Genomic DNA, 117,627 nt, shown 5'->3' with positions numbered 1-117,627 from the left:
GATTGTCGCTGCTGCCGGGTTGAAGATGTGTGTGAAGCATCCGTGTTTTGCCGAAAAATGCATTGAATACCTTTTTATTGAATTGCGTCAAAGTCTTCACTACTTATTGTATACGAGTCTGGAAAGACATGGATGTAAACTGCAACTAGAATGTTAGGCAGACAACCACAAGGCAGTAATTCTAGTTTGAATAAGTCCTCAGCATGACAATGTTGATTGTCTTTGGGCTAATTTACATTGGGGTGTTAATAAAAAAAAAAAGAGTTCAGTGCTTTTCTTTGCTGTCAACACATATAGGACCAGAGTTTAAGAGAACAAGAAAAGATGTATTGCCCATTTTAATATATGGATAAGTTACACTTTAATGTTCTCATGCTCAAGCGTGATTCATCAGTGAATAAAAGACCTTTTTCACGGCAGACACGTTGACATGTCATAGTATTAATGTTCAATGTTGTTCAATTTATTTATAAAGCACATATTAGTACAACAAAAGTTGACCACAGTGCTGTACAAGAAATAAAATAAAACAATCCTAACCCTAACCCTTAAAATAATTAAAAGCACAGGTGTATTCAAAACCATTAATGATGGCTGCATTCCACTTAGGAGAGGCCCTGGTATTGGGCATGCTGACTCACTGAAATAGCTTCCTGGGACACTTGATGGAACTGAGCCATTGTTAAGTTGACAAGTCCAAATGTCTGCTGTGAAAAAGGTCCATTCACAGTTTGATGCTGTTGAACCTATAGTGAGCTCCGAAAGTATGTTGCACAGAAATACTGGTTTGTGCTTATTTGAGTGTGTAGAATAATTCATGAGTTTAGGTATTAGACCTGACTGAGAGCACAGAGGAAGCCATAAATATTAAAATTTCCAATACGTGCACTCCTGTGTACACTGACTGAGGTTAAAGTGCAGTCTGCTAGACGAGATAACACCATTTGAATTCTGTAGTTGTCAAGGACGGCATCGTTTTAAAAGCCTCATATACTGTCGGGTACAATATTTGCCTCTAAATGTGGTGTAGAAGTATAAATTAAGTAGGAACAAGTACCTCAAAGTTGTAATTAAGCACAATACTTGAGTAAATGTACTATATCTTGGAACTGAGTGAGTGTTTGAATCGATTGTGTGTAATTGTATGTGAACTCTAGCTAGCGGACTAGCTGTAAGACGTTGCGCAACTACTGTATCTTGTGATGTTTTCACAAGTCATCGAAGATTTCCCAACATCTGAAAAAGGTTCCCTGAGGCGTGTGTAGCCCTTTTTTTTTTCTTCTTCATTTTTTTTTTTTATAACAGTGCCTGGCTTGTAATATCACTGTGTTGTTAAATGTGTTTTGAACTGAAATACGTGCATGATGGTATCTGATTAGTTGACAGAACTGAAAATCGGGCTTTCTCTTGATGGCCGGCAGCAGCACTCTGCTTGGTGTTGAGTCAGAGCCTTATCAAAACCACAGAGTGCAAAAGCTTAGCTCTGGTCTCCAGTAACACAGCCTGGCAGGCAACTCTCCATTGATTGAGAGAGCAGAGTGCCTTTGAATGCTATGAAAGAGCTTTTAGTGTGCTCATGGGAGGTGTCCTGCCCTTTGTGTGTGTGTGTGTGTGTGTGTGTGTGTGCTTGTGCGTGCATGCGTGAGTATATAGTAGCTGCCAGCACCAATAACAGATGTTTGTTATTTATTAACTTTACTTTACTCCTCGCTGCTCTCGGTCATGAAATTTGGTACAAACATTCATGTTCCCCACAGGATGAATTTGTATATCTTCAGGTAATCCCCTGTATCTTCATCTGGCGCCACCATGAGGTCAAAATCCTAACTTTGGTTTATGACCAAACTAATGCAACCTGAGCTCACAGAATTCCGTGAAATGAATAAAGTGATGGTTCGAGTATTTACTAGACATGAACTTCAGAACACCCAGAAGCTTTTCACCTGTGTCTAAATTGGGAGAGTTAGCGTAGTAGCAGATGAATGGTTAACCGGACTCCACGTTTGTATCTGGTAAATTCCCCACTAATAATGCCTGAAATGATACCAACGTCTACTAGTAACAAGGTGGTTATGCTCTCATAAAGCGATAAGCGATGGATTGATTGATTGTTTGTAAGTTTACACCAAGAAGTGTATTATAACACTTGCCTGCTGGCTTCTGCTCTCTGCTGTTGTTGCTGCTGCTAAGACGAGTGCTTAGGGCCATCTACAAATTACAAAAACCGAAAAGAGATGCAACAAAAATATTTTAATTTAACTTTTTTTTTTTAAGTAAGTGCTGTAGTATAACTAGCAGGAGACAAGTAATAATTGAGGTAAGTTTGGAGACATTACCTTATTTAATCATTGAATTAATAAATATTTTTGTTGTAACTCTTTTCGGTATAGTAAGTGTAGACGGCCCTAAGCACTCGTCTAACTGCAGGTAGCAGCAGCAGCAACAGAGAGCAGAAGCCAGCAGGCAAGTGTTCATACACTTCTGGTGTACTTACAAACTTTCCAATCCATCGTTTTATGAGAGCATAACCTATTTGTACTACTTGTAGACGTTTGGTATCATTTCGGGCATTATTAGTGGGGTAACTTACGAGATATAAACGTGGGTCCGTTAGCCCCTGCGCTAAGCTATTCAGCTGATAACGCTACTCTAGCTAACTCTCCCAATGTTAGACCCAGGTGAAAAAAGCTTCTGGGGGGGTGTTTGGCTCGAGGTCATGGTGCAAAGGACCCTAGGGTGAATTACTCCGAACCATCACTTTAAGTTAAGGAAAAGGTCGTGGGTTGGGCTTAAGTTTCCATGACACGCGGGACAACAATGGAACGGTTGGGTTCAGGAAAAGAAGAACGGGACGGTTGGGTTTAGGAAACGTGACACGCGGGACACGATCCCCGGTCTCCTGGGTGAAAGTCCTGTGTTGTTTGACCCCCCCCCCCCAAACCAACCTCCCTATGCAGATTTTCGGGCTTTCATACTACACGCTACCGTAGTCGCTCTTAGTGCTACGTCATCTTCTCATTGACTTTACATTGGCGTTGTTTTCCGTGGCCACCACCACGTAATGTGGATGTTAACAGTTCGTGATCATTTCACGGGATTCTGTGAGACCACGCTGAACTAATGACCACTGTACTTTGGGTTTGGAGCTCATTAGCAAATGTTTAGATGCTAACACGCTGAACTGATATGGTGAACCTGGTAAACATGATACCTGCTAAACATCACCACGTTAGCATTGTCATTGTGAGCATGTCAACATGCTGGTGTTAGCATGTGGCTCAAAGTACTGCTGTTCCCTCAGTACAGCTCTCACAGAACTGTTAGCATAGCTGTACACAAAACATTAATACACATATTTACTCTGGAAAAGGCTAGCAAGCGAACCATAAGTTTAAAAAAAGCCTGTAAGTGAACTTTAGTGAGGATCTTGTGACAGTGATGAATTGCTTCATCTGAATCTGAAAAGAGGATTATGGGCTTCTTTTGAAGAATGTCCACAGCTAAGATATGAATATTCATATTTCAATATTTACAATAATATGCATTTCTCCTGTTGTGTATCACTCAGGCACTGCTCAATAAATAAAAAGGTTGTTAAAAACTTGTTTAGAAGTGTCCGTGGATTAAGGACATCACATGCTTGGATTTCTGCCACAGTGTTGCAGTGAAACTAACATGAGCCACTGAATTTTTGTTACTTTGTCATGTTCTAGGCCACCCATACACCACCAATACAAAAAGATCCTCACTGAAGTCCACTAACTAGCTTTTCAACTCAAGATTTGCTTTCTAGCCTTTTCCAGATTAAATGGATTTGCCATAATTCACATTTTTTGTCATCCTTTGTTTTAACAAGAGAAGAGTCTACAGCCACGCTAGCGGTTCTGTGAGAGCTGTACTAAGGGAACAGCAGTACTTTGAGCCACATGGCAACACCAGCATGTTGACATGCTCACCAAAGTTAGGATGTTGACCTCATGGTGGCTCTAGATGAAAATTCGGGGGATTACCTGAAGATATACAAATCCATCCTGTGGGGAACATGAAGATTTGTACCAAATTTCATGGCAATCCATTAAGATGTTTCACTCAAAACCACAAGTGTCAGCCTCATAGAAGAGGAAAAGTCAGTGTTTCATCCTCTGGGGGCCATAAAAGTCTGTACAAATTTTCACGGCAATCGATCCAATAGTTTTTGAGATATTTCTGTCTGGGCCAAAGTGGTGGCCCAATGACCGTCATTGCCATCGACAGAGCCACGCTGCATTTATCCACAGTCAAGATTAAGCCATGAGTCCAATATTATAATCTTGATCCATTTAACTGGCGCAAGTGAGGCTAAGGAAATTAGATCCATTACCTTGGAAATGCTCCATCACCAGTACAGAAAGCCTCCTCCTTGACCTGCCAAAGGCTAACAGTAAGGTATGGACAGAATATATTATACACATTGGAGGAAAGATTTAGGACGCCGCACATATGAAACAAACAAGGCTGCATCATAAACATCACACTAAATCAATACATACACTATTACAGAGTGCCTGATGCATGGCCCTAGGCTTGAGCAGGGAGAAAAGTGGACATACCAAATGGGTAGTCCTTCAACATACATAATACCACATGAGCACGAGCTGCTTCCAAGTAAATTATTGATCCACATATAGGACAAGGCAGCTGAAGCATAACGTAGTTTCAACTCTGAATCTTCAGACCATGACAGGCACTCAGTGTGTGAAGCCAATCCATCTACTGCAGTTTGAGAAAGCGAACAACTCAGTTCTGGCGTCGACTAATGAGAAATATGGGTCATGAAGGGAACAGGACAAATCTTTCACATTATTTGGCGACCATGCTGTGTTTGCACAATGCTAATTACCATGGTGAGAATGAAAACTCTGTTACATAACTGATTTCTTGCAAACACAGACACACACACCACCCACAAGTCAGTATTTATTTCAGATTGTCATGAGAGCGCATATTTATTTTATATTAACCATGGCTGCCCTCTAGTGGATGGGCACCTGCCCTGCTAGAACATGAGTAGGGTATCTTGCATGTACAACAAGGCAGTAACAGACTTACACAGCACAATTTAGCCTCCAAATGTAATGTAAGAACATAGGTTGAGTGTTTTTGCAGGGTTCAATGATGTTCTTTAGCAACTAAGAAACTAAGAAATGTTTTTTGGTCAAGAGGAACCTGAGATCATGAAGTGAAGTGTGACAAATGTCTTGACAACTGGGCAACTCCATTTGCTGAGGAACATTGTGTGATATGATAGAACGATCCAAAACAGCTACTAAATGTTGAGATTGTTTTGCCGTTTCCAGGGTAAAAATAACTTAAAGGACAAATCCAGAGCAGAATGAACCTAGAGGTTAATTACATATGTGTACCATGTTAATCGAATGGGATCAGTTTTTGCCAAAACCGCTAATTAGCTTATAGCGCTAGTCATCGGGGCAGAGGGTAAAGTAAAAAGAAATTGCTATTTCTATACCACTAACAAGGCTCAAAATATCACCACACTTCCATGGTAGCATAATGAGGGTCCCTACATGTAAACCGAAGCATTGAGAACTTTGTAAGTGTACAGACAGTTTATTGTCTCAGACAGTTTATTGTCTCCCCATCAAGCTTGAAGCACTGCGCTGATCAGCTGTCTCCAGTGTTCACAGACATTTTTAACACCTCACTGGAGACATGTCACTTGCCAGCCTGTTTCAAGTCCTCAACCATCATCCCTGTCCCCAAGAAGCCAAGGACCACAGGACTTAATGACTTCAGACCCGTCGCCCTGACCTCTGTGGTTGAGCGCCTTGTGCTTTAACACCTCCAAGCCATCACCGACCCCCTCCTGGACCCCCTGCAGTTTGCCTACAGAGCCAACAGGTCTGTAGACGATGCAGTCAACCTGGCCCTCCACTACATCCTCCGGCACCTGGACTCTGCAGGAACCTACGCCAGGATCCTGTTTTTGGACTTCAGCTCTGCCTTCAACACCATCATCCCGGCTCTGCTCCAGGAGAAGCTCTCCCAGCTTGGTGTGCCTGACTCCACCTGCAGGTGGATCACTGACTTCCTGTCTGACAGGAAGCAGCATGTCAAGCTGGGGAAACACGTCTCCAACCATCAGCACCGGATCCCCTCAGGGCTGTGTTCTTTCGCCTCTGCTCTTCTCCCTGTACACCAACAGCTGCACTTCCAGTCACAAATCCGTCAAGCTTCTGAAGTTCGCGGACGACACCTCCCTCATCGGACTCATCTCTGATGGAGACGAGTCCGCTTACAGGTCGGAGGCTGACCACCTGGTGAAGTGGTGCAACCAAAACAATCTAGATCTCTACGCTCTAAAGACAGTGGAGATGGTTGTGGAATTCAGGAAGAACCCAGCCCCACCTGCCCCCATCACACTCAGTGACATTGTGGAGTCTTTCCGCTTCCTGGGAATTAAAATCTCACAGGACCTCAAGTGGGAGCTGAACATCAGCTCCCTCGTCAAGAAAGCACAACAGAGGATGTACTTCCTGCGGCAGCTGAAGAAATTCAACCTGCCAAAGACAATGATGGTGCACTTCTACACAGCCATCATTGAGTCCATCCTCACATCCTCCATCACCATCTGGTACGCTGCTGCCACTGCCAAGGACAAGGGCAGACTGCAACGTGTCATTCGGTCTGCAGAGAAGGTGATTGGCTGCAATCTGCCGCCGCTCCAGGACCTTCACGCAACCAGGACTCTGAAGCGTGCTGGAAAGATTGTGGCCGATCCCTCCCACCCCGGGCACAAACTCTTTGAGCCACTCCCCTCTGGCAGGAGGCTGAGGTCCATCAGGACCAAAACCTCACGTCACATGAACAGCTTTTTCCCCTCCGCCACTAGCCTTATTAACAAGACCTGGAAACCACCCTGACTCTCCACCTGGCTCTTCATGCCACTGTTCTCTCTCTGCTGTAATGCTCTTTGCTCTTTATTTATTATTATTATTATACTTTTTTTTAATTTTAAATTTTTTTATTTCTATCTTTATTTTTAATTTAATACATACCTTGTACATATACTTATACTTATATTGTTTATACCTATACTTATATTGTTTAATATTCCATTTAGAGAATGTATGATGTGCACCAACAACACCAAAACAAATTCCTTGTATGTGTCAAAAAACGTACTTGGCAATAAAACCCTTTCTGATTCTGATTCTGATTAAAAAAGATAGTTTAGAACGAGAGTATTATTCATACAGGCGAGCTATGTTACTGGTTACTGGTTGCACGGCATTCGTCATTTGACTGGTCGTGACTGTTTTCACAAGATGGCGCCTGCCTGTATACGCGAACGGTATACAGTCTTTCTAAACTATCTTTTTAATAAACTGTCTGTACACTTACAAAGTTCTCAATGCTTCGGTTTACATGTAGGGACTCTCATTATGCTACCATGGAAGTGTGGTGCTATTTTGAGCCTTGTTAGTGGTGTAGAAATAGCGATTTCTTTTCACTTTACCCGTGCCCCGACAACTAGCGTTATAAGCTAATTAGCGGTTTGCGATTAAACTGGTCACATTCGATTAGCATGAAAACAGATCCCAGAGAACGGTCGACTCAGTACACGTGTAATTAACCCCTAGGTTCATTTTTCGCTGGATTTGTCCTTTAATATTTCATCATTACATATGGGTTGTCTTTATCTTTGCCAACATGTTTTACAAATTAGTAGCCTACTAATTTTTTTGTACTTCACTTCTTTGGAAGTCCATCTGATGGAGTCACTAGTAAACAAACAGTAATTCCTTTGTTTATTCCACACAAAGCATGATTGCAGCACTTCCTGTCCTGCATACTAAATGATCCCCCCCCCCCCCCCCCCCCCCCCCCCCAAACCAATGAACCTACCAGACACCAGGGCTGCATTCACACATTCACTGCAGCTTTCTCTCTTTCTGTATTTCTTTTTTTTGTTCAGTGAATCGTGGATGTAGTGTTGGAGTTGCGAATTGAAGCTCTCAGCTGCGCATAGAATTTCCACAACAATAAAACGTGCTGAACTGCATTGAACTGCACATAATAATGTGTAGCACTTCTGAGATTGGGACATGATAATAGCCTGTTGGCAAAACAATACAGCCACTACATTTAATCCTCTGGATTTAAAACATGCTGAGACGGAATATCAAAAATGACAATGATGACAATGAAACATTTTAATTTATTGAATAATTTGGTGAACTAATATAATTTCACCTTTTTATATACTAACTGTTTTACAAGTGTTTTAACCTTTTTATATATGTATACATATCATTATGCTAATAATACATTTTATTACATTCCTGTTTAGTGTTTACATTTGTATATATATATATATATATATATATATATATATATATATATATATATATATATATATATATATATATATATATATATACAGTACAGGCCAAAAGTTTGGACACACCTTCTCATTCAATGTGTTTCTTTATTTTCATGACTATTTACATTGTAGATTCTCACTGAAGGCATCAAAACTATGAATGAACACATATGGAATTATGTACTTAACAAAAAGTGCGAAATAACTGAAAACATGTCGCATATTTTTAGATTCTTCCAAAGTAGCCACCCTTTCTTTTTTTTGATAACTCTGCAAACCCTTGGTGTTCTCCCAATGAGCTTCATGAGGTAGTCACCTGAAATGGTTTTCACTTCACAGGTGTGCCTTGTCAGGGGTTAATTAGTGGATTTTTTTCCCCTTATTAATAAAAAGCAAAGGGTGGCTACTTTGAAGAATCTAAAATATAAGACATGTTTTCAGTTATTTCACACTTTTGTTAAGTACATAATTCCATATGTGTTCATTCATAGTTTTGATGCCTTCAGTGAGAATCTAAAATGTAAATAGTCATGAAAAAAAAAATAAAAAAAAAAGCATTGAATGAGAAGGTGTGTCCAAACTTTTGGCCTGTATATATATATATATATATATATATATATATATATATTGGTAGGAAACAATCTGATCACGATTGTTTTGTGGTTCGTATCCAATCATCTTACTGGCTTGACCTCTGTGAGTTGATTCTGAAAGCAGTGGCGAGCGCTTTGAGAACAAAGTGACACCAAAGCAGGGTTCAGTTCAAAATGTTCTAAAGGTTTAATGAGAAACACACAGATATATACATTTTTCTAACAATCGCTCCATTAACTTTGATAACGTGAGAGTAGGAAGATGGGAGGCTCCATAGGAAGGGAGGATTGGTTTCAAGGTTGGTTCACGCAGATAAGTCTTCAAGAAGGAAAATAGTGTTACAATTATTGATAGAAATTAAAACAGATGAGAGAGGCTTTGTTCAGAGTTTTAAAAGAATAGAATGTAACATAGTCACAACATATATTTATTCTTGTCATTACGCAGATACATTTTTCAACATTACCCTCATCATTTATTTCTGTTTACACTCTATTCATCACTATTGCTGTCTAAATTCTATAACATTTTGTCATATTTTATTCCTTATTTTAACTCACACTTCTTTGTGTATAGATTCTCATCTTGTTGTTGCTTGTGTGATCCTCATTTTCTTTCTTATACATATTTCGTTAGCACTGTTAGAGGGAGCCTAAGACCTATGATTTGATAATGATAAAAAAGACCTTGAACCTTCCTCTTCGGTACGTGTGAGCCAGTGTAAACCACAGAAGAGTGGATAGAAAATATGCAGGAGAATGGGAAGTAGTGGGATTGTTTCACCTCAGCATAAGTTTTCTTTTTAACAAAAACTGATTTTGAGGTATGAAAGTTACTTTTTGGATGTACAGTATTTATCACATGCTGTCTAAAGTCTAGATAACTGCAAATTTAAACTTACATTATTTTTATCTCTAGGTTATTGGTTAAAAATTAACATTAGCAAACTGCTAATATAGGTGTTGCTAACTAGCATACAAGTATTTATCATGGCTGCAAGATCAGGGGCAATACAATTGCCCTTTGTTACAATTGCCTTAAAGCCACATGGCCCAATGTAAGCACCTTTTGTTTTTTTTGTTTTTTTAAATAAAATGATTAGATATTGACAGAAAGTGTGAATAGTATACAGCCTATATGTCTACAAGTTCTTTTCGTGACCTGATCAGCTAATCAATGTTTTTGAGTAAAATATACTTTTAACTCAATTCAAATAATAAAAACCTAGTTAACACTAGAATAGTTGCCTATAGCCTCTGCAAAAATAGAAACAGACTTTTGCTTTAAATGCATATGATGCATGACATCTAAAAGACTTTGAACCATATACATAAAAATCTTAAGTAACATTATTAGATACTACAGCAGTAATCTGAGTACTTTGAGGTGTGGTTTTATTCGAGATACAGTGGGGGCAATTGTAACACTGACTTTTTTGCATTACATTTAATATTATAGTCTTGTCCTTATAAATCACTTGTATTATTAATTAGTGCACATATGTATGTTTGTTATATCAAAAATGACTAGTGTATTTCAAGTAGTCTGTGAATTATGAAGGAAAATGTAACTTTTTAAAAAAAATTTACAAAATGTAATCTATTACTCTCCCCTACATGTTAAATGTTTAAACACAAGAAGCTGTACAATAAATATGCCTGAATAAAATAGTCTTAAATTGGAGACATTTCTATTTAAATTAGGCTTTTTTAAAGTCAGCTTTTGAAGGAATGAGGGAAGTGAGGTTTGTTGTTTACTGTTACTAAAACATGTGACCCTCAGAATGTTTCCAACCGCCATTAAAATCAGGACAAGACCTCAACTGCTAACTGTCGCGCCACCGCCTGGCAGGAGACGTGAGGTAGGTTACCATATTTCCCCCAAAATTATTTTGTATCTCTTGTGGTAGCTATTAACTGTCTATGATCTAGCTAATCACGGAGATAGTTATGAGTTTGACTCCCAAGCCTTTGAAATATCTCTCTTGCTCTGGAAAAATATAACGTTAAAATAGAATGATGTTGGAACTACTTTCACTAAAGAAATAGTTCCTAACAGTTCAGATCTGATGATAATCCAGGTGTTACTGCTGCTCTTTCAAATGTAATTTTACAGTTTTGTATTACTACAAATGGTAGGCCTAATCATTTGTTCAGGGGGTCATTTGTTTGGCTATTCACATACTAGGGCAGTCCTAGTAGGGCTGAACAGAGTCACACACCACACGGTAGGTACCAATTACCTTAATTGGCGGATTAACCCGGTGCAGACCATAGACTGTAGCTAAATATTGTGCAGACTTAGCTAGCTAGCTAACGCCACCATCTCCAAACCGGCAACGTAGTCGCGAATAAAGCCAACTGTAGCGCGCTAATGTTATTTGGTTGTTAATATTTTCTTAATTTTTTGTAACGACAGTGAAAATGGAGCAGGTAAGACGAGTTATTTGTAAGAAGACGTCGGCGTTATCCTAGCTAACGTTAGCCAACCGTTTTGTCGACCTCAACGACTCCTCATTGTAATTTTGGACGCTTATTTCGGACACTCAACCCATGGCTGTTTATCAGAAAGTGTGGCCTGCCTTTCCAATCACGTTACCCTACGAGGTGACCGCTCCTAGCTCGTCATACCTGGCTCGTGACTATGCGGGCGTGGTGGTCCCGTCACACCTGATACCCTGTTATTACAACATGGCGATTGAAAAGCCAAGTCAAAGTAAGTTACATCCCTAAAGTGTGTTATTAAAAGATGTTAATATGTAGCCATGCGATCTAAGAATGGTAACGGTACCCACCATGGCATGCTAGCTTTTTGGTAAGGTGGCTAAATAATACTCCAAAAGTTGGGCTAACGACGTTACATTTTGGAAAAGGGAAAACTAGCATGGTCATTTTCAAAGGGGTCTCTTGGCTTCTTACCTAAAGATATATATAAATAAAAATGGGTTGTATTGGTACACGAGTCTCCTATTACAGGCCTGCCCGCTTTATCCCTATCCCATGCAGTTTGGGCAATCACCATGCAGTTTTTCCTCATCCAGTACACATGTGTAACGTTAATTTTCGCCTATTCTGAAATGCAGTATTTGACTATTTCTGCTTAACGTAACTGGGGTCTTGGAGTAATTGGGTATGGCTGAAAAGCTGAGACTCATTTATTTAGAGCAATTTTATTGGTCCCCACAGTAGCCATTTAAATTTAGTGAGACCATGAAACGTGAGCCTTGTTGTCTTAATGTAGTATTTTGGAGGGAGTTTTGACAAGTTTAGTCAATTCTCAAGTGGTTAAAAATGGTGTACCAAATGGTATCAACCCCAAAACTGCTGCAATGACTTATGAGACAAAAATGAGCAGGAGAATGGCCATCATAAACTAGTACCATAACTTACTAAACCCTTAAACATTTTCAAAACGAATTGTTTATTGCTGATTTCTGACTAGAAAAACATGACCACATTCAAATTAATCCTCACGTTCCTAGCATTCAAATGATGTATACCACTTCAGTGTGGAATCAACAGTTGACCTGCAATCACCCCCTAAACATCCCCTGTCCCCCACCCCTACCGCTCTAGAAAAGGGGGCAGAATGCTAAGGGGTTAACGTTGCAAACAAATGTAAGCAATAAATGCCTAATCAATTGCAAATTTGGGCAAGGATGTCATTCATTCATCTAACTGTGTTTCTTCATCACCAGAAGAGAACAGGAAATTCTTGCTGGACAGGTATGCAGATAATTAACTATATCCTCACTCTCACTTTACGTACTAAAAAGACCCTGATTATCAATGAATAACCAAGAGCTGTGCTGTTCTTTATTTTACAGGTCTGTATTTGATTTGGTGGAAGTTCATAAATACCTTTCCTTAACTGACCAAAGGCTGCTGGGTTGGTATCTCTCGTTGTTGCCAGATGACCGAAAGATCATACAAGGTATGCTTGAGTGATTGGCTCCTTTTCTGAGTCATTATCAGTGTTGGGTGTAACGTGTTACAGTAACGTAACTACTTTTTTGGGGTAAAAAGTAGTGTAAGGCGCTACTACAGAAAATTTGGTAACGAAACGTAGTTCCTTTTTCAATTCGGTGCAACGTTACTTTTCCCGGGGACAGATTTGACCGCGACGCTGCCTTCTCAGCTGCGCGCTCACAAGCCCCACACGGTCCGTGACAGAGGCTGGTAGCACGGCCAAAGCAAACTTGTGAGAGCGTTTTAAGCTTCGTGGCTTTTTGCTGGACGACGTGCTGAGCCAGGCAGACGCAAAGCTGACAACCTCACAGATGGATGCGGTGGAGATGGCCTCATGCATACACGCAGCGGACCGCTGTGGACTTGTGTTGGTTGCACGGACACGCAAGGATTTCCAGAAAAGAGGCTGCATGTGTCTACGACACTGCACGGACCATCGCGGCTACGCGACCGGTACAAGTCGATACAGACGATGCATACTGTACACGCTAACGCCGTTTAACGCTGATGACCTGCTGATGTGCATCCAACCCGCGCTGGTCTCGTTCATAATGAATCAACCGCCACTCTGTGAGGAGAGAATCCAGTCTGCAGTGTAGTTCAGACGTTTCACCGATTAACCAGAGATTGGCTTTATGGTCAAAGATAGTTTTTGTATGATTAACTTCAGTCTCTGCCAGAGACACCTGCTTTTAAAAGTAACAAGTAAAATAAAGTTACTTTCCGTAGGGGGTAACTAAGTTAAGTAACAGATTACTTTTTTTAATGAGCAAACGCTACTTTTTAAAAAGTAACTTCCCCAACACTGGTAATTATATAGCCTAATTGTAAACCAAATGTTGATTGATGTAGAAATGAGGTCAAATGGATCAAACAATGAATCTATTAATCATGAACATGCCTATTAGATTTATACTGGGGGAAACAAAGAGTCCATTGTTAGGCTACTCTCTATCCTGGGATTAGTTTCCTCCTTTTTCTTTTCTCTTCTATACTGATATCTGGCAATGAAAAAATGAATGCCTGCCTATAGCCATTAATAATCTTAATAAATCTAAACTTAATCAATGTCTACCTGCCAGTGTCATGCAAACAGGAAAGGACATTTTGGGTATAGGTGGCAGCCTATTTCACATATTAAAATTGGGAGGTTATGAGTCACATTTAATTGTTTTCTTTTCTCCTAGATGAAGGAGGGTTTCACCAGTTCCTGCATCGACATCCCGCCCTAGAACTGACTCGGCATCATGTTTATGTGAAGCGTGAGTCAAGTCTGTTAAAATAATAACATCTTCCAGGGCTCCAGACTGTGACCACATGGTCTCATTTTGCTGTGTGTGTGTGTGTGTGTGTGTGTGTGTGTGTGTGTGTGTGTGTGTGTGTGTGTGTGTGTGTGTGTGTGTGTGTGTGTGTGTGTGTGTGTGTGTGTGTGTGTGTGTGTGTGTGTGTGTGTGTGTGTGTGTGTGTGCTGTCATGACAGCGATACATACACTGTCATGACAGCGATGGGGCTGTCAGTTTACCTTATATGTTGCATCTTCAAAAGGGACACTGAATTTGAAACAGCACATTGTAATTTCTGCATCTGTTATCAAAGTATTTATTAGTAATACAGTGGAAATTAGTAGAAATGTGAATATTTGGTTAGCATGTTGATTTACGGTGTGTGTGTGCGCTCCTACATTTTCTGGTTGTGCCCCTAACATTTTCGGTTGGGGGCCACTGTGCTCCTAGTGAAAAAAGTTAGTCTGGAGCCCTGATCTTCTAATAGCGGTGTACAGATTAAATGCATTTTGTTATTCCCAATGCAGATAACTTTGGAAGTGACCGAACTGCCCTGCCAACCGTGACATCCAACAGGCCTGTGCATGTCTCACAGTAAATGCAGTGAATTTGGAACACATTACATCAAATGATTCAAGTTTTTATCATTTTACAGTGACTTATTGTTTAAATTTTGTTGTCTTTTTTTGTTTTGTTTTTTTTGTTTGTTTTGTCTTTTAGATCTAGAGCCTCAGCAGCAGCGCAGTACAAATTTGGTAATTTGTGAATTTCATACACTGGCAGTGATGCTCTTGATATATTTTCTTTAGGTGCTAATTATGATTTATGTTTTTTATTTTTTAAAGAGACAAACTTCTGAGATTCTCAAAACGCATTCAGATTATTTACACAAGTCTGTCACTGGTGGTGGTGTTGACAGCTGAACATGTACTGTAGCAGAGGTTATATATATCTACTTCAGAAAACCCCTTTTTTAAATCACAACACATCACACAGAAACTTTCTATGGAAAGCTGCTAGCTTTCTCCCACATATCCAACCCCTTCCTTTTAATCAACCCAGCATCAATTAGTAACGGTGAGTAAAATGCAGAAAAATTGGAATAAACTATTTTTACAAATATTTCTGTAGAGCCAGTTTTCCAGACTGTGATTGAGCCATGTAATGGACTGTAACAGAAATGTGACAAGTCTACAACTTCAGTCCAGTCGCTAAATCATTTAGTCTTCTTGACATTGTACTGCCTGGATTCATAACCTAAATATAGAACTCATCAACAAACATTTTTGTCTCGCACTAGGCATAATCCTTGGTCTGGGAAACGGTCCCTTTTATCTTATTAGACAAGATGTTTTATAGGCAGCAATTACATTACACATTAAACTGGAAAAGTTTCAACTTGCAGTTCTGTTTGTTGGCTCGTTCTCTTGCAAGACATGTCCTATGGTCATCAAAACTTGAAGATTCTTCCCAATGATGTAAGGGAGACCTTGACCCTGCTTGGCTGTAGAAACAGTGGGGACGGATCCCTAAAAAGTCCACATGGGGAAATCTGCTGCACCACACGGCTTGTTCACCAGCAAGACTGCATCCAAACAGCCTTCAGCAACCCCACCGTGCAGGAACCAAACCACCAGAAGGTGCACACAATTATTTCTGTACGTATATTAAACCGTTAAAGTTATAACGCTGGTGTAGTCCCTTCGGTTTCTAAGTTGTGAATGCGAAATTCCTTTTTTTTCCAAAAAATGAATACACAATTTCTTTGAAGGGCCCGTCAAGGCTGATGTCGAGCAGCGCAGCAGCTCTTGCAAACTGCTCTCTGGACATGGACCTGGAAAGATGCAGCAAGGGCGGAAAGCCTGAGCTCAGCAGCCAGACTGCAATGACACAAGGCCGGAGTGCTAACTTCACATATGAAGTCAGTCCATTACAGTGAGTACACATCTTATGGCTGACACAACATGTACGTTGTTAATTTCTTGCAGCAACCATGCCCATCTCAGCTCTTCTGAATTTACATTTTTACATATTTGGAAATTACAAAATTAGAATTTATCAGTTTGAGAACAATAGTCTAAAACTCTAGAGCAACTAGGGCAAACTTCTCGTCACTCAGGTGTGTCCATTTTGTAGTTAAATGGCTTGTAGGTAATTAAGGGCTTAATACGAATAAACTTGGATGTCTGTCTTATTCCCTGTCTGTAAAATAATAATAATATTTTTTTTTTTTAATAAAACGTAATGTTCTGTTTCATCTAGGCAGGCAATAGGAATCCTTATTGATATGAGCAACATTGTTTATTACAGGTCAGAATGGACAAAGATCGAGTCTCCTAAGTACTACAGCTTTGACAGTATCCAAATGGATGATACAGAGTACAGTGACGGGAGCATTATCCAGGCAGTTGAGCTGGAACAGGTCAGCCCTCTTCTGGATCCAGTTGAGGAAAATGGCACAAAGGAGGGGGGTCAGGGTCAGGAGGTCGATGGTAATGAGTACAATGTAGATGATGATGACGACGACGCTGCTATCTTTAGCTTTGGAGATCAGAGTGACAACTTCCATAGCATCATGGAGAATGATAAGAGCATACTTGCCTGTCTGCCCAGCGAAGATGTAAAAGCACGCAATAATGGGGTTCAGTCGGGTCCACTCGCCACCGATGGTAAAGCACTGGCAGCCAGCAGGGAGACCTTGAATTCTGACCAGTCTGTCGTCAAGAAAACCACTGCAGAAAAGCACACCTCCACTATGCCCTGCGCTACTACCTGTGACGTGATGGTTGGCACTGAGCTGGCAGTGTGCATGTCGGATGCCACCCAAACTGAGAATCCAAAAACGGCTGACAAGCATGTCGTCACCGAGGTCCACATGACAGATCTGGACTATCTCGCTGAGGTAAGGTTGAATCCAAAGACCAGTCATTATGATAGCTCCAGCAAAATGTTACACCACCTCCTTTTTTTTTTTTTTTTTTTTTTTTAAATTCAGGAATTTCTCAAACTCAAGATGGCTCAAGAGGAACTGAGAAAGCAAAAACATAAAAGGAAAAGGTAATGTATCAGACAGTCCTACATTAAACTTGGCCCCAAGGGATGTCTTCCACAGTAGGACTAATATCTGTAATGTATCTTTATCTTCTCCAGTTTGGCTTGTAAAGTAAGAAAGGAATGTGACTGTATCCAGCGTGCTCAGCAGGCAGAGCTGGCCCTTCTGGCCCTGCAGTACAGCATGTGCAGACAGCACTGCTGGAGACTCTACTATACCTCTGCTGAGGGAGGACAGGCCACACCAGTGTAAGGAGACGTCGATCAATATTGATCAGAATTTACCTTTGCTCTTCCACGCAGACAGTTGTAGCGTGTCAAACTCTAATGCAGGGGTCAGCACATCTTAGGCACGTGTGCCGTCATGTCATGTGGTAGCTTAACCAATGGCACACTAGCAATACGTGTGCAAGAGAGTTATTTGGAAATATTCCAATCCACATGCCAAAGGCACTCTTTCACAGCCATTGGCAGTTATTTACCGTAGTTTAATTGACTTTTTTTTTTTTTCGCAATCTGCAAAGACCTGCCCAACTCTGCCTCTGATTGGCTCGTTGCGTTCTTCACAGAATGCGGCGTGAAGGGAAAAAAAAATACCACTGCCTGAGCAGGCTCGGTAGATGATGGCAGGCTCAATGCGGATGTGGCACACACTTATTAACAAGAACATTTTAAAATGGCACTCTATATTAAGAAGGTTGCGGAGCCCTGCTCTAATGTGATATATTCATCCAGATGGATTTTGTAAAAAAAGAATTTTTGAAAAAAGGGCCACCTGTTCAGGCCAACTAATATTTATTATTCCCCTCTCTCTTTAGGCCAAACAACCCTCCTGTAGACATTGCAAGTGTTCTGCAAAACCTGGAATCTGAGTATAATCAGATGAAAGATAAGATCTTGACAGGGGTTCCTCTGGAGCAACTCAAGCCTTTGTCTGTTGATTCTGAGAAGATAACCACATGTGCAAGTTACATCCCTGCACAGGTAAGCCTACCTTCTGGATATTATCCAAATACTTGATTTCATATAGTTTATCCACAGCTCTGATATTAATGCTCTGATTTTCTGTTTTCCCTGTTCAGATCATTAATGATGTGCTGGGAAATGTTCCATCTTGGTATGTAAGCGCAGACATGCATGTGTGTCTGATGTAATTCAATTTGAGCGGTTTAGCAGACTAGACTCTCTAGATGCTGTAATGTTGTCTGTCTTGATCCCCAAGGAGCCCCCAGGAGCCACAGAAACCTGATACATCCGTTGAAGAAAATGGATGTCCCGATGATCAAAGCGGAAATGGCTGCCAGGTATTCTTCTACTACACACGGAGACCAAACCCTTGAGCGGCTTGGCGTTGCTTTTATTGCCACTAATTGAACCCAATTTGGCATTTTAGTTCTCATCAGTTTGAACAACTCTGGTGTTTGGCTCATTTCTTTCCCAGCCCAGTCAAAGAAAGGAAAAACCGATCAAGGAGGACAGCAAAGCAGTGAGCGCTGTCCGGGATAGAGGTGCCATCCATAATGAACACAAGCCGGCAGAAAGGCAGACAAGTAAGCAAAAGCATCCCGCTCACATTTGAGATAATTACCAGGGAAGTAGCTGATTTAAATCAAAGACGTGCCATTCTTTGTGTGTACAGCAGCTGAGTGCAAAGAGCTCAACACATCCGAGGCGTGGTACGATGCTGAAGAAGACGTGAAGCCTGCAGTAGCTACTCAGACAGGACAGGACCCAACAGTGATCGCAAAAGAGAGGCCCAGTGGTAAGTGGTCAGTGAATACAGCTAAAGCACTATAGCTGCACTATAGCTGCACATGTAGCGATTTTTTTGGATCAAATCCTTAGAGGAGAATTTGTTTTAATCGCAGAATCAGCCAGCACGGAGGTAAAAAGCTCAGTACTCTGTGTTTCCAACCTACCCAGTCATGTGACCGAGGTGAGTTTGTACATTTCTGCTGCCGACTGCAGACGTTACCATCTCAAAGCTGTACTCATGAGACTACGTGCTGTAATCGTCATATGTAATTCAATATGAATATATGTTGGAACATTTTTCAGATTTTTGTCATGTTTTTTAACCCTAATGCATTGTATAGTACCGTTATAGCCAGCAGAGGGCACTACAGGCTTTAACTGAAACGTCTGTCTTGCCAGAGTAATGTGATGCAGTGGTTTGAGAAATACCAGGTGTCTGAAGTCAGCTTTCCCACTTTAAAGAATGATGTGAGGTGAGCGACTGCTCTATCTGAGGACATCCATTGCAACACACTTGTGACATTATTTAACATTGTCCATGTCTTAGATTCATGTGTTGCATCTCAAAGTACAAATGTTCCTCAGCCGTAACTGTTGTGTTAAGCCTAAAGTCAAACCCTTCATGCAGCTGTTAGAGCAGCAGTCTGCTTCCAAAATCGACACATTAATGTCAGTGTACCAACTGCCTGTCTCGTTGGCTGTGTTCCCTAGAGTTGCCATAGTTGTGATAAATGGACACCAATCTGCCAAGGATGCAGCGAGAGCGCTGCATGGCCGCTGCATGCAAGGCCACACTTTACACGTGGAGCACATCCACAAAGCCATCGGTGAGAGCCAGAGCCAGGCCTCAGCCTCCATCAGTGGATCGGAGTCTTCACACGATGCCGACAAACCACAAACCTCCAAGACTGACTCCAGCAGCACTGAAAGAAAGGTGAGCATATGGGGGAGGATAAATGTATAATTAATTGTCTGTCATGTGGAGAAACTGGTGGTTATAAGTAGAACATGTTTGAAAGAAGCAAGTAAAAATTGTGGCATCTTGGATTACGTCTCTTGAAATTGCCTACTGTAATTGTTATCAGCAATAGCATTTCTTTAAGTCTGCATTTGTCCCATGCAATGAGCCCTTCATTAGATAAAAGAACAGGTCACCTTGGTCTCTGGAACATTATGTCATACCTGCAAACTTGTCTCTTTTCGGTGAAAATCGCCGTTTTGAATGGGAAAATGTCATCCACGTGAATCGTGTAGAGCCGAGAGTTTTTATTTGGGGGGGGAGTCCGAGACCTGGTGCTAATACGGCCCAGTTGTCTTAACGACCGTCATCTACCGGACCGAATTGCAACGGGGACTTCGGTGCCTTATTTAGGTGCCACTGAAATGCCTGCGCTTCTCTCTGATGCTCCGAGAACGGACGTTAGGGGCAACCTAAACATCGCCGCATGTCGCGCTAGTTAACTCTACAGCTGGCAGCAGGTAACGTTAGCCTACCGTTAGCTAGCAGCTGGAGTAAACACGGTTAAAATGCTGACCGCTAAACTGTGTAAAAGTGTGTCTGTATTTCACTGGAGAGGAACGTATGACAGTGTGCAGCTGCTGTTGTCGGAAAAACACAGATTTTGCGTTCACTTGAAATTTGCCTCGCCAGCCTCGTGCTGCATTCAAAGTTATTGTAAAATACCCTTTTCCCATTCAGTTGTTTTAACAGGAATTTACTGGTGAAATGAGTTGTTACATTTTCAATAAATTTCATTTTGACCCTGTGGCCTTAGCAATAAACACGGCGTTCTTTAATGTCGCAGACTGTTGTTTTGTGCTCCCTTTTAAAAAAATAAATAAAATAAAAATGCAGGTATGTTTTATACACATTCTATTCTTTTATGTACATTCTTTTCTGACATTTTATAGAGAAAACAATAATGAAAATGATTAGTTATAGCCCTAAAATATAATGGCCCTTGTAGATCAGTACATTCCATTGACATAATCCTGAAAATGTAAACTTTTTTTAGTTTTAGTTTTTTATGCTTTGGGGTTAATTAATTTCTCTGTCGTCTCTCTAGCTGATAAGTCAGCCGCCGCCTAGCTCCAGCGTCAAGCACAGGAAGGTGGTCTCAATCTCCCCCACAGCGAAGGGAACCTGTGTGCCCCAGCGCTATGGCACCATGGGCAGCTTCGATATCCTGATGTCCGAGCTGACGCAGCGCCACCCAGACGTTGAAAGGCAGAGGATCGTGGATGCTCTGATGCAGCTGAAGGCCAAGCACCAGGGCGTCCTCAGCGGCCTGCCCCTCAGGACCATCCGGGAGATGACATCCGAGCTTCTGACCACGCCAGCGAGCGATGCGGTCGAAAGGAAGCAAAGCTCAGTGCTTTAAAATCTTTGTTCTTCTCAGTGATGCAGTATGTTTGAATGGCATTACAAGTCAAATAATTCAAAGAAGGAGAAGGCAATTATATAAAAAAAAGGCAATTCATTTAAAAGGAATTCGAGTGCCTGAAAGTTGTTAAACATTTGTTACAATCTACCATAGTGTGTTCTTTCCAAGTAGGTTGTCATTGCAGGGTTGTTTTTGTTGTTTTTTTCTTCAAAAGTGAATACATTGAAAGTTTGAAGGCTTTACACTGCCTATGCTGCCAGTTATTTGGCAGTTATATTATTTAGTTTATAATTTCTAAAATGGTGTTTAAGGTTGCATACAGTTGTGTGTGCATATACAGCAGTGTTGTATTTTGATTTCTGTTAATAAAACGCATTGGAATATTTTCCTAGCTTCAGCTTTGTTGTGCTTAATGTCCCTAAGTGAAGTGTTTGATTAAATGGCTGTCTGACTAATAGTCCTAATTGGATTGGCCGCTTTAACTGCATGCACAGAGAGAGAGACTGAGAGAGAGAGAGCTGATGAGACTTCACATTCAGAATCTTCAGTTGAGAAGTAAAGCCAGATGTTGATGGCTCTCTTTGACTAGGTTGCATGTGGTAAATGGACTCCTCTTTAATGGTACTAAACACAAGCACCATATCACCATTAAACTGGACTGCCACGTAATGCTTTTTGATGAATTTTGCCAGCCTGCAGCCAGAAACCACACACGAGGAAATTGAACTGCTCCTTTTAGTTAGGATTGGGCATCGAGAACCGATTCCTACTTGGAATCGTCTCAAAAATTACGATTCCAGCGGAATCGTTTCTTTATTGGAATAGTTTGGGGGATTTGGTTTGGTTTCTGAAGCGGCCAGTACGCTTGTTGTGTCGCAGCCTTGGAGCTCAGTAGGCAGCGCTCTAGTGTGGCTTTATTTGACGTTGGGAAAAAGCCCTGTAAAACTGCAGACCACCGTTGAATCAAAATAAAACTTTCCTCTTATTTGTCAAAATAAGCGTGTGACCCGTTTCGACAACGCCCAAAGAATCGATAACAACCTGATTTGAAAGGAAGAATCTGAATAGGACGAGGCCCAACCCTACTGCTAGTGGTGTCTCTGTGGACTCCAGCAACAGATCCTTGACCCCTGACATCCTGTAGCACTCGTTAGGAGTCCCCACTAGGTGGCTAACTAACTCAACTGAAGGCAGCTGGCTGTGCGGGGTGTCAGCCACAATCTGCTGCCAACAGTTCGACCAGGAGTCCAACCAAGCAACGAACGGGTTAATGTAATCCCTGGTTGGAAATGGGCGGAGACTCCAGCTGGGACGCAAAGAGGACACACCGGAGAGGCAACAATCAAATCTGGAGAAGAAAGTCGCTGCTGGAGTTGTATTTATTTATTTATCTGTTGGATTTATTTTTTTGGGTTTCCTCTTCCACTTCACCTTTGCAAGTGGAAGTTTTTTTTTTGATCGTATCGGACCGAAAAGTGCCATGAAATCGATGGGAATGTTTTGGGAGTTGCTGTCAGCTATGGGTTAGTGAAGACACACGGAAGGCTGTTGTAGAGGCGTCCCAACCGGAGGAACTCAAGGAGCGGATCGACGGGACTGCGTGGAGCGCTGCCTTTCGGCATTACTTTTAAAACGATGGAAAAGTCTCCCTGCATTTCCACGGATTCTTCATTATGAGCCGAAAATAAGCGCTTCGGTGGAGCGGAGATGGTCTGAATACACTCTGCCGTTGTGGTTTGCACACATCAACAGGACTGAACCCAACGAGCGGTCTGATGGTGTAATAAACCGGTGTCAGCTGCGAGTAGAGATTCGAATCTGGTTACGACGCGTTGATAAACACGCCGAGTGACGCCATGTGGAGCCCGGGGACGTGGATGTGGCGAGCGGCTCTGTGCTGCATGCTTCTGGAAACATTTCTGCACACTGCGAGGTAGTAAAGCTTATTGTTTGCATAACACTGCCATTCCATCCATTGTTTTTTTTTTGTAATTAAACAATTACATTTCAGGATATTAATAGAAATAAATAGTTATTATGATATCGTGATATGAGAACTAGATATCTTTTTTGGATATTATTAGGCTTTTCCTGGTTTTAAAGGCTGCATTACAGTAAAGTGATGTCATTTTCTGAACTTACCAGACTGTTCTAGCTGTTCTATTATTTGCCTTTACCCACTTAGTCATTATATCCACATTACTGATGATTATTTATCAAAAATCTCATTGTGTAAATATTTTGTGAAAGCATCAATAGTCGCCACTACAATATCGTGGCGATATCGAAGTATTTGGTAAAAAATATTGTGATATTTGATTTTCTCCATATCGCCCAGCCCTAAAACACGCCACGCACACACACACACACACACACACACACACACACACACACACACACACACACACAAAAAAAAAACTTGCATGTCCCTATTGGCATTTAGGTCAAAGGAATATAACAAGTATGAAAATGTCAAGGTCAACACATTAGACACTGACTAACCTGAAAATGTAGAAACACCCCCAAGATGTCATGCAAACTTCCTTGGTGAATATTATGAGTAATAGTTTGCAGTGTGTCAGATTTTGCTGGCTGCGGTTTGTGTTTTATTGAGCTACATTACCGTGCGATGTCAACACATTTCATCGTCTCATTCCCACATAGATAGAAACTCTAGAAACATCCTATAATATAGCGCACTCCAGTGCAACACCCCAAACTACAGCTTCAAACGTGACCACAGGGCCGAATGAACTCCTCTCAGGCTAACTGCCAACCAAAACGAAAGTAATAACTTTCACAAAGTGAGTATTGGATTGGATTACTTATTATTGCATTACAGTGCACAGGGGGATTCTGTTTTATTGTTTCTGGTCTCTAACTTCAAGTCCTTATGGAAATATATTAGTGATTTTTTTTTTTTTTTTTTTTTTTTTTTTTCAGTTCACTCTCCGTGCTAACTGTCCCTGTCTATGATCTCTTCCCACCCCTTCTCAGGTCTTAACATGTGTATGAGCGGCAGCGCTACCTCCTGTGAAGAATGCCTCCTGATCCACCCCAGTTGCGCCTGGTGCGCACAAGAGGTATAACTCGCCTGCTGCATTATTTTCAGAATTTGAGCGCCGTGCAGAGAGCGTACCGTTTCCACAGAGGTGAAATCATTATTGTAGGCCACACGTGTCCTATTTCAACCCCTTCCGTAATCCTTTCTTGACTCGCAACAGTCCGTAACGCAAGGTTTGTGGTGTTTTTTTCCGTCCTTCAGGAGTTCGGGAGGGGGCGGACTCTGACGTCACGGTGCGATTTGAGTCCAAACCTGCAGAAGAGGGGCTGCGAGGCGCGGTTCATCGAGTACCCCACCAGCAGCATCTCTGTCCTGCAGAACATGCCTCTGAGCTCTAAAGGCTCCGGCTTGACGCAGTATGGCGTCGTCCAGATTATGCCTCAGAAGATCTCTCTCAGCCTGCGGCCAGGTACACACAGAGACATTTAGAGTCCGGGCCAACCGTTGCACATAAAAAGTTTTCTTATGAATAATACAAAGCTTCCCTTCCTCGACTCTTACGTGCTTTTTGTGAGCGAACCAGCTGACCGATTCTTTCCACCCGCCTTATCCAGGAGACCAGACGTGGTTTGGGCTGCAGGTGCGGCAGGTGGAGGACTACCCAGTGGATCTCTACTACCTGATGGACCTCTCGCTTTCCATGAAAGACGATCTGGACACCATCCGTAACTTGGGCACCAAGCTGGCTCTAGAGATGAGCAAGCTCACCAGCAACTTCAGGCTGGGCTTTGGCTCCTTTGTGGACAAAAACATGTCCCCCTTCTCCTACACAGCATCCAAGTATCAGGAGAATCCATGCAATGGGTGGGTAGTGGCAGCAGGATGTTTGAAGTAGGGCGATGCGTATATGACTTTTGGATTCAAATTTTAACGGACGTAATAATAGTATAGGTATGTCAGCTAGGGCTGGGCAATATATCGATATTATATTGATATTGTGATATGAGACTAGATATCGTCTTAGATTTTGGATATTGTAACATCATAAAATGACATAAGTGTTGTCTTTTCCTGGTTTTAAAGGCTACATTACAGTAACGTGATGTCATTTTCCGAACTAACCAGACTGTTCTAGCTGTTCTATTATTTGCCTTTACCCACTTAGTCATTATATCCACATTACTGGTGATTTTTTTTATCTAAACTCTCATTTTATAAATAGTTTGTGAAAGCACCAGCAATCACCCGTACAATATCGCCGAAATATTGACATAGATGTAGTTGGTCAAAAATATTTTGATATTAGATTATTTTTTTTCATATCGCCCAGCCCTAATGTCAGCTCAGTTTAAATGTGGCCCCACCAACAGGACTGTGTGAGGTTGAGTTTAAGAACTGCTCTCTTCGTGACGTAAACGGGGCAACAGAAACATGAAAGGGAAATCCTGAAACATTAATTTACACGGACCCACACATTCTATTTCTGTGCATTCATGAATCATTTATGGTTAGATATCCCGCAGCTGCGAGGATAAGAGATTTTTCAGATTCGATAAAAGCCGCGCGAATAAGCAGCTCTGCAAGATGGCCCCTCTCCTCCCGCGCTCCTCAGAGCTGTTGATGAGGGCAAACTGAAAGGGAGCAGAACAGATAAGAGGGCGAAAAAAAGCGGTGGCACACGATGTTTGCCCCGGAGGTGAGACTGCACAGCACTAACTCAGCGCCCAGCATCACGCATCGCTTCCCATCTAGGTTAGGGCCTTGGTTGGGTTGCATGGGTGTGTGTGTGTGTGTGTCAGTCACACAGTGAGTAAAGACAGGGGAATAATAAAAGGGATAGATGACAGCATTTTTGACCCCTAAGCAAGCCAGCTCACTTCTGCCATTGCTCATCCTGTATATACAAGAAGAGATTTACATTTTAAGCTGTTATCAAAGTAAACCTGGTCTAAAATCATGCTGCTAGGGTTGATGCAAATATTTCATTAATGTCGTACGAATCAATTCAGCTTTATCACGTCCGTGTAAATAAATGGCACAGATAAGCCGAGGTCAGACGTTTTTTTTTTTTTTTTTGCTGCTTTGAATATTGCCGTGATGTGACTTTCAGAGGAAATATGTCTGGATCTCTACCTTTTTTGTGTCGCCCTGCACAGATACAAACTGTTCCCCAACTGTGTCCCCACCTTCGGTTTCCGCCACATCCTCTCGCTGACCGATAAAGTGGACCGTTTTAACGAGGAGGTGCAGAAGCAGATGGTATCTCGCAACCGGGACGCGCCCGAGGGCGGATTCGACGCCATCCTGCAGGCTGCTGTTTGTAAGGTGACGGGTGACTTGTTTCTGCTCGATGGTGTTTTAAGCCCCACCGTCGACTTCAAGGCACCTAACCCTAACCTTAACCCTAACCCTTGCACCTTGCCATGCAGCGCTGCCTGGAAGACGACGTTGGGGGCTTAAAACACCAAACACCCTCATTTCTTGATCACTTCTCTTCATAGAGGCTTACATTTATCCAGTATTGAGAAGCACCCTGACTTGGCTTCACTGAGTGACGGTTAGGGTTGGGTACCGAAACGCGGTGCCAATAGGGTACCGGTTCCGACGTAAACGGTAGTGACGATGAAATCATTTAAATTTGACCATATGGCCTTAGCAATAAACAAGCCGTTCTTTAATGTCGCCAACTGTCGTTTTGTGCTCCTTTTTTTTTTATATTATATACATTATAAATATATTATATATATTTCGGTTTAGGCATCGGCACCGTTTTAAAAGTATCGTTTTAGCATCGGTATCAGAAAAAAAAAAAGGGGGCGCCCTCTAGCTCACCCAGTAAGAGCATTCGCCCCATGTAGGCTGAGTCCTGCAGCGGCGCGGGTTCGAATCCGACCTGCTGCCCTTTGCTGCGTGTCATCCCCATCTCTCTCCCCCTTTCATGTCTATCCACTGTCACTGTAATAAAGGGAAAAGCCCCCAAAAAATAATCAAAAAAGAAAAAACCCAAACGATACCCAGCCCTAGTGACGAAACACATTTAGTTCAGAATGAGGGGAAAGCCGCTGTTAAACTACTGAGATGCCCCCGTGACAAGCGTCTGGCCTATTTGCCCGTTAATTAAAAGCACCAGGGGGGATAGACAGGAAGTACAGTCTGGTGCAGCTGGTTAAACATGAGGACGAGTCCCTCGCAGGCCCAGTCATATCCCTGGTTTCCTCTCCCTGGTTAATTGTTTTCTACAGGAAGAGAATGACTCCCTCCAAGTAGCTCCTGCCTTGTAATTTCCTCGTGCTGCACTATTTCAAACACTCACTGGTTAGGAGGCAGGGCTGGGTCACTCCTGTTTTTTTTTTATGTTTTTTTTTTTTTTTAAATTGAGTGTAAGTCAGGTCTGCATTTTAATTTCAAGGTTAGCACATGAATATAGAATAAATAAATGGAATTAGAGCGTAATTACTGTTTGTTTTTTTTCCTCAACCTGAACCCTATTTTCCTATGTTTTTGTGTGTAAGTAAGCAATCTTTGAAATTGGTCCAATATTAAGCGTGAACACTGTAACCGGCAGCCACAGACCGGGCTGCACTGTAGCCCTATGGGGCAAATGTGCATCGTCAATTTTGTCCACTAAAAGTGCTGTTTTTTCCACTGATAGGCTCAGATTAATATTCTAAGTGTCTGACAACATTATGGAAATTATCCCTACAGAGATAGACCTTTTTAAAACCTCTTTGAGACCTTTCTGTTTAACCAGAAACCGCTCTGAGGTCACTAGCGCTAAACCCACCAGACTCCATTTAAAAAAGCAATACTTTTAGCGTGTATAGAGCAAACGTATTTTCACATGTAAATTGGTAAACTATGTGTTTATTTGGTAACACTTTACATGAAGGTATCGACATAATCGTGACATGACACTGTCATAACTATGACGTGACACTGTCATGAACGTGTCATAAACCTTATAAACAAGTCATTAACGTTTATGACTTCTGTCATTAAGTGTCATTTGGTTTTCGTCATGACAAGTTGACATTGTTTGGGTTGTCTTGATTATGACAACTTGACATTAATCAAAGTGACATTACCAGAAGTAGTCTTGGTCACGACAAGTTGACATTCAATTTGTTTGCGATGTCTTTGTAACGACAACTTGACATTAACCAGGATGGCATTACCAGATGATGTCTTTGTAATGACATCTTGACATAATGCCATCCTGTTTAATGTCAAGTTGTCTTAATAAGGACACTCCAAAGAAATGTAATGTCAAGTTGTCATGACAAATACATCCTCTGGTAATGTCATCCTGGTTAATGTCAAATTGTCATTACAAAGACATCCCAAACCAATTGAATGTCAACTTCGCGGATGTTTTTATGTTTAAAAAAGGATCTTATTCTTTAACAGGAAGGTCATCCTCCTTAGAAATCCTTTCCATAATGTTGTCAGACACTTAGAATAATAATCAGTCCGTCAGCAGCAAAACAGCACTTTTGTGAACATAAATACAAGCTGGATAATTGCCCTGTTAACTTACAATGCAGCCTGTTTCACCGCTGCCGACTGCAGCGATCTCGCTTAATACTGGACATAAGTCAAAGATTGTTGTTCCCATCAGTCACTTAGACACAAAAACATAGGAAAATAGGGTCGAAGGTCGAAAAAAAATGGTAGTAAAAAATATATATATATATATATTTATTTATTTATTTATTTAATGGGAGAAAAGCAAATTTGCTGTTATGCAGCATAGATAGATGGATGGATGGATGGATACTTTATTCTTCCTGAAGGAAATTTTAGGCATCCAGTAGCTTAGACAACCATAACACAACAAACACACGTACACACATATATCTATCTTACTAGGGGGAATTCTAGAAGCAGACAATATTGATTCATCATCTTTTTATTTTGTAAAAATCCTAGTAGAGATGATTTTGACTTAAGTTTTCGCTGGCTTTGTCTACGAGTTGAGCACAGTTTATTTCCCTGCAACATAACTGCTTTCCCAAATCACAGGAAATGGTTCTCGGTGTGTGTGAAGCTCAGCCTTCTCACACAACATATTTTCTCTTTTGCTAAACCCTTGCTAAAGTTCCTCTTGAAAGAGGCCTTTGATAGGGGCATCCACAGCTCCATTGTATACTTTCCAGGCCACATAATGAACTGAAGGATTACAAAATCCCTCTCTTCAGTGGCTGAAATGTTACGCGTTAGTCAACGCTCTGTCAATTGCTCACTTTGCCCTTGCCTGATGTTTCCTATTGATAATGGCCAGGAATGGAACTGCGGCAGAAAACTAGCTGTTACACTCTCACTGTTTTGTGAGTGTTTGGATCGGTGATTGTGGAGCTTGTGGAAAGTGATAATGACTTTTTAGGGTAGGGTAGAAAGCCGTTTACTATATGTGTTGATAAGTTGTTTCCGTCCTCTGTAATTGGAATGCCTCCACACATACGGGCTCTTCCAAATCATCCTTTGGTGCATTCCTAATAATCAGGGATGCACCGAATCCAAGATTTGGCTTCGGATTTGTTGAAATAGTGGAATTTTTTTCCCACCGAACCCTACGCTTGCACTACGGGAAGGTGTTTACGTAAGTGGAGCGTTCAATGCAGTAGGCTGTGAGAAAGTGAAAATGGAACTCGTGAGCAAAAGAAGTGTTGTTAGGCAGTACTTTCAGTCAAAAGAAGGTGTAGTGACTAAGTCCTATACTTAGCCGCTACTGGTTGCTAATTGCAATTATTGTTTCTAACGTGTACTCAGACAAAATGATATCCAGTCCTTTCCAATAGAATGCATTTTGCGTAGTTTTTTTTTTTTCTGCGTCCTTATAGCGTTCATTTACAATAAATAATAAGTCATATAAAGTCCCATAAACAACATAAGCCGAGCACTCCTCTTCTTCAATTAACAACACCTGTTTGCATCAATACAGGAACTTAAATTACCCAAGCCAGTCTAGGCCTTGTGGCTTGGAGGACAACAACTCATATGGCTCCTACAGAAGGAGATTCAAGTCCAGCTACATGTTCAATTTGCATATGCTGATTTGTTATACACAACATCGCCGCTGTTTTTGCATATGAAACATCCGAAAGGAACTTCAGGTACGGCAAAGGAAGGACAGGAAAGGACAAAAATACACTGCTGTGGACGTTGTTTACTTCATTAATGTGTTTACTGTGTTAACGAACTGAGGATGGGAGTAGGATTCGGTATTCGGATTCAGTAGAATCTTAACCAGTGGATTCGGTATTCGGCCGAACCCCAAAAAATCTGGATTCGGTGCATCCCTACTAATAATCAGATCAAATAACAGTAACAGGATTAGATTAACCTTACAGCATATGCAAGTAGGATACAAAAACTCAGTTCCTATTCTGCTGTACCCTGTAAACAGGAGGAGATAGGTTGGAGGAAGGAGGCCTACCACCTGCTGGTGTTCGCCACAGACGATGTCCCTCACCTTGCTCTGGACGGCAGGCTGGGAGGCCTCGTCCAGCCGCACGATGGACAGTGTCACCTCAATGAGGACAATGAGTACAGCGCTTCCGAAAAGATGGTAAGAAGAGCTGCCCTTTCTGTTTTGCTCACAAACAGAGCAGTGTTTTTTTTTGTTTTTTTTTTATATACCGAAGGTAGTCTCGTATTGCCAGACCTTCCTCCACAGCAATGCGGAGGAGGGTCTGGCTAATCCACACAGCATTCCCGGGATGGGAGAAAAAAAACGTGCTCAGGTTTATTGGCATTTCTTTAAACCAATTGCAATCGTCGTGGGCGATGCTAAGCGCCGGACGGAGCCACGGCGCCTCTGCTAAATAGCCTCGGGAAGGAACTTGTTTTGGTGAATCGCTAATATTTTAACAAATTAATAGACTTTTATGAAACTCGAAGATCACAGATCTCCACCAAGGCACGTCCTATCTCACAATGTCAATGTCACCGATTATTCCAACACCACATGAATGCAGCACCCCATCCGGCAATGTTAACGAAAGTGAAAAATAATTTGTGTATCCGCCCTTTGATTCAGTTTCACTCCCAAAATGTATTGGGATCTTCCCATTGGCCCTTCCACCAATCATGTTTCTTGAAAATCGGGGCCGGTAGCTTTTCTTTAATCCTGCTGACGGACCGACGGACAAAGACACACACAAACCAACGTCAAACATAACCTCCTTGGTGGAGGTAATAAAACATACATTAACTAGTATCCTTAAGAGAAAAAGAGGAGCACTGTTATTTTTCAGCAACACGATGCATAAAACAGTCCTATGTCAACTTTGTACTAGCTACTCATTTTTAAATTTTAAACCTAAGTGGAATTATCTTTTATATAGATATTTTATAGCAAGAAATTCACTCTGCAGCTTTAAATTGTCTAAGTTGAAACCTGGAACTTGCTGTAACACTCATTGCCATTGTTCAATAAACCTCAGATACTTTTCCGTACAAAAACACAACTGTTAAGGGACATTGGAATGTCCAGTGTTTACTTAAAGAATGACTAAAAGATCCTCTGATTTGTTGAACTTGCTACCTTTTTATTTATTTATTTATTCTTTTTGTGGATTACTGGCTCCACTTGGCCCTCATCTAAGCATTGATTCCTGGATTTGAGTTCATTTGACGTCCAATATGTTTGCTAAATCCGTCTTTATTTCAAAGAGAGGCTCAAGTGAATTCAGCTGAAGTAAAATGAGGCATTTTTTGAATTCTTAGTCAACCTGGCAGCTTGAAGAAGAACACATGCTTATTAATAGCACCAGCCAGCGGGGGTAATTGCCGAGGGAAGGGCCAGTATAGACGGCCACACCTGGAGGCTGCCAGTAAAACTCCTGAATAGACTGTTGACTTAAATACACAGCTCAGGAGCATGCAGAGGTACATATTTCTCTTTTAAAAGAAAAAAAAATCTCTGCTCCACATTTTCAACCAAACTCTTCCAATCGACACATATATGATATGATATGATAATGCTAATCAGGAGCCAATGGATTGTTTTTGTTAGCCCGAAAAGAATGAAAGGCTGACTTACTTAGTTCACATGCCACATGACTAATGCTATAATAACCGATGAATATCACGTGGACAGCACTGTGCTCCTATTTAATCGATCCCGATTTATTTTCCACAAAAAGCACAACATTAAAAGCCTGATTGATAGACTGAAGAGCTAACGGTGTAGAAATTCTGTTTATAAAAGGAAATAATTTACCTTTTAACCCCAGTCCTGTGATGCTTTAAACAAGTCGCAATGCTTTCTCTTTCTCTTTGTGGGACACACAGTTCCACATTTCTGTTTTTGACTGAGAGCGCTGGATTTATAAGTGATCACTGGAAGTTTATTTATTTATTTTTTAACAAAAAAAATGTCAGTGGGGACTAAAACGAACCCAATGAAAATAACCACATCTCAAAGTGCAAATCTGGAATGCTCTCAGACTCTCACTGTGACGCTGAAATGTGATTTTTATTTTTTAAAAAGAGCTCTTGTCTAAAAGAAGAAAGCAAAAAACATTTATCTGGGTTCACAGGGCCCGCAGAGCAATGTAAACACCACACCGGGGTCAGAAGAGCATCAGCATCCGTTAGCTTGCTCCCTGACTGTGAGCTCTATACTCCGTATGTGTGGATGAAAGCACCCATAAAGCACCCATAAAGGCCTCTTGCCATCTCTCTCTCTCTCTCTCTCTACAGGACTACCCCTCTCTGGCTCTTCTGGGGGAGAAACTGGCGGAAAATAACATCTTTCTCATCTTTGCAGTGACAAAACGGCTGTACGTTATTTATAAGGTACTTATGATTAAGGATTTTGATCATTTATTCTTAAAGTACACCTACTTTTCCTGTTAACTACACTGTACAGTCAGGTCACTAATGCTGCCTCTTATTTCTTCCCTGCCAAAGGATTTTACTGCACTCATACCTGGTACTACAGTCGAAATCCTGGACCAGGACTCCAAGAATGTCATTCAGCTGATCGTCGCAGCTTACAACGTGAGTAATTGAAAAGCTGCGGCGGTGTGACTGTCGGTGGGTCGGTTTCCTGTTTGTGCGCGTGCGTGTTTGTGAGCGTCAAGTAAAAGAGACAAAGAGGGATTTGAGAAGAAAGATAAGGAGAGGGGGAGGAAAAGGAAGCAAATTCTTCCCAGTACTGTGACACTGTTAATGAGCACCAAGCTGGAGTTCTCGTTTCGGTGGGACAGGACAGGGGGGGGGGGTGCTGAAGTGGTTTTAACAGCTGACTTTGTAGCAAATTGGATTCTTTGTCGGATAGAAAACCATTAGTCGATTGAATCTATTAGTCGATCAACAGGAAAGTAATCCACAATTAGTGATCCTGTAAGTTACTAATCACTCTGTTTTAGCCACTCAAATGTGTTGAACATCTTTGGGTTTGGGCAAAGCATTTTAAAGGGAACCAGGAAAAAAAAACATATTTCTGGTAGAAAACTTATGTTTACTTTTTCAGACTTTTCCTTTTTTTTTTTTCTTCTTCTTCTTTCTAGCGAATTACTGGAAAATGTAACTTCCCCCCGGCCTCTGAAAAAGACTGGTGATGTGGTCCCTGGTCATTTTAGGACTGACATATCAACCAATCTTTTTAAACTTCTTAAAGATAGTTATATTTGGGTTTAAATGGCTGTAAGATTCAACATGTGTTAAATCTTACCGCAGCAGTTTGAGCTGTCTGGAGGTGAATTAGATCAGCTAGACATATAAAGGACTCTACATTAAAGATGGAGGTTAGAAATTGACCCACATACACACTTATGGCGCTTACCCACTGCTAGTGCCAGCTCGGCTCGGCACGGCCGCAGTGCCCCGTCATCCTTTCTCCATTGCAGATTTAGTACCGCCTCATGCCTGAGGTGAGCGTGGCTGGTCGTCATAGCGCCGCCGCCGGAAACTGCCGTGACCTAACGCAACACACACACACAGAACGTCGAAGGTGTGTGGTTTTTGACTCTCGGCATGTGGCTGTCGCCTCAGCCAGAAGACACATTTTGATTCAAAAGGAGCTGGAGGCAGCAAAAAAAATGGCGTGTTTGTTCACGCCCCCCCCCGTCTGTCGCTAGCAATGATGACGCAGTGATTAGTGACGATTCTCTCCGACCAATCAATGGTCTGCAGGTTTTCACGTCTCCTTTTGGTATCGCCTCAGCTCACCTGGAACCTCGACGGAGGTGATAATAAAAAATAGTACCTGTTACCAGGCACCTTTTTTGAATAATGGAAAACCAAAAAAGGCGAGTAGAGTCGAGTCGAGCAGGTACCATGTAATGGAAAAACGCTCTTGGATAATGTGTGATGTGTTATTATTATTATTATTATTATTATTATTATTATTATTATATTATTCTCTAGCATTGCCCACTTTTCTCTGTCTGGCCCCTAAACTGAGGCCTGAAGTTCATCTGATTGCCTGTCTTACGTGATTAATCTCTGTGTGTTTTTTTTTTTTTTAAACCAAAGTTGCTGAACTGAACTGCGTGTAGGCAACCTTTCCCGAAATGATTTCCTGTGTGGGTGGCTGTACAGATTTTTCCTTGCCTCAGTCAGGAGGAACTGCATCTTGTTTTGGCCCCGTGGTGGTGTGTTCTTTCTCTGCGACTGAAACAAACGCAGACTTGACACGCTCAGCATGTGGGAGTGAGCTCGAATGAAGCGCTTTGACTCCCGGCCTTATTAACATTCCAGCTGCCACATTATATCCACTACTCTGGGGCTGTTAGCTGGATAGGCTTTGCCAAACACTGCAAGGTTACGTTGTGTAACCGGCTTCATTTTTCTTCAAGTTTGACTGTGGCACAAAGCTGCTCCTTTCTGCGATTAGAGCAGCTGCATCAATTCCACAGTTGTCTCAGAAATAACTGCGATTAACAATAAAATGGTCTCTTTCAGTCAAAATGTATTAATAAATGTATTTATTTATCACTTTTTTTAACCCTCTTGTTGTCCTCGGGTCAAATTTGACCCATTTTCAAAAAGTTTCTATGTCAGAAATTTGGGTTTCTTTCAACCAAATTGTCCAAAAAAATAATGTAGATGGTTCCGTACAACCATTACTCTTTACAAGTAAAATTAATGATCAGTTCACTACTTTCAGTTGGGTGAAAAAAAATTGATAAAAGAACGTGTAAACTTTTTTTTATTTTTTAAAAGTGATTAAAAACAAACTTGGGGGAAAAAAGCTTAAATGATGAAAAAAAGTGAAAAAAAAGTAAAAAATCGACAAAAACATCCCAAAAAAAATCGTGGGGGAATAAAACGCTTTAAAAAACGCTAAAACAAAAAAAAGACCAATCGTGAAAAAAATACTACAACAAAGTGTGGATAAAGTTGACCAGTGTTGGAAAAACAAGTTTTAATTTAAAAGTGTGACCCAGAAAAACAAAAAGTTGCAGCGGGGGACACACAAAGACAACATAAGGGTTAAACAAATTCAAGTTTTGAATGAATTCCAGGATACACCTGTTGTGTATGTCACGGTCATGTGACCCAGATCATGTAATAACACAAGTACACAGCCAATGAGATAAAGGACTCTTTATTATCATCAAACATTTTTTTCTAACTGTATTCCCCCCGCCCCCTGACTTTTTTGGTGCTGTGAACGTGTATAGGGTCAAGTGCCAACAACTACAAATTTAGATAATACAAATATATAAGTCAGACCAATAATCACTTATATAATTACAATTTGGCCTATCGAAACAAAATCAACAGTTACCAGTCCTACGCCTTAAAACCTTAGCTAATGCTAGCAATTAATTTCGGTTAAACAAAGAAACCACAGTTACGTAAAAGAATCGACAATTAAAACCGTTCTCCTATAATTGTTACGGGCCTTGCCGTGATCGTGTTAACGGTCAGAAAAGTGTAAGTGTGTGTGTGTGTGTGTGTGTGTGTGTGTGTGTGTGTGTGTGTGTGTGTGTGTGTGTGTGTGTGTGTGTGAGAGCGCGAGCCCATGAGGGCATGCTTATCCATGTGATTTATCCTTGGCACAGTTACGGTGCAGTAAATGTGCCATGAGTGACTACAGATTAGGTCCGCACATGTTGCACAGAGCCGCACGCAGCTGGCATTGCAAACAGCCGTGGCTGTTTTCACATCCACACACACGCACAACCTGCCTCCATGCACAGCGCTTGCGGTTTTGGTAAGATTAACTATAAAAATGTGCCTAACCAAGGCAACACATTCTCCGTGTTTCACTCTTTTCCACGCGGTTACTCAGTTACAACAGTTACAGGCCTGAAAAGATACACTGAGGTGGCTTTAGTATAAATGCCTGCGTGGGAGGCGTCAATAGTGATGTGGCTCTAGGCTCAGGACACAGTCAAATGTTTTATGTGCACAGTGGTAACTGCTAGAAATCCTGCCGAGAAGCCTGAAAGGATTTATTTCACCATGCGCCAAAAGTAATTTTGTTTTAAAAAAAAAAAAAAAAAAAAAAAAACCCTGAGTCAGTAACCTGTACCAACAATCTCTGTGTGCTCCTGGGTGTGTTCTCCTCAGAACATCCGCTCTAAAGTGGAGCTGTCGGTGTGGGATCACCCAGAGGACATCAGCCTTTCCTTCACCGCCACCTGCCAGGATGGAAAGCCGCTGCCAGGCCTCAGGAAGTGTGCCGACTTGAAGATAGGAGACACTGTGAGTCCCGGCCCACGCTCTTCTCCTCTCTCTCTCACTTAGACTTAGACTTAGAAAAGAGGCAATTTGTTGTCCAGTACAGGCATATTGACACGTAATCCACAACACAAACATTGAACCAGACATCTACAGCACTGTTTATGTAACACATAACCTACACACATCAATACATAGAATACAATAAAAAGCAGTATGTTGCTCTTCACTAAAAGGCTTAATGTCATAAATAAATGAAGTCAGTCATACCCCTCCTTACATCTCATTTAACTGGGTTATTGCCATAGGAATGAATGTTTTTTGCAGCCTGTAGTATTGCAGCAGCCTGGTTGTCTTCAGCTACACCATTTTAGTCCTTTGTGACTTTACAGTCTTTATCAGTGGCTTTACGATCTTGGGGAAATGACTTACCGTGCTTGTCATCTTCAGGATGCCTGTCTTCGAATGAATGCGATTATTCCATGACTATGTTTTTGCTAAATGATTTTCTGAGAGCAGTGGCCTGTCAAGACGCATTATAATTTTTGATTTTGACCGATGAGCTGTTCAGGCTATGGCGTTGTCCTGGAAAAACAAACACGTATGTGACTTTTTTTTGTGTGAATAATGTGGCAAAATAGATTTTTAGGTCATGTCGTCCAGCCCTAATCCTTCTGCTCCGCTTAAAGAGTTGTTAATAACCACAGGCAATGACTAAAGAAAACAAGTTGTGACTTGGCAGTCTTGGCAGCAAACACTGTGTGACCCTTGAATCCTCTTAAAGGGAGTTCCTGTCTGGTGAAATCCAACCGAGATGGGGGAGGCTTTCTATTTTTTTTTTATTTTTTTTTTTATTGCTCTTACTGTAACCACAGAGACAGTGTTGGCACCTGAAAAGTAGCCACAGTAATGAAAGTCACTTTGACTGACTGAGTCTGTTGAGTGTGTGAGGTTCACTCCAGGACACACACACTTTGATACTCTCCCTACCAATCTTTTTGTTTATCCCGTAGGTGTGGATCTCAAATTGTATTTTTAACTGCTTATATCGCAGTGTTTCCTTTTTAGGATTTTTTTTTTTTTTAGCAGTGGGGGCAGGCCTGACCTTTTGCCTCACAACCATCAAGGCCGAGGATGAAGTTGGATTACTCCTGTGATCATTTCCCAGACTTGAGAAAACATTATAAACAGCTGTGCAGGGTTTTGGTGTCTGATACGCGTTCCGGCTCATAGATCGGTTACTCAAACTGGACTTTCTGGATCTGCTCGCTGGTACATGTACAGTAGCAACATGCCCACATTAACACAGCCCCGTGCATTTTATAAAACCATTTTGGTTTTATATCTAAACGTGTCCTCAGACGTGTCTCAGGACTTTTGTCCTTTGGCACTGTCGGCCCAGTCTCTGATATTCCACTGATAACCAGAAAAATATCCTGTTTAGAATAAAAATGCAAGGAATTTTCAGTTGGGTAGAGAGGGGTGGTGTAAACCTTTTGATAATCCGTTCAATAGGAAAATATTAGTTTAATGACCACCAAAACGCTTAATCCCAGTTGGAATATATACATTCGGTGACGTTACTTCTGGGAGCAAAACAAAACTGGTCTGTGACTGATACTACTTTTTTGTTGGAGACCTTAAAGGATTTAAGGATTGTTGAACAATCAACAAGCTCAAAGCGAGGAGTTGTTGAGTGGAGTTGAGCGAAGCGGGAATCCACTGAACTGTCGTCTTTTTTTTTTTTTTCATTCAATAAAGTTGAAAAAAATCCCACATCTTCTTTAATATTCCCAGCAAATTAGACGCTTTACAGCAGCCGTAGCCGCTTTGTGCAATAAAAAAAAAAAAAAATAAGTTATATTCTGATTAAATGCTTTGGGGCATGTCAACAAACATCTTATCGGACCACTTCATTTAGCGTCCATGTGAAAACACGGAAGCTGGGATCTCTAATAATAAGAATAATTTCAGGTTCGGGTTGAAGAAATATTGTCCATGTAACCACAGATGATGTGGCATGTAATTGGCTTCATGATTAACAAAAAAAAAATCTCTGCCTGTTTCATGTGATTGGCATTCGTAGTTGAATTGGGAAATTCAAAGTTAGGCAAGGTGATAGCTGGCTTTGTGATACCAGTTATTAGAGTACGTCTAGTATGCCCGAATAATATATTGAATGTTTGAAGACTGCTGTGTTTTCCTTGGCTGTAAGCCTTCTCAGTTGCTGTCTTCTGTGAACAAAAGCAGAGGTCAGGCGACACAGGATGACCGTACATCTTAATTGCTTTGCATTTTGCACAGACCTCTCTGTGGTGGTCACTTCGTATTCTATACAGGCTTCAATTAAGATTAGTATTGAGTCCTGCATCTATTGAAAAATGCTGGCAAGGGGGCAGCTTCGTACATGCTGTCACACAGAGAACTTCAGCGTGGTGAAATTCTTCTCCCAACCCCACCACCACCACCCGTGCTCTTCACTCGGCTGCATTATACTCCTGGGACGGTTTCGGGATGGGAACGGGTGGTGAAGGAGTTGAGGCAGAACAACAGCACTGAATAGAGTGGGGAGGGGCTCTCGGGTGATGGGCCTTGCTCATGTCTTTTTATCCTCAGCAGTGAAAGGAGCCGGAGAGAGCGGCTCAGTCCGCTGGGTGCCAAACTTGCCAGTCTGTGCTGGGCGATACGGCCCAGGCCGCGGCCCAGGTGTCAGTCACTGTGCCTGTGTGAGCTCGCCGTCGAGCCTGATGCTGCATCTCAATGACCTCCCACAAAAGGAGGCAGGAGGAGGCCTGTGAAACTGCAGGCCGTGAAAGAAGTGAACTGGCAGGAGGAGAAATGCTATCTGGAGTGTACGTAGTTAAGCCGGCGTCCTTTTCACTGTTACACGGCGGAAATGTACGACCACTGATCGAATGAATGAAACCAAGTCCACGCCAACATACCGCCGGGAAAATAATTTCTCCAAACAAACTAGAAGCATTTTAATTCGATTATATGTTGTTTTGTATGGTCTTCATGGGGTTTTGCGCAGTTAATTGAATTTAAGGCGGTCATAAGAATTCCATCATCCATGGGGTTTTTTGCTTTTTTTTATGATGAGGAAAATGCTCGTGAAAGTCTCTTTTAAGATACAGTTTTGTGGCTGTCCAATCTGTACTGATGGTATTTGTAGTCTGTTGAGGAAATAAATTCCCCTGAGAAAGCGAGTTTTCACTGCTTGCAGAGCCGTGGCAGCTTCGCCTCCATGTGTCAGGAGGTTTTGCGCACGAACGGCGTCGTTGCTAAGCTCTCTTAGCGTTTTGGTTAACAAAATAACCTTTTCAAAATGTCATTTAAAGAAATATTCTTGCACCTAAACAGAATTATACAACCGTACACCACACCGGTATGCTACCAGTAAGGATGGTCTCCATGGTAGTCTGATAGAAATTGACCAGGGTTGGGGCGGCCTCTAGCTCACCCAGTAAGAGCGTGCGCCCCATGTTGGCCGAGTCCTGCAGCGGCCAAGGTTCGAATCCGACCTGCGGCCCTTTGCTGCGTGTCATCCCCATCTCTCTCCCACCTTTCATGTCTATCCACTGTCACTGTAATAAAGGGAAAAGCCCCAAAAAATAATCTTAAAAAAAAAAGAAATTGACCAGGGTTTTTGTGGATGTTGGGTATTTTTTATTTTTTTTAAGGCATCGCAGAAAGTATAGTCTCTGTTAGGGCTGCTCAATTATGGAAAGGATCATAATCACAGTTATGTTGGTCAGTATTGAAATCAAGATTATTTAACACAATTTCTCATTGACGTTAGGAAACGTTGCGTTTATTAAAGTTAAAAAAAACACTTAAACAAATCACCAGTGGAAACGCCTTGAACTGTGAAATTTCCCCCTTAATATTTTACCCATTTGAACTTTTTTTTTTTTTCTCATTCAGAACACAAGACAAAATAACAGTTTACTTGCAAAACGTCAGTGCAAAATCAATGTGTTCCTGATTACATGGAGCCGAAACTGATTAATTGCACTGTGCCTTCTTAAAGGGGCTGTACTCGACATTCAGAACTTTAAAATAGCAGCAAACTAATATTTTCTTTGTAAAGATATAGGGGAGTAATGAGCAGTCCCTCTGGGCGTGTTGTTATCCAAGCTTCTCGGTTCTTTTTTTTGATAGCCGGTCCGGCCACGTATGCATGTTAGTGCATGTGGCCGTGAAAAATTCAAAAGGGTTGTACTTAGTGTCTTCACTAATTCATAGGTGTGTTTTGGGCGTAACATGCAATCAACCAATCAGAGGGTCATCTCCCATTTCCTTTAAAAGCCAGGCTTATTAGTACCTTGGCGCATTGCTGTTATGATGGAGGATTTGCACCGTAATATTTTTATTTGTAGTTTTTTGCATGTTTGTGTGCTGCTGCGCTTCCCTGTGTGTGTGTGTGTGTGTGTGTGTGTATAACAGGCATAGTGTGTGCACGCTGTGCACGAGCCTAGGCGCATTTTACTAGTTCACTGTTAAAATAACAATGAAATGCTGCGCTATTGACCAGGTTTTTGTTGGTCAATGGCGCAATCACTTCCCGCTGCCTCAAGATAGCAATACGCCCAGAATGCACCTGAACACACCTCCCTGTACGACCAGCACGCCCATGGGCGCAAAGATGGGCGCTGGACGGGAAAGCAAGACAGCAAAGACACTTGCGTCGGGCTTTGCGCTGCGCCGGGTGCAAGATGGGGCCCTGAGCGTATAACACTCAGAGGGAGGAGTTGTATAGTTTGATGGCCACAGGCAGGAACAGCCTCCTGTGGTGCATCGTGGGTGTCTGAGTCTGTCTGTTTAAATAATTACATCACTCACCCAACTGTGTGTTGAGGTATTTACTCAATGCGTTCAGAATCATCTCTTCCTTCTTTCCTTTCCCCCCCGTCTTCCCCAAATGTCCTCTATATTACTACTACTTCCTCCCAAGTTTTCGCCCCCCTGTGCTTCTCCACTAGCTCACCAGTTGTCCCAACCAGCCACGTGATTGGGTGAACAGGCCTCCTCGCAAATCACATTTCCAGTAAATTTAATTGTGTCCCTCGTTATCTTGTTAAGCTTCCCGCGCTGAAGTGGAGGGGGGAATCCAGGCGACATGTGACGTAGGCTCTTCCTGTATCAGCTTGTGTTTTATGCTGGACTGAAGTCAAAAAACAAAGACTCCACTTTAATCCCCCCTTAAAGGAACATGCTGACTTATTGGGAATTTATCTTATTCACCGTAACCCCCAGAGTTAGACAAGTCGATACATACTCTTCTCATCTCTGTGCGTGCTGTAACGCTGTCTGACGTCTCCAGCGGCATCAGCCCATAACAGAACAGGCAGGTGAATGGTTCCAGTAATCCTACTGCTCCGAATAAGTGACAAAATAACGCCAACATGTTCCTATTTACATGTTGTGATTTGTAGAGTCACAGCGTGTACAAAAAACAACGTAACATGAGACACAGCCATCTTCTATCTGTAAACAAACCGGGAACTATATTCTCAGGCGGAAGAATATAGTACTTGGGCGGAGTGATATGCTCGCAGCAAGCCTGTCTGAGAATTTGAATTGAGTATCTGATTTTTGAAGAAGAGAATTGTGGGTATTGAAGTTCAAAGCTGGGGAAGTTGATGAGTTTTGCTGCTGGATTTGGCGGATTTCCCTGCAGAGACCAAAACTATCGGTGCAGTCAGTGTCAGTGTCAGTGTGCAATCACGTACCAATGTTTTACATTGGTACGTGATTGACAACAGGCCAACCATACGTGTGTTTACATATTCTTTTAACTTCTGTTTCTCTGCCATAGTCTGTAGGCATTGGTCAATTTAAACAGCCTGTAACAGTGGAGTTTATGCCTGGCTTCCTTTAGTTACACATTGTAGTGGCTTTTTCATTGGTCCAGTTCATGTGATGTATTTACAGTGTGATATTTCCTGAATTAATTAGTTGATTTAAAAAAAAAAAAAAAAAAAAGCGTCACCCCAAATCTAGACACAGGAAGGCTGTGTTTATCAGAAGAAGATTTATAAGAAAACTTTATTAGCAACGGGCCGCAGGTCAGAGTCGAACCCGGGCCCGCTGCGTAGAGGAGTAAACCTCTATATATGGGAGCCCGCTCTACCAACTGAGCTATCCGGGCGCCCTAAAGAAACGATTCTGATGGAATCATAATTATTGGAACGATTCCAAGTAGGACTCCATTATCGATGCCCAATCCTATATATGATTAGCTTTCTGAACCACTCGTTCCTTCCACAGAGAGCTGAGGTCTTTCTGCAGGACTCCAGTGATCTTGGAGCAGACCTTAACAATGTTAGACAACACATTTGGAACGGGACAGGCCTTGCCCAGGTTGTGACATATCGGTCTTGAAATGCCCTTTTTTTGTCTCGGGAGATCCAGATCCAAACACAGGATGTTCGTGCCAAGAACAGCAGGTGCTGCAGTGGTGGAATATTTGCTTTTGGTGCAAGACTTGAGTTTATCTTCGGAGGATCAAGCGCTTCTAGTTAGAGCTTCAAAGCAGAGAATATTGCCTCCCCCCCTGTTACAGTTTTGATCTCTGAACCATAATAGATGAGAATATGCAACCGTGCTTACCTCACTCTTTCTACAGCTTTGTAAAGTTAAAATGTGGCACGTAAACCTCAGTCATTGTTTTTATTTCGGATCCAAGGATCTGGAGTACAGAGCCACGTGTTACTGTCTGCTGTGTGCTTTTCTTTTTAGCCTTTTGCAATACTTCTGTACGTGGTGTTTGGGTGAAACGCTGCACTATTTCAGCAGTCAGATTTGCAAATTTGTAGCCGCATAATTTCATCGGTTAAAGTCAAGGCAACCTCGAAGAAAAAACCATGAGCTCGCCATTGAACAGACTTGGGATCGACCAGTTATCGTCCTGGCCCCATTATCGGGGCAGATATTTTGGCAATTTGCAGATTATCCGTATCGGTGTTTTATTTGACCGATAACCAATAAAGTTAATTATTAAAAAGTGCACTACTTTGGCTGCGCTACAGCTCTGTATGTAAGCAGTCTGCAACACTTGCAATACACCGTTAGCATGTTTAGACTTCAGGAAGCTATTTTTGTTTTTATTGTATTGACTGTGTATTATGTTTAGAGTTTCAGTTTTATAACCTAATTGTTTAAATCATTTAAACAAGCTTTTGTGTTGGAGTTTGTAACATTTCAAAATGTAATTTAAAGTGGCTATGCGTAACTTTCAGTTTGTGTTGATTCTAGCGGCCTCTTTGGACACAAGTGGTAGTGTTAGTGTTACCGGTGGGGCATATAGTTGCGATGAATGTTTTGCTCTGACAGAAATCATTCATTTACAATAAGAGAATATGTTACAGATGCATCGTTGCATTCAAATTCAAAGCTACAACAAACTCTTAATGCTCACGAGACCTCCAAAGTAGGCTATATTACCATATTGAATTCATTTTAAGTGTTGCATACGGTAACTTAGTCTACTTTGGATGTATCATGAGCTAAACCGGGTAACTTTATCACTGTCACGGTGTCACGGGCCAAAGCAATACGGTGGCAGAGTCAATAGGTTTCCATTAAAGTTAATGCGTGTATTTCCACTGACTGCAGAATGGCTGCGTTCCGTCTGTGTCCCAGCTCCGGCGGTCCACAGCCCTCCAGAGCAGATACGCAGAGCTTCTATTATTATACACCGTGCTCACGGCAGATCATATTTCCCTGCACTACACCTTGAAAACACAGCACAGAGTTGTTTCCCCTCTACTCCTCTGGATGGAAACTAACTGTTGTTGGTTTTGTGGTTCAATTCTACGTGAATTTGCGAGATCTCGTGGGTCCTTGTGACATCAGCTGTCAGTCATGGTCACAGCCGTTCCGCAACAAATCCGGACCTGGTGGGTATTGACGGACGGCAGAGCACGTATGGAGCTAAATCGGGGCCAAATGTTTTGTTAATTTGAAAAAAATATATATAATTGAAAAACTAAAGCTTGAACTTGAAAATGTAAGTTTTGGTCAAAACTTGGAAAAAATAAAACCATGTATTCAAACTAAAAATAAGTGTACCAAGTGTTCCTGCTGAACTGCACAATCTGGCACAGTTTATTGCCCTTATAGTGTAATTGGTACCATGTGTTCAAAACAATTTTTTAAATGGAACTTTGTCACTGGTATCAGTTTGTTAAGTAAAAAGCACATGTATATAGTGGATAGAAAGCATTCAGTCATAGTTCTCACAGTAACACCATTTCCTGAAGGCAACATGACAGAGGAGTCATCTGCCTTCTTTGTTAGGCTGTCACTCATAATGCCACGCCCCTCTGAGTTGAAGCCACGCCCCCTACGCAAAATCAGGGCCAAAAGTCTGAAACCGAAAATAAATGATCTGAAAGTAAAAAACAGATCTAAAACCGAAAAAAAAGATTTGAAACCGAAAAAAAAGATTTGAAGCCGTAAAAAAAATAAGTTTTGAATCTGAAAACATGAAATGTGGAACTGAAAAGAAATATAAAAATGAAAATTTATAATTTATTCAAAATAATTCCAGAATTGAATCTAAATTTTATTCAAACTGAAAGAAAAATTGGTACACTTATTTTTAGTTTGAATACATGGTTTTATTTTTTCCAAGTTTTGACCAAAACTAAAATTTTCAAGTTCAAGCTTTAGTTTTTCAACTATATATATTTTTTTCAAATTAACAAAACATTTGGCCCTAATTTAGCTCCATAAGCACGGAGCTATTCCGCAGTGGTGCCATTCCACAACCAGTGGAAATTAGGAGTTAACGCCGCATGTTAAAATACGGTGCTCATATGGCACCGGTGCCCGGTATCTACAGAACGGAATAGCAACGCGGATTTTGGTGCCTTATTACAGTGCCACTTAAATGTCTGCACTGCTCTCTGATGCTCCGAAACAGACGTTCGAGGCAACAGAAACATCGCTGCATGTCACGCTAGTAAACACTACTAACACGTTACACTTGGCAGCAGGTAACGTTAGCCTACCATTAGCTAGATTAAACACGGTTAAAATGCTGACAGTTAAACGGTGTAGTGTGACTGTATTTCAATGTAATGGATTCCAACAGCGGTACGTACAACAGTCTGCCGCTAAAGCTATGAGCTTAAAGACACAAACTGGCACTATGGTCACAAGACAGACCGACGTGAATAAAGGTTGCGTTTACTTTAAACTGGTAAACCTTTTGGTGCATTCAAAGTTATTATAAAATACCCTTTTCTCATCCGTTTTTGTCTTTTAACAGTGATTTACTGGTAAAAGAAGTAATTATTGTTAAAAGTTATTGTGATTACATTTTTAATAATTCTTTAAATTCTCCCCTTTTTTGTGCTGATCTGAAAATTGATCCCATCAATGACTCAAAACCGTGTTCCGATCAGTGAGTTTTGTGATCCATTGCACCCCTATTTGAGAGGGATGGGAAATTATATTGCAAGCCCTTATCTCATTGTTTCATTATTAAAATGTGTGGTAGTCATATAAGAAATTATTTGCGCCAAATATAGGCAGTTTAAAACATGGCAACCGTATTGTCAATTTCGGCAACCAAAAGCTGATGTGTGGTTGCCAAGCTGGCAACCACTTAAAAAGTTAGCATTGAGCCCTAGCCTTGACTATTTTATGACCGTAGATAGTTTTTTTCTGTGTTTATATCCTGTTACTTTGTGTCATGTAGGCTAATATTTGTTTGTCCTGTTTTTCAGGAGGAACTATTTCAATCAAAAAAATATAAAAAGAATCCTCATGAAAACAATTCCCTAGAACCATACAAGTCCTGTAAACTGTATTAATGTTTTTAACATACAGATAAACGGAGTAACTAATGCATATACTGTACAGTGCAATATTGTATTAACCGCACAGTAGTTATTTAAAAAAAAACTTTGCACTGACAGATGCTCTCGACCTATTTGTACCAAACCATCAATCAGACCAGCTATATATCAATATATATTTATTCTATGCCTACTTGCCTGTATTTATAAGCTATATCGTAATGTTTCTTTAGCTGTTTTTGGCTTTTTGGGTTGAGAGATACTTTAGAAAAAAAAATTGTCCATTTTAAGTCATAGCTGTTCCACCTCTTTTAATTCTCTGGATTACAGTTTCTTGCTCTGGATTGTATGTTACCTGTCCTGTCTGGGTTATGACTAACAGCAGGCAGGTCCTAAAGTAACCACAGAAAATATTAACTGTTTGTTGTAAAAATAGCAAAATACTTTTACTCTCGTTTGCTGTTACAGATCATTTAAGATCATTGTATGAAAAATGACAGAGCTTCAGAAACATTAAAAAGTTACATGTAGTCACTTTAAGTTCATTTTGACTAAAAAATGTAATTTCTTCTGTAAATGCATACCGGGTCCAAATATCCATTATCGGTCTCATTAATTAATAACAATTGCTGCCGATACTGGCCCTGGATCGGTCGACCTCTAGAACAGACAGTGTTGAGGACGGCTGCTGGGATTGGGTAAATATGAGGAAAATGCCAGACAAACGTGCTCATGTTGGGACAGAAAATAACAGCCGGGGTTGGGTTTCTCCTCTTGTCAAGACTTCCTTCCTCCGAGCAATCGGATGGGTGTAGGTATAGTGTCATGTCCCACTTTCTGCCCTGACACAGCCACATCACACACTCAGCACTCTGTAAACTCATCTTTGGGTGAAATAAGCCCACTGGTGTAAAGAAAACAACACAGAGTCATGTAGTTCATGTCCACAGGTTAGCTAGCAGCTGCCTGGTATTTGTATAGCAGCTGTGTTTGCTCACCTCAAAAGGTGTAGGGTGGGATCAGGTCACTTAATAATATGGAGACTCAAGGTGGTTGAAAAGTGTGGTTTAGAGGCTGTGTGATGTTTCTATTGTATACAAGGCAACTCCATATCTCAAATCATCTGAACTTGACCTGAACCCTTCTCATTCCACAAACAGGAAGTCTCTATCCTTTCTCCATCAGTGCCGGTATTTTGTGTATTTTTAGTTCTAATCCCACCATCTTAATTAGGGGTGTCTCGATACCAAAAGTTCAGTAGTCGGTGCCAATACCAGTAAAATAACACGATCCTCGATGCCAATTTCGATACGGTACAAAAAACTTGAAACATGAACTTCCTTATTAAAATATTTGAACAATATCAGGGCAGCTGACGTCGAGTGGAGCGGTCTAGAAGGAACTCAGTCCTCCTCCAAGTCAGGAGATAAGCTGAGGGAATCGACGAGTCCTAGGTTCTAGTGAAAGGGTTCCATGTCTCAGGGAATGTCGAGATAGAGCCTTTAAAGGGATACGCCACCGTTTGTTGAAATAGGGCTTATCACGGTCTACCCTGGCTGTAGATAGGTGGGCCAATGCATTTTTTGTCTCAGTGCAAGTAATTAGGTTGTTTTTTTGTCTTTTGTTGGCTCACTTTTACTCCCAACATGCTAACCGGCAACATAGGGTACCATTCACTACGCTAAGCTAACTAGCGGCGGCGCTGCCGGTGTTGCACCGGACTAAAACAATGCATGCACAAAAAATGCGTTGGCCCACCTATCTACAGCTAGGGGAGACCGCGATAAGCCCTATTTCAACAAACGGTGGTGTATCCCTTTAAGTGAAGCTCTAAGCAGGAAGATTCTTTTTTTTAAGAGCAGTTACTATAAAAAGGGGATTTTTTTTTATACATGCATTTAACTGCTTGAATTTGTTGATGAAAACCATGTGTAGCAATATATAAAAATAATATCGAGGAGGTGACGCCATCGTGTGCATTGTGATATTGAATCGATTCGAATCGTTGACCGGATAATCATAATTGAATCGAATCGTGAGACCGGTGAAGATTCACACCCCCTAACCTAAATATCTTTGCAGGTATCGTTCAACGTGAGCGTGGAGGCGAGGAGCTGCCCCCCCCGCGGCACCGACCAGAGCTTCACCATCAAGCCGGTGGGCTTCAAAGAGCGTTTGGAGGTGTCTGTGGATTATCAGTGTGACTGCGGCTGCAGCCGGACAGCACAATCCAACAGCAGCATCTGCAGCTCCATAGGTACAGTAGGTCATCTGGCATTCCACCGTTCCATTTATTTATGGACATTTCACATGAATTTAAACACGGTAAAAACTACGTGGAACTGTATAAAAAAAATAAAATGAAAAATAAAATAAAATTAAATAAAACCTGAGTACAATCTGTTTACAAATGGTTAAAATAAAAACCTCATTGTCCCAGCAACAATGTGACGCAGCAGTGCAATCTTGTGGGTGTTTTAACATTTCATATTATAAACAAATTAATCAAATCAATGTGCATCCATGTGGTTAAAGAAAGACTGGGGAACTTTTCCCACTTCAGTCCCCCTACAGGTTGGAAGCAGAATTGTCCATTACATTACATTGTCCGGTTTATTCCAACTACAGATCAGTTACCCGATCTGGCAAACTTGCGTAATGTAATGTAATATAATGTAATGTAATGTAATGGACAATTCTGCTTCCAACCTGTAGGGGGACCGAAGCGGGAAAAGTTACCTAGTGTAGATTTAAAACGATCCAGTTAATATTAGCCTATGCTTCCAAAACCTGCATTATCACTTTGCAAAACTCTATATGCACACAGTGAAGCTGGCAGCAACCACGCGCTACAACGACGGAGTCTGCCTTGCATGTAAAAAAAAACAAAAAACGCTTACATATGTATTTCAGCCGTTAGACTCTGGTATGTAATTAGCAGCTAATTTGCCTTTTCACTTCATAGTTTCTCTCTTTTCTCTTTATGCTTAATGTTAATCAAACTGCAAGGATCAATATCTTCTTACAGCAGGAAACGTGACAATTTTGAAGGCAAGGCGACATAAAAATCCATGTGAAAATCAGCTCCTGTAAAAAAAACGCAAGCTTTGTTTATCACACAGGAGAGAAAACTGCTTTGTGTAGGTTGAAAACCTTCAAGAAAGGTTGAACACCTCAATCAGTGATGTCGGACCTGATACTTTGTCTTCAGTAACTAAACTAAAAACTCCTACTTTTACCCCGTAAATGGACTACTTTCTTTGGCGCGATTATGGAGAGGCCCTGACTTGTGGTTGTTGTTGAGATAATGATGGCCATAAAAGCCAAAAATATACTCTAACCAGTAGGTACTACGTTATATCAGTTATCATACCATTTTTATGCAGGGGCACATTCAATTATTTCTGTACACATGTAGAGATGTAGTGGGTGCCTTAAATGACTAACTGGGAAAATCAAAACCAAGAGCAAGTGGGCAAGAAACAAAACACTGTAATCTGACTGGAAACATTTCAGATGGGAACTAGTGTACTCTCAGGAAGGCTTGAAATGAGCAAAACGGCTAGAAATGGAAATTGGTTTATTTGGGATCCTCATTGGCTCCTGCATTGCGTATTCATCCTGAGGTCCTTACAACTCTCTTTATAATGGGACAATGCAGTAATTAATATGCACATTACAGTACATCATTAACAATACAGATTAGGAAATTATAAGACAGAAAGTAAACATACACTATCATTTCATAACACAACTCATATGATAATAACAAAATTCACACATAGGACAAGGACAGACGCATATTTCAATTCAATTTTATTTATAGTATCAAATCATAAGAGTTAATCTCGAGACACTTTACAGATAGAGTAGGTCTAGACCACACTCTATGATTTACAAAGACCCAACAATTGTAATAATTCCCCCAAGAGCAAGCAATGCGACAGTGGCGAGGAAAAACTCCCTATTAGGAAGAAACCTTGGACAGACCCAGGCTCTTGGTAGGCGGTGTCTGACGGTGCCGGTTGGGGATATGGTGCTTACCCGCTGCTATTACCGGCTCGGCTCGGCTCGGCTCGGCTCGGCTCGGCTCAACCACGGCGCCCCAGACAGGACAGCTCCACCAGTGCGTTCCATACGTTCATGTTTTAACACTTTTAACAGGTACATCAACATGCTATCGTCGCATAACATCTGTTTCACCCTCTCAGGACACGTCGCGCAATTTAACCCGCACACATATTTTGTTAAAACCTCAACCAGTGGAGTTTCTGTGTCTACTCAACGTGTCTAATCAATAGAAGTTGATATGCGTAGTTGAATAATCCTGCAGAATAAATGAAGAAATACAGTATACCTGGACTTGAAAGGCATGCCTCAAATCAGCCAGCAAAAGGAAGTAACTCTTGCCTCCTGCAGGTACGTATAACTGTGGGACTTGTCACTGTGAGCCGGGCTACCTGGGCGCCCGCTGCGAGTGCCAGGAGGGCGAAGCAAGCAGCATGTACCTCAGCGCCTGCCGAGAAGCCGAGGGCAAGCAGATCTGCAGCGGGCGAGGAGAGTGCAGCTGCAACCAGTGTCTGTGCTACGAGTCTGAGTTTGGCAAGATTTACGGCAGCTACTGCGAGTGTGACGACTTCTCCTGTGCCAGACACAAAGGCGTCCTCTGCTCAGGTAGGATTTTCTTCCACAGATTTGTCTACATTATATACCACTGGAGCCGAGTTGGCCTGAGTTGCGTATTGGAATTCTGCTGCCAAGGCCTGGGCACTGCCAAAGTGCTCTTGAGCAAGGCACCGAACCCCCAATTGCTCGGGGCACCTTTCCATGGGCAGGTCCCTCACTCTGACATCTCTCCATTAGTGCATGTATAGGTACGGAGCGTGTGTGTGTGTAATTCAGGCCTGTGTGTAATATCAACAGAGTGAAAACATTGTAATTTCACCTTGCGGGATTAATAAAGTATACATTATTATTATTATTATTATTATTATTATTATTATTATTATTATTAACCCTCCTGTTGTCCTCAGGTCAAATTTGACCCATTTTCAAAAAGTTTCTATATCAGAAATTTGGATTTCGTTCAACAAAATTGTAAAAAAATAAATAAATAACCGGGATGGTTCCATACGACGATCTTCACAAGTAAAATACATAATCCGTTCACTACTTTCATTGAATTTGGGTGTTTTATTCAATTTTATTACATTTGAAAAAATAATTGATAAAAGAATGTTGAAAAAAGTGACAAAAATGTTGGAAAAAGCCTCAAAAAACGTGGAATAAAATCGACAAAAACATCGGAAAAGCTTCAGAAACGCCGGAAAAACTGAAAACAAAATCAGGAAAAGCGAAAGTGTCGAAAAAGACAACCAAAATGTTGAAAAAAAAAAAAAAAAAAGGGTTTTCTTTTTTTAATTTTGACCCAGAAAATAAACAAAGTTGCACGGCCGACAGGAAGACAACACAAGGGTTAAGAGAATCCTCGTGTGTGTGATTTCTCTGAGTGGCTGTGCTGGTAGCGAGGTGGTGGTTTGAACCACAGCTGTCGAGACACCGCACCTCGCTGGGTATTGGGACTTAATGAGAATACAAGCTGAAACATCAAACACACTGTAAACCCTTCAGATCTGCTGCTTGTTGTGGGGTTCTAGTTAAATATAAAGCACATTCATGGTGTTGAGTCACGTTCCCATACCTGCTCTGGGTGTGTCTTGGTGGTTTGGCCCTCTCCTGACTCCTCTGCAAACCAAACCCAGCTTTTATTTTGGAGCTGAAAGAGTCCCCTGCAGGGCTGCTGGCTTCGCTCCCGAAAGAAGCTCAGAGGAGCAGCTGCAATAGTAGTTCAGATGTTGAGCAGCTCGTGTTTTTAGTTTTGTGTCCGCCTCGGAGGGCTCGGTTTGGTTTGATACTTGTCTCGGAATGATCGAGGACCTGAGAGAGGGGGGGGAAAGACTTTTTTTTTCACTTTGCTTTTGTTTGCTGGAAAATAGATTGAAGTAAATACAGTATGAGACAAATTTAGCACAAGAGATGTACGACCACAACCAACAACCCTGGCTCACATGCACATGATATTCTGAAAAAGACGATATTCCAACCAAGCGGTTTACATGGCAAATAGAAGTGAATATTCCACCAGTATTCCAGTTTACATGTAGCAGTGCAAAATAGGGTTTTTCAAAGTTTTCCACCGTTGGCGGACTTGTTAGGCCGTGCGAACACAGCCCCCCCTTATTTATCTCTTCAACCAGCTTCTTGAAAAGCTCGGTGTTACGATGCTTGTGCATCTCCAAAAAACTGTTGATATCCAAGTCTTTGATAATGTTTTAAAAGTAGCTGTGTTTCTCCTTCTTTTCTTTTGGGCATGCAGCTCTACCGCAGCCGTGCCAAACTGTTGGCTGGATGGTTTGTGTCCAACAACCATAGCAACGCACAGAGATGACCGTAAACTGGCAAGAGGCCAAAGAATGCCTCTAAAACCTGAAGAATAATAATAATAATGTAAACAGTGATACAGTGACTCTCAAAGCTTTGAGCTGAAGCCCTGTGGCCTTTAATTATCTCCATTTTGCCATCGTGAGGCATAAATATGCCCTATTAATCAGGGATTCATGTGCTGATGCTAACTATTAATCCTCTTCCTCTCATTGAGCTGTCCCTGCTTTACTCTGATGCCCAAAGAGACTCGCTATGAAAAGGCAGGTTTGGCTCAGAGTATGTGCTCCGCTCTGCCGAACAGGGCCAAACCGTTGTGTTCCCAGAACATCGGGTCCAAGTTGTGGTGCGAGACCTCTAGCCTGGAGGAAGGGGAGGGCCTCGCTGGCTCATCCCAAAGCCAATGGCTGTTCCTGTGAAACCACAGAGAGCGCTTTGTGACAGAGGGGCCAGCTTTGGTGCGATCCCATAACACAATGCCTGCCTTTATTTATCTATACCCAGTAGAAAACGGAAGTCTTTCGTTTAGTCAGCAAGCAAGGCTGGACACGCTGAACGCACAGATGCAGGAATGGATTGTTTGTGCCGATCATCCGTAAGCAGTCATTAAAACTTAACAGTCCACCACCTTCTGCCGCTCTTCTCTTCTCTACTCCTTTCTCAGCGTGGTTGCCCAGTGTGGAGCCGTAATGAGTTCCTAATGATACCAAACGGTACGCCTCCTCCACGCTTTCCTCCCAATCTGTCCGTTAATTATTGTGGAGTGCCCTTTTGTTAAAGGCATGCTGTAAAAACTGCTCTGTGCCCGCAAGTTCCTAAGAAAACACGCAGGAAATAATATTATGGTCTGTTTCGAGCCCCTAAGCAAGCAAAAATATCTTGTTAACAGTATTGCGCTCCACCTGGATTGGTCACACTCGGCTGAGAGCTGCTCATTTGCAGTCTGTATGTCTGGGAAAATCAGGAGTGTTCAGACTGATAAACTGCCTAAAGGCGCAGCAGGTTTTAGTAAAGAGGAAATCAGCTGGCATGCTATCCTCAGTGCTGTTTTTTCTTCTTTTTTTTTTTTAAATCGCTCTTCGTCTCCTTGAATGTCTGAAAGGAGTTTTCCCACGGAGCGCACTGAGGCGTAGCCGTCAGCCTGTGAATCTGACATGCCGGTTGGAGAGTGAGCCACGGTCACATCGGCAGATCGGGTTGTTGAACGTGTGATATTTCTTGTAGTATTCTTGTCTTGGCAACTACTGCTTTGAGTTTTATTCTGGTGTACCAGGGGGCTTGAATGCAAGACTCAGCAAATGCTTGTCGCGTTTAAATACAAAACAGCCAGAGATGACGGTGGCACTTTATATTTACCCACTTTCTTTTCAGTTCTTCCCGGTGAGTTGTCTTGTCAACATGAGTTGAGTACTGGTACGGAGAATATGAACCTCTCGCTGCAGGGCCGTCTATTCACTCCTATTGATCAGCTTGTGCTTTTAGATTTAGGGCTGGGCATCGTTCAAAATCTTTCGATCCGAATCCAATTTCGAAACCTCAGTTTCGATGCCGGTTCCTAACGATGCTTTTTCCGATACCATATGTTTTAAAATCCATTTCAACATCAACAAAAATACATTAAACACAAAGCTTTTATTCTCCACCTTAATTGTGAATCAAAACGGTTATCAGAATTAAAAAATTCTGGTAAAACTGCTCACTCAGAGTAACATTATTAAAAGTGCCTTGCCTTGCAAGCTCAGCCTGTCAGTCAGTCTTGTCTAAGAGGAAGTGTAACGTCAACAGCGCCGCGACCGCTTCCGGCTCGCCATTAATATCACATCGCAGCAAACGCCGTCTGCGTGATGTTTTTGAAAAACTGTAACCACACTTTAAACCACTTTATCGGCATTACTTTTGTGTGTGTGTGTGTGTGTGTGTGTGTGTGTCGGTCGGCGCTCCGCTCTGTGTCAATATGCAGAGAGGACAGATAAGCTTGCGCTTACGCCCATTTTTCGGTGCCGTAAAAGTATCGACGTTCGGTACCCAGTCCTATTTAGATTACTATCAGTTAAAGCTACAGATTGTAGTTTCTGTCTCCCCCATGAGTAACTAGAACAGTGCCCGTTGTGGTGTTAATTTCGTCAGACGAGACCAGACTAAATATGTTCGTCAACGACCTTTTTTCCATGACTAAGACGAGACGATGACGAGACTGCGCCAATGTCCAAGAACGCTGACTAAGACTAAATTAACATGCATTATTGTTGACGGAAAAAGACGAGACTAAAATGTTTTGCATAAAATAAAAACTAAGATAAAATCTCTCTTCGTTTTCGTCTACAATCGTCTACGTCTGGCTTTGAATTTCCGGAGAAAACAAACCAATGTGATGCGTTTGTCCAATCAGCTGCCGGTTTTCAATTCTTGGGCAACAATACAGAGTAGCGCCGCCTGCTGCTATGGAGACGTATTACGTTTCTCAAGTTGGTGTCGCCTCAGTGTGTTCTGAGCAGTTTTTTTGGACCTCGGGGACCCGACTGATCATCTCGGCTGGCTTTTCTGCCGAGGGTCAGCCGTCTGGTTGGTGTGTACCGGTTATTCAATGCCTGCGCTTCTCTCTGATGCTCATTAACGGACGTTAGAGTCAACCAAAACATTGCTGCACGGGACGCTAGTTAACGCTACACTTGGCAGGAGGTAACGTTAGCATACCTTTAGCTAGCAGCTGGAGTAAACACTAAACGGTGTAGAAGTGTGTCTGTATTTTACTGTGGAGGATTCTAACACCGAGACGGACTACAGTCTGTAGCTGCCGTTGTCTGAAAAACAACACATATGTTGCGTTCACTTGAAATACGCCTCGCCAGCTTTGTGCTGCATTCAAAGTTATTGTAAAATATCATTTTCCCATGCAGTGGTTGTTTTTGTCGTTTAACAGGAATTTACTGGTAAAATAAGGAAGAGGCTCGATATTTATCTAACATTATATAATTATGTATTATATAACTATTTGACTGAAATGTTTATCAGAAATAATTGATTTAAAAAAAGACTAAGCAGCGCACCACAAAATATTGCATACTTATTGCGACACTTTAGATATAATATTGCACAACGGGATATCACAATAACGATATTGAGTCGATATATCATGCGCCCCTGATATGGAAGAGTTGGGAGCAGGAAGCTGACAGGAGTCCTATGCATATTAGTACGAAGTACCACAGCAATGAAATACAATGTGCCTTAGCACTCTCTCAGCACCAGTCAATAATAACAATTTTAAAAACATAACATTTAAAAACATGTACAATATCCAAACACAATAAACATAAGTGACTAAGTTCAGACCACAGCCCTCCTTCCTGTTGTGCTATCGTTCAATAACCTTATTACCTGGGGGTAAAAAACTATCCCTAAAACGTGTTGTGCGCGTTGGGATGCTCTGCAAACGTCTCCCCGATGGAAGGTGGGAGAAGAGCTTGTATGCCGGATGACTAGAATCCTGCAGAATACCTCGTGCCTTTTTTAGTGCTGCGTTTCCAGTAAATGTGTTGGAGCGATTCAAGGGGAACCCCGATGATTTTAGATGCAGTCCTGACCACTTTAGTCAGAAGATTAAGGTCATGTGAAGTAGCCCTGCCAAACCACACTACAATGTTACCTGTCAGTGTACTCTCAATTGTACAGCGGTAGAAGTTCAGTAGAATGTTAAGAGACATACCATATATCTTAAGACACAAAAAGTAAAGCCTCTGATGTGCCTTCTTAATGGCACAGCTGATATGGAAGGACCATGAGAGGGAGTACTGTACCTGGGGTCAGACGGTCTGTGTTGGACGACTGACTGTCTCTGAATGTTCCGGTAATCTTATCCTCCGTATCTACACAGCCATCTGCTCTAGTGTTTATGTCTGTATCTGTCTGTGGAGCTCCGAGGCTCTCAGAGGACGATCTTTAAGGTGAATGACGTGCGGACTGCCGTGCGACGTATGGACACTGTCAAGATTTGTGCAATGACCTGATTTAAAATTGCTTGTATGTAGGTCAACATTAGGGCCGCACGATATGAGGAAAATATGCGATACGCGATAACGTTGTAGAATATCGCGACTGCGATGTTACTTGCGATAAATAAACAGATATTAAAGGGCACTCAGTTCTGCTGCTTTTAGTGTTCTGCTAAAACACATTGCTTGTTGAATTTAAAACAAATGTAAGGAAATCATTTCTAACATTCTGTTATTGAACAAATTGAACATTGAATAGAATATGAAAGGCAGCACTAACAAAAGAATGACCGTTACATTTGAATATGCAATTTTCTTTCACCTAAAATAAAAAAATCTGTTTTGGGTCTATAGCGATATGTCGCAGCCTTTCGCGATGTGTATATTGCGCTGGTTGATAATGCAATGACAATTAAAAAAATAAAAACGTTATATTGTGCAGCCCTAGTCAACATGCTCATTCACTCGCCAATATTTGTTTGTGTCTATTATGTTTCTCTTACTGATGCAAGGACGAGTCACTGGCTCTCTTATTAGCACCTGACATATATCTACAGACAGATATTATTGGCCATTACTTGCTTTTTATACTGTAGATCAGACCAGTATCAGTGTATATGTGCAGATATGAACACAGAAACTGCAGGGCATAAATGTTTTACAGGAGGATTTTTTTTTTTTTTATGTTCTAGTCTAATTTATTTTAGTTATTTCATGATTTAGTTTAAGTGTCACACAGCTAACAGCAGGGCGGTTTTCCTTCGCGCATTAAAGTTGACATGGAGGACATACATGCTTTTTTACTGGACAGCGGCCAGTTTGTTTAAATGCAGTTTAAAAACCTGATTATATTCAGGTTGAGGCCAGATTAGATCATATCTTTCCTTTTCGGTTTCTGAAACCTACCTACATGCAATTGTGTTTTCAACAGTGTCTTCCAATCTGGTCTTTTACCACTAAGGAAATTACTGAACCAATAGCACGACTATACAGTCGAGCTCTTAAGATCCACAGTAATCTTCCAAAGTGGTCTCACCATTGCGTTGCACTCACACGCTCTGACTTACCAGAACTACATAAACAGCCACGCTATTACATTTTATTCAGATTCAAAATAGCACTTCACGACACACAATATGAGACCGGTACGCCTCACTAGGTCAGTCTCACGGGCATTCATTCCACTCATGTTGTAACTGTTGTCTGCTGAAAAAATAATTTTATTCATTAGCATGATTGCCGTACTGTTTAGTTCAAAAACATCCAAAACACCGTACGAAAATGTAGCTGACCTGACGCAAGCTTTTATTTTGAAAAGCCGAAACTCGCGACTTCCTCGCCCTCCTGCCCCCCTGACCCACATCTCCTCTGCAGACTCTGCAGCTGGTTCTAAATAATGATCGAAGCGCTCAGCAGTCTCCAGTTGCTAGAAATAGCATGGCTTTAATTCCAGACTTGTGCAAACCGTCTTTTACCCCATAAATAAAACACGTGTGTGTGTGTGTGTGTGTGTGTGTGTGTGTGTGTGTGTGTGTGGGTGTGTGTCTGTCTGTCTGTCTGTACTCCATGTGTATGCATGCATGTCAGTGTCTCCTTTTTTATAGGGTAAATGGGAACATTAGTTTATTTGTGTTCGTGCTGAGCATTACTGGAACTATGCTTCGCTGAAGGAAACAAGTCCTCTTCAGGCTCAGAGTGCCTTTTGTGGTTTAAGTGGTTTATTTTTTTGTATAAGGACTCGTCAGTTTAAAACTAGAGATGAACTTTTCTTAGCTTTAGAAAACGTTCTGGCAGGAAGGGACAGCGCAGGTGAAATGGAGAGGTTCAAGGTGTTATCGTAGCCGAAGCGATGACATGTTGAAACGCAGGTAATACTCCTGAACAACGTTAAGGAGAATAGGAGCAGCTTCAGCCCAGAACTGCTGTCACTGGAAAATATTTCACATATTTTTGTTGTCATAAAAGGAGAAAAGGATCTCAATGTTAGAACACAGTGTCCTGTAGTTAAATCCAGCAAACTTTCCCGTTCCAGGAAAAATATCAGTTCTTCATTAGAACAAGACGTCTTGTTGTTGTGAAGCTTACTGCTGCCACTGGACTGCAGAAATTCATGAGCATGTGCTTTTTAGTGAACTTAATCGGGTCTTACTTTCTTTTAGGAGTCAACAACCATTAAAATCTGCTATTGTAAAGCATTACACATGGGACTGTCTGTAAAAGATGAGAGAAACCTCTGCACTTCAGTGAACCAATGTGCCCTTCAAGATGTTGTATTATTCCTTTTCGGGAAGCATGTTCTGTCCTCATCGTCATCTGAACTAAAGATACTGTCTCACAATAAAAATATCTTGTTTTGTCCTTGTCAGAGCCAGGAATTGTGTCGTTTGTTCCGTTATAAGTTTGAATGAAATAATGTGATTTTTCACAGTGGCAGCTCTGCTTTTTTGTAGCTTGTCTATTAGATAGAGGTAAATCCCTGTTCATTAGGGGGGGGGTGTATCTCTCCCTCATAGGACGATACGGTTCAGGGACAATACACTTTAATGTGAAACGGTTCAGTGCGATTCAATTTGATGTTGAAACGATTCAGTGCGATACGATGAGATACGATTCAATCTGATAGTTACAGTTAATATCCGTCCAAATCTATAAAAGAACCTTCAAATAAATATATATTTTGAAAAGGGACCAGGGAATAGCAAAGCTAGGACATGCTAATAGTGTACACTGTAACTGTAAATTGAATTAACTAGCCTTTTATAACCAAATAACATCAGCTCCATGTTAAATGAAACGGCCTCATTGCTGCTGTAATCTTAGAGACCGTAACTCAAACCCAGGTACACGTTACACAGCCATTGTGAGCCCTCCAATAATAATCCTATAGAGTAGTACGTGGGTACATATACATATGAACAAAATAATGCTGTTGTGAGCGTTAGCATGCGGCTAGCGGACTTTTATGCTAATGTTACTTAACGTCTTGGAACATATAAACGTCAATATATTAGATAGAGGTTGAAATACTGTATGAATAAATCGATTAGTTTTGATACATGTTGTAATGGCAGTGTTTCCTTTAGGATTTTCTTTTTTAGCAGTGGGGGCAGGTCTGTCCTATTTCTGATACAGTGGCGGCAGGAATTTTGCCATGGCGGGCCACCACTACAAAATCAACATAGAGGAAACACTGCAATGGACATGAAATGATTTACTTAAAAGATCCTTCCTCAGGAGGAAGGAGTCCTCAGATTCCCCAGTCATGCCTGGTTGTATGTGAGCTGCTGTTTTCCAGAGGGAAAAGGGGCCTGGGGTCTCTCCTCCTGCAACACGGAGTCTGTAAAATGTGTTTTGATTCACTGGCTGTGGTTCACTTTATTGTTTTATGTGTCATTACTTGAACATGCAGCAATTAGTGAGTCTGGTCTTCCTTAATGTTTGGCTGATAGCCACCCGGCAGTCAAAAGATCACGAGCAAACACCAGACTCATTACTATTGAAAAATAATACAAACTTTGTACTGCACTCTCAGACCGTTCCCCCAATTCATGAAATGCCTACGTTTTAACAGGCAAGTAGTAAGTAAGTGTGGGGGAAAGTGTGCAACTACCCGTACATGTAACCTGTAACGGAGATTGATTTTACCACACACAAATTTCTCAGCTATGGCAGTATTGACTAATGACTTTGGATGCGAGGTTGCGAGTATCAGTAATGTGGCAGTATTCATGTCATCAGTAATTGGGAACAATTAGGTTTGCCGAAGCAAATATTTCACCTCTTGTCTTTTGCACAAAAGTATTGAATTCACAATTCTGTGCAAATAATGGTTCCATCTTGAATGGGGAAATCCGTTTTTTGGTGTATTTCATGTGAAATGTGTCCGACTAAGCAAAGCTACCTGAGCAGCACCTGGCGCTCAGTCCTCGGACCCCGAGGTAAAGCAAACACCGGCTGACTCCTCCCTCCTCCACTGCTCTTTGAGACTTGACTCAACTTGACGGCTGCAGACAAAGACCTCCGGTTTCTCTGGTGAAATGCTGCAGGTGTAAGGTCACACCCTGATCCTATCACAGTGTGTAAACTAATAAAGTGTCTTAGCAACTTGCAGGTGTGTATTTGCACTGTAGTTGTGGTATGTTTGAGGTCTTAATCTGGATGTACTCTGCGTTAAAACTGGCAACAAAAGTATCTGCAATAAAGGGGGCGCGGCACAAAGCAGAAAGCTCAGGAAGGCTATACCCAGTTTGACACTGGAGCCACAAATACAACCCATATCAGACTCCAGCTTCACAGCAGAAGTCACACTGCGTGTGTTCCTGCACACAAAGATGCGTTTACACGATCAAGTGAAAAGTGTTGGAAGTGTTTGGGTTTCATTTCGTGGGCTCAGCAGCTGCATTCAGGGCTTATTTTGAAGTCTGTCAGGCTTTTGGCCAGCTCTGCCTCTTGGGTGGTTCATCAGCATTCAGAGCCCCCAGAGGTCCCCAGGATTTGGATCCTGAAAGCTAAACCGCTGACTGTTTCACATCACAGCTGCCTGCTGGATGTTAGACGCATGCCGTGCTGTCCTCCGTGTGTTGAAGCAGGGTGCTGATGGGAAAACAAATAAAAGGAGAGCTCCTGAATTAAGATGGTTGTAAAAGAAGATTTAAGGGAGGAAACAGTTCCTGGACTGGCACGCTGAGGCCTGGAAGTAGTGCTAGAATATCCTATATAAGTGAAAGTGTTATTACTTTACTATTATGTTACTTAAAGCTGCTATATTGAATATACATAGTCTACAAATAGATCAAACTTCTATGTTTATGAGAAAGGGTGTTCATAGTGACAAACCCATAGATGATTACTTTTCTGGATCGTTTCAGTTCAGCGGAGTTGTTTCCACCCGCAGCTGGCACCCTTAAAAAGCCACTGTCCTCTACCTGCTCAGCATCAAACGACAGACAGTTCGAGACTAGCTGGTGAACATAGTGGAGCATTTGGCAGCTAAAGAGAGACCTATATTTCCCTCGGGTGTTGGTAGAGACCAAAATCGGAGCTAAAAGGAGAGTGAAATATTTGACTTTGATATTTGATTTGAATATTTGTTTTTTTATTTGACCAGGTCGCTAGAAACTCATCTCCAAACGAATGATCATCTTGCTCCGTGTCTGCTGCATGTGTAAATATGCAGCTGTAATCGTCTTACCTGTGATTAATGTGTCATTGTTGTGTTTCCGGCTTGTTTTCGCTGCCCCAAAGTTGCCAAAGAAATTCAGTTCATGCTATTTTAAGCAAGCTGTGTTGAGTTGAAGGTTAGTCATATAAGAGTACACAAGTGGCTCCATTAAAAGCTGCTTTGATTAAACGGCATCAGGTTGAAGCTGAGGTAGTCCATATCCACAACCTTCTACTTCCGGGCTTGTTCCGCTGCCGCTGAAAATCCGCCGAATGTCCCTCTTTTCTGCCGGATGTCCAGTACCTTCCGCTTTCTTTGTGTTGGCATTCTAAACTTCAGACAGCTAGCTAGACTATCTGTCCAATCTGAGTTTTATGTTGCACGACTAAAACAACTTTTAAACATATACATGTTCCACCAAAACAAGTTCCTTCCCAAGGCTATTTTGCAGCGGCTCTGTGGCTCTGTCCGGCGCTTAGCACCGCCCAAGACGAAGATTGTGATTGGTTTAAAGAAATGCCAATAAACCAGAGCACATTTTTTTCTCCCATCCTGGAATGCTGTGTGGACTAGCCAGACCCTGGTCTGGCAATGCGAGACTAAAGCGGAGGCAATGTGCCTTCATGTGCTGCTGTGCTCATTGTAGATCTGCCGAAATTCCAGCTGAAGCTTATGTGCATCTCCCCAGAAAAGTAATGAGTTTGGCAAAAGGTTTTTTTCTGGTAAAGTTTCCCAAATCCAGTAAAGAGCAGGACTGCTACTATAAACTTTGCTGTAGTCTTATGCTGGAAAGTAGACCAATATCCAGAAGCCACTGTTACTGCAGTGGCAGTTCGCTTACATTAACCTGTGCAATGCTGTTGTAGTGAATGTAAAATGGCTTAACTTTTTAACTTTTTTGAACAGCTTATATAAGAATCTTTTCAGTAGATCCAGTAGAATCTGCTCTCGAAATAACCGTGTCTAAGATACAATTCTCCTACCAAATGATTCTAGATTTATTAGCTGAAAATCCATCATGTTTAAATATGAAAGAGGAATCTTGTGGCTGGGAGCACATTTGCTTTATTCCTTTGATTGCCAGTTCTGCAGTGCCACCCATCCAACACACGGTGTAAATCCATGTTTACACTATGAAAATGATATCAAGCTTAGCTTGCACTATTCCCGTATTTTACTTCATTTTAAAGTACAAGATAATTATTATGTTACCCCCAGCACTGCGTGGAGTGTCAACAAAGGAAATGCTTACAGAGCAAAATGTCAGCATTGAACAAACAGCTGGTTGCTTCAGAGTTATGAAACTCGGGTCACAGAGATAATCATTGTCTCTCCATAAAGCCTTTTTATAGGCTTTTGTCTTCTGCTCACTGTGAGTAATGTCGCTGGATGTCGAGGCATCCTACGCCTCCGAGACTGAGCAGAATCTACAAGTAAACACTATTTTCATGGCTGGTAATGACTGTTGTCTGTCAAGCATGTGATGTTACCCGCGTATAAATCACACGTCAGAGCGGCTGATACCTGTTATTGCACCCAGTCTGATCCTGCTACATGTTCTTTTAGTTTTAGTGGGCTTTGCAGGCTGCTTATTTTGAAGGTGGCATTATTCTTTTACTGCCACACAAACATAACCCAAGAAGAAGAAGGCTTTTACCCCCCACATCTCATAAAGACCAGATATTGGCACTCTGTTTATTTCTAATGACGAACAGCTTGGCTCAGCATACAAGAGAGGGCTTGTCTTGGCCTGCACATTTTAATGGCCCACATTTCTTAGCTGTTTTACCCTGACAGACAGACAGACACACACACACACACACACACACACACACACACACACACACACACAACCCTTTGAAGGGAACACTGTTGCTAAAATATTGCGTGGGATCGCACATCACATCAGTCCCAAATTGAAGTTTGAGTGGAAGTGTAGCACATGGGATTGGTTTCAAAAGATGAATTAAGTGGGTGAGTGGATTAGTATAAGAGTGGTAGAGAATACTGTTCTTTTTCACTATAGTCCTCTGCCCCCAGACGTTTAATGTGGTCTTTAATCATTTTTAAAACCTTTTAATAAATAACCCGTTGTGCCATGTTTGCTTAATCCGCACACATACATGCTGTAACTATTCTTGGCGAACAACACATGGGAGCACTGTCTTATTTTTGTTATAGTGAGGTAAACGGGCAACCTGCAGAGATGCTGCACAGAAGTATTGGACATATGCATGGATGTGTTACAGGCGAGGGCCTGGATACAAGATGGCTCCCCATTCGTTCCAATCAAAGTTTCTCACTGGGAGCATAAGCAAAAAAAGGTTGCCAAAAAGGCTCAAGCTTCATAACACACACAGGCGTGAGAGTGGAGACATCTCATCCAACTCTCGGGGACAACAAACAAAGAATTTCCCAAGATGACAAACTATTCCCTTTTTTAGCGGATAGCCAAGAAGCTGTTTTTTTCCATCAACCACAGATTTGTGTACAATAACTTAAGAGTCCACTTTTGCCTCAGATTGTATAATAAAGCTCCTGTCCAGTAAGGAATTGGCAGTGTTGGTCATGAACTTCCAATCCAAATCCAATCCAGATGTATTCATAAAGCACGTTTAAAAACAACAACAGTTGACCAAAGTGCTGTACAATCAGAAAAAAAACTAAAATAGAGAAAGAACACAAAATGCAAAATGACAATAATATAGAAAGGCAACAATTCTAAGGTGTAAAAAAGGCAGTAAAGGAGTCAGCCTAATACGTAGAGGCAACTTATTCCAGAGTTTAGGGGCTACTACTGCAAAGGTGCGGTCTCCCCTGTGCTTCAGGCTTGATCTTGGGACCACAAAGAGCAATTGGTCAGCTGACCTGAGTGACTTCAGGTGGGGGGGGGTGGGATGGGGTGTATGGTTGCAATAGGTTTGAGCCAGCCCAGTAAGTGCTTTGTACGTAAACAATAGTTCAGTCAGGAACACTCGTCATAGATTTAACCACTTATTGCAACAAATGGAAATACAGTTATACTTGGCAATGAAGGCTCTGTTCTGATGATGCTCCCTGGATCAGCCAAGCTGCATGCTAAGATGACACAGGGAGCACGCTGCTGAGACCCCCCCCACCCCCCGTATACAAGAGTAGGCCCAATCCAAGACATCAAACCAATTTCAGACATACACTACGTTTACAAGTAGCCAATAACCCGTTCAAAACCGGAATATTAGCAATAACCCGGTCGCGCACGGCCATCTAAACACCGGCAAAAACACGAATATGCTCATATTCCTGTTTTTAAAAACCCGAAAATGATCCCTGGGTTACCCCTTTTCTAACCCGAAATTTTGGTCATGTAAACGCGTATCGGCATATCCCCATCAAAAGGAACATTGATTTGTGTTCTGCGCATGTTCTATTCACAAGGAATCTTGGTCTTTTGAGTAGAGGAACTTCTTGTATGCGCCAGAAAACCTGCGCACAGTATACCGGAAGTAAACAAGAAGTAGAGGTAAACAATGACGCCGCACAGCACAACAGAAATTCTTGATAGTGTGAAAAGGTGAAAACCATGAATATAATGTCTTTTGTTGACGGCAGAAAGTACCGAGATAGTGAGAATTATTAGAAGGGGACCGAAAAGTTACGCGAAGCAGAGTTTGTCCGTACGTCCAGACGCTAACTGTGCGTCGCCGTTTACGTCAGGATATCGCCCATTGATTACAAATGCCATGTATACAGGAGTAACTCTCTCTGCTCACGCATGTAAACGGGTTATTCCGAATGTTTCAGAAACCCGAATAGTGACCTTAACCCGACCATAACCCGAAGATTGACAGCTTGTAAACGTAGGCATAGTTGTGATGACACCCAAAACCGGGAAGGCGGAGACTGGGGCGGTGTGAGGCAGCATTGGAGTAGCAGGAAGCAGAGAGGAATAGGGAGACCTTTAAATGGACCGCCTGATTGTGAAATTGGCTGTGATTGGTCGTGACTGGCTGGAATGATAATTCTATTAGTGGGCCTTTGACTTCCATGTCCTGCATGAACTAACGCAATGCTTAATGATCTTGAAATCAATTCTGAAACGTACAGGGAGCCAGTGAAGGAAGGCCAGAAGAAGAAGAACTGAACCACAGTCCATCATATCAATTTGCCCCACAGAAAGATCCCTGTTATCACTGCTCTTATGTGTTGCACTGAGCTTCTGGCTGCGGCAGTAATAGTAGGGTGTTGTTGCTGTGTGCTCCCGGCCTCTAAATCTAAAGGCGCTTTCACACCTGCCTCGTTTAGTTCGGTTGAATCGAACTAGAGTCCGTTTGCCCCGCTGTGCGGTTCGTTTGGGCAGGTGAGAATGCGGCAATCGTACTCGGGTGCGCACCAAAAGCGGACCAAACAAGCGTACCGTGACCTGCTTGATGCGGTGGTCTCGGTACGCTTTCAATCAAACTCTGGAGCGGTTCGTTTGTGGCGAGAACGTGATCCGACCTCGAACCGCACCAACTGTATATACTCCTGAGTCTCCTGTAGTCAGGTGTGTTTAGCAGCGTGCGATGCGGCAGGGCAGCCGCCTGTAGCAGCCTGCGGTGTTTCTCTCACAGAAACCGACAGCAGTCAATCTCGCCGTCCGTCACTTGCATCTCCGTGGTCAATCCAGCCGGCGCTAAAGTTGGAAACCGATGCCGGGCAGAGCGGAGCGAAGTCTCGGTGAGCAGAGCAGAAGGTAGTAACGAAACAATGTCTGATTATTTTAATGAAATCAGCTGGTTTGACCATGGAGATGCGAGAAATGTGCCCTAGACCAGAACACAGGACCTTCTTCCTGTATTTACTTTCTTGCTCCCGCCCCCAGACAAATCCGACCAATAAGAGGAGTGGACCTTCTTGCGTGATTTGTAACGACGCGTTTGGGTACGCTGGGATTTTTCCAGGTGTGAAACCGAACCGAGGGCTAATCGCTCCAAGTTTACAACCTCGCCAACTGAGTCGGACCAAAGCAAACGACCTACAGGTGTGAAAACGCCCTAACAATGCTATCTGGATTTTGACGATGAGTCGTCGGCCTTCTTTAATCTCACAACATATAACTCCAACCCGCGTCATCTATTGGCTATACCTGGATTCAATTCGTACGTGCCTCTTATAATGCAGTTCATCTCAAGAAGTATTTAGTTCAAATTGGCAATTGCTATTGACATTTCCTACCGCTCCCCATCCATCAAGGTTAGCTTATTTTCCCTCCTGGCCAGCAAAGCTTCAGTAGCTCAGAGTTCGGAGAGGCAGACAGAAGGGCCTCGGTGTGTCGTGTCTCCCGTTTTTATCTTATCAGAACAGTATGTTTTCCAGCCCTGAAGGAGGATTAGTAATCATTCCTCATGAATGACAGACAACGTTTAAACTGTGAGCGTGTCCTTGAGTAAACCTACAGAACCGTCTCTGCGTGCGGGAATTATATAAACATGTTTTCAGCTGATGAGACACAGGAACTGATTTTTTTTTAATGTTATTGCTTTGTCCTGTCTGAGTTTTCTGTGTGTGGGGGGGATAAACAACTTGTTCCTCATCAGCAGTTTGTTGGCTGACTCCCTCTTGTTTACAGAAGAGTCACTCAGGTTTCACAGGGCTTACGTCACATTGGTTTCTCAGCAGGCTGTTTTTGTGGTTCTTCTTACTGTCTTTTTTTTTTTTGAAAGCATCCCTTCTGTTTCCATCTCTGTTTTTTTACAAGTCTGGCGCGGAGAGCTTTGCTGACGTGTAGATGAAGCGGTTGATTCTCTCTGCCAGTCCTATCCACCTGAAGTTACACATAAGTGGATTAAAAAAATAAAGAAATTAATTTAACATTTATTTAAGGTAGGCCGATTGAGAACAAATTTTCATTTGCAACGAGGACCTGGCCAAGACAAAGCATAAACGTGCGAGACATCATAAAGTTACACATTAAATACTCAAAATATAAACATACAAAATAGAGTAAAGAATCTACCAAAAATGCTGATCTAATAAAGGGTCAATAAACACCTTATGCAATGTAATGTCTAAGTAGTATCTGGCAGTACAGTACATTACAATAGTCCAAGTAAAAATAATTGAAGTAAAGAAAACTTTGCTAACTGCCTGTCAATCACTGCTCATGCACACGCATTCATTCTCCCTTGGCGATGCGACAAAGCGACTGCCAATCGGAGCGAAGGGGCAGCGTAACGTAGGTCAGTGGCTCGAGTCAAAGAAAATAATTCAAGATGGCGGAAAACGCTTCAGGACATCGTATTTCTGTATATATCTGATATGTTTGGCATTTTATCTCATATATTTTGTTACTTTTATAGAGAACTAAATACTTTTAAATCCAAAAACATCGTTCTTGTGACTTAACAATACCTCTGAAGTAACTTTTAAGACGTGCTTGAAGGTAGCACCGGAGAATTTCTGTTTACTGTTGCCAAGCAACCAGGAGTAGGCTAGGCACGCCCAGGAGCGCCCACAAGCGAGTGCATGTCGCTCTCTTTTGTAGCTAATGTGACTGTGGGGTAACAGACAAAAAAGTGAGAGCGTGCAATACTGCATGAATGATGGAAGAGAGTTAACACGTGCAATGATTGGACAGGACCTCAGACAGCAGTACTTTAAAGAGTGGGATAAGTGTTTCAAGTTTTAAGCTTTTTTTGTAATTCATTCCAGTCGTTGGCCGCTGAGAACTGGAAAGAATGGCGGCCAAAAGAGGAGTGGGCTTTTGTGGTGACGGATACCTAAATATATTGAAAGTTCCCTTCATAAAGTAAATAAGTCCAAACAAGCCAGCTCTTCAATTTGGCATAATGAGGACTGAACGCTTCTGTTTAATTTCTCTCTCTATGTTTTTCCCTCAAGCACACAAAAAAAGAAATGGACTCTTAAGCCAGTCTTGAGTCTGTGACCAAACGGTAATCTTACCCCTCAGCCTACTGTGTAATTAGGTGAAGTGGTTTTTGGCTATTGGATATCGTTCTGCTGTCGGAGCTCTCATTTAAAGTCCTGCAGCCATATTCTGAGTTCCTTCCCAGGGTCAGGGAGGGGCTGCATGCTTTGATAGATTTGTCTAGCCGAAACTTCTCTGAAATTATTGCACAAAGCACTCTGTCATTTGACATTTTCATTTTTTTTTTTTAAATGAAGGCAGACAAAGAAGCAACACCACACATACTGGCTGTGGTATTATTAACGTTGCACATTTAAGTACCTTTTTTAGAATACCCTGTGGTGGCTGTTTATACTACTTTAAACTTTAGTCGGTCACAAAGACCGCCACTGTGACGTGGTCTCGAATTATACTACAATGAAAGTCCAATTGGATATATTTTCATATTGATTTAACATGTCCATTGTCGAGGCTAAAAAACAAACAAAATCAATCAGACTATTTCAATAAGCAAGTAATTGTTAATCACAGATCACTGGTTCCAGCCTCTTAAATGTTACTTTGAGAGTTGTTTTTTAGGCTTTTATGATAAGAAACTAGTGCTGTCAGTTAATCGCGTTATTAACGGTGTTAACACAAACCCATTTTAACGGCGTAAATTTTTTTAGCGCGAGATTAGCGTTCTTTTTGGCCTAGCAAACTTTGTAGTTTTTTTCACATGCTGTTGCTACAACTAGTAACGTTAGAAAAACTACAACACCACACCGGATCTAGCTGGACCGGAAACTAAACAACAGGCACGCCGCACACACTTGTTTGGGCTCGCGAGCCAGCCAAAGAGTAGCAGGCTAACGTTACGTTTTGAGTGGATGGCGAGCGCGAGATGCCGAAATGGATGCCAATAAGATTCTGAATGGAAAGTTTACTTTTAAAAAGTTGCCAAATGGTTCCATTGACAAGACCAAAGTGATGTGTGTGTTTTGTCGTTGTGAACGGAGCTATCATCGCAGCACGTCCAGTCTGAAATACCACTTGATGGCCAAGCACACAGCTGATGACAATTCTCCCCCCTAGTCAAAGCCAGGCGACAAAAGCACAAAGCAAGCCGATCCACTTTTCCATGTTGATAAGAGCATTAAAATGAGAAAAAATAATGGGACAAAAAGAAATCAAGGGACATTTAGAATAGATAAAAATTTGCGATTAATTGCGAGTTAACTGTGACAGTAATGCGAATAATCTTTTAATTTTAAAATTTTTTTAATTTTCAAACTTAAAGTTTGTCAGCACTATAAGAAACATTATAATGTTTGGACTTTGGACTGTTCAGCGGACAAAACAAAGACGTCACCTTGGCCTCTGGACAATTGTGAACTTGATTTTCCTCTACATTTTATAGACTAAACACAAAATCCCCAAAAATAAATAATGGCCGGATTAATTGATAGGGAAAATACTAATTATTTGCAGCCTTGTTTTATAAAAAAAAATTAAATTAAAAAAAATTAAAACATACCCATCCATTGCTGGAGAAGCAGCACGTGGAAAAGAGGAGCTTTGATGAACTGTCACCTGCCAACACAAACCTCTCTGGTGGGAGGGGCAGGATCAGTTGATATTTATGTAGAAACTTTTTTTTCACTGTTTTGGTCGTCTTTTATTTTTTTTATTTTTTTACACTTTTGTCGCTTTTCCCGATGCTCTGGAAATGTTTTGACGTTTTTAGTCACTTTTTTTCCAAGTTTTTTGTCACTTTTTCTGATGTTTTTGTCGATTTTTTTTCGGCGCATTCTCTGACGTTCTTTTATAAAAAAAATTTCAAATGCTATAAAATTGACTAAAACACGCCAATTCAATGAAAGTAGTGAGCTGATCATTTAACTTACTTGTGAAGAGCGTTCAGCGTACGGAAGCATCCACGTTTTTTCTTTTGAAGTTGAAAGAAACACAAATGTTCTGATACAGAAACTTTTTGAAAACGGGTCAACAGGAGGGTTAAAGATAATATGCAGGCACGCCAGTAATGTACTGCAGGATTTCCCACAGGAAACCGGCATACACAGAAAATGCAGCCTGTACTCCCTACTGGAGCCCCCCACCACATGTACGAATTCTTTGTGTGAAGCAGGCAAACCAGGGTGCACCACAAGTATTGCAAATATTTAGTGCAGCTTTTCATCGGGCTCAGCTGAGAGCAGAAATAGGGCAATGCTTCAGACTGCAACTGGAGATGTAAGAGGGTTAGAGGCCATGTTTTCTTTCCATACACACACACACACACACACACACACACACACACACACACACACACACCCCAACCTCTGGGACACAGGCAGCTCTTTGACAGCGACTGCAGGAAGTGACTGCTGCAGGAAGTGACTGCTTCTCTCTCTGCATCAACAGCAGGGGATGAGAGGGAGCATTTCGAGCCCTCCATCCAGCCCCCCCGTGCATGCCGCCACATCGTATCCGACACTGCATTCTTATTGAGGGTTGCTGAGTTCAGTGCGACAAACTCTAGATCAGCGGTGTCCAACTAATTTTCCCAGAGGGCCACACTGGAAAAAGAGAATCGCACCAAGGGCCAGACATGTAGAGTTTATCGACGTGCTTTTGTTACTGCATTTCACTTTTTCTTTTTTCCTAATTTTTGTTCCGACTTTTTTGTGGCTTTCTCAGACATTTGTCACGTTTTTTGTAAATTTGTTGCTTTTTCCGACATTTTTGTACGCTTTTTGTCGCATTTTTGTTGACATGAAGCCCTACGAAAGTCATCAAAAGAGTTCCTTAGCCATCGTAGAATTTAGCAAATCAAGCAAAACGATACCTTTTTTTTTTTCTTTCTTTAAAGCAACACTATGTAACTTTTCCCGCTTCGGTCGCCCTACAGGTTGTCTCATTGGAACTACAGCTTGCGCTAACCCATAGCGTGGCTTAGAGGGCTACGCCTATCCTTCAGGAATCAGAATCTGGAGTTACAATAACGTAACCATCGTTACACAGTGTTGCTTTAACAACAACCTGTTTCACAGCCCGAATATGAAAACTCTGCCATATTCTGCTTTGAATGTCACGTAATTGCAGTTTAAAAAACACTTTCCTGTGTTTTTTGGTTTGGCGCACAACTAGAGCCTTGAGTTTGACACATGTCAAATGATTCTTCCAGACCAGATACAGAATCTTGGCTCAATGCAAAACTAATTGTACGCTTCTTACTTACAAATCTGAAAACAGCCTATTACATTGTGTGTTCACACCGCTTAGTTTGGCGTTGATGTCTTTGGTTTTCATTTGCGCAAGCCTGTGTCCCAATTCAACATTTAGAAACAGCAGAGGTTATAACTCTGAGTCACAAGGCCAACCATTTTGCCCAGCTGCTCTGGGACCAGGTTTGTAGACATATGACGTATTTTGCATCTGTGTCCAGTCTGTCTCATTCTCCCTCTCTTGCCTTTTGCTTTTTTAAAGATTATTTTTTGGGCATTTTTGGCCTTTATTTTTATAGGACAGCTGAAGACATGAAAGGGGGGGGGGGAGAATGCACAGGGCCGCTCTAACAACCGAGCTGTCTGGGCGCCCTTTCCAGACGTTTTAGGGGCCGTCCACACGGAAAAGTTTTTTTGTGCAAACGCAAATGTTTTGCATCGTTTGGGCCGACCGTCCAGACGAATCCTGCAAACGCACTGCCTGAAAACGCACTTTTTTGAAACCTGGTCTCAGGGTGAAAAAATCCGAAAACGGCTCTCGTTTGGCTTCGTATGGATGGTGAATACGGATCCGTATCGATGATGTCATCGCCACACCCCTCTTTTACACCCTCTCCCACGGCCGCTGACGCACACAACTGCGGTGAAGCTAAGCGAGCATGTCCCATCTCCATGGTCAAACCAGCTCACTTCATCTAAATACTGTGTCTCTGCTCCCTGACCCTTCCCTCTGGATTCTACACAAGATATATTGCTAACGTTATGTAGCTAACGTTAAACATCGCTAAAGTAGCTGACCGCTCCAGCAGCGAAGTAACGTTAACGTTAGCTGCTATGGCTATCTGTTTATAAAGTGGAAGTAGATAACTTAACAACTAGCTAGCTAATCTGTCTGCTTATCAACTCCTTGAACGGATTATAGTAACTTTTACCACGGCTTATCGTAGAAAGGCTACTGCAAGAAAAACATATAGATTATTAAAAAGACATCATTCATGGATCATTGATGTTTGTTTGACTGCCGATGTTAGAGCTAGCGTTAACGCTAGCGTTAACGCGCTTCGCTAGCGCTGCTGCAATCATGCAAAATAAAAAGCAATCCAACAGCACATTATACAACGTAAACAAAGACACATTTTCTTGCGGCGGCCTTTATAAAATGAGCAGTGGTGCAAGTTATTATAGTCCACGGATGTATTAAGAGAAAATGATAATCTAGCTAGTCATGTTATGATGGGAAGTGGAAGTGACTATGCTCTTCTTCTCCGTTTTTTGGTGAATTTCTGTAGCAGAAACAGCGCCGCCAATAGGCCTGGCATATGAAGTAGCGTATTGAGTCATTTACAAATGGATTCGTTTGGACGCAACTATTCTTGAAACGAATCCAGGGAAGACGGGTAAAAAAAAGATCGTTTTGGTACGTGTGGACACACACTTTTTTTAACACATGGAAGAGAGTGAATAATGTGTCAAACGCTTCTTTTGTACACTATCACTGCAGATGGGAAATATTTGGATATGCACTCATCTCTGTTGCTTCCAGATGTCAGATATAATTTGCTCCGGGGACATTTTGTTTATTTAGAAGGCTTTCATAGAAAGGGCTGCATTAGTTTTTAGCCCCCGTTTGTTTTTAAAACCCGAGCTCTCGCTGTCTGGCGCATTTGCATGATACGGTGCAACAGCCTATCCTTCTAAAAATAACCCATCAGCTCATTTCCTTTTCATATAATCTCCAAATAGTTACATAAGCCTGTTTTAAATGTGATTTTGAAATCCAGCATGTCTCCAGGCAGAAATTTTGGGAATGCATTTTGAACAGGCTGTCTCTGTACTATAGCTAGTGCTGGCTTGGTTTAGTGAAAAATGTATTCTTGATCCCATAATTGTGCCTTTTTTAAAGGCAACCCATAATTCAAATATTACATTTTCAGCAGGCTAAAGCTTCACTAGCTGGGGATGTAAAGGATGTAATCTCAGATCTTTATAGTGTTTAAGTCTTGCACAGTTCTTCTACAGCCATTCCCTACATTTACTGGCATTTTAGTGCATATGAATAATATCACATGTAGACATGGGGATTTATTGTTTATTGTATACTCAGATTATGTTTATGCTACTCCTCTTTTTTTTTTTTTAGGCGCTTAAAACGTTGACAAAACATTGTCTCTACGTGCTCCATTTAGGAACTGTTGTGCAGCTTTGGATCATATCACACAGTTCATTCTTGACCTTAGAAACCGTAGTTGCCAAACAGTCTCACCTCACTGTTCATGTAGTAGCTGTTGTGGAGATTTGAATCCTACCAATACACGTTTTTGCCCCCTTTTTTCTTTCAAGTAAATGAGAACCTAGCTTCATTCATTCTTTCATGTGGTCTTTAAAGGTCCCATGGCATGAAAATGTCACTTTATGAGGTTTTTTAACATTAATATGCGTTCCCCCAGCCTGCCTATGGTCCCCCAGTGGCTAGAAATGGCGATAGGTGTAAACCGAGCCCTGGGTATCCTGCTCTGCCTTTGAGAAAATGAAAGCTCAGATGGGCCGATCTGGAATCTTCTCCTTATGAGGTCATAAGGAGCAAGGTTACCTCCCCTTTCTCTGCTTTGCCCGCACAGAGAATTTGACCCACCCATGAGAGAGAGACATCATGGCTTTCAAACGAGCAAAGTGGCAGTTGGTCAAGGCCACACCCCCACCCTCCACCTTGCCCCCCCCCCTCTCCTCCTCAATAGCTACAGACACAGAAATGGCACATCCTAAGGAAAGCTCATTGTGGGACTGGCTCTAGTGGCTGTAATTCTGCACCAAGGCTGAATTTTGGGAAAGAGACTTCAGATACAGTATTAGGGGACCACTAAGGTCTATATAAAAGAGACTTCAGATCCAGTATTAGGGGACCACTGAGGTCTATATAAAAGAGACTTCCGATACAGTATTAGGGGACCAGTAAGGTCTATATAAAAGAGACTTCAGATACAGTATTAGGGGACCACTGAGGTCTATATAAAAGAGACTTCAGATACAGTATTAGGGGACCACTAAGGTCTATATAAAAGAGACTTCAGATACAGTATTAGGGGACCAGTAAGGTCTATATAAAAGAGACTTCAGATATAGTATTAGGGGACCACTGAGGTCTATATAAAAGAGACTTCAGATACAGTATTAGGGGACCAGTAAGGTCTATATAAAAGAGACTTCAGATACAGTATTAGGGGACCACTGAGGTCTTTATAAAAGCATCCAAAGAGCACCATGTAATGGGACCTTTAATAAGTCGGTGTTGTATCGCGAAGCAAGGCAAGAAGGCGCTGGACTGTTCTCAGCAGTAGTGAAGATGGGAATAAACTCAGTGATCTTTAATCCGCTCAGCAGAGGAAGTGAGCAGCATGGGGCCGACCCCCGCTGCTCCAGGCTGAACTCTTTGACATCCTGGTTTCCTCCTTCGATATGCTCATTCTCTTGACCACGCGACACTCTGCGGAAGTATGTTGACAGCAAAAGCTTTGACAGAGGACTGAATAAATTCTTAAAGGTTACTTTTTGGGCATTTAGGGATTTATTTGTATAAGACAGCTGAAGACATGAAGGGGGAGAGAGAGGGGGAACGACATGCAGCACAGGGCCGCGGGTCGGAGACGAACCCACTTCCGTTACGTCGAGGAGTAAACCTCTGTATATGGGCGCGCGCTCTACCAGGTGAGCTACCCAGGCGCCCCCACTAAACGTAACCACTTAGCGCTACTTGGTCCGTCAGTCGACATTTGAGAGGCACATGCGAAGATTCGTAAAAGCAGAATGTGACTTTTGAGAGTGAACTCCGATCTTTTCTCCAGCTGTGTGACAACTTCTGAGCACCTGAGATCATCTCAAATGCAGTTACACAATCCCTCTTGAATGCTCATCTGCATCTGTTACACTCAAGATTCTGTCCTCACTTCCACACAAATGTAATTCTGCTCTTAAACTTCCATGCCTACACTCCCAAAGGTTGCCTTGCATTTCTTTTGTTTTTCGTAAATATACTTCCATATCTATCTCGCTTTCACTGATGTGATGGCTAACGGAGTTAACCGAATGCTGGAACTGTCTGTATTGTCACATACTGTATCTGTATACTGTATACAGGAATGGATAGTTAAAAAAAAAAAAAAAATGCATGATTCAGGAAATATTTGTCCTAACATCTCTATCTTCTGTTATTTTGCCTCAACTTGGCTGCTTGTTCGGGCTGACTAAATGTCTAGAGAAACGTCATGGAAAAGTTGCGACTAAAAAGAGTAAGGTCACAGCTCTCAAGGATCTGAACACATTCCTTATCTCCTCCTCTGCCACAGCTGTGTTTATCATGAGCAGTGTTTAATCTCCCTGTCGGCCAGCGAATCAGAATGGCCCCACAGCACAGCCAAAAGAAATGGAACGACTTAGCAGCTCAACAACAAAAAGGAATGGCGGGATGAAGAGCCTGTGCACTTGCTCCAAACATCTGTTTTGAGGCATGGTGATGGTGATTGAATGTGGGCTTGTGTAGTGCTGAGTGCTGGTATTCTCTTCTGTAAGGATGCCAGTTTAATAAAGGCTGTCTGCAACTAGGTAGAGAGGCAGTACCTGACCATCATTTGCAAAGGTGAAGACAACTTTAACTCATGCAATGATCCAACCTAAGCCAGCACACTCAAACTGCTTTTATGTAGTAAGATCTCGTTCTGTTATAGTAAAATGGTTCCTTGCAGATAAGAGGATTTTGGGTTTGTGGCTGTCTGAATCCCCCCAAACATGGACTGGTTGCATCAGTGCAAGTCCTTTTTAGCCCTGTTACTAATGCATAAAATGTTTGTTCTCACACAATCACATAAGACAACTAATTGATTCAGATCAGATGTTTTTTGTCCTGCTATCACACTGACTTGTGTTGCCTTAAACCTGCATTAATTTGGGTTTTCACTGTGACGTTTTGGAAAAACAGTTACCTATTTACACATCCAGCAGAGTTGGATGCAGAGTTTTGTCCACCTGGCACGTGTAGGTCCAATGTTCACTTTCCTTGTTGCTCTGTTTTGGTCTCCACCAACTCCTAAGGGAAATATTTGGCTCTCTAGCTTCTAAATACTCCACTTTGTCCATCCGCTAGCTGCTGATTTTGTCAGCCTGACGTTTGGTGCTGGTCAGGAAGTGTACAATGAGTTTATTAGAGCTTTTTTGTTGTTGCTGAAAACGGCTGCCTGCTGCATCTGGAAACAACACCAATAAGAGAACAGTAAAGTTGTCGGCCGTAAAACAGAAACGATGAGCTGAAAGACGCTAAAACGCTCGGTAGAGCTGAGGGGAACTGCAGAGTTTTTTTGTCACTTGTATCGGTACCCTTTCATATAACACAAAGAGTCAATTGATCAAATGTTCATGTAAAAATATGTTATAAATACAGTATATAAGTGCAGCTTTAATGTAGCAGAAAACAGACAACCAGGCAACTCCTTCCCAAACTAAAGAGCTGTGAAACAATATGCCCAGACACGCATAATCTCAAACCCAAAACCTAGTGAGCCAAAGGGTTTGTAGACAGCAGACCTGGCAGCAGCTCGTCCGGACATGTCCCACAATAAGCCCATGTCAAAGCAGCTGCACTTGCACTTCTTTTATCCTCCCCAAACACTTCTCACACCTCGGATTGCCCAAGCAGTGGTGTCATTTAGGGACACATTCCCAGGGTTGGTACCGTGACTCAGCCACATGCCGCTTGTCATGTTGGCCTCCGCTGACCGACGTTTGGGAGTGGCGCTCCAGACAGGATTAATTTGATCAGTCTTAGTTTTTCCACCTTTTTAAAAATGCACTAAAAAATAAATGCCTAACCAAGACGGGAGACATGTTTTACTGCATGTATGTGAGTCCAGACAGTATGTTCCACAACCCTGACCACTATGTTGACGATTAAACTTATTCCTGTTCATTAGGAGAAGTCGGTGTGACCTCTTTTCGAGGACCTGAGTTAGCTGGCTTTGTTTTTCTTCCTCTCTGTGTCTGAGGTTGAGTAGCAGCAGATTCTGATTGTTGTAATCCACGACTGTCCTGAGTGCATGTTGGACAGAAGAAGGAGCCACTCCTAGACAGACAAAGTGTGATTTCATTACTTTGTGACCCATTTTCTCCTCAGTCTTCACTCCTCTGTTAGATCATAAATCTGTCTTCACGGTGTTTCCATTTGGAGTTTTTAGATAATAAAATGTAATGGCAGTTAACGGAAAAACAACTGCCATTACGTTATTGCTTTTTTCAAAAGATTTAGGATATAACAAAACCAGTTTGGCCATTCTGGGCCACTGTTGTAACATGCCGGTGCAACATGGCGAGCTTCGTGTCATATGTAGACATGAAGGGCTCTGCTAAATTAATGAAAACCTCCATAATGAAGCCATATGCTACTTTTTACAACCGCTCAGATCCAGTTGGGAGTTCTGCTAGAACAGTTTGCCGCTGCAGCATCATCCCTAGCTGGCTTTCGAGGGTGTCATTAGCCACTGGCCTTGGATGTCTGACACATCACAGTTCTATTGATGTTTTTTTTTGTTTAGTTTTTCCTGCTATTGTTCTGCATATTTCTTCCGATACGGACCTTGAATTCTTGGATTTCACCCGCCTGCAGACAGCAGGCTGCCTTGATAAAGACTGCAGGCCACCTCCTTTCTGTGCGGTCCTTATCCATCCGAGATAGCAGCTCAATGAATGCATTCTTTGTGGAGGATCCTTTTGAAACAACTAGTGTGAAATAAGCTTGTCAGTGATGCTCCCCTGATTACAGCTGCTGTCCTCCCTTCGTCAAGGATTCCTCTCGTCTGTAGAGGGAGAGCGGTCACACAGGCGGCCCGAGACAAATCAGAGTTTCAGCGAGACCCGATGGGTCACAGCTTTCTCTCTGTGAAGACTTGGCTTCTGTTGGATTTGTTCCAGTGCAGATAACAAGTTAATGAGTGTGGCACAAAAGGGGCACGGTGCACATGTGGATGAGCTCAGCGCTGTAAAGCTCCAGCTGCTCCTGTTGTTCACCGTGGCACAGGAAGGTCAAGAGAGGAAAGTGTGTGTGTGTGTGTGTGTGTGTGTGTGTGTGTGTGTGTGTGTTTTGTGTGTGTGTGTGTGTGTGTGTGTGTGTGTGTGTGTGTGTGTGAGACATTGTTTTGGATTACAAATATCTGGATACTGGCAACCCTTTTCTTCATGGGACTTGTTGCTTGTAGAATCACTATATGGCCAAAAGTATCCGGACACCATTCCATGTGGCTTGGCTCCTTAGTTCCAGTTAAAACAAATCTTAATGCTACAGGTTATGTATGAAATTGAAACAAGTGTTTGCCACCGAAGGCTCTTTTTCAACACACTGACAGTTTAATGTGAATGAACTTGACTGGCCTTCACCGAGCCCTGTCCTCAACCTTTAGGATTTATTGAAGCATTCAGTGGGAGCAAATCCCTGCAGCCAAGATCTGGTGGAAAGCCTTCCCAGAAGAGTGGAGTTGGAATTGTATTATAACTATGAAAATGAATGACAACTTATGTTTTATCAAGTTTATTTGATTCCTACCTTTATGGCACTTAAGAGTTTGTATCTCAGCCTTTTTGGTTTTTGTCCCTTAAAATAAATCCCCTTTTGAACTCATCACTTTGACACTGCCACTTTGCATAATATACTTTTTTATATATATATATATATATATATAAACAAAACATATACAGATTTCCCTAACATTCGTTATTTGTAGTTATGTATGAGTCCTCACTAAAATAATATGATAATGCAGTTTAAAAATAAACTTGTTGGTTTTATTGTCACAACAGAACAGAGGAACATCAAAATATATTAAAGTTCTGATAAATAAAATGTATAAAAATGCAAACTTAAGATATGAAACTTAAAGGGTTAAACATGAGTGTTGCCAACATGGGCATTGTAGAGCGCCCTCTGGTGGACAAACTATGCGACGCCAACACTCAGAACTTGCTTGGAGGGCGTTTTGTCCGTTTTTATTACATTTTTTAAATATTCATTTATCAGCCATTATAAATGCCGATACCGGTAGTTTGGAAAATGCCTAATATCAGCCGATAATATCGGCCCGCTGATATATCGGTCGGGCTCTAGAAGTCACACAAAGTGTGAATATGAAAGTATTTACAGTAGTTAAGTGTTTCTGGATGGACTCACAGTATCAGATCTATCTCGTTTTAAACAGGTTTGCAGTATAACTGTAGAGTGACCACTGCTGACTTCCTCTTTGTTCTTCTCTTGTCGCCCAGGTCACGGAGAATGTCACTGCGGGGAGTGTAAATGCCACGCCGGTTACATTGGCGACAACTGTAACTGCTCCACAGAGACGTCGTCCTGCATCGCAGACGACGGGCAGATGTGCAGCGGGCGAGGCAGCTGTGTGTGCGGCCGCTGTCAGTGCACTGAGCCAGGAGCCTTCGGAGATACCTGTGAGAAATGTCCCACCTGCCCCGATGCCTGTGGCACTAAAAGGTAGAGTCAAGCCGCACTGTAATGAGCACCTCACACCACCGATGGAGACGAGTGGAGGAAGCTGTAAAAGAAAAAGAAAAAAGTGGAACATTTTAAACAATGTTCCCTCAGGAATCTACTATGATGTATGATGAGATGCAGTCAGCCAACCGGGGGGAAGAGGTCAAACCATCCTAAACATCAGAACAATAAAACTAGTCAAAGCCCTCACATAACTCCCTCACTTATGGACTTATCTAAGTGGAGTAGTTCAGATAACTCTCATTCCATTTGTGACCCTGAGAAATGAAGCCGTTGCCCCGCCATTTGAACTTCAGCATCTCTCGGGGTCGCGGCTCAGGCTCTTTGAGGTCGGGGTTAAATGCCTGTCAGACGTCTAGTAAAGAGAACGGTCTCCTGTGAGGACAGAATAACTGCTGTGTCCTCTCAACAGGCCCTCCTGACGTACACATGGCTCCACTTTCCCAATGCAATGGCCATCTTTATGGAACAACCTTTGACCCCCCTGACCAGACTTGAGTTTAGAGACGGGTCATCACTGTATCATGTCAACCATTGTACGACCAGTTACATCATATTTGCAAGAGGAAATGAAGCTAAGCCGCAGCTAAAAATCTCACACAAATAACACGAGAAATGTACAGCAGTACGTGCCTGTGCATTTGTCATGATTTATAGTCTGTTATCTCCATCGTGGGGGTTATGTTTTACTTTGTGTTTAGTTAGCAGGATATCGAAAAAAGACAGCTGTATAACCTTCATGAAGGGAGGATTTATTGCAAGACTGCATTAGTTTTATCTAGGTGTATCTAATAAATTGGCAACTGAGTGTATAACATCCAAGAGGAGAGGGGTGTGACTGCGCACAGAAGTTGGACAGCTTCTCTTTATCTCCACCGTGAACAAAATAATGAATTTTAGATGCAGCGTTAGACAAACTTGCCGCTGTTAAATGTCGCAGAAACCTGAAGTGACTTCTCTCCGGCATCGTTAACTGAAGCAGGTAAAAAATCAGCAATTAAAATCACTGGCTGCAGTTTATTTGTTTTTTTGGCATCCCGCACGGTTCACCCACTGTCCAGCTGCTGACAGTTTGTTGCAGAGAAACTTCTGGTGTTTTAAAGCAGCGCTGGGGGGCATTATAGACAGCTGACGTACCCAGGGGGTAATAAAACAACAAACCGCATTTGAATAACAAATGTAGTAGAATGTGAGGGCCTGGTGTAGATTTGTGCTCTCTGGGTGCGTTCTAGCTAATGGTTAAAGATAAAAGATGCCTTTAAAAAAAAAAAAAAAAAAGATTTGAGTACAAGTTGTACTCGGCTTTTCCAGTAAACTCGCTCTTCTCTGCTTCAGGGAGTGTATCGAGTGCCGGCTTTTCAACTCCGGACGGCTTGCAGACAACCAGACCTGCCAGCGCCTGTGCAAGGATGAAATCATCACTGTGGAGACCCTCAGTGAGTAAACACACGCACACACACACATGCGCACACACACACACACACACACACACACACACACACACACACACACACACACACACAGAGACACAGACATTCTTACACATGCACACAGACCAGCTGGCTGGAGGTATTCACATCTGTTGCATCTGCAACAGTTTCACTTTTCACATTACATCTTCCTTCCACTGTCACTTTTTATTAGACTTTTCATGCTGTTATTGGGGAGCTCTGCCAAAGTACAGTACATGGTCCAGTGAGATCAGTTGTGGGTGACATGTGACACATTTAACACGTCTGATGTAATGGCTACAAACTCTAATACCGGTCTAACACCATGCTGTCATTGCAAGAATAGCCATATTTAAAATATTGACACGCTGACAATAGAATAATAAGTGAGAGTGTAGTTAAAATAGTTTAATAGGTCACATGCTCACATGTGACTGTAAATCACATTAATTTACCCCGTTTGATTTGAGCAGTTACATTATATACTGTAGGAAGTTAATTATGTTACTTGTATTGCCTATACACTTTAAGAGGACTATTCCATAATATATTACATTTAAAATGTGCATCAGTATTTGTCACAGACACTTATTTAGCCTTTGCACATTGGTCCTTCATTACCCTTAAAATAATCGGTTCTCCAATTAAAATCAGTTTTTGTTTGAGTGATCTGATATCGATGAATAAAATCCCGAAATCGATCTTTTAATAAATGCCTTTTCACCATGGATGTGGTGAATTGACCACAGAAGGAAACGAACCAATAGTAAAACATAAAATAAAGAAAAAGTAATACATAGAATAAATTAGGGCTGGGCGATATGTAGAAAGTCAGATATCACAATATTTTTGACCAAATACCTCAATGTAGTTATTGCGACAATATCGTAAGGTTGACAATTGGTGCTTTTACAAAATATCTTCACATTTAGATTTTAGATAAATAATCATGATAATGTGACTAAGTGGGTAAAGGCAAATAATAGAACAGCTGGAACAACAAGTTCAGAAAAGGACATCACTTTACTGTAATACAGCCTTTAAAACCAGGAAAAGACAAAACTTACCATGTAGCAATATTACAGTTCTTCAAAATCTAAGACGATCTCTAGTCTCATATCACGATATCGATATAATGTGGATATATTGCCCAGCCCTAGAATAAATATAAAATGTAGAATAAACAGAACGGGGAAAATATGAAAACACTATATATATACAGCATGAACATATACGTATATGTATATATACACTTTTTAATATCCAAACTTATATTTGTACATAGCTTAAAATATTAGTTTACCTTGTTCAGCTTTTTTGTCCTTGTTTATTTCTTTGTACGTACTTTGGGAGCAACAAAAAAGCCGAAATTAAATTCCTTGTAAATTATGTGTTTACGAGGCTATTAAAACAGATTTTGAAATGCTAATAGTAAGACATTATGTACAGAATAAACAGCTGACGGTATGATATGCCCAATAGATCTGATATGGACAGTATGGTAAGTCACGTTGGACAAAAGCATCTAGCAAATAGATGTAATATAATGTGTCCAGGGAGAATCACACAGAGCAGCAAATTCCACGAGCAAGATGCGAAAGCGCTTAATGAGAAACCAATCCTCTGTCAAACGGCTGGTAAAAGAAGCGTGTCCTGTTGTTGATAATGTAAGAGCGCCGCGAAGCTGCAGCACGCTGATGTTAGCATGCCTATACGTACCGAAGTGCAACCTCACAGAGCTGCCCGCATGGCTGTAGACCAGGGGCGGATGTAGGGTTGGGTACCGTTGGGACTTTTACGATTCCTATGCCGAACCGGTACTTTTTAAAACGATTCCGATTCCTAAACCGATTCTTGAAAAACCTGAAAAATGACATCAAAGCTGTAATATGTTTACTAGCGATCACGTGCAGTGAATGGTTAATATGCTTTTACGTCCATTTTGGTGAGCCCAGAGGGGAGAATATGGCATTTTTAAAGTAGCCGTTTACGGTAGCTAGCTAACGGTAGACTCCAGAGAAAGTGTGAGATTTTTACGTCCGTTTCGGAACGACGGTGGGAAAATATTTCAGTCGACACATTAAATGGAACTGAATTGAGGAACCGAAATTTGCGTTCTGATTTTATGGTTTCAAAATAGCTTCAACTTAGTGTCATTTCCCCCTCAGTATCTCTGACCGGACTGGCATATCATTGGAGAAAAGGTTCTATTACATTCTGTGAACTCTACTTCAGCATAGTGTAACAAAAATAAGTTTCAAGATTAGAAAAACTGCTTATGCCAAATTTCTACGCTACCTACGTTATGTAGCTGTACTTAAAAATACCAACATCAGACAAGTTTTGCCTCTTCTTAGGTGGCAGGATTGTCTTCCTCAACATTTGATTTGATTGTTCTGGTTTCAGAATGACGAAGACCGTTGGAGAACAGTTAGATACACAACAGGATGTCGGCTCTACAGGATGATTCTTTTTTTTTTTTTTTTCTTGGAAACTCATCATGTTTTTCCCAAACGATGTACAGATTTATAAGCATTCTGTTATCACAAGTGTCTTAAAAAATAGTAGGGATAGACCGATTATCGGCCCTGGCCGATTATTAGTCAGGTTTTTTTGGCAGAGTTTGCAGATGATCTGTATCTGCGTTTTTATTTGCATGATAACCGATAAAGTTAATGAATTAAAAAGTGTGCTACTTTAGCGCGGCTCCAGCTCTGTGTCTGTCCCTCTGATCTGGTTTCACTCACCACTGAGTCTGACTTCATGTGTCCCCCCCCCACACACAACACTATCTGACTCTCTGTTACTGGGGGTCATGTTGAAAGTTTCTCATGTATTACATAAATAATTGCTTAAAGCATGTAAACAAAGTTTTGTGGTAGAGTTTGTAACTTTCCAAAATCTTAATTTTGACTTTTCATTTTCACTGTATGTCCATTTCGGCTCCAAATATCGGTTATCGGTTTCATTAACTACTAATAATCAGTATCAGTATCTGCCTTGAAAAGCCAGTATTGGTCCATCCCTAAAACATAGAGCCTATAGCTGCCGTAAATGGGAATAAACTGGCCCTGGGAACCCCCCCACCCTCTAAGTTTGGGCTGAGCCCCAAATGTTAACAAAGTCTGGCTCTGCCCCTGCTGTAGACCGGCTCTCTGTGCTTGTTTGGGGCTTCACATCTTTTGTCGTTTAACACCTCACACACGTCCTGTGATTAATAAGGAAAGTCCGCCCACTGGTCAGGTCGTGTCCCGACGTTTACGTTATTACGAGGCAGGTGGCAGTCGGTTTGGGGCCTCTCGCAGCTCCACGGACACCTTCGCTTCACACAGACGGAAACAACTCCACACACCCCTCATTTGGTTCAAAGAGATCAATCCATTCAAGTTTAACGTCTGTTCTTCCTTCTCCATAGGGAGAATAAACAAAAAAGCATTGCCTCGCTCATGTGTCATTTTTAAAAAAGCTGGAGGTACAGGTCTAACTGTGCAGACCGTGTTAACTGTAAGTGCTTCTATCTGGGTTTTTTTTTTACCGTCCGTCACCTCCTGGAGGGAAAGGTTTAGGAATGCATTAATAAGTGCACAGTGATTTACGGCCTCCATGGCACCGTGATGCCGCGCGGAGGAGAAAGAGGAGACTGACGGTTGTGTGTTTAGTTACAGAGACTATTCTAAGACCATTCCGTGTTGGCCCAGCATGCATGGCCCTGGCCCAGATCTGACGTCTTTCATAGCATTCCCTGCTAGTTCAGCCATCTGACTGGCCTTAATAGGCTCCACATGTACATTCCAGATACTTGGTGCATGAAATAGAGGAGGAGGGGCTGATGGGGGGTTGGGGGTGCGGTGTGACCTCACCCTCCTCTGTGAGTTTTTAAATCTTTTTGGGTGATGAAGATTGACTGAAGAAAAGAAAAAGAGAGAAAAAAAAGCACCCAGAATATCAATCTCATTTGTCAAGAAATTGTGATGATTGTTCACAAACGTTTTCAGTTTTTTTTCCCCCTCAAGAGTCGGATTCCTCTTCAGTTTCACTTCATCTTTCCCCCTTTTCTCTCTCTTTGTTCCGAAATCTGAAGCTAAACCTCGGCAGATAATAATAATAATAATAATAATAATAATAATGATAAACGATAATATTTCCTTCAAAACACCAGTAGAGAGTGAGCTCCTACCGAAACGATCTTTGTTGGAAGAATATTTTCCCCGAAGTGGAATTAAAGAGCAAAGAAGCTCAAAGTATTTCTAAAAACAAGTCCGTAAAAGTTCATTTTAATCAAGTAAGACATTGATTGGGGGGCTTTTTTTTTCAGGTTATTTCCTTTCCTTTTCTCATCTCCTTTTCTGCCATTTATATGAACTTGAAGATGATTTAACCGAGCCAACTAAAGATTGATTCTTATCAGCTATTGAAGTGTGTTTTGATCTGCTTTTCCCTCTCGCCTTCCCTTCCCTTCCCAGAAACGGAGGAGCCCGGCGCTGTGCTTTGTCTGTATAAGACAGACAACGATTGTGTCATGAAGTTCACGTATTCCGAGCACGCCAGCGGACAGTCCGTCCTCACAGCTCTGAAAGAGCCAGGTCAGTGCTCCAAACAACAACAAATTAGGTCTGCCTCCACCATAAGAATAGCTTAGTTTGATTTGTCTTATGTAACATAACAGGACTTCAACGTACATGTTGCTGTGCAACCCTGTTCTTTTAGAATGACAATCAAAGAACCTTAAACGCCGCTGTCACTGCCCGATGTGAGTCGAGTGCCGATGTGAGTCCCGCGTGCTCAGATTTAAACGGTTCGCGGCATAACGTGTCATACTGAAATTTGTGAGGTCCATAAAATAATAAACTTTTCTCTTTACATACAATAACAGAAGATGGAAATCATTTCAAAAAACGTTTTAGCATTCTATGATTGTTCGATTGCTAACGTTAGCTCAAACCGCCGTTCAAGTGACAGCCTTTGTTGTGTTTGATTGCTAACCCGTAGCCAGCAGCGAACCAACTTCGTTGTAGGTGCATTTTTACTGTATTGACGTTACAGAAGTCTCTCGTTAGCATCGTGGAGGCTACTTGTCGCAAAGTGACGCACGCGCGACTCACATCTGCACTCGACTCACATCAGGCAGTGACAACCACCACTACAACTTTTAAATGTTATAGTCTTTGCTCTTAAAGGGATAGTTCGGATCTTTTGATGTGGGGCTGTATGAGCTACTTCTCCATAGTCGGTGTGTGTTAGCTACAGTAGAGCGGTACGCCCCAGTTTGGAGAAACAGACAGTTCCCCGTCATAAAGGGCTGTTAAGTTAAAGCGGTGAAAATATTCTAATTATAGCGTACACTTAAACTGATATTGATTTGTTTGATGTCTAAAATGTGTTCAGCTGCCGGCCCCGTCCACAGCAGGACATTGCTTAGCTTCCGTGTCGGTGCTGCTTCTCCAAACTGGCCATCTCTGGAGCTAACACACTGACTATGGAGAAGTAGCTTCGTACAACCACACTTCAAAAGATCAGAACTGTCCCTTTAAAGCTATAGTGTGTAGTTTCTGCCGCCCCCATGAGGAATTCTAAGTAATGACAACAACGCTGTCGGCATACAAGCTAACATGATACAAGCCTTCCGTGACCGCGCACCGCCCGATAACTACATTTCTGCATCACTTACCTAATGTCAGCTATGGATTCCAATGAAAATGTGAAATTTTCAAACATTTAGATATTACTGCGTGGTTTGTAACCTGAAATGTTTTATTTTTTTTGCATTTGAGTACAAAGTACAAAATGTAATAAACTTTTAGACAACCAACGATTACATATGATGATTCCATACAACAAAAAACACCTTTAGAGGATATTGATGGTTTATTCCAACTCTTTTTGATCATTACTCTCGGTGGCGAGTACTGTACTCGCCAGCGATCGATTAGATCAGAATTGATTTGCCTTTTTCCCGTGTCAGAGTGCGGCGGTGGGCCCGATGCTATGATGGTGCTGCTGGCGGTGGTCGGCAGCATCCTGCTGGTGGGGGTGGTGCTGCTCGCTGCCTGGAAGTTGGTCATCACCATTCATGACCGGAGAGAGTTTTCGCGCTTCCAGAGCGCACGCTCGCGAGCCCGATACGAGATGGTAAGGTCGAGCCCCCTCTTTGTATTTGGGAAGTTTATTGTATCTACCAGTCCTTCCAGAAAAATGCTGAGTTTTTTTGTGATTGTTGCGGGCAAAAATCCTTGATTGTACAGCACGTTTTCTTAAAAAATGCGATGGAATATGCGGGATTTCATGCGCTGAAATTGCGGGAACTTGCAAAAATTGCGGGAATTTGCAAACACTGCGCTTTGATAAAAAAGTGATTCCCCCAACACCCTGCTTTTCGATGATGTTCACGTCGCGTAATTACGTCACTTCATAACGTTCCCATGGCAGCAGGGGAAAATGGCTGCTCTTGTGTGAAGTAAACGCAACATTTTTCAACTTTCTGCTGAGATATATGTGACTTTTTTGCAACGAAAATGCGGGGATTATGAAATCATGCAAGCCCCGCATATTTTGCGCAGAAATCAGCAATTTATGCGGCGAAAGTGCGGCGTATTTAAAAAAATGCGGCCCCCGCATAAATATGCGGGCTTTGGCTGATTATGCATTGAATTATGCGATCGCATAATCGCGTTCTTCTGGAGGGACTGATCTACTAGAACATAGTCTATATCCACGATGTTCCACTTCCGGGATTGCTTTGTTTCCAACGGATTTCACTCTTTTAGGCCCGACCTTCTGCTTTCTTTGTGTTGGAATTTTAAACTCCGGTGGATTTCTGAGGACTAATGGTTAACTGCTCCTCAGATCTCTGCAGGGTAAATCCAGACAGCTAGCTAGACTATGTGTCCAATCTGAGTTTTCTGTTGCACTACTAAAACAACCTTTAAACGTACATGTTCCACCAGAACAAGTTCCTTCCCGTGGCTATTTTGCAGCCGCACCGCGGCTCTTCGCGCCGCTTAGCACCGCCCAAGACGATTGTGATTGGTTTAAAGAAATGCCAATAAACCAGAGCACGTTTTCCTCCCATCCCGCAATGCTGTGTGGACTAGCCAGATTGTATAAATTGAATTTGCATAATAAACTGGGCCTACAATAACGTGTAGGGGGACCTAAAGCCTTTATACATACTTTTTTTTGTATAGAACATTAAGCTACTAATAATTTTATGCATGATTTCATAAATCATGTTTTAATGTTAAACATACATGTGGCACAGTTAATCCTTAGGATTTACTGTAGCTGTGGATGGTCTTAGTGACTACCTTACCTATAGGCCAGTAAGCAGCGGGTTATATTTGGTCAAATATGTTGGATTCATGTTAAGACTTTTGAAAAAAACTTTCAAAAATTAACAATAATTTGGAGGACCCCTGCATTGACTCTGAAGATCCCTGCTCTAAAAAATAAATACTCAAAACAGTGTTTTATTTTGAAAATTCAAATGAGAGTCCGTGACGCCTCTGTTTTGCACTCTGTATCATATTCACTGACGCGTGTCTGGACTTTAGTAGACTGTTGAAAATGTTAGCATAACATAAACATAAACATTTTTGATCAGGTTGAATTTGGTTATTGAAGAATTTATTCTGATATGAAGATTAGTACCGAATAGGATATTTCACAGTTGAAAAATAAACTTGTCCGTGCTCTTTAGAGGACAAACTATGTAATGAGGACATCATCTTTGCATTTCTGCATTTTCGTATTGCTTATTGCCCAACAAATATGCTGATACCATCATATCTGTATTAAGCTAATATCAGCAGAGCCTGTGTCCTAGACGTCATCGTGTGACTTTCTGTTTATTTTTTTTAATCTCTCACCCCTTCAGGCCTCCAACCCTCTGTACAAGCAGCCTGTCTCTACACATTTTGTAGAAACCGATTTCAACATGTATGGGAAGTCCTTCAACGGGGGGGTCCACTGATCCCTCGGCACGGGGCGCGGCAGGACCGGTCCGACAAACAGATCCCCGGTGGACGGCGGACTCAACACAACCCCATCCCTCTGCACGGTTCACACCTGATAACAGAAGTGAAATGAACTAGACTGTGTCCGAAGGTTGGGGGGGGGGGGCGGAAATCTGTGGCCTTTTTTTTTTTTTTTTCTTTAGGAGATTCAAGCCTACCCCAGAGACGTGATGCAACTTCTTTTTTTCTTCATCTGTGTGTTTGGCTGACAGCGGTGGTAGTCTGTGGAGGAGCAACGAGGAATCAACTTGTTTAGGAAGACAGAGAGAGAGAGAGAGACAGAGAGAGAGAGAGACAGAGAGAGAGACAGAGAGGGTAGAGTTAGCGGTGAGTTTGTCTGCAGTTACACAAAATAAATGAACTCTCTCATACAAACCCTGACTCCAACCACCATTCAATCTTTGCACATAGCAGGCAGGACATTGGCTTATATTTGTATATTTTTTATAAACTCTAAACATACTTCTTTTTTTTTCCTAAATTTACAGGATTATTAAAAAGCACATATTTCTAAAGGTGGCTATGATGACATCGTGGTACTACTAACATTTACTAAGCAATAGACTTCTTACCCTCATTTTGCACAGAGAATATTAAGAGTCAAGTCTCGTAAAGATTTAAATTTTCTTTCATGTTGAGCGCGTGTGTGTGTGCGTGTCTGTGCGTGTGTGTGTGTGTGTGTGTGTGTGTGTGTGTGTGTGTGTGTGTGTGTGTGTGTGTGTGTGTGCTATTGTATGCTCCAATTGCACTCCCTTCTCGACCAGGACTCCCTGAAAGTAGATCTATTGTTTCTCAGTGGGGCCTTCCTGGCTAAATAAAGGATGAATTCATCTGACTGGCAGGGTACCAACTCACCCCCCAGCCTCTGAACCCTTAAAGGATCAGGCTGGTGTTACTCTAGATTTCTTTTTTGTTGTTAACAAATCCAATTAAAAGACCAAAACCAACAATGTGGTTGTCCCGTAATACTTTCAGACTTCTCTACCGCGTCTGTTGTCTCAGACCCAAACTCATCTTCAAAATGTGTCAAAAAATATTAAGTTTCATTTTTCTAAAAGCAATTTGCTAAACGGAACCACTGGGCGCTGTGGTTTTTAGCAGACATTCCTTACAGCAGGGGTAGGCGGTTGTCTAGAAAATGCAATATAAAAAAAAGGTTATTGCGGAATTTTTGTCCAATGACGCCAAAAAAACTGCCTACCCCAGCTTTAAATAAGAGGAAACGGTGAGTTTGTTGGGGACTATTTTCAGCAACGGATTAATACACACACGAAGCTCTAGTGACTGTTTACAGTCAAGCTGAAACACTTGATTAGTACATTGACATACATTTGATCTGCAACTATTTAAAAAAAATGTGATAATCATTAGTTTTTTCTCAAAAACATCAAATATTGTCAGGAGGCAGTCATTTGCTACTTTTCCTATTCTACTGTAAAATGAATAACTGGGATTTGGACAGTTGGTCGGACAAAACAAACAATCTGAAGATGTCACCTTGGGCATTAGGAAATTGTGACATGCATTTATTTTCTTTACTATTTTCAGACATTTTGTTAACCAAATCAAGAAAATAATTGGTGGATTAATCCATAATGAAAATAAGGAATAGTTGCAGGGCAACAGTGTGGCTCCTTCATGGGTTTTAGACGTTTTTGGACAATAATCAAACTCTTGTTAATTTGTTCAGTTTATTGTTGCGTTTTGGTTTCTTGGACAGCGAGAAAAGTCTGAAATATCACATGAAAACCTCACAGTCGGAGACTTCCCGTGTTAAACTCTGTATCGTCAGCACTGTGGTGACTGCCCTAACCCTCTGAGGACAAAAGACGCACCGGCGAGTCCACACTCGTGTTCAATAAGCCATATTCAAAAACTTGTCATTTTAGACAATTATTCACTATTTCATTTTATATATTACACTACTTTTGAGAACCCAAGACTTTTGTAAATTCATTTCATGCACCAGGACAATTGAGCGTAGGTTTGTTTTCACAAGAGATTTGAGAAATTTCAAAAAGCGAAACCTCAACTTTTTTCCGGTTCACACGTTGCTCTGGATCAAATTTGGGCCTCACTTTACAGAGAGCTGAGTTTGCTGTGTGAACATTTTGATTTGAAACACATGGGGATCAGGTTATATACAAATACCCTTAACAGGGGAATTTAAAGAGATGTCTTAAAATGCCCTTAGACCTCAGAGGGTTAAAGCATTCTCGTGTGATGAAGTAGATTTGTTACACTCGTGAGTAGATCGCCTCGAACTTCGGAATACGGACACTCGCGGTACTTTGGGCTAATGTGGATTTGGGCATACTGTACAGTGCGACTGGCTGCTAGGTTATAAAGTCCCTGTGAGGCTGTGTCCACCCTGCCTGCACTGGGAGCGGGCGGAAACTTCAAGAAGCCTCAAAAGGACGGCGTCTGGAGTCATAAATCCACCGTCCCCGTTCCCACAGGAAGAGGCAGACCCTGAGCTGTCGCAGGGAAATCGGACAGTGAGCAAAGTTAGGAGGGGTCGGGGGCGAGAAGGCAGGGTGCTCTGTGGCCTTTCTTGTGACGGTCTTACAGTAAAAGTGGCAGGGACTTTGGAGTTTGTATGCGTAAGAGTGCGTTTGAGTGTATGTAAATACTATAACATGAGGTTGTATGTACATAACAGTGCCAAATGAAAATGTTCTGATGAGTTTTGACTTGGCTTGGCTGTGTGTCTTGGCACGGTTTACTTAAACTCACCCACCCACATGTTTTCTCAGCTCGAGACATAAATCTTTCCTGTGCAGTCGTGAACATTTTCACACGGGTGAACAGACTCGCACCACTGCACGTTTATGTAACACTGCACACAGAGCAAGAACAATAAATGGGCTTATGTCAAAAAAAAGCAGCTGAGTCTGTTGTGTTTGGCTCAGTCGCACGTTACATGTTTACAGAGGGGTGTGTGTGTGTGTGTGTGTGTGTGTGTGTGTTTGTGTGTGTGTGTGTGTGTTCTCGTTTAACTACATTCTTGGGGTCCAAAAACCGGGAAGACAGTATACTTGTGGGGTCCGGACAGCTTGTCGGGACAAAATGCTGGACCCCATGATTTTAAAGGGCTGTTTGAGGGTTAAGACTTGGTTTTAGGATTAGGGATAGAATTAGGTTATGGTTAGGGTGAGGGTAAGGGTTAAGGTTAGGCAGTTAGTTGTGATGGTTAAGGTTAGGGTAAGGGGCTAGGGAATGCATTAGGTCAATGACGGGTCCCCACAAAGATAGTGTCACAAACCTGTGTGTGTGTGTGTGTGTTCACACTCCCAAGTTAGTAAAACATCTGTTTGCAACACTAACCATGCAAGGCTGGTCTGGTGCTGTAATTTACCCCTCCCAGTGTGATGATCATTATAACTCTGAAGGTTTTTTTTTTTTCTCTAAATGACCCTTTCATTATATATTCATTGACTTCAAATTAACATATTGCTATTTATAGCACCTCCATTGGAGTAATGTTATTTGCAAACACTATGCGGAGCAAAGTTTTAGTTTTGGGTTTCACAATTGGTTTTATTTCATTTGAGTTTCTTTTTTCAGAAAGGTTTAGCTTCACAGTTTTATTTTAACATTAGACGTGAGCTCAACAGCTTGGTTAGATGGCATATGATCTGCTTCAATATGTAAATCATGTTTGTTTGTATTTCGTTCTACAGCATGTGAAAAACAACGGGATTAATTGTAAAGCAGTTGCAACACGTTCAGTTTCACGCCGTCTCCTTTTTGTCTGTGGTGACGAAGCTGAAAAACTAAAATGAACTGAAATGAATTTACGTTAATTCTTATTTTATTTTTATTTTTATTAGTTTTTTTTTTTTTTTTTCATGCAATACTGTTTTTATTTAGTTTCAGTTTTATATTTCTATATTTATAATCCGTTGGTGCTTGTGCAAAGGACAGAGGAAAAGGCCATGTACGTGTGAAGAGAAAGGGGAAAGGGAGAGGGACGCTGAAGAAGGAGCACTGATAGGAGGGGCGTATTTTTTTATACATATTCATACTGCTTGTTTTTCGGTGTCGTTAACGCTTATAACCGTGATGTGGGGAGCTGTGAAACTATCTTGATCACGTTTGATTTGTGAATGTGTACGCAGATTAAGGTGTGATTACAAATCTGTAATTGCCCACACAGACCTGAGTACACATTTAGAGATTCTCTCACACATTCACAAAGCTCTATATGCATGTTTACAGATTTGTTTACTTTCTACACACATTTGCAAATAATATTACTCCAGTAGAGGCCCCATGAGTCTCGCATTGCCAGACCCTCCTCCACAGCGCTGTGGAGGAGGGTCTGGATCCCAGAATCCCAGGATGGGAGAAAAAACGGGCTCTGGTTTATTGGCATTTCTTTAAGCCAATCACAATCGTCATGGGCGGCGCTAAACGCCGGACGGAGCCACCGTGCCGCTGGAAAATAGTCTCGGCAAGGAACTTGTTTTGGTGGACCGTGTTGTTAATTTCCAATGTGTATATCATAATGTATTTTCTTGAAAATCATCTCTAAGACTGACACTTAAGATATAGTCCTACACTTCACTTAAATTACAACTGAGGTGCTTGATAACTAACTTTTAACCGCATCTTTGAGCCAAGATTTATTTTACTCTTAAGTCAAATCTTAGCAATGTTCTTAGGAGTAATTCTCAGAGGCTTGATAAATACGGGCCTTGATCTGCTAGAATGATTCACGTAGTTAGGTTTTAGGCATAAGGAGTGGGGCTCGGTTAGGGTTAGGGTAAGAATATCTGGGTAAGCCAATCAGAGGCAGAATAAGGCGGGCCACGGGGGCAAGTCCTTTGACATTTGGCACGTCAAGCGGGTCCGACCTAGCATCTACCCTGAACAATCCCGGAAATGAAACGTCGTCGATATAGACTATTGCTCCATAAACTTCCAAAAACATGTTATGTTTTTGTTTTTTTTTAAGATTATTTTTTGGGCATTTTTAGGCCTTTATTGACAGGACAGCTGAAGAAATGAAAGGGGAGACAGAAGGGGAATGACATGCACCAAAGAGCCGCAGGTCGGAGTCGAACCCAGGGCCGCTGCGTCGAGGAGTAAACTTCCATATATGGGCGCCCGCGCCACCAACTGAGCTATCCAGGCGGCCTAATGTGGGTTTTTTGAGGTGAAGCTTTACCATCCATCTTTGGTATTCTAAAACCTTTTAACATGCCGCGTTTAAACAAACTATTTCTCATGTGAGGCAGGAGAAACTGCAGCTGTGATGTGGAACGAGTCAACGTTCTGTTATTCCTGCTTGAGGTGAGCTCATAAATCTCTGCGCGCTTCCTCTTGTGGTGGTTTTGGGTGGGTTTCCTCCCTTCCCCCCCACCCCCCATCCTGACTGGGTGAGAGTCTTCTGCCAGCACACTGACATGCTGGTGAAGTCCCAGAGCTCAGGTTAAATCTGGCTGTGAGAGGGAGGAAAATGATCTGCTGTGCAGAGCACAAGTCTGACCCTCATGAACAGAATCAATGTCTTAATTAGCTGTTGATGAACTCACACCACACACAGCTGGGGAGAATTGATTTTAGAGAGGGTAAATGCTTTTCTCTGCTGACTACACGTCTGTTATATTTTAGGAAACCTGACTGAGGAGATGTACTACAAACAGCACTTTTCCCAAACACACTTTATGGTATATTTATATTTCCTGTGCAATTAGGTCTCTTTTCTCAGAGACACTCACATGTACACAGTGGTACCTGCTTTACTTTTAGCTTTTTACAGGTTTTAGGAATTCTCTTTTTTGAAGAGATTTTTAGAGATTTTCTTTACGTTCAACTATGTTCAGTGTAAACGATGATTGGCAATTTATCGGTGAATGTCCTGCGTAGTTAAACTAAAACGGACTGTTACATCTGATTATTTACATTTGTGACAAAACGACATGATTTGTTATTTCGTGATTCCACGATCCTATAAAATCCTCATTAATGTTTAATGATATTTAAACACAGCAGTGCTGTTTTCAGAATGAACCTCTCTATTGGAGCGGGAGATCGGTCGGAGAATCGGCGCAGCGGGGGCGGTATTACGTTTACTTTATCACACCGTTGTGATGAAAAGACAGTTGAGTCAGAAGGCAAAGCTCTCGATCTACCGGTAAATTTTCATTCCTACCCTCACCTATGGTCATGAAGGCTGGGTCAAGACCGAAAGAACGAGATCCAGGGTACAAGCGGCCCAAATGGGTTTCCTCAGGAGGGTGGCTGGCGTCTCCCTTAGAGATAGGGTGAGAAGCTCAGTCATCCGTGAGGAGCTCGGAGTAGAGCCGCTGCTCCTTTGCATCGAAAGGAGCCAGTGAGGTGGTTTGGGCATCTGGTAAGGATGCCCCCTGCGCGCCTCCCTAGGGAGGTGTTCCAGGCACGTCCAGCTGGGAGGAGGCCTCGGGGACGACCCAGGACTAGGTGGAGGGATTATATCTCCAACCTGGCCTGGGAACGCCTCGGGATCCCCCAGTCAGACATGGTTAATGTGACTCAGGAAAGGGAAATTTGGGGTCCCCTGCTGGATTTGCTTATCCGACCCTGGATAAGCGGACGAAGATAGATGGATGGATGGATGGACCTCTCTTTTGTATATCATATTAATGGCTTAAAGCACCCATATTATGCTCATTTTCAGGTTCATAATTGTATTTTACGGTTGTACCAGAATAGGTTTACATGGTTTAATGTTCAAAAAACACCATATTTTCTCTCTCACTGCTGCAGCTCCTCTTTTCACCTGGTCTCTGTTTTAGCTACAGAGTGAGACCTCTTTTCTTCTTCTGTACTATCTTTGATTGCACTCGCACATGCACAGTAGCTCAGATGTAGATTATGTCAGCTAGCTAGCTCCATAGACAGTAAAAGAAAGGCTGTTTCTCCAACTTTGGTCAGTTACAAGGCAGGATTAGCTGGGAGACTTCTTCTAAACGAGGGCGCACACGTAAGTAGTTCTTTTGTAGATTATGGTGAACTTGTGTGTGTTGTAGCAGTGCTGTGCTATTGAGAACGAGGTAGCATGCTAACGCTAGCATGCTAACGGTTGCGGTTAGCCAGCTCGTTTCGGCTTGTGACGTAGAAAGCCGTGCAGATTTTGAACAGCTCCCCCGGAGACTGAAGGCAGGACACATTCAGAAACCATATCTCACTCAAAACAGCATGGATGTTTTTTTTCCAAAGTTTGTATGCGTGTGGAAGCACCAGAGACACAAAATAACACCCCAAATCCCAGAAAAAGTGATTTTTTTCATAATATGGGCACTTTAATATTACAGATGGTTTCACAAATAGGTAAAAGCTAGCTCAAAATGTGTTCTGAGGGCTTGCACTGTTATTTTGGCGTCTGTTGGTTGGTTCAGACTGCCATGAAACTTTGTACAGACATTCATGGTGTCTAGAGCAGTGGTTCCCAACCTGGGGTCCGGGCACCCCTCAGGGGGGCGGCTAAGATCACAGGGGGGGCGCAATTCTTTATCTGGTTTGAGGTTGAGGTAACAAAAAGAAGAAATTTGCACATGTTAAACAAATTATGATAATACACTAGAATATATAATGTATAGAAAAGTCTGTATGAAAACTATATATTTTGTTGTATCCTTGTTTTTCCTGCCGCCACAGCATCACTATTTTATGAATGAAACATGGCGGAGAAACGTAACAGTGCTGATAACTCCTCCGTACCAAAAAAGAAAGTAAGGCTCTATCTCTAGAGTTACCTCAACTTCGGGGGTTTTTTTGGGGGCTCAGCTTTTCTTAGACATGAGTAGGGGGGGCGCCAAGGAATAAAGGTTGGGAACAACTGGTCTAGAGGATGAATCCTACTGACTTTGGTGACCCTCTGACTTTTCATCCAGGTCATATTTTAAATTGGTCAAATAATTATTGCTTATCACCAAATAACGGCATTCCCATCTGCTTCAGCTATACTTTGTCTTTATTGGTAATTAGCAAATGTTAGCATGCTAACATGCTAACCTAAGATGGTGAACATGGTAAACAGTATATACCTGCTAAACATCAGCATGCTAGTATTGTCGTTGCATGCCAACATTATCATTTAATTTAAAGCATCTCTGTGACTAAAAACAGGCTCACAGAGCTGGTAGCATGGCTGGAGAGTTGTTGCAATTGTGTGTGTGTGTGTGTGTGTGTGTGTGTGTGTGTGTGTGTGTGTGTGTGTGTGTGTGTGTGTGTGTGTGTGTGTGTGTGTGTGTGTGTGGTGTCGTGCGTGCGTGAGTGTTTGTGCGTGAGTGCAAGTCTTCCTGTGTATGCTGTATTTAACAGACAGGCAGCTGAGGTCATACTTCCTCCTCCTCCTCATGTCACACTTCACACCCTTCTGAGGGAAGCTTTTCCTCTGGAGAAGATTTTTTTTACATTACATGTTATTTAGCTGACGCTTTTATCCAAAACGACTTACAATGGCTATATATGTCAGAGGCCGCACGCCTCTGGAGCAACTATGGGTTAGTGTCTTTCTCAGAGACACATTGGTTGATGTTTCGCAGTCGGAATCAAATATTTATTTCACTTGTTTGGCTCTTCCCTTCTACCATCCTTCCGCTTTATTTCCTCTTTCTACTCCCGCTGCATTTTCACCACCGTTTCTCTTTTTCAGTTATTCTCAGCCTGACAGCTCTACTACTTAGAGGAATTGAAAATGAAGCCACACTTCGCCAAGATAATGTGCTTCTATTACTAGTGGAGAGGGCACTGAAATCCTGACGATTAGGAAATAATGTTAAATGGTAAAACATAATGCACCACTAGCTGGAGTACAGAAGAGTCATACAATCTGTGAATTGACACGGTAGCGTCGGTTCCACAGGAATATCCATGTAAATTTAGCCAACATTAGCTTAGCTACCGGTCATACCAGACCAAGTGAGGCTGTAGCAGCGAAACCTAACCTGGAAAAAAGATTTAGTTCTGTTGCTTAAGAATTCAACTTTCCAATTGTTAAAGGACAATTCCGGCGCAAAACGAACCTAGGGGTTAATACCAGATGTGTACCCACTCTGTCGTTCTCTGGGACATGTTTTCATGCTAATCGAAAGTGGTTGTAGCTTGGAACATGCTAGCGCGGACCGCTGATTAGCTTACAACGCTAGTATATGGGGCACAGGGACACTCAAATTAAATCGCTATTTAATACCACTAAAAAGGCTCGTCGTGACTGGTTTCCAAGATGGCACCCGCATGTAAAAATGAACATGACTGTCTTTATAATCTATCTTTTCAATAAACTATCTGTACACTTACAACATTCTCAATGCTTCGGTTAACATTTAGGGACCCTCATTATGCTAACGTTAAGGTGTGGTGATATTTTGAGCCTTTTTAGTGGGTACACACCTGTTATTAACCCCTAGGTTCGTTTTGCGCCGGAATTGTCATTTAAAGGAAGTTAAAAGGTTATTTCTTCTTTTAAATAGTGCATAGTCCCACTTTAAGTAATATATAGAAAGTATACAGTATTACGGTAAAATGCTCCTATAAGTTGAAGTGCAGCGTTTAAAATGTTTCTTCAGTAAAATGATCAGTATTAAAGGTGCAGTGTGCGATTCTAATCCAATACATCTTTTGTCAAATCCAGCGAATATCTCCTCACGGTCTGCTAGCTGTTTGTTTTGTGTGTTCCTGTAAGTGGGAAACAAGCAAAATGGCTCGACCGAGCCACATAACATGAATCCGTTGGTGCTTGTGCAAAGGACAGAGGAAAAGGCCATGGACGTGTGAAGAGAAAGGGGAAAGGAAGCGAGAGGGACGCTGAAGAAGGAGCACTGATAGGAGGGGCGTATTTGTTTGGCTGTCGAGTTCAAATAACAATCTTTCTCCAGAATCGCGGACTCCACCTTTAAAGGTGCCCTGTGAAGTTTTCCTGTAAACAAACACAAGCGATGTTCACTGTGTGAATCCCTGAGGTCAAACAAGTGCAATTAATCTATTTCCTTCCTCATGAAACATTTGCTAAAATGATTTCTGAACATTTTAATCCTTGTGTTGTCTGTTTTGCCTGTTTTATAAAGCATAAAGTATACATTTTCCAATTCTGTGTTACATCTTCTAAGCCAACTTAATTCCAACTTATCACCGCTAGTTTTACACTTATGTTTGGAATTCATGGTCAATAAACCTCATTCATATTAAAATATGGCATCATTTTGAGTTAAAAAAGGAATTATGAATTACTTTAGCTAATAATTTGAACCATCATGTATGGAACCATCCATTTTTGGGCAGTTTGGTTGAAAGAAACCCATATTTTTGATACAGATCTTTGAAAACGGCTCAAATTTGACCCGAGGACCACACAAGGGTTAAATGCAGCATCGTTTACATCCTTCTCAAAGTTCTCGGTAGTCTTTGCAGAAACAAGGTTTACACCCGACAGCACCGGTATTCACTGTGTCTCATGTTGACTGCAAGATCTGAGAAGTAACTCTGTTAAGTATTTTTCATGTGTTTGTCTTTAAATGCAGAAATGAAAGATGACATGAAATGAGGGGAAAGAAGAGGGATGACAAAGGTCCGGGGATTACGTGATGACCTTTTTAAATCGGGCTAACTTATCACACAGTCCTTAATAAAGTGTATCTCTTGAAGCAATCACAGGCGTCTGTTTCCCTCCACATCGGGAGGAGGAGGAGGAGGAGGAGGAAAAGGAGCATTTGCCTCTTTGTGATGTAAATGTGTTGGGTAAACTGGGGGATTGGCTCCCAGGTCTGAAAGCCGAGAGAATTCGGGGGAAGGAGAGATTTTCACATGAACCCCAGCGAGTGTAACAGCGGCTCAGCCGTCACTCGTCCTCATGCTTCCATGAATGAACACAACACTGACGGGCTCTGACCTCGCATGCCTGCTCTCACAGCGCCGACACATTCAGGGCTTTGGGTTCACCAAAGCTCTGTGAACCGTGTAAAGTAACATTGTCAGAAAGTCACAATGTTTTGACCTTTGGCCTCCTGTTGCTGAATGCTGTCATTGTCCATCCGATGCGAGGGTTTTCTGTGTGAAATACACAACGTTGTTGGACCGAAATACTGCAAAAGCTGCAGTATTTGGGGGTATTGACTTTTTTCTTGACTCATGTGGATGCCTATGTTTAAAAGTGTTGTGTTCTGGGGGGCTGATTCACCCTTATTTCCAATGACGGGAACTCTTAAAGGGATAGTTCGGATGTTTTGAAGTGGGGCTGTATGAGCTACTTCTCCATAGTCAGTGTGTTAGCTACAATAGATGCTGGTCGGCACGCACCCCAGTTTGGAGAAGCGGACAGGAGTACCGACAGCAGCAGATTAATGACTAGTCAATAAATCCCATATGGCTGTCCGTGTAATTTAGGCAATTTAAGCATGTCTGTACAAAGTGTATTCATGGAAATACTTCAACTGCTGATTTGTGGTTCACCAGAAGCCTGCTTGCTCCACAGTATCCTGCCTGCTGCTGCCATCTAGTGAATGGAAAGAAGTCAGTGACGCTGTATGAATTTACCTTCCCACTCTTTTAGGCTCTCATATGCAGTGGTGGAACGTAACTAAGTACATCTACTTAAGTACACATTTGAGGTAATTGTACTTTACTTGAGTCTTTTCTTTTCATGCCAATTTCTACTTCTACTCCGCTACATTTCGGAGAGAAATATTTGACTTTTTACTCCACTACATTAATCTGACAGTTTTAGTTACTAGATACTTTACAGATTTAAGATTTTTGCACACAAAATACATATAGTTTATAAGATCCAATGTTTTATTATCAGGGTTTCCGCGGGGTCTTAAAAAGTCTAACATTTCAAAATAAATATTTTAGGACTTTAAAAGTCTTAAATTAGCTGAAGCATTGTGTTCTAGGCCTTAAATCATTTTAAACAGGTCCTACATCTTCCTAGATCCATGCAGCGCTACCTCTAATGCTCATTGAAATGTTTTTTTTTTATTCCGTGGTGTTGTAGTTCTTTCTTTCACTAGTCCAAATATAATTTTGCTGTATATGTACAGATCATTATTACTCTGTCGCTTTTATTCAATTTAATAATTGTATTTACTTTGCAAGTACTTTTGTGACTCTGCATTTCGTTGTACTTTTATGTCTTGATAAAGGTCTTAAAAAGTCTTACATTTGACTTGTTGAAACCTGCAGAAACCCCTGTATTATAAATTAGACTACCCAACAATATAACGGCCTACAAGTCCAGCTGAAATGATTAGACCATTAATCATTTAGTTGATTGACAGAACTGTTTGGATGGTTTTCAGTTTCTAATATGTGAGGATTTTTCTGCATTGAGTACTTTAACTTTTAATACTTTAAGTACATTTTCCTGATGATACTTACATACTTTTACTTAAGTAACATTTTCAATGCAGGACATTTACTCGTAACAGAGTACTTTTACAGTGTGGTATTATTACTTTTGCTTAAGTAAAGGATCTGAATACTTCTTCCACCACTGCTCATGTGAAACAATGTACCTGCTAGTTGTCAGGCTTACACAGTGATACAATTTTTTTTCATTTCTTTATGACTGATCGTGAGTCAGTGTCGTTCCATCAGTATGAGTGAAATAGATTATCAATCAGTTCCTACTTCAACAGACACAGGAGCTGCTGCGTCTTAGATCTTATGCTTCTGTATACTTCTACTTCCCATTGCAGAGGCGAATGTTGTACTTTTTACTCCACTACATTTATTTGACAGATTAAGATTTGATTTTACATTGATACATAATGATAGGCTTATTAAACACAATGGATTGCTAAAGTTTAAATCAGTGGCTCCCAACATTTATGGCGCGTGAGTGACCACTTAAAAAAAGCTGCATCTAGTGGGAACTCCTTAGCTGCATGGGAGCGTGCCTATGTTCCCGCAGCCCTATGTTCCCACAGCCCTATGTTCCCACAGCCCTATGTTCCCGCAGCCCTATGTTCCCACAGCCCTATGTTCCCGCAGCCCTATGTTCCCACAGCCCTATGTTCCCACAGCCCTATGTTCCCACCGCCCTATGTTCCCACAGCCCTATGTTCCCACAGCCCTATGTTCCCACAGCCCTATGTTCCCACAGCCCTATGTTCCCGCAGCCCTATGTTCCCGCAGCCCTATGTTCCCGCAGCCCTATGTTCCCACAGCCCTATGTTCCCGCAGCCCTATGTTCCCACAGCCCTATGTTCCCGCAGCCCTATGTTCCGCAGCCCTATGTTCCCACAGCCCTATGTTCCCACAGCCCTATGTTCCCACAGCCCTATGTTCCCACAGCCCTATGTTCCCACATTTCTAAGATTTTTTTCAAAATTAGGCCCTATGTTCCCACATTTCCTTTTTCATAAATTTGTATAAGATTTTATCCCCCTTTCTCCCAATTTGGTAGCCAATTACACCCAACCTATTATCCAGTAGCAATGGACTACAGATGGAATGTAACCCTAACCCTAACCCTAAGATAGGGCCTAATTTTAAGAAAAATCATAGAAATGTGGGACCATTGGGCTGACCCCAGCTGCATGTCATCGCTCTTACGTGATAGTTCCTCGACTCCTCTGTCATTGGGTGAACCAGAAGTTTTTCTGTCTCTCCTCGGTGAAGGCCGTCTCAAAGCTCTTATTTCTGCCCCGAGGAGCGAGCATCGAGGAGCGAGCATCAAGGAGCTATTAGGCGAGGATACACTAGAGCAGCCTTCCTGGAAGCCGTGCAGCTGAAGGAGTCGCTAACTCCGCCCATACAGCTGACAGATTCATGTGATGCTTCAGAGGAAAGGACGTCTCACCCCTCTAAAAACACATTTACTCGTTGCCTCTCTCCTCCCATGATTTCCTGCATCTCTCCCGTGCCTCCTCAGTGGGAGGGGCTAAGACGCGAGGAAGGGAGGCAAGTGGAGGAGTCAGGGATGCAATTTAAAGGCTATGGGATGCACCTCTTGTCATGTTTCCAATGTTTATCAGTTCCACTAAAGAGACATTTCCCCTCTAAACTTCTCATATCATTAAAATAACAGTTCGAGGCCTAAAGAGGTCAAATTATCCATGTCATAAAAAAGCAAACATTAGAGAAAAGTAAAAAAAATAATGAAAACAAACCTGTGTAGCAGAACTTTTCTTTTTCTTCTTTCCTGTCCCATTAATCATCTCACAGCCTCTCATTTATCTTGTGAGCCTTTGGAGGGATGCAACCCTCAGATTGAGAACCAGTGGGACAGTAATTTTACTTTTGATATCGCAAGTACAATTTCAGAATCAGAAAAAGGTTTTATTGCCACAATGAGTACACTTATGTGGAATTTGCCTCGGTGAATGGTGCAAACATAAACAAACATATTAAACATGAATATGAAATAGACAATAAATACAGAAAACAAATATATACATAGAAAACAACTGTTGCATAAGAAAAAAAGGTAGATGAGGCTGAATGGATTGAGTGCAGAACGTGCAAAGAATAGAATATGTGCAATGGGCAAATTAATAGTCCAGGATGAAGGAAAGTGCAAAGTGTATGGTTAGCTTTGCTCATAATACTTCTGAAATCTTACTTACATAAGTTTTCTTTTACTTGTAATTGAGTATTTGTATATTATTGTACTGGCACTTTCACTTAAGTAAAGTATCTGTGTACTTCTTCCACCAGTGAAAGAAGATATTCTAACTGCACTGTATTTTAGGTTGAATGTGTGAACACCAGGAGGCGCCAGCACTTCATCCCTGAGTGTGAGAGGGGATGGCGGAGGAAGTCATTTCAATCAGGAGAGACTTGTTTGCAATGTACAGTCTTTGGAGCTTAGGCTCCATCGTTATGAAATATTTTTCTAAAGGGGTAAGGAAGCCAAGACAATCCCCCCGATGGCGTCTAGACACTAGAGGTGGCGGCGAAGGAGCCCGAAGACCAGACCGAAAGAGTCGACGGAGCGTCCAGCAGGAGGAAGACCCATTGGTCTGACGCCATTGGGTGCCATTGGGGCGCCATTGGGTGACGATGACTGGAGGTGGAAGGGGAGGTGGAGGGTTGCACGCTTTGCCTGAAATGACAGCTGAGCAGGGAGAGAAACAGATTTAAAGCAGGGTTGTGATGCTGTGATTGGCCCTTGGAATTCGTGGCCGATTCTGTTTGGTTTAACCCTTGTGTTGTCCTTCGGGTCCCAGTGACCCGAAGGACAACACAAGGATTATGTACTTCCCTTTACTTTGTTGAGAATTGCTCTCTAAACAAGGGTTAATACAGCACCTTAGTTCTTGTTTGTACAGCATTTTGGTCAGCTTAAACTGTGTTTAAATGTGTTCTAGAAATAAACTTTACTTACTTACTTTACAAGAAACAGGGTTTAGAGAGCAATTCTCAACAAAGTAAAGGGAAGTACATAATCCTTGTGTGGTCCTTCGGGTCACTGGGACCCGAAGGACCACACAAGGTTTAACAGGAAGGTGAACGCCTCCAACAGCTGATTCGATTTAGAAAGAGAGCAGTGATTACGTGTTAAGTGTTAGGTCTTCCTGAAAGAATTTATGCTGAGCTACATTTGTAGTAGTGGCAGTATAGGTGAGGTATTCTTGCTATTTTCCAGACTCGTGCTGTTGATGGAAGTCAGCTGTATTCCAAGAGTACAGTTTCTTGGTGAGTCTATATCCTGTCTAGAGTCTTTACACTTATGTATTTATAATTTATCCAATCTGAGTTTTCTGTTGCACGACTAAAACAACCTTTGAACGTACACATGTTCCACCAAAACAAGTTCCTGCCAGAGGCTGTTTTGCAGAGGCACCGTGGCTCCGTCTGGCGCCCATAACGATTGTGATTGGTTTAAAGAAATACCAATAAACCACAGCATGTTTTTTCTCCCATCCCAGAATACTGTGTGGACTAGCCAGACCCTCCTTTGCGGCACTGTGGAGGAAGGTCTGGCAAAGTGAGACTAGCCACCTGGCTAATTTTCAACTGTAGTCATTTCGTGAGCTTAGAATTATAAGTTTCTATCTCCATTTAGGGTAGTTCTGAGATATTGAGCATCAAAGTTTTTACATCCCAGCTGGCAAAACTGTTATGTAGTATAATCTACTATTAATAACTAACTAAATATTTTCTTTTTACAAAAATAACACCACACAGGCATTAATAAACACCTAATGGATCAGATTATGTCAAAAACTCAATTTCGACCAAAAGTGGAGATAGAACCTTATAATTCTAAGCTCACGATTTGGCCAGATGTTTTAATAAGACCAGAGTAACAGGAAACATCAAGACACCAGTACAGGACAAATTTACAGACAGAAGCCAACACCACAAAGACAGCTAGAGCAACAAATAAGCTTTCTCAAGAAGTCATGCAGAGCGACAGGAAGCAGCAAGACATTAGTACAGTTCCACATCAACAGTATCCACATTCAGTACAGGAAGCCATGCAAGCAACACAACACAGCCAAGCAACACAGATTCGAGCCATCTTCCAGGCCATGCAGAGCTGGCTATATCTGACATTGTAGATGTAACACTGTGGATTTGAAATCAGTCTTCATAGATTTCCATCCCCCACTGCTAACCCTTGTGAACTCAACAATCATGCAATTGAAAAGGGGGATTTCCAGAGACAGTCTGAGGCCTCCTCAAAGGAGAAACATTCATAACAACAATAATTATGTCAATATATTGATCAATTATAATGCAAAATGACCAGTGTTGTTCTTTTACTTGAGTAAAAGTAGAAATACTCTGCTACAAGTAAAAGTCCTGCATTCAAAATCTAAACATATCAGCATCAAAATACTTCATACTTAACCCTTGTGTTGTCTTCCCGTCGACCATGCAACTTTTTGTTTTTCTGGGTCAAAATATTAAATATTACACTTGTCACTTTTCCCCTATGTTTTTGTCGATTTTTTTCGGTGCTTTTTAAAATGTTCTTGGCGCTTTTTTCCCTGCATTTTTGAAGCTTTTTCCGACATTTCTGTCACTTTTTTTCAACATTCTTTTGTCATTTTTTCTCTCCAAATGCTATAAAACTGAATAAAACACCCAAATTCAGTGAAAGTAGTGAACTCATAATTTATTTTATATGTGAAGAGAAATAGTTGTATGGAACCATCCACATTAATTTCTTTGACAATTTGGTTGACAGAAACCCAAATTTCTGACGTAGAAACTTTTTGAAAATGGGTCAAATTTGACCCGAGGACAACAGGAGGGTGAAGTATGAAAGTAAAAGTGCTCATTATAGAGAATGGCCCATTTCAGAATCACATATATTGTATGACTACATTTTAATTATTGATGATGCATTAACGTGTTCATCCCTTTAATGTTGCAGCTGGTAAAGGTGGAGCTCATTTTAACGAAACTGCTGGGTAGTTTGTGACTTTTCCTCCTGAGGATCAATAACATTTTATCTTTATGATGATACAATAATAATTTATTTGATTAGTATAATTTATATTTAGTATTATTAATCTATTAATGCTAAGTAACTAAAGTTATCAGATAAATGTAGTGGAGTAGAGCAGACAATGGAAATGCTCAAGTAAAGTACAAGCACCTCAAGATAGTAAAACATTCATTCATAAAAGAGAGTTTAACATTTTTCTTTAAGATGATAGGCAGGGTTTCCCCTACCATTATAAGGTTTAGGTGCAGCACCCGAGCCGTTTTGGGCTGCACCCAAGCCGAAGACTTTTCTCAGATCTAATGAGATCTTAAGCAAGTTTTGTCTTTAAGCTTTTTGAGTGTTATTTATTTATTATCTATGGTGGCCCTGAAGTGCAAACCACGGCAGCAAATCCCACAACGCGACAGCAATTCGCCACAACGCTACAGCCAGTGGCGTTTTTATATCTAAAAAATTGGTGGGGCACAATTTCAAAAGATGGACTACATACCAGTAAAACTAGAATAGTCTGTATCTCAATCTGTTAACATGTCAACAAACCGCATGGCTCCACAAAACAGACAGCGTTGTAACGTGAACAAAGTGCGATGCGGCTACCAGTTGTTTAGCCGTCAATAGGTGACTGCAAGCCCGGCTACAGGCACCGCCAGATGACGGTGCTTTTAGGGGCCATGGTAGTAATGTTAGAGTTTAGCCAGAAAAAGTTAACGTCATGCGGCGAGGCATACAGATCCATGACAACAACCGAGCATGTACACACTCGTCACCATCTAATCTAATATCAATCGATCCAACACAACATGATCAACATACGGACCACGCACCACAAAGGCAGGATGATAAAATGTGTTTTCACTCACCAAGGCAATTTTTCAAGTTAGCTAGAGACGATAACACAATCTCCCCTCTTCTCTCTTCTTGCCGACTGTTGGCGCCACGCCAGACAGTCAATCATATCTGAGATATGAAATTATGCTGTGGTGGGGCTACGGGGGCGTCAGCCCCACTGGCCATCAAGTTTGTGTGATCTGTATTAAACACACCAACACTCTGACCATGGGTATTAATAATTTCCCACACACAATGCACATTGCACTGTGTGAGAGGGGCTAGCCCCACTCTGACGCATTCAGGCTGCCGTAGTCTACCGTAAAATATCGGGAGAACGCAGTCTGAAGCAGCAAGGCATGGGCAGAATGGGAAATAAAATCCTACCACATATTATATGCAATTTAGGAAGATGATAATTATCTTGAATTAATTAAAAATAACATAACATTTGTTTGCATTTCTTTCTGTTGACAAGAGGCTGTGCCCCACCTTCCCCTAATGACCAGTCGCCACTGGCAACAGCAAATCCCACAACGCGACAGCAAATCCCACAACTCCCTTAGTGAGACTGAAACAGAAAGGGTAAGTACATATTAGACACTGATCCTTGTCCTGATTCGTCGTTGCCGTGTACGTTTTGTAAGTTAGTTTTTTCTGTGTTTTCTGTGTTTTTCATTTGTGGGATTCGCTGCCGTGGTTTGCACTTCAGGGCCACCGTAACGATCTGCTCTAGCTTTGCCAACGTTTTACACACAGATATGGTGATAATACCGGTCCAAAATGATATGAAAAAGAGAAGAAAACTACTACAAACTAACCGTCAATTTCCACTGGATGCGGAACGTCTCCGGAACGTCGACGGAGTCATTAGGTTTCCATTAAAGTCAGTGTGTGCATTTCCACAGACTGCGGAACGTCTGCGGAACGTCTGCGGAACGTCTGCGTCCCAGTTCCGTCAGTCCGCAGCCCTCCGCAGCAGATACGCAGAGCTTCTATTTTTGACGGACGACGGAGAGCTCCGCAGCAATTCAGCACACGGCAGATAGTGCGGGACAGGAAGTCGAGGACAGAAACAAAATAAATATCCGGTTAATTTTCAAAATAAAATACACCGTGCTCACGGCGGATCATATTATCCCTGCACTACACCTTGAAAACACAGCACAGAGTCGTTTCCCCTCTACTCCTCTGGATGGAAACTGACTGTTGTTGGTTTTGTGGTTCTATTCTACGTGAATTCGCGAGAACTTGTGGGTCCTCATGACTACAGCTGTCAGTCAAGGCCGCAGCCGTTCCGCAACAAATCCGGACCCGGTGGGTACTGACGGACGGCGGAGCACGCAGCAGACACGCAGCGGAGCCGGTCCGCAGCAGTTAGGCATCTAGTGGAAATCCCCGGTAAGAGACACAAAGCGACTACAAAGAGTCGCCAAATGAACACAGAGACCCAAAACAACCCCAAAGAAAATTACCAAATAGAGACACAACACGAGTACAAAGAGACACAAAATGTATGGGAAAATAGCTTATTTAAATTGAAAAAAAAAAAAAATTGCGGAATGACACCTCAACCCCTCGCCAAATACACGCTCCTAAGTCTTCCACAAAGCTAGGGGACACAATGCTATTGGGAATATTATACATTTATTTTATGCCCATGGATGAATTAGGAATGTTCTACTAACCAGTAGAACCCAGACATGAGTGTGTTGTACAATAAATTGAAGAAGGTGGGTTTGTATAATAGTTTGCGTAATAGTGTGTATGCATGAGTGCGTGTGTGTCATAGACCACCAGAGCGACGAACACCACCAGCTCCAGTTTGACACATGCCAGTGTCAGGATGTTAAGTCATGGAAGTACGTCAGTACAGCCCGAGAGAATTAAAGAAAACAGAAAGCAGTCCAAAAACAAAGACGCTATTATCCTCCACATCTCTCTCTCCATCCATCCATCCATCCATCCTCTCCCCATCTAGGCTCGTTGTATTTGTGGAGGTCTCTCACAGAAACAATCAGCCCAAAAAGAGAGAGGGTCTAAACCATAAAACAAGCTCTGCTCCAGAAACGTGTTGGACATGTGTGCAGAGGATGTCCCGTCACTGCAGGGCAGTAATTACCGACAGCCTGCCACCCCCCAACGCTAGTAAAACAAACTCCCTTAAAGCACTTTTATATGTTGTTATATTCAGAATAACTTAAATTCAGTGTATAGTGAATAACTTTAAAGCTGCATTAATAGTTTTTTTCCCCACTTGGTGGCAACAAAAAAAAGTAAACGCTGACATACTGTATTATCGCCTCATGTTGATATTCAGACTGCTTCCGGGCAAAGGCAAAAAGACACAAAGTATGTCTACAAAAAAACACATAAAGACAACAAAGACACCAAAACAGTTGCAAAGAGACACAAAAGAACTACAAAAAGGCTCAAAATGACTACAAAGAGACTTAAAATGACTACAACCATTGTCTTATAATCCCCCCATGACTACAAACCTTCACTATCATAATGAAAAAGAGAATGGAAACACAGTTACTAATGCTATGATATATGATGACTGTGTGGCAGTTGCTAGGCAAAGCTCACACTCATTATTTAGGATGTCTTTTATATACACGGCAACATTTTCTCACAAACCCACAGCAGTCAGATTAGTTTGAAATCAATTTTACATTCAAGAAACAACGTATATTGTATGTCACCAGTATGCTGTCTTTCTTCCTATTTCTGAGCACATTTAACTATTATTGTTTATTTTTTTTACATGTATTACTCATGACAGACATGATGTCAGTATAAATAATTGCACTTTTATTGTTTTTTAGTGATCATGATACAGACTACTGACTCCTCCTGTAGTTGTAGGACACATGGAAATGATGATGAATCCGCTATTAAAGTACAGCCATAATTTACAGTATGTCACAATTACTGCGTCTGAGATGAACTTTCCGTGTGTGGGTTTGAATGGGAGAGGCTCACCGAGAACTAAAAAGGTAAAAGGGGGGGGGGGGGGGGGGGACATATGTTTACCAGGGCTATGCTCCTGAACATAGCATTGCAACAACAAATTCAGTGTCTGAATATTTAAAATGTGGTTTTCCAAGGACTGTATTTTATGCATTACCATATTGTTTGACACAAAATATCATAGCTATTGTTTTTCATCAATGCAAAATATACTCTATGCACGCTGTCTCTGGGTTTCCAACCGTTTATCATGTTATTAGCATAACTAGAACTTATGAGTGAAGTGAAACCTTAATGAGCAGCACAGTCATAAAAATAAATAAAATAAAGTTACTGAAATAATAATGAAAGAGTACAACAAGCCCTGATAATTGCCGGTTCCTCATTCCTCTGATGTTCTGCTTTCATAATTTCTTTGACAAACTTTAAACCTAAATTAATTTGGTTTCTTTAAGCAGCTTTAAGTATCTAAGAAAGATTATCCTTTGTTTTCTTTTGTACTGATTTAATCTTTATATGAAAAGAAAAACATTTTGAAAAAAAATACTTTGTAACAACAGTGATGTATTTTCACATACATTTTTAAAATGTATTTTAATTGTTGCTCACTAGTTAACTTTTGCGGTGGACATTTGCATATTGATACATTTGAAAAGCTAATGGTTAGATTTAACTGAGAAAAATAGTTCAGTAATCAACAAAAACTTGTGCTTCGGGGTTTCCCTCGGGGTTACTGTTAAGAAAGCTAAATGATCTATTTCCTAACTGCTGGCAAAACACAGTCCCTCTTTCAAATCAGAGTGTGTTCTTGGTGGTGTTCCCCATTATTGAAGCTGTGGGAGACACCTAACATCTGAAAAAAATAAACCACCCATGTGCTCTGCTCCTTTTACTCAGCAAGACACTACATAAGAGTGACATGACACTGTCATGAACGTGTCATAAACATTATAAACAAGTCGTAAACGTTTATGACATAACACAAGCGTCATTCGTTGTTTGTCATGACAGGTAAGGGTTAGGGTTAGGACGTAGCAGGGCACTGCAGAGCATGGCAGGGCGTAGCAGGACGTAGCAGGGCGTAGCTGGACGCAGCAGGGCATAGCAGGACGCAGCAGAGCGTAGCAGGGCATAGCAGGATGCAGCAGAGCGTAGCAGGACGCAGCAGAGCGTAGGAGGGTGTAACAGGGCATAGCAGGGTGCGGAGCTGGACCACCGGGACATGATTTAGGCAACCATGATTTAGGTGCCACCCTAATCCAAGGTATGCCTCATCATTTGCCTCTGAGCAGGGGCGTAGCTCAAAATTCTGGGCCCTGTAGAAAGGCATTTTTTATGGGCCCCTCCCTGCATCCACAGCTATTCATTCTCACATCTTTTTGGGCCCTCCTCACATGAGGGCCCTGGGTACTCAGCCCCCTTTTTACCCCCAGTCCAACACCCCTGCCTCTGAGATGTAGTGGAGTAGAAGTAGAAAGTAGCAGAAATGGAAATACTCAAGTAGGTAAAAGTACCTCGAAATTATACTTCTACTCCGCTACATCTCAGAGAGAAATTGTTATGTGGGCAGCTGTTCTCCGCGTTTCTGTGTGCCTCTCTCCCCTTGTTTTGTCCCCACTGTGTCCTGGTGTGTGTATGTGTGTTTGTCCCCACTGTGTGTTGGGTGTCTGTATGGGTGTTGGACTACTCTCCTGGAAGTAGGTCAAGGGGCGTGGCTGGGGATCTACCTCTCTGCGCAGCTGCTGGCAATCCCACTGACACTTACCTGCAAAGCTGCTTCCAATTCCACTCAGCAAACCTGCAGTATATATTCCTGGGCTGGGTTCTCCTCGGTGCCACATCGTTGCATCTACCCTGCATCTGCTTTCCTTGAACACCCAAAGAACTGAATATTCATTAAAAATAATTGTTGTTAATCGTACTCCTGGTCCGTGTTTGTTTCTCTGTTTGCTGGGTCAGAACCATAGCCTAACAGAAATATTGTACTTTTTACTCTCATTACTAGTTCCTTTACAAATTAAGATTTTTACACACAAAAACAATATAGCGGCCTACAACTACAGCTGAAATGATTAGACGATTAAACACTTGACTGACAGAACTGTTTGGATCGTTTCCAGTTTCTAAAATGTGAGGATTTTTCAGCATTGAGTACTTTTCAGTACATTTTACTGATAATACTTACATACTTTTACTTAAGTAACATTTTCAATGCAGGACTTTTACTTGTAGCAGAGTATTATTACAGTATTAGTATTGTGCTGTGTGATTTGTGATCTCAATGAAATTGAAAATGAAGTTCATTTTGCTTTTCGTCAGAACACAGCATGGACAATCTGCTTAGAAACATAGAAACACATTGTTTCATTATTGTTGAAAGAACAACACAATGCAATTCTGCTAAATGAAACAGCACATTCATTATTAGTTTCACTTGTTTTCATTTTAAACAAATTGTATATTTGAATGCAATACAAATTGTCTATAGGCTCATTCTGACACTTTAAAAACAAACAATTCCAGTGCCACGGTTCCACGGTATCAGAATTTTGGACAGTCATCATGGAAACGTTAGTCTCGCTTTGCCAGTTGAAGTGTGTTTGTATGAGCTACATCTCCGTAGTCAGTATGTTAATAATCTCGCATTGCCAGACCTTCCTCCACAGTGCTGCAGAGGAGGGTCTGGCTAATCCACACAGCATTCCGGGATGGGAGAAAAACGTGCTCTGGTTTATTGCCATTTCTTTAAACCAATCACAATCGTCTTTGGCGGCGTTTAGCTCCGAACAGAAAAAAACGGCGCCTCTCCAAAATAGCCTCTGGAAGGAACTTGTTTTGGTGGAACACATGTACGTTCAAAAGTTGTTTTAGTCGTGCAACAGAAAACTCAGATTGGACAGATAGTCTAGCTAGCTGTCTGGATTTACTCTGCAGAGATCTGAGGAGCAGTTAACCATAGTCCTCACAAATCCACACGAGTTTAAAATGCCAACACAAAGAAAGCAGAAGGTTAGGGACATCCGGCCGAAATGAATAAGATCCGGCGGAATTTCCGGTGGCACCTGAACAATCCCGGAAGTGGAAAGTCGTTTTGAGTGTAGCCCCGAATGTATTTTGAAAAGTTGACTGACAAATATGAAACTGGACGTCGCTTAGTGTCCACTCTCTCTGTAAAAAGCTGTGCAGCTTCAGGTTTATGGATGCATTCCACTACCCAAAGGTGGCTCTGTGTCTGTCAGAAGGTCTGAGATCTACCGTATCAGCAGAGCAATCATGTATTGCACAGCAGGCTATGGTGCAGGTAGATTATTTTCTGAAATATAGTGACTTTATTCTTGTAATAGCCTATTATAACTTTATTTTTCTCAAAATATCACGACTCCTCCAAACCTCAGAGAACACAGATGGGATGAGTTATATTTTGAATGTGCACAAAGTTTTGGACATGAGCAGAAATCTTGCTCAAACACATCTGAAATATTACAGTCCAGGGGCTTATTAATAGATTAAAATGAATTCATGCAAAACAGAAGATAAGAGTAAATGATGCCTAAGCTACATGTGTGCTTACTCAGATATCATTTTAAAGTCGATCCAAAGGAGAATAAATAGTTGAAAGCAATACAGAATGCCTAAGAGCCTTACTGTAATGTATTCCATTATGTGTTTATATCTGGATTGTAATCTGTTTCCCTTTACATAAAGATATTTCCAGCATATTGATTCAGAAAAAGGTAGAAATATGTGCATAAAAATTCACCAGAATGCAGGAAATTAAGTGTTTAATGTTCCAACTTTTCGCAGGGTGGACCCCCAGACCCCCCACATCATAAGTCGCCACACAAATCTGGAAACAAAACCAAGGCCAAATGTTGGTGCCATCTAACTTACATCTACAAACTGGAAGCTATAATGAACATACATCGGCTATTAACTAGCTGGGCAAGCCAATCGCCATTTTGCATTGCATTCAGTTTATTTAAATGGGTCCGGGCTAAGCCCTGGAACTCCTCAAGTCCTAGAAACGCCCCTGGTTCAAGGGCAGCAGCTAAATGCATTTAAGAAACCTAAAAAAGGCCCACCTAAATTTGTTTATTTCTGTTAATATATTTAGAATATTTTAACCACTTTAACTTGCTGTCAGACAGCCCTTTACGTGACAGCTTAAATGAGGGACATTCGACGGAATTTCCGGTAGCACCAGATCAACTCCGGAAGTGGAGCATCGTGTATATATGCTGCGTTCATGCCAACTGGGAATAACAGGGACCGCCCCCGTGGTTACGTTGTTTTTCCGACTGGCAGCGTTCACATAGTCGGGATGCATGTTCTTCTTCTTCTGTAATATTGGTATTAACAACTTGTTGCATGACTGCCACCAACTGTTGGCCGTAGCCTAGAGCAGGGGTTTTCAATGTTTTTTAAGCCAAGGACCCCTTAACTGAAAGAAAGATGGAGCAGGGACCCCCTTCTACATATATTTTATAAAATAAAGTTGTATATTAACTACAATAGCTACAATAACATGTAGGGCAGCCTACATCCTTTATACATACTTTTATTTTGCATATAATATTAAGCTATTCAGATTAATAATTGTTGGTATGATTTTATAAATCATGTTTTAATGTTAAACATACATGCGGCACACATCTGTGGATGGCCTTAGTGACTACCTTGGCTATAGGCCAGTAAGCAGTGGGGATTTATATTTGCTAATAAAATATTAGATTCATGTTAAGACTTTTACAATTTTTGAAAAAACTTTCAAAAATTAACAATAATTTTGAGGCCCCCCTGCATTGACTCTGAGGACCCCGTAGGGGTCCCGGACCCCCTGTTGAAGATCCCTGGCCTAGAGCATCATCTGTGTGAAAACATGGAGGCCACAATAACAAAATATTTTCTGCTGTTTTCTCATGCGAGCATACAAACAGCACATCGCCAGGTGTTTGTTTGGGTTATCTGCAGGACAACCAACGGGAAAAGACACAGATAATGTGTTTGTTTTTTTATACATAGTTACACATAGTTACAAATTACACAATTTGAAACATTTTATGTCTCTGTATGTTTCTTGGCAGAGGCGTTTATCCACAATAAACAGTTTATTGTCATTGAAATATGTTCCCAGCGGCTATACGTATATTACATAAGTAGTAGCAATACAGATCTGCTGCGTTTTGTTTATCATTATTATTATATTGTGCATGCGGAACCACTGACTTAGTGTATTTTATGAACACTGATGTCTCCTTTGTTACGTTTATGTCCTACAGTCTGCTGCCGATTGTGTGTATGTATGCATGTGTATGTGTGTCTGCAAAAAGGACGCTGACCCACCCAACTTCCCACTGTAAGCCAAATCTACCTTATAAATAAAGTTACCTTGAACTTGACCTTGATGTTCATTGAACCAAAGTCGCCTCCATCAAACGTCAGTTGTCAAAACAACGCGTCACCAACTGGGAAACTCGGTTGGCAAAATCCAGCCCGAGTTTCCCACCTCTGATTCCCACAGGAAGTGAGGTGAATGGTGACGTTTTCACTCGGAAAAAAAATGTTTTTTCCGATTGTCTGTGAACGCAGCATAAGACTATGGAAACGTTAATTGGTCATGTGACAAGGGCTGGCTGCCACTGTCAGTACCCGATCCGTTCCACCGGCACAATCCGTTCTGCGCATGCGCAAGATGTTCACGCATGCGCTGTGGTACGAGGATTTACGACACTACCCAATCTGTTCCCATGCTAGCTAACGTTAGTTTAGCTAATAGCTAATTCGGCGGACCGCTAGGTGATTATAGCGGTCTGCCATTAGCCTCCACCGGGAAGCTAACGTTGGTTTAGCTAACGGTTAATTTGGC

At 41.7% G+C, this 117,627-nt stretch overlaps 2 protein-coding genes across 3 annotated transcripts; both read left to right on the top strand.

The window, feature by feature from the left end:
• The first annotated feature begins 11,234 nt into the window (after window positions 1–11,234).
• rbm44 (RNA binding motif protein 44) lies at window positions 11,235–21,816 on the top strand. Of its 2 annotated transcripts, none has more exons than XM_039819100.1 (20): window positions 11,235–11,692; window positions 12,675–12,702; window positions 12,804–12,910; window positions 14,133–14,207; window positions 14,757–14,823; window positions 14,950–14,984; window positions 15,664–15,869; window positions 16,001–16,164; window positions 16,540–17,131; window positions 17,225–17,286; window positions 17,380–17,529; window positions 18,099–18,264; window positions 18,363–18,397; window positions 18,503–18,584; window positions 18,722–18,830; window positions 18,920–19,042; window positions 19,149–19,216; window positions 19,435–19,508; window positions 19,747–19,969; window positions 21,102–21,816. In XM_039819100.1, exons 1-20 carry the CDS (start codon window positions 11,530–11,532, stop codon window positions 21,414–21,416), a joined length of 2,844 nt encoding a protein of 947 aa, XP_039675034.1. In that variant the 5' UTR covers window positions 11,235–11,529; the 3' UTR covers window positions 21,417–21,816. The 2 variants fall into 2 exon arrangements, with proteins under 2 accessions (XP_039675034.1, XP_039675032.1); XM_039819098.1 differs by having other exon boundaries at window positions 15,664–15,887.
• A 794-nt stretch (window positions 21,817–22,610) lies between these two features.
• Window positions 22,611–93,449, top strand: itgb5 (integrin, beta 5). The gene is made up of 16 exons (XM_039817930.1): window positions 22,611–23,352; window positions 24,415–24,502; window positions 24,685–24,892; window positions 25,038–25,287; window positions 26,580–26,748; window positions 30,830–30,991; window positions 33,130–33,225; window positions 33,340–33,429; window positions 36,955–37,089; window positions 48,960–49,134; window positions 51,297–51,551; window positions 80,859–81,081; window positions 82,438–82,538; window positions 87,017–87,136; window positions 88,516–88,682; window positions 90,427–93,449. Exons 1-16 carry the CDS (start codon window positions 23,276–23,278, stop codon window positions 90,520–90,522), a joined length of 2,412 nt encoding a protein of 803 aa, XP_039673864.1. The 5' UTR covers window positions 22,611–23,275; the 3' UTR covers window positions 90,523–93,449.
• The last annotated feature ends 24,178 nt before the right edge of the window (window positions 93,450–117,627 follow it).

Source organism: Perca fluviatilis, chromosome 12 (assembly GCF_010015445.1).
Source record: "Perca fluviatilis chromosome 12, GENO_Pfluv_1.0, whole genome shotgun sequence".
Taxonomy (NCBI): Eukaryota; Metazoa; Chordata; class Actinopteri; order Perciformes; family Percidae; genus Perca; species Perca fluviatilis.
Note: the sequence above shows the minus strand (reverse complement) of the source record. Positions and strands in the feature narration are given on the sequence as shown.

Bases quoted from the DNA above. Each gene is read 5' to 3' on its own strand.
- rbm44 (XM_039819098.1), top strand. From the start codon at position 11,530: ATGGCTGTTTATCAGAAAGTGTGGCCTGCCTTTCCAATCACGTTACCC. The intron at 14,208-14,756 runs GTGAGTCAAGTC...TTCCCAATGCAG, and splicing joins GCATCATGTTTATGTGAAGC to ATAACTTTGGAAGTGACCGA. The intron at 18,265-18,362 runs GTAAGCCTACCT...TTCCCTGTTCAG, and splicing joins CAAGTTACATCCCTGCACAG to ATCATTAATGATGTGCTGGG.
- itgb5 (XM_039817930.1), top strand. From the start codon at position 23,276: ATGTGGAGCCCGGGGACGTGGATGTGGCGAGCGGCTCTGTGCTGCATG. The intron at 23,353-24,414 runs GTAGTAAAGCTT...CCACCCCTTCTC, and splicing joins ACATTTCTGCACACTGCGAG to AGGTCTTAACATGTGTATGA. The intron at 30,992-33,129 runs GTAAGAAGAGCT...CTCTCTCTACAG, and splicing joins ACAGCGCTTCCGAAAAGATG to GACTACCCCTCTCTGGCTCT.